Raw genomic sequence first — 144,179 nt, forward strand, 5'->3', positions numbered from 1 at the left:
TCGTCTTGGAACTCTGCTATGCGTGTCATTTTTGCCCAGTCTCTTTCTTATGGTGGAGTCATGAACACTGACCTTAACTGAGGCAAGTGAGACCTGCAGTTCTCTGGATGTTGTTGTGGGGTCTTTTGTGACCTCTTGGATGAGTCTTTGCTGCGCTCTTGGGGTAATTTTGATCAGCCGGCCACGCCTAGGAAAGTTCACCAAACCACAGTTAATTTATGTTTTAAGGAGGGAGGGGGATCACTTTTTCACTCAGGCCCCTGTAGGTTTGGATTTCCTTTTCCCTTAATAATAAAAACCTTCCTTTTAAAAACTGCATTAAGTGTTTCCTTGTGTTATCTTTGTCTAATATTTAAATTTGTTTTGTGATCTGAAACATTTAAGTGTGACAAATATGCAAGGAAAGGGGCAAACACTTTTTCACACCAGAGTATGTATATGTGTGTGTGTGTGTATGTATATGTGTATATCTAATATATATAATCGTCTTATCCCGTCTGTCTGTCCAGGAAATCCCGCGTCGCTGATTGGTCTGGTCCTCAGTAATACGGTTCGCCAATCAGCGATATTGGCGCCAAATTTAAACACCGCTGTGCTGATTGCGCCCGGTGTACCGCATACATATTCTAGAAAACCCGATGAGTTTGAATCGGGCCACCATCTAGTGTGTATATACAGTGCCTACAAGTAGTATTCAACCCCCTGCAGATTTAGCTGGTTTGATAAGATGCAAATAAGTTAGAGCCTTCAAACTGCAAACGAGAGTAGGTTTTATGAACAGAAGCATAAATCTTACAAACCAAAAAGTTATGTTGCTCAGTTGAATTTTATTAATTTTTAAGCATAAAAGTGTGGGTCAATTATTATTCAACCCCTATGTTTAATATTTTGTGGAATAACCCTTGTTTGCAATTACAGCTAATAATCGTCTTTTATAAGACCTGATCAGGCCGGCACAGGTCTGTGGAGTTATCTTGGCCCACTCCTCCATGCAGATCTTCTCCAAGTTATCTAGGTTCTTTGGGTGTCTCATGTGGACTTTATTCTTGAGCTCCTTCCACAAGTTTTCAATTGGGTTAAGGTCAGGAGACTGACTAGGCCACTCCAACACCTTGACTTTTTCCCTCTTGAACCAGGCCTTGGTTTTCTTGGCTGTGTGCTTTGGGTCGTTGTCTTGTTGGAAGATGAAATTACGACCCATCTTAAGATCCTTGATGGAGGAGCGGAGGTTCTTGGCCAAAATCTCCAGGTAGGCCGTGCTATCCATCTTCCCATGGATGCGGACCAGATGGCCAGGCCCCTTGGCAGAGAAACAGCCCCACAGCATGATGCTGCCACCACCATGCTTGACTGTAGGGATGGTATTCTTGGGGTCGTATGCAGTGCCATCCAGTCTCCAAACGTCACGTGTGTGGTTGGCACCAAAGATCTCGATCTTGGTCTCATCAGACCATAGAACCTTGAACCAGTCTGTCTCAGAGTCCTCCAAGTGATCATGAGCAAACTGTAGACGAGCCTTGACATGACGCTTTGAAAGTAAAGGTACCTTACGGGCTCGTCTGGAACGGAGACCATTGCGGTGGAGTACGTTACTTATGGTATTGACTGAAACCAATGTCCCCACTACCATGAGATCTTCCCGGAGCTCCTTCCTTGTTGTCCTTGGGTTAGCCTTGACTCTTCGGACAAGCCTGGCCTCGGCACGGGAGGACACTTTCAAAGGCTGTCCAGGCCGTGGAAGGCTAACAGTAGTTCCATAAGCCTTCCACTTACGGATGATGCTCCCAACAGTGGAGACAGGTAGGCCCAACTCCTTGGAAAGGGTTTTGTACCCCTTGCCAGCCTTGTGACCCTCCACGATCTTGTCTCTGATGGCCTTGGAATGCTCCTTTGTCTTTCCCATGTTGACCAAGTCTGAGTGCTGTTCACAAGTTTGGGGAGGGTCTTAAATAGTCAGAAAAGGCTGGCAAAAGAGATCTTTAATCCACACATGTGAAGCTCATTATTCTTGGTGCCTGAACTACTTCTTAATACTTTAGGGGGACCAAACAGAATTCTTGTGGTTTGAGGGGTTGAATAATAAATGACACTCTGAATTAACTTTTAACGTTTTAAAAAAAAAAAAAAATTTGCTGCAGTGCATTTCCCACTTCCAGGCTGATCTACAGTACAAATGTCACAATGCCAAGTTAATTCCGCATGTGTCAACCAGCTAAATCTGCAGGGGGTTGAATACTACTTGTAGGCACTGTGTATATGTATATATATATATATATATATATATATATATATAATATATACACACACAGTACAGACCAAAAGTTTGGACACACCTTCTCATTTAAAGATTTTTCTGTATTTTCATGACTTTGAAAATTGTACATTCACACTGAAGTCATCAAAACTATGAATTAACACATGTGGAATTATATACTTAACAAAAAAGTGTGAAACAACTGAAATTATGTTTTATATTCTAGGTTCTTCAAAGTAGCCACCTTTTGCTTTGATGACTGCTTTGCACACTCTTGGCATTCTCTTGATGAGCTTCAAGAGATAGTCACTGGAAATGGTTTAAACTTCACAGATGTGCCCTATCAGGTTTAATAAGTGGGATTTCTTGCCTTATAAATGGGGTTGGGACCATCAGTTGTGTTGTGCATTAGTCAGGTGATAGTCCTACTGAATAGACTGTTAGCTGCTTTTTTCTTGCCATAATACAAATTCAAAGTAAAGAAAAACGAGTGGCCATCATTATTTTAAGAAATGAAGGTCAGTCAGTCTGAAAAATTGGGCAAACTTTGAAAGTGTCCCCAAGTGCAGTTGGAAAAACCATCAAACGCTACAAAGAAACTGTCTCACTTGAGGACCGCCCCAGGAAAGGAAGACCAAGAGTCACCTCTGCTTCTGAGGATAAGTTTATCCGAGTCACCAGCCTCAGAAATTGCAGGTTAACAGCATCTCCGATTAGAGACCAGGTCAATGCCACACAGAGTTCTAGCAGCAGACACATCTCTACAACAACTGTTAAGAGGAGACTTTGTGCAGCAGGCCTTCATGGTAAAATAGCTGCTAGGAAACCACTGCTAAGGACGGGCAACAAGCAGAAGAGACTTGTTTGGCCTAAAGAACACAAGGAATGGACATTAGACCAGTGGAAATCTGTGCTTTGGTCTGATGAGTCCAAATTTGAGATCTTTGGTTCCAACCACCGTGTCTTTGTGCGACGCAGAAAAGGTGAACGGATGGACTCTACATGCCTGGTTCCCACCGTGAAGCATGGAGGAGGAGGTGTGATGGTGTGGGGGTGCTTTGCTGGTGACACTGTTGGGGATTTATTCAAAATTGAAGGCATACTGAGCAAGCATGGCTACCACAGCATCTTGCAGCGGCATGCTATTCCATCCATTTTTCGTTTAGTTGGACCTTCATTTATTTTTCAACAGGACAATGACCCCAAACACACCTCCAGGCTGTGTAAGGGCTATTTGACCAAGAAGGAGAGTGATGGGGTGCTACGCCAGATGACCTGGCCTCCACAGTCACCAGACCTGAACCCAATCGAGATGGTTTGGGGTGAGCTGGACCGCAGAGTGATGGCAAAAGGGCCAACAAGTGCTAAGCATCTCTGGGAACTCCTTCAAGATTGTTGGAAGACCATTTCCGGTGACTACCTCTTGAAACTCATCAAGAGAATGCCAAGAGTGTGCAAAGCAGTCATCAAAGCAAAAGGTGGCTACTTTGAAGAACCTAGACTATAAGACATATTTTCAGTTGTTTCACACTTTTTTGTTAAGTATATAATTCCACATGTGTTAATTCATAGTTTTGATGCCTTCAGTGTGAATGTACAATTTTCATAGTCATGAAAATACAGAAAAATCTTTAAATGAGAAGGTGTGTCCAAACTTTTGGTCTGTACTGTACACACACACCACACACACACACCACACACACACACACCACACACACACCGCACACACACACCACACACACACACACCACACACACACCGCACACACACACCACACACACACCACACACACACACACACCGCACACCCTGTTTTAAACAGCAAGTCAGTTAAGAACTAGCAAGCCTTCTTCCAGGTAGTCCTCCATATTGATTAGCTCTGTATAACTCCGCTCACAGCACTGATTGGCAGCAGTACAGAAAGCTGTCAGTGGCATGGACCGTGTTATACAGAGCTCAGCATTTAAAAAAATATATATATATATTGGTAGATCTGCAGCAGCTAAAACCCCAATTTTATCAAAACTACAGCAAACAGCCCAGCAAGTTAAACATTGCTGGAAACAAGGTCCCTGCCTCTACATCATGTTGGCGTGGCATAAGCTGGTGACAGATTCCCTATAACTGCAGAGAATATTTCCACTGCTCCACAGCTCAGTGGTGGATGTGTTTTACACCCCTACTGCCGATGCTTGGCATTGTGATCTTAGGCTTAAAGAAGCTGTTTGACCATGGAGACCAATTTCAAGCTTCATATTCACAATTCTTTAAAACGTAAGAACTTTCTATTACTACTTATATTTGAAAATGGCATGGCTGTGTGCTTGACTTTTCGCATCTGTTTGCAATAGATGTAGTCGAAATACTAACTAGAAAAATTAGGAATATTGGTCATCTACTTTTGGCCGTATAGGGTCTACCTTCAGTAAACCTATTACAAAATACTTTTGACTGTAGCACTTAATTTTTTAGGCTGGTCCTTCAGATGGATGGAAAAAATAAAAAAAGTCTACATGATCAATAAAGAGACTGAAGAAGCTGGAATCCCCCAGAAAAGAATGAAGTGTTTACCTTCAATGTAAAGTGGTTCCACAACATCGTGATTAATGAGCTCAAAGTTCTCATGGCCAATCCAGTGCTCCACATTTCTTTTCCTACCAGTAAAAAAGTTGTCTACTACTGTAACCTCATGGCCATCCATCATAAGCTTGTCTGTGAGATAAGACCCAACAAAACCAGCACCTCCTGTTATCTGCAAACACAATTTGACAAATATGATTTCAATGAACAAAAAAAAAATTATTCAATTTGAGTGACAATATTATATTATCTAGCTGCTGTTTGATCTCAGTCCACAGCTCCTGTGCGTTATGGTAGTTGTCCCCCAGACCAGAGGCATATCTAGGGGAAGGTAGCCAGGGCATGTGCCCCAAGCGCAGCTGGCAAGGGGGCGCAGTCGGGCAGCCTAATGCGGTGGTCTAATCTTCGCCGGTGGCCGCACAGAACATGCAACCCGCTGGCTCCCAGTGAACAATTGAAGTTCTCACCGCTGGGTCAGAGCGATGCCAGCAGCGCGATCAGACCATGTGATCATGCTGCTAGCGTCATTCACCGGTGCTGAGAAATGTGAAGAACATTGGTGGAAAATGCTCCACAGCAGTTGAGCTGAAGACACCGAAGATTAAATGTAATGAGGGGCTGGGGGATATTTACTGTGTGGGAGGGGGGTATACCATGTGTGTTGGGGATATTTACTGCATGTCGGGGGGTATACTATCTGTGTTGGGGATATTTACTGCATGTCAGGGGGTATATACTGTTTGGGAATGATTTAGTGTAATGGAGCTGGGTAAGATTTACTGTGTGAAGGGGGAAATTTAGTGTAACGAGGCTAGGGGAGATTTACTGTGTGTAGGACATTTAGTGTAACAGGGGTGGGGATGATTTGAGGACACAAGTTTGGGGAGCAAGGATGGGACCGCTGCAGACATAATATGAGTGGCGGGAGACATTTGAAGACACAATATGAGGATCAAGGGGTGAAATGGGGGGCATGTATGGGGGAGGGGGGGATCGGTGCAAACACAGTATGGTGAGTGGGGGAGATGTGTGGGGAGGCCGTATGGAAAAAGAGAGGGTAAATGTATGAGATGGGAAGGGGAGATGTGTGAGGGAATAGTGCGAGGAGACAGTATGGGGGGAGAAAAATGTGAGTGGGCACTGAATAAAGACTGAATAGTGTGTATGTGGAGGGGTAGCATGGGGGGACATTGTAAGGGCACAGCCAGGAGCAGACAGTATACCAAGGAGAGGGAGTGTGATGAGTGGGCACAGTATAGAGACTGTCCTATACAGGGGACAGTGAGAGGACAGTGTGAAGAGGGGGCCCAGTATGGAAAGGAGAGGACAGTGTGAAGAGGGGGCCCAGTATGGAAAGGAGAGGGCAGTGTGGGGAGCATGTACCATAAGAGGCACAGTGTGTGGGCCATATTTTGTGCAGAGAATATAGTGAGGGGCAATTATTTATTCAGGGGCTCAGCATAGGACAGATATTTTTATTCAGGAGCTATATAATAAGGGCATTGTGTATGTGCTGCAGAAGACCTGAGAAGATGGAAGGCTGCCGAGACGAGCTGTGGATGAGAAAAGTCATCATGGCGTCTCGACAAAATTAAGAAGAAAAGGAAGAGGATGACTCCAGAGACGTCATCTATTAAGTACCTGGATGTAAAAGCTTTTTGTGACACCACGGCCACGTCCCCCATTTGATGCTCTCATTTTTTGGAACTGGTTTTTCTAAACACTACTCGTAAAGAGATGGCAGAAGAATAGATTTATTTGCAACACTACGAGAAAGCACACAGTGGTCCTGAAAAATTATTTCTATGGCCTATAAATGGCAACGAGCTGGCTAATGCCAATTATGTATTTCCCAGACAACTAGAAAACACACACACACAGACTTCAAAAAATTATTTATTTGGCCTTTGAATGATGAGATGGCTGATGCCAATTATTTATTTCCAAGACTACTAGAAAACACACAGCGGTCCTGAGAAATTATTTCTTGGGCCTAGAAATGGCAACAAGACAGCTGATGCCAATTGTTTATTTCCAAGACTGCTAGAAAACACAGAGACTTAAAAAGGCACAGTACTCTCACAGACGGGGGGTGTGGGGGAGGGGAGAGTATACATGGCGGCTTAAAGGCACAGTACACACAGTGGCTAGTTTGCAGAGTGCACAGTCAGAATCTGTCCATCACTCCAGCTGCATCCTATCCCTACACTAATGAGGGCATAATTGCGACACTCGTGATGAGGCCATTATACAGGCCGGGTCACGTGCTGCGCTGGCCAATCACAGCCATGCTAATACTTTCAACAAGCTTTATTAGACTGGCGAACCCGAACAGGAAACTGGACGTATAGTAAAATGTCAGTGTTTGGGGCTCGGTACGGACCCCGAACTTTACCTTTCGGGTTCACTCATTCCAAATTGCCAGGTCACTTTTACTGTAAAATTAATATGGTAATAAACTCCAAAACAATTGTGGAATTGCACTTTTTTTGCAATTTCAACGCACTTGGAATTTTTTTCCCACTGCAATACCTCATAACGTGACACTGATCACATTTAAAAAATGAGGCCAGGCCATTAACCTACAAAGTGGCTCGGTCCTTAAGAGGTTAATCTAGTGGACTCAATAGTTTTTCCCCTTTATTTATCCGGCACCGTTATAAACCTTCATCACAAACTTACTGTTTTAGAAAACTACATAACATTTTCGCCACTTTAACCATTTCAATCTGTTGTCCCATCAGCCAAAATTGCACAAAAAATATGGCATCTTGTAGAGTATTAGTTACAGAAGAAATAAGTCTACATACCCCTGTTAAAATGCCAGGACTTTGTCATGAAAAAAAAATTATACCAAGAAGAAATAATTAATTTCAGAACTTTTTCCAACTTTAATGTTGCCCATAATCTGCACAAATTCATTCAGAAACAAACTGAAATAATATTGAGGGCGAAATAAAACTAAATTAATGTGGTTGTATAAGTGTGAACACCCTCTTACAACTGGGGATGTGATTGTGTTAAAAATTAGCAAATCACATTTAAACTCATGTTAAATAGTAGTCCGTACACGGCTGACTATGTTTAGTCATTCTGATTAACCGCATATAATCTAGTAGGATTTTCCTGACATTTTCTTACTTGCATTTAACAGAAAAGGCCATGGTCTGTAAACCGCTTGCAAGACAGCAAAGGGATCTCATTGTTGAAAGTTACCAGTCAGAAGGTGGGTATAAAAATAAATAAATTCCAAGATATTAGAACCTTGATGAAGACAGTAATCAAGATGTGGCTTAAATTGTCACAACAGTTACATTACCTAGAACTGAACGTGCCTCAAATATTAATAAAAATACTAGAAGAAAATTGGTCTGGAACGCTGTCAAGAGGAGAACTGCAACATTAAAGGAGCTGCAAGAAATTTTGGAAAATACTGGTTGTCTACTGAATTATGACAACAATCTCCAGTATTCTTCATATGTCTGGCCTGTGGGAAAGGGTGGCAAGATGGAATCCTTTTCTTAGAAAGAAAAATCATTAAAGCCCCAACTTGTTTTTCCAAAACCGATGCGCGCTTATGCTGTGATCAGTCAGTCAGATTGACTGACTGATCACAGCACCCTGAGTCCGGGGGCTGATGGCATAGGTCCCCGCACCTCTTCCCGTGCCACCCAGCCATCAGTGACAGCTGTCGGCACTGAACTGTCACTGCGTTTTTACATGCAGTGACTGTTTAAAGTCATGACGGACATAGCATGTCATGGTGCCAGAAGTGACACCCGCTCATGACGTGCTATGTCCATCATTAGTTGTAAAGGGCTTAAAGGGGTTGTCCAGTACTTTATTATTGGTGATCTATCCTTAGGATAGGTCATCAATATCAGATTGACCTGACAGCTATCGATCAGTTTTGTGTGTCGGTGGCTGGAAGGGAATAGTTTCGAAGCAGAACAGCAGAGCTCCGCCAACCAAATAGTGATTGACTGCGACCGAATACTTCACATCCGCTGCTATTCAAATAAATAGAAGTAGGTTGGCAGCATCCCACTGTGTATGAAATGCAATGTTTCACTCCACACAATTATCACCCGTGGGGACAAGATGTAAACAGTTAATTGGTGGGGTGTCAAGCCCCTACCTATTTTATATTGATGACTTACCTATTGGATATTGGAGCTATTGGATATGTCATCAATATAAAGTTACCAGACAGTTCCTTTAAGAAAATAGTTTTCACTTACTCAAAGAGCAATGTCAATTTATATAGACAAGAAAAGCACCAGTTAAATATTATTTATTTTATTAAAATAGCATATTCAACCACCATAAACTGATAATACTTTATTTTCTTTATCCAAGAATACACTTAACAACACAATAGTGACTCAAAATATTCTTATTTATCAGAGCTGCTTTCAAATTGAAATGTACAGCTTTGTGAACATTGAGGAGAACAAAGATAAGGTTTAAGTAACAAAAAAAGACAAAGCTTTCCCACATGTTTTCCCACTCTTCAGGAGTATATCTAAATTGGCAGTATGAAAGAGTGGACCCTTACAAGACTGCCCCAATGTAATGCATAGAGTACATACCATATTAATGGACCTACCATATTCTTTAAACATATATAAATAAATTGGCATTTTTATTTCCATGTCTGCTTCAGCTTCAAAAAGAAACTAGTAATTTAAACCCGTTGTATTCGGCAGAGTCTGAAAGGACTAAATGGTGATTCTTAGCTGGCCCCACCACCAGCAATAGGGCTGACCTGTCCTCAGACAGTTGTCAAAAACAGTCACGGCAAGATATATAAAATGTGGAGATTTCCATGTATTTCCTACTCTACTGTACATAGAAAGACATCTTTAAAAAGTGCAAGGCAATGTTTGCAGTTCTCAAATGTTATTAGGCACATCCATTCCTTTAAAGCAAGCTTCATAGGGAAATTCCAGTTTTATTCTTCATGATAGCCCCTCAGAAGTCTCTATTTTCTTGTAAAAGAAACAAGGGGAAAGGGAGAACAAAAATTACATCCTGTAAACCATCAAGATAGCCCCTCTTCTTCACGGAGTGTTCAGTTATGTCGCATTCTACCTTTTTTTATTCTCTCCGGTTTTGGCTTGGGTATATATTGGTTATTTGCTTGGTATTCAAGTTCTTTACTAAAGTAGTGAATTGTTTTATTCAAGCCTTCCTCTAGTGGAACCTGAGAAGAGAGAATAGCAAGAAAAACCATGTTACCGTAGCTTTCTGAACTTACACCAAAGTCAACAAGAACAATCTAAAAAAAAAATAGATTAATAGTATATATATGAAATGATATAATATATAACTAGTGTTGAGCATTCCGATACTGAAATATCGAGTATCGGCCGATATTCGCGGTATCGGAATTCCGATACTTAATTCCGATACTTTTACAATATCGAATACCGGAATCGGAAGTTCCCATAATGCCTGCGCTCTGCAGTGTCTCTGAAGTATGACAAGCTGGATGGCAGCGCTCAGCTGAGATCCAGCCTGTCATCAGAATGCCATCCCAGCGTGGGAGAATTCTCCTGATTGTTTAATAGCCGGCGGGCGGTAAAAAGCCGCCGGCTTTTAAACAATCACACAGCCCCATACTGCTTCCCCGCAGCCTCCCACCCCGCAGCACCAAGGAGCGGGGAGCGAAGGACCCGGGCGGGGAAGCCGGCAGTGAAAAGACTTCACCGCCGGCTTTCCCGTTCTGTGCTGCGCTTTCCCGCCGGTTATTTCAAATGAACAGCTGAGGTATCAGGTGATGCTGATCAGCTGTTCATTTGAAGTAGCCGCGGTGCCCTCAGAGGGTTCACGTGAGTTCATGCTTGACTGCATTGCATGAACTCACATGAACTTTCCTGAACTCACATGAACTTTCCCACGGCCGCACAGGTCAGCCTCACCTCCCAGACGATCAGCCCGTCATGATTGGTGTGTGTGGGTGTCTGTGCGAGTGTGTGCGGGGTGTCTGTGCGATGTCTGCGGGTGTGTGCGATGTGTGCGGGTGTGCGCGGTGTCTGTGCGATGTCTGCGGTGTCTGTGCGATGTCTGCGAGTGTGTGCGGTGTCTGTGCGATGTCTGCGAGTGTGTGCGGTGTCTGTGAGATGTCTGCGAGTGTGTGCGGTGTCTGTGCGATGTCTGTGAGTGTCTGCGGTGTCTGTGAGATGTCTGCGAGTGTGTGCGGTGTCTGTGCGATGTCTGCGGGTGTGTGCATGCAGGCAGACATAGGCCGATGTGACACTACTACTCCCATCGGCCTATGTCTGTCCCCTGTCCACTCGTGCCAGCAGGATCAGCTCGATGGGAGCAGTAGTTCCCATCAGCCTGATCCTGCTATATAAATTTCCCTACTGTGTCCCCAATAAATTTTAAATACATTTCATTGGTGGCCAGTGGTTACCTACAATAAATTAGTTCATACATTACCTGTCCCCGCCGATCGCCACCTAAAATAAAGTAAAAAATAAAAAACTACACCTCACCTAGACACCTAATTCCCCGAAGCCATCGATCTCCTGTAATAAAATATAAAATAATAAACCACAACCTTATCCTTACCCCTCCGTAGTAGTCCACGAGTGTCCCACGAAGATCTCCAGTTTAGAGCAGCCACATAGAATGTGACCGCTCTGAACCGCTGCCGCCGCTAGAATGATGGGGCCGTAAAGCAGCCCCGTCATTGCATAAGCGGGTTCGCCGGAGTTCAGGCAGCGCTGCTCCGGTTAGCTCCTTTACGGCCCTGCTGTATCGTGAGAAATTCCCACGGTACAGCAGTGCGGTAAAGGAGGTCTCCGGAGCTGCGCTGCCTGAATGCACTCCGGTGACCTCAGTCAGTGGCTCCCGCTGCCGGGAGCGGACGTGTTCCCGGCAGTGTGAGCTTACAGCAGCCATGCACAGCTGTCACCATCTCCAGATGTGACAGCTGTGCATGGGAGATCAGCGCAGGAACGTGGACAGGTAACTATTTTTTTTTTAGTAAACTAAGAATTAAATAAAATTGTGTGTTTTATTTCAAATAAATTATTTTTTTCTGGGTGTAGTGTGTTTTTTCTTTTTAACACTTTGTAGGTTAGTAATGGGGGTGTCTTATAGACGCCCATCATTACTAACCTGGGCTTCATGGCAGCTGGCGCTGACATGAACCCCAACCCTATTACCCCACTGCCACCGCACCAGGGCAGCGTGGAAGAGCGAGGCTAAGTGCCAGAGTTGGCGCATCCTATGGATGCGCCATTTCTGAGGCGGCTGACGGCTGGTGTTTCTAGCCTGGGAGGGGGCCAATATTCATGGCACCCTTCCTGGGCTATTAATATCAGCCCCCAGCTGTCTGCCTAGCCTTTGCTAGCTATTAAATAGGGGGGACCCCACGTCATTTTTTTTGGGGGGGTCCCCCATTTTAATAGCTAGTAAAGGCTAGGTATTCAGCTGGGGGCTGATATTAGTAGTCTGGGAAGCTCCGTGGGTATTACCCCCTTCCCAGGCTTCAAACATCTGCCCCAGCCGTCTGCTTAACCTCCGCTAGAGCCTAAAATTATGGGGAGCCCCACGCCAATTTTTTTTAAATAAATCCTTTATTTTAACACTAAATGACATTTGAGGAGTTAATAAAGATGCAGTCCCTAAATTATTATTTATTTTTTAATTGATTTTTCCCAAAAATTTTGACGTGGGCTTTGCCATATTTTTGTATGCCAGCCAGGTACAGCATCCAGCTTCTATGAATGCGCCATTTTCCGGGGTGGCTGCGGACTGCAATTTGCACCGGGGGGGGGGCAGAAAGCTTGGGCCTCCCTGCGCTGCAGATTCCAGCCCCCAGCTGCCTAGTTGTACCTGGCTGGACACAAAAATAGGGAGAAGCCCCACGTATTTTTTTTTTTAAATTATTTCATGAAATTCATGAAATAATAAAGAAAGAAAGGGCTTCCCTATATTGTTGTGTCCGGCCGGGTACAAATAGGCAGCTGGTGGTTGGGCGCAGCCCGTTCCTGCCTGCTGTACCTGGCTGGACACAAATATAGTGCGAAGCCCCACGTCAATTTTTTTTTAATTATTTCAGGAAATTCATGAAATAATTTAAAAAAAAAATACGTGGGGCTTCGCCCTATTTTTGTGTCCAGCCAGGTACAACTAGGCAGCTGGGGGCTGGAATCTGCAGCGCAGGGAGGCCCAAGCTTTCTGGGCCCCACCCGCTGCAAATTGCAGTCCGCAGCCGCCCCGGAAAATGGCGCGTTCATAGAAGCGCCATCTTCTGGCGCTGTACCCAACTCATCCAGGGCCCTGGTGCGGTGGCTCACTGGGTAATAAAGGGGTTAAGGCCAGCTTGGCATTATCAGCTGGCCCTAAGCCCGAAATTCATGGGGTCACGCCAATATTAGACATGACCACCATGAATTTCTAGTAAAGTATTTAAAAAAAACACAACACCCAGAATAAAGTCCTTTAATTGAAATAAACACACAATTCTTTATTGTTCTAAATTAAACTATACTTACCATCACGTCCATTCCAGCTGAAGCCAACGATCTCCTGCAATAAAAGAAAAATAATAAAGCAACCTCATCCTTACCTTTCCATGGTTCCCACGACAGCTTCAGCTCTGCTACATCGAGATGACAGGCTGGACCGCAGCAGAACGCTACCATCCAGCCTGTCATCCCGCAGACACTGAGAAGCGCAGGCATGCTTGCGCTCCTCAGTGTCTCTCTGTGACGGCATAAAGATGAGCCGAGGTCATGTCCAATGAACTCGGCTCACCTCATGCACGTCACTGACAGCGTGGGAAAATTCTCCTGCACTCAGCGCTTCAGCGTGAGAATTTTCCCACGCTGTCAGTGACGTGCATGAGGTGAGCTGAGTTCATTGGACATGAACTCGGCTCATCTGGATGCCGTCACAGAGAGACACTAAGGAGCGCAAGCATGCCTGCGCTTCTCAGTGTCTGCGGGATGACAGGCTGGATGGCAGCGTTCTGCTGCGGTCCAGCCTGTCATCTCGATGTAGCTGAGCTGGAGCTGTCCTGGGAACCATGGAAAGGTAAGGATGAGGTTGCTTTATTATTTTTCTTTTATTGCAGGAGATCGTTGGCTTCAGCTGGAATGGGCGTGATGGTAAGTATGGTTTAATTTAGAACAATAAAGAATTGTGTGTTTATTTCAATTAAAGGACTTTATTCTGGGTGTTTGTGTTTTTTTTTTAACTTTGACTATGGGGTTAGTAATGGGGGTGTCTTATAGACGCCTCTCCATTACTAACCTGGGCTTGATGTCAGCTGGCATTATAAGCTGACATCAACCCCAACCCTATTACCCCACTGCCACCGCTACAGGGCAGCGTGGAAGAGCGAGGCTAAGTGCCAGAGTTGGCGCATCCTATGGATGCGCCATTTCTGGGGCGGCTGACGGCTGGTGTTTCTAGCCTGGGAGGGGGCCAATATTCATGGCACCCTTCCTGGGCTATTAATATCAGCCCCCAGCTGTCTGCCTAGCCTTTGCTAGCTATTAAATTAGGGGGGACCCCACGTCATTTTTTTGAGGGGGTCCCCCATTTTAATAGCTAGTAAAGGCTAGGTATTCAGCTGGGGGCTGATATTAGTAGCCTGGGAAGCTCCGTGGGTATTACCCCCTTCCCAGGCTTCAAACATCTGCCCCAGCCGTCTGCTTAACCTCCGCTAGAGACTAAAATTAAGGGGAACCCCACGCCAATTTTTTTAAAAATAAATCCTTTATTTTAACACTAAATGACAAGTACAGTAATCAACACTGTCACTGTACTTCTTATATATGTGACTGACATGTTTCTATCTATCTAATCTATGTATGATTCTCTATTCCTTATATTCTAAATTGCCGGGTACAGATGCTGAATTGCCGGCCGGCTTTTTTAAAGAGACGGTGCATGAAAACACTATTATATTTTTAAATAAATCCTTTACACTAAATGACAAGTACAGTAAGCAACACTGTCACTGTACTTCATATATATGTGACTGACATGTTTCTATCTATCTAATCTATGTGTGAAGCTCTATTCTTTCTGTTGTAAATTGTCGGGTACCGGTGTATGCCGCTGATGAATTGCCGGCTTTTCGCGTAATACATTCTACATTATTCTTAGTTGTTTTACTTCATGTAGAATTAACCTACAAGGAAAGAAAGGGTTTATTTTCATTCCGATATTTGTGTCCCATTGACTTGCATTGGTTTCCGGTATCGGAATCGGCGATATCCGATATTTTTTGGGTATCGGTCCGATCCAATCCGATACGATATTTCCTGATATCGGAAGGTATCGCTCAACACTATATATAACACACATACAGATATATATTTTTTTACCTCTACTGAGGCAGTGATGCTATGATTAAACTCCAGTATACATACCACAGGTTCCCATCCAAGTAGAAGCTTGGCTTTCCTGATATCTGGTTTTCGCCTTTGTGGATCATCTTGAGCTTCTGAAAGAAACTGTATTTCTCCACCACTATAATGGAAGAACATATACTTAATAGTGGTTTGTGTTTTTTTTTCCTTCTTTGAACCATTAAAAAAAAAAAAAGCAAAAAAGATTATTGACTTTGGCGCTCCATGGCATCTTAACCAGCGCAGCACGATCTTCCTCGGTTGACACTCGAATGCCGGCATCTTGCGATTAGTGGACCCCAGCAATGTCATGAAGAGCATTTTACCATTATATGGCAGGGTCTATGTAATCGCAAGAAGTGCCCATTATGTTGGCATTCAAGTGATGGCCCAGGAAGTTTCCTCTTCCTTGGGATGGCAGCCGCAAAGTACAAAAAGTACACTGGACCAAGGTAGTGAAAATCTTTTTGCTCATCTTTATAAGTCATAGAATGTTAAGTGCAGTATCGTAGTGTCCAATGTTTGCCATGGGTAAAAAATAAAAATATGCCTGGCCTATGATGTTCTCCTACCAAAGCCTCATTAAGACGCCAATTTAAACACGAAAAACACTGATAGAACTTGTACATATTTTATAGTCTACGGCGCAGTTCACATGTTTGTATTTTGGGGCAGACCACTGCAAAATTACCCAAAGACATGTCCGATTTTGATCAAGTTCACAGGTCAAACTCGCCAAGTCTATGGGTCCATTAAAGAAAAAAGAAAACATATCACATGTGCTGTCTGTTTGCTTATAGAAGCCCGAAACACCAAGTTTTTATTTTGCTTTTGCATATGAGAAAACAAAAAACTGATGAAGCTGATGGTAAAACGGACACGGACCAGAACACAGATGAAAAATTGTTCAGTTTTTTTGGGTATGAGAAAAATCATCGTCTGAATGAGCAATAACACATGTAAGTATAATGCATGAGAAGGACAAGTCACAAATGAGGTCCAGCAGCAGCGTGGTCACAGTGAGGGCACCTGCTCTATTTTCCAGAGGCCAAATGGATATGGAAGAGCAGTTTCCATTTAAATATCAAGAATGGAGACTACTTTTTTTTACTTATTTATTTTTTACTGGAGAGACTATTTTTGCTGTAAAAGTTCGGAGTTGCAGCATAACCAAAATATTTTTGTAAAAAAAAATACTCTGTTCATTATCAAAATTGTGTGATAAAAAGAGAAAAGAAAATACAGTGGTCCAGTGGGTGGAGTAACTCATTCATTGCCAGTATGTCTTGAATAATTAGACCGTGAAGGCCGTCAATCACGGATCAGACCAGCCCCCGTCCCTCTAATCCAAGAACAAGCAAGAATTTAAAGGGGTTTTCTCAAGAGCAAGTGTTCATTTTAATCATCTTGGAATAATAACAATTCAATGTATTAAAATAAAATGTTCCTGCGCGGAGATAATCTTATAAATTGTCCCTTGCTGTGTCTGACCTTGCAGGAGCATGGTCTGATCATACCGCAGCACCTGGCTGGGGGAAAAAAAAAGTATGTGGACATTACAACACGAGATTGCAAATGATTCTCTGAAGTAAAACATTGTTTAAAAACAGGCAGTGAAATGTTTTACCTCAGAGAAAGAATCATCTGTGATCCCGTGCTGTAATGTCTGTATAATCTTGTGCTTCCTCCCCTGCCCAGGAGCCATTACACAGTACACAGCAGGGGCACATTTATAAGATCATCTCCACACAGGAACATTTTATTTAAATACATCCAATTGTGGAAATTATTATTATTCCAAAAACTCTTGATTAAAATGAACTTTTGTTCGAGGGAAAACCCCAATGGATTTACTTTATACTGTATCAAATGTCCAGTATACAGCAATCTGCTCAGATGCTCCTTGACCATAACACAATGCCAATAGATTTCAGGGCATTTTCATGGGGACAGGTTCCCTTTCAATAGGAAGATACGAGCTGCAAGGACAAATAGTGACAATTGGAAGAATACATTTTCATTTAGACAGTGATGTAGCAGAACATGCCTAAAAAAATACCATTTACATGTTATGTCAGTAGACATTTATAGACTGGGATAAGGCAATTTTACAAGCCAACAAGAGTGCATTGCCATTGGGTGAAGATATAAAATCAATAAAACACTTGTAAGAAAAAAAATTTGGTATCAATACTAATCACAGACCTTTATCAGCAATTCACGCACAGTGCACAATTATCCACCTTGTGATTACACATCTAATAAACTATTGGCAGGATTTCTCAGGGGGGCGAGAACTCACCAACAAGTTGCTTAATTAATCTGGCAAATTCCAGGATGGTGTGCTCTTCTGGGTTTCCAGAAGCATACAGTCTAGATCACGTGAAGTCATTATCGGTCTTTACTCCTCTTTGGTCAGACCTCATCTGGAATACTGTGTACAGTTTTGGGCACCACATTTTAAAAAAGACATAGACAAACTGGAGCAAGTTCAGAGAAGAGCGACCAGAATGGTGACTGGTCTGCAAACCATGTCCTATGAGGAACGGTTGCAGGATTTGGGAATGTTTAGCTTGCAAAAAAGAAGACTGAGAGGAGACTTAATAGCTGTCTACAAATATGTCAAGGGCTGTCACATTGTAGAAATGTGACACCCCAGGGGTCTGGTTGCCACAGTGATAGAGATATTACGTCTGAGAGCAGGTGGGAGGTCTCTTGGTCAGGGATCCTATGCATGCCACACCTCCTGCCCAGTCCTGGGAGGGGAAGAACTTCCCCTATATAAACCTAGGGCTGAGGCAGGGTTAGTGAGTAGAGAAGAAGTAGAGACAGAGAAGAGCAGCAGATATAGGAGAAGAACATCAGGAGCTCTGTGGGAGCAGTGCTATAAGGAGTCAGGGGCTGGCAGCTGCAGAGCTCGCCCTGACTGAGAAGCTATCACCGGACCCGGAGTCCGAGGCTGTGGGGACTAATCTTTACCCAGCAGCAGAAACCGCCCGGCAGGGGATTTCAGGTCCTCTGGCCAAGAAACCCGAAGGCACGGTCACACGCGTGGGACCAGCACCGCCGTCGTGGAGCGGACGCCACTAGAAGGCCCCGAGTCACCGGCCATACGGGTGAGCACCACACGGTACACTCAGGGACGTGGGCTACTTATACCCGCCTCTAGCAAGGTAGCCAGAAGAGTACAGTCAGTTTGGGAGGCCTACAACTCCGCCTGGCCAGGGGAGATCCCATCTGCTCAAGGACTGACCAGGCCCCGATCGCTAGCCAGTACTCCGGGAGGGTCTATCTTTATCACCAGTAAAGACCCTGAACTACACCGCATCGTCTCTGAGTGATTCCTGATACCCCCATCATCCACGTCGGCTGCCCTGAGGCCATACCCCTCCCGTTGGGGGTGATACTACCACACTGCACAATCCTACCACCGGCCTCAGCGGTCTGCCCTGCAGCGGCAGCTCCTTCGCTGCATTCAACGGGTGGCGTAGTCGTCCAACATCTACCGCTAATACAACGCCACTTAGTCTGACTCCCTGGGCACGGACCGGGTCACCGCCACGAGACTACAACCCTCAACAGATCCGGCTCCGGGTAAGCTCCTGCATGCGCAACGCTGTGCGACACAGGCCCAGGTGCGTCAACACAGGTGCGTCAACTTTTGGCGTAGTCGGCAGGATTCCGTGCCCGCAACCACCGGGTACTGCGTGCCTGAAAAAGACTGTTCAAACTTACCTGTGGTGAAGATTCCGGCGCCATCTTCAGCCTTCTTCCCGCCATCGGTGAAGATTCCCGCCATCCGGCGCCATTTTCAGCCTTCTTCCCGCCTTCCATGGAGTTTTCCCGCCGTTGGACGCCATCTTGAAGATGTCGCGCGGGAAGAAGAGGGGCGTGGACTCCGAAAGCGCGCGAGAACTGAAGCCCCGCCTCACGTCCGGACGTCGCGTAAGGTCCTGGAAGGAGCCCAGCAGACGCCGACGTCACAGGAGCGCGACGGAAGGTCCTCAACCTTGACGATCTACTGCGGAGCCGCGGCCTACGGAAGAGGATCATCGCAAGGTAGGCCACGGTCCACTAGGGGGGAGGAGGATGTCGGATACGGAGGAGAGCTTCACTGCCTCAACCCCCGCCAGCGCCACCGCTGCTGCAGTCATGCCTTTCACCATGCCCTATATCCCGGGAGCGGAATGGCTACCCCAGTACTCAGGGGAGTCACATACCCTGCATGACTTTAGAGAAAAGCTGGATAGCCTCTTCCAGGTGTACCCCCTCACAGAAGAGCAAAAAGTGAGCATCCTGGTGGCCCAATTAACTGGGGCAGCCCGAAGGGAGGTAAAGTCCTGGCCACCTGGGGGGAGGACTGTCGCAGGGATACTAACCCGGCTGAGGGACACCTTTGATACCCGCACCTCAGCCGAGATCAAGCTTAGATTCTACGGGTGCAAGCAGCGAGCACACGAGAGTATAAGGGACTATGCCCTGAACCTACAAGAGGCCCTGAGAGCCATTAAGCAGACCGACCCTGACGGCGTGGGAGACGAGGACAGGCTGTTGACTGAACAATTTATAGAGGGTTTATATTGCAATGCCCACCGAACCCAGTTGCGGGCAATGGCCTTACAGGACCCTCATCTGGGATTTGCACAGTTCAAGGACAGAGCCATCCGGGTGCTCCGAGAACCGGCACCAGGTGGCGTTGTGACCCACAGACGCCCCACTACCACTTACCACCAGGAGGCGGCACCCTTGTCGGCAGGGCCTGTGGGAGCTGATGCGCAGGCTTTGAACAATGACCCGGCTCCAGACCTGCACCATCAGGTCCAAGAGCTAGCTAAAAGCGTTGCTGCGCTAACCCGAACTGTGCAGTCTTTACAGGTTTCCACTCCAGGGAAGATCCAGCTGGCATCCGGACCGGAGGACATCCCGTGGCGTCGACCAAGGAGGACCCCACCGGCCAGAGGGAGACCCAGCGACCGATACAACGAGGACGGACGACCCATCTGCCGCCGCTGCAATCAACCCGGACATATGGCAAGGTACTGTCCTTTAAACTGGCACAACCTGGGGTAGAGGGCCAACCCCCAGGAAAAAGATCACCAGGCCCATCGAACTGGCGCGACAAATATGTGGGAGGACGTCCACTCTTACCCGTCGTACTGGATGGCATTCCTATGAGTGCCCTACTGGACACCGGGTCACAGGTCACCACCATCCCGTACGTGCTCTTCAAGCAGTACTGGAATGACTCGGATATCACCCGCTACCCTGACGACGACTTGAGTATCATCGCCAGCAATGGTCAGCCCGTGCCACAGATTGGATTTAAAGAGGTGACCATTAAAATCGGTAGAGTCGAACTGGCAGCACAGGGACTGATCATTGTAGACATTGACAAACACGAGAGTCACCCAAAGATAACTCTAGGAACTAATGTAATTGAAAATTGTCTTGCAGAGGTGATTTTCCTTTTACAGCAGGTTGCCAAGAACGCCAGCTCCGGCCAGCAGCGAGTGCTCCAGAAAGAGATCCGGGCACTGATGCGACGGCAACAGCTAGAACTCTCCGGTGGTGAGATTGGTAGCGTGCGAATGTGTGACCCTTTCCCTATTGCCATGCCCCCGAAAAGTGAAATGATGATTTGGTGCCGGGCAGCTATTGGTCTGAGAGGTAGAGATTACCAGGCAATGGTAGAACCAGTTTACTCAGACAGTAGGCCCACCATTTTGACAGCACGGGGGGTGGTCAATGTACGCCATGGGAGGGTGCCCGTTCGCATAATAAATATCGGGAAGAGGGAAGTGTACCTGCCCCGGTATGCCACGCTAGCCAAGTTATATACCATTAACCAAAATGCTATACAATCTGTGGAACCCTTGCCTCCATCTCACCCGGAGGAAGGTAACGGCTCTAAGAAAACAATGGAGGACTGGTGTCAGCAACTACATTTGGGTACTGACTCCACTCCCTCACACCAGAAACAGGGAGTCTATCGGGTGGTTCAAGAGTACGAGAGAGTGTTTAGTAAACCCCCGTTAGACTTCGGGCGAGTCAAGGGGGTAGAACACCACATCCCCATGGGAAACCATCCTCCCATAAAAGAGAGGTATCGACCCGTACCCCCTGCACACTACCAACACGCCAAGGGGATGCTTAGAGACATGAAGGAGGCTGGGGTGATCAGGGATAGCTGTAGCCCCTGGGCAGCTCCACTAGTCTTAGTCAAAAAGTAAGACAACACCATGAGGATGTGTGTAGATTACCGGAAAATCAACCGTATCACACACAAGGATGCGTACCCCTTACCAAGGATAGAGGAGTCTTTGGCTGCTTTAAGATCTGCTAACTTCTTCTCTACCTTGGATCTCACTAGTGGGTACTGGCAGGTTCCTGTAGCAGAGGCGGACCGGGAGAAGACCGCATTCACCACCCCGATGGGACTTAGCGAGTTTACCTGTATGCCGTTCGGACTCTGCAACGCACCAGGAACCTTCCAACGATTAATGGAGTGCTGTCTGGGCCACAGAAACTTCGAGACGGTCCTGTTGTACCTGGACGATGTCATCGTATATTCTAAGACTTATGAGGACCACCTGAAACACCTGGCGGAAGTGTTCGAAGCTCTGGCAAGCTACGGCCTAAAGGTGAAACCCTCCAAGTGTCACCTCCTGAAACCAAAGGTGCAGTACCTGGGACACGTGGTGAGCGCTGACGGAGTGGCTCCCGACCCTGATAAGATCACCGCAATTAAGGAATGGCCAAGTCCCTCCAGTGTAAAGGAAGTGCGGCAGTTCCTCGGGTTGGTAGGCTACTACCGCAGGTTCATCCCCGGTTTCACCAAAAAGGCAGCTCCTATGCAGGACCTCCTGATAGGCCAGTCCCGGAAGGCCAAGAACCAGAAGCCGCCCTTCAGATGGGAGAAGTTGGAAGAAGAGTCCTTCCGCCAGCTGAAGATGGCCCTCACGGGGGATGAAATCCTGGCGTACCCGGATTACAGCCAGCCCTTTATCCTCTACACCGACGCAAGTAACATCGGGCTAGGAGCCGTGCTGTCCCAGATCCAGCAGGGGAAAGAGCGAGTAATCGCTTACGCCAGCCGAAAACTGCGACCCACCGAAAGAAACCCTGAGAATTACAGCTCATTTAAGCTAGAGTTCCTGGCAGTGGTGTGGGCAGTCACCGAACGCTTTAAGCACTACCTCGCTTCTTCCCGGTTCGTCGTGTACACGGATAACAACCCGTTGACACACCTGGACACAGCAAGACTCGGTGCCCTAGAGCAGAGATGGATGGCCCGTCTGTCCAACTACGAGTTCACAATCAAATACCGGGCAGGACGCTCCAATACCAACGCGGACGCCCTGTCCAGGATGCCAAACCTACCGGTCGTAGGAGAAGATCCAGAGGGACTGGAAGAAGTCGAACTCCCCGCGTTCCACCGTCATGGGACTATCCAGTATTCCCACCGGGTAAGGAGTAAGCAAGCTGCTACGTTTAATCCCTTGCCTCACTACAACTGGGCGGAAACGCAAGACAGTGACCCTGCCGTCCGACTGGTGAAGGAGATGCTGACTCGGCCAGAGGCTCACCTTGACCCAGACGCTCCGGAGGAAGCCAAGCAACTGTGGGCTGAGAAGAGTCGACTGTTCCTTTATAAGGGGAAGTTGTGCCGCCGAATGGTTAACTCCCGGACGCATGAACTAATCTGGCAAGTAGTGGTGCCACGGAGAGACGCAGCCGTGGTGATGGAGGCATACCACGACGGGGCTGGACACTTCGGATGGAAGAAGCTGGAGTTCCTGCTGCGCGGGCGGTTCCATTGGGTAGGCATGAGGGGAACCATCGAGAGGTGGTGCAGAGACTGTGGCCCGTGCAACCTGAGGAGGAAGGACCGTGCCAGCCAGAAGACTCCCCTGCAGTCCATCGTCACCCGGCAGCCGTTGGAACTGGTAGCCTTGGATCATGTAAAACTGACCCCAAGCAGAAGTGGCTACGTCTACGCACTAACCATCGTGGATCACTACTCCCGGTTCTTGGTTGTCGTCCCCGTCAAGGACTTAACAGCTCGAACAGCAGCTAGAGCCTTCCAGCAGCATTTCTGCCGTCCACACGGGTACCCGGACCAAGTGTTGACAGACCAGGGACCTGCCTTTGAAGCGGAGGTCTTCCAAGAATTCTGCACTCTGTATGGCTGCCGGAAGATAAGGACGACACCCTATCATCCGCAAACTAATGGACTTTGTGAGAAAATGAACCAGGTGGTGATAGATCTTCTGAAAACATTGCCCCTGGAAGAACGCAGTCTGTGGCCTGAGAGGCTGCCCGACCTAGTGGACCTATACAACCACATCCCGGTAGGTTCCACCAACTGTACCCCGGCTTACCTGATGAGGGCAAGACCTGGGAAGCTACCTGTTGACCTGGAGATGGGAGTCCTGACACCCAAGGACACTTTACCAGAAGCAGACTGGGACACAGAGAGGCAGCAGCAGTACCGGAAAGTACAGGAGAGCGTGGAGCGAAGTCTCTGTCAAGCTAGGGAAAGACAAGAGAAAACTTACAACAAGTGTGCTCCCGCTGTTCCCCTGGTACCCGGAGAGCAGGTCTTGAAGAGGAAAAGGCGGCTCCACAAGTTGGACGACCAGTGGGAGAAGGACCCGTACATCGTACTGCCCTCAAGCCACGACAACCCAAAGGTCTGTACCATCAGTAAAGACGGAGGGGAAACCACAACTATTGTATCCCGGGATCACCTGAAGAAGTGTCCCGAACAGCTACGGAACCCTGAAGAGGAACAAGAAGACCCTCGACCCGTAGAGGAAAGGGAAGATATGGTTAGTACTGTGCTCGGAGACTTCCCTCGGTCTTGGACTCAAGTCAATGGCGCAGTTGTGGTACCCGTACTCACCTTCCTCCAACCAGCATCCCAAGCACCTACGGAGCAACAGCTAGAGCTGGAAGAACAGCCGGTCCAGGAGGCAGAAGACCCCACACCAGCAGACCAGGAGGATCAACCCTCTGCTTATAGTGAACCTGCCATGCCTCTAGTGAGCCAAAGGGCCCGTGGACAGCTGCCCAGTTTACCCTTGACAGTTCCTACACCCTGTAGTTCGGGGCTAGACAGTCAGCTCCGTAGGTCCACTAGGGCCACTAGAGGCCAGTTACCCGCACGATGGAGGATTTGAAGTGTATAAGTTGTTTTATTTATGGTTACCTGTTTTTCTTGTTGCTTGTAAATAATTATGTGTTTCTAGTTATTTTTAGGAGTCCTTGGTGGATTTACCGGGAATCCTTGTACAATTAGTTGGAGCGTAACCCAGGATGGACTAAAAGACTGATAAGGACTCGGGGCAGGACAGACCCCTACCTGGTTACGTCTCCCTGTTTTGGTGAAATGGACACCTTTGTTTTCTTCAAAACTGCACCCGGTTGCGGACACGCCGTAACCATCTTTATGTGTTTTTCTTATTGTATTATTATTGTTTATACCTTGTTATGTTTTTTCTAAAAATATGTTTAGTCCCGGAGTACTAAAGTTCACTAGGGGGGAATGTGACACCCCAGGGGTCTGGTTGCCACAGTGATAGAGATATTACGTCTGAGAGCAGGTGGGAGGTCTCTTGGTCAGGGATCCTATGCATGCCACACCTCCTGCCCAGTCCTGGGAGGGGAAGAACTTCCCCTATATAAACCTAGGGCTGAGGCAGGGTTAGTGAGTAGAGAAGAAGTAGAGACAGAGAAGAGCAGCAGATATAGGAGAAGAACATCAGGAGCTCTGTGGGAGCAGTGCTATAAGGAGTCAGGGGCTGGCAGCTGCAGAGCTCGCCCTGACTGAGAAGCTATCACCGGAGTCCGAGGCTGTGGGGACTAATCTTTACCCAGCAGCAGAAACCGCCCGGCAGGGGATTTCAGGTCCTCTGGCCAAGAAACCCGAAGGCACGGTCACACGCGTGGGACCAGCACCGCCGTCGTGGAGCGGACGCCACTAGAAGGCCCCGAGTCACCGGCCATACGGGTGAGCACCACACGGTACACTCAGGGACGTGGGCTACTTATACCCGCCTCTAGCAAGGTAGCCAGAAGAGTACAGTCAGTTTGGGAGGCCTACAACTCCGCCTGGCCAGGGGAGATCCCATCTGCTCAAGGACTGACCAGGCCCCGATCGCTAGCCAGTACTCCGGGAGGGTCTATCTTTATCACCAGTAAAGACCCTGAACTACACCGCATCGTCTCTGAGTGATTCCTGATACCCCCATCATCCACGTCGGCTGCCCTGAGGCCATACCCCTCCCGTTGGGGGTGATACTACCACGCTGCACAATCCTACCACCGGCCTCAGCGGTCTGCCCTGCAGCGGCAGCTCCTTCGCTGCATTCAACGGGTGGCGTAGTCGTCCAACATCTACCGCTAATACAACGCCACTTAGTCTGACTCCCTGGGCACGGACCGGGTCACCGCCACGAGACTACAACCCTCAACAGATCCGGCTCCGGGTAAGCTCCTGCATGCGCAACGCTGTGCGACACAGGCCCAGGGGTACGTCAGAAGGATCATCTTTATTCTCATTTGCACAAGGAAAGACTAGAAGCAATGGGATGAAATTAAATGGGAGGAGACACAGATTAGATATTAGAAAAAACTTTTTGACAGTTAGGGTGATCAATGAGTGGAACAGGCGGCCACGAGAGGTGGTGAGTTCCCCTTCAATGGACGTCTTCAAACAGAGGCTGGACAGACATCTGTCTGAGATGATCTAGTGAATCCTGCTTTGAGCAGGGGGTTGGACCAGATGACCCAGGAGGTCCCTTCCAACTCTACCATTCTATGATTCTATGATTCCCTGTGGAGAAGACAACAGCAGATTACAGCTTTAATTGCAAATTGTAATTAATAACCTCAATGCGGAGATGAATTTAGGATTGGCTTACGGTTCTTTAAACTCCAATTACTTTTCCAGGTGAAATGGACAATCATGTACAAAATAATGATATTGTAGAATAGTTTTACCCTTCAGCAAGTCACGTGCCATTCAATTCAATGTGTTGCCTCCCTATCATACCAATGTGGTTCCATGCTGCCCTGGCTTTAGGCTATGTTCACACTGCATTTTTGCAGTGTTTTTCCCACACAGAAATGGGCCAAAACGCTAGTGAATTCTTCTGCCGCTAATGCAATGACAATCCTGAAGTGCTGTGCACATGATCAGGAATTTTCCTGGCAGGATTTGCATTGCACTTAAATCTGCAGCATGTCAATTCTTTGTGGGTTTTTGCCGCTTTTTTCACCCATTGAGTTGAATTCAGTCAAATCTGCAGCAAAAACGCAGGTATAAAAATATTTGCGGATTTGCTGTGTATTTGATTGACTCCATTTAAGTCAATGGGTCAAAAAGATGGCTAAAGCACACAAAGAATTGACCGCGAGTCACATGCGTCAGCTGATGAGAGACTACTCCTCCCATCAGCCTACAAGAGAGCAGGCGCCGCTGATGGGAGAAGTGGTCTCATCAGCAGACGCCTGTGCTCAAAGTAAAAAAAAAAAAAAGTTAAAATAAAATTGATATTAAAATAATATTATACTCACCTATTCGCCGTAATCTCGAGTGTCCCATGGCGATCGGATCACCCGGCAGCACTCTATACACTGACAGGAGCGTAATCGCTCCCGGCAGTGTTTAGCGCTGATCTGCCAGGACAGAGGTCACATTAGTTCATCAGCTGATGAGCTCCAGTGACCTTACTTACGACACAGAATTTTCTCACACAGCAGTGGTGCAGTAAGTAAGATCACCGGAGCTCATCAGCTGATGAACTCATGTGACCTCTGTCCCGGCAGCTCAGCGCTATACACGAACACAGGAGTGATTCCACTCCTGTATCAGTGTATAGCCTGCTATCCTTTAGAACATGTGCATCAGTGATTGCTGATGTGACTGCTCTAGAACTGACCCAGATCTTCATGGGACACTCTGGATTATGTCATCACAGCGGACAGGTGAGAGATATGATTGTAAAAAAAAAATAATGAAAAACAGATGACAATGGCTTCAGCAGATTAGGCGTTAGGCGAGTATACTGTGTTTTTTATTCTTAAATAAATGATTAAAACAGTGTGGACTTTTATTTCAAATAAAGGATTTTTTTCAGGCCGTGTGTTTATTTAAAAACTTTTACTATGGGGTTAGTAATGGGGGTGTCTTTTAGACACCTCTCCATTACTAAGCTTGGCTTCATGTCAGGTGCCGATACAAAGCTGACATGAACCCCAACTCTATTACCCCACTTGCCACCGCACCAGGGCAAGTGGGAAGAGCGAGGCTAAGAGACAGATTTGGTGCATCTTATGGATGCACAATTTCTGGGACAGCTAAGGGCCAATATTATTAGCTTTGGAGGGGCCAGTATCCATGGCCCCTTCCCTGGCTATTAATATCATCTCAAAGCTGTCTGTTTAGCCTTTGCTGGTTAGTTTTTATAGTGGGACCATATGTGTCAATTCTTTTCAGGGGGACTCCTGTAATCTAGCCAGTAAATGCTAATCAAACAGCTGTGGGCTGTTGTTAATACCCAGGGAATATTTTCAGCTAATGGATCCTTCCCTGGCTAGTAATATCAGCCCTCAGTAGTTGGCTTTCCCTCTGCTGGTTACAAAAAGGACGCGGGAGCCCACAGCATTTTTTTAATTTAATTCATTTTATTTCATAAACTCACCCGCAGCATGTCAATTTCTGTAGCTGTAGATTTTGACCGATTGAAATGTCATTACATGTGGTGGATCCGCATGTACTGACAAAACTGTGGCATTAGGGGTAATGGGATTAAGGGGTAATAGGATTAGGTGTTGCTGACACCAAGCCCTCGCTTTAGTAAGGAAGAGGTGTCAGCCAGACACCCTCATTACTAAACCTGTAAGTAAAGACTTAAAGTGTTTTATTCTCAGTGTGTGTTTATTTGAAATAAAACAGACACATTCTTTAATCATTTAAATTAACCCAATATACTCACCCCACGGTAATCCAAGGGTTAAAGCCATGTCCCACGTTTCTTTTTTCAAATATCTCTATTTAGCTCCAAAAAGCATTCATTGCTGCACAAAAACTCTTAAAAAAACAACAAACACAAAAACGCAATGTTTTTGCTGCCACGAGATGCAGAAACCTTGCAGAAATTTCTGCAATCAAATACTCAATGTGCGCACATGACCTTAGAGTCATTCAGGGCATGTCAATCTACATCAGTCACAGCATAAATTGACAAGCTGCATATTGCAAGTCCAATTTACACTACAGATATTCTTAATAGATCAAATGTGGCTGTGATGCATTGGAAAGGGGTGAAGTTTAGACACAACCCTAAACCACTTGCAATGCACTGTGTAAGGAAAGAATGCTGCAAAACAAGAATGCTTTAACGAAAAAAAAACAGAAGTGTGAATAGTTTATTTTTATCAATTAATACAATTAAAAGTGAATGAACAAATGAGCAGTATAAATCAAATCAATATATTTGATCAAATTAAAGTGGGGAGAGAAAGATAGGTGTCAGCAGCAGTTACAGACTGCATGCTTGCTAGGCAGAAGCAACTAAGTTATTGCATTTCTTGTGCAATCATTTATGTAAAGGAGGGGGGGATTTTTTAACTGTGACTGTATCTCACAAAGTGCACATGTCACATTTTAAATTAATGGGGGGCAGTTTTGAAATATATGGCGCATGACTCGGCACAATCCAGACAGAATGCTGTTGCTTCTAACAGCGACACTGTCAGTTTAAGGCCACGGCTCCACTATCAGTATTCGGTCAGTATTTTTTCTCAGGAGTGGCAGCCAAAACCAGGAGTGGGTGATAAATGCAGAGTTGGTGACTTGTTTCTATTATACCTTTTCTCTGATTGTTCCTCTCCTGGTTTTGGCTCCCACTCCAGAGAAAAAATACTGACAGAATACTGACCAAATACTGATGGGGCTGTGGCCTAAGTCAGTGATCTGCAAAAAAATATGTCTGATCACAAATAACCAAGAGGGATGAGTTTTGGACCTTTAATTTAAATAAAAAACATGAAGTCTGTCAGCAGGGCCAGCTCCAGGTTTTTCTGGGCCCCGGGCGAAAGAGTCTCAGTGGGCCCTTTTAACACATACACGATTCATGATGCACAGATACGGCGGAGAAATAAATATATATATATATATATATATATATATATATATATATATATATATATATATATTTATTTATTACACATGGCCCAGCCTGCCCCCTCATCCTTCACATACGCAGACATATGCGCGCGCACACACGGTACGCAGACATATGCACACGCACACACGGTACGCAGACATATGCACGCACACACGGTACGCAGACATATGCACACGCACACACGGTACGCAGACATGCGCGCGCACACACGGTACGCAGACATATGCGCGCGCACACACGGTACGCAGACATATGCGTGCGCACACACGGTACGCAGACATGCGCGCGCACACACGGTACGCAGACATATGCGCGCGCACACACGGTACGCAGACATATGCGCGCGTGCAAACGGTACGCAGACATATGCGTGCACACACGGTACGCAGACATATGCGTGCGCACACACGGTACGCAGACATATGCGTGCGCACACACGGTACGCAGACATATGCGTGCGCACACACGGTACGCAGACATATGCGTGCGCACACACGGTACGCAGACATATGCGTGCGCACACACGGTACGCAGACATATGCGTGCGCACACACGGTACGCAGACATGCGCGCACACACGGTACGCAGACATATGCGCGCGCACACACGGTACGCAGACATATGCGCGCGCGCACACGGTACGCAGACATATGCACGCACACACGGTACGCAGACATATGCGTGCGCACACACGGTACGCAGACATATGCGTGCGCACACACGGTACGCAGACATATGCGTGCGCACACACGGTACGCAGACATATGCGTGCGCACACACGGTACGCAGACATATGCGTGCGCACACATGGTACGCAGACATATGCGCGCGCACACACTGTACGCAGACATATGCGTGCGCACACACGGTACGCAGACATATGCGTGCGCACACACGGTACGCAGACATATGCGTGCGCACACACGGTACGCAGACATATGCGTGCGCACACATGGTACGCAGACATATGCGCGCGCACACACTGTACGCAGACATATGCGTGCGCACACACGGTACGCAGACATATGCGCGCGCACACACGGTACGCAGACATATGTACACATACAGACATACACATAGATAAAACAGACAAATATATATACACAGTCATATACACTGACATTCACATACATGCACTCACACAGACCCATTACTAATATTTTTAATATGGGGATTGGGGAAGCCTCACTCACCTGTCCCCGGTCCAGTGTCCTGTCCAGCAGCTCCTCGGGTATGGGGCAGTGCAGGGCCCCCGGCGTGTCACAGACTTCATGGCCCTGGAACATCAGAGGGGCCCACTTGCGGTCGGGTCCGGGCCCCTCCCGCCCATCTGTGCAGGACCTCCGCTCCGATGGTGTTTGATTGCCGGCACTCCCCCAGACATGGCCGCGCGCTGTGCGGCTGTGTCTGCTAGTAAAGACGCGGCAGGAGCGACACACAAGCACAATTAAAGGTGCAGTGCCGTCGACCCTGCCGTGTCATTACTAGCAGACACAGCCGGACAGCGCGCGGCCATGTCTGGGGGAAGTGCCGGCAATCAAGCAGTGCCTGCGTCCCTGAACAGGTGCCGAGGAAGCGGCCAGGGCCCCGACAGTGAGTGGGCGGGTGGGTGTGTGTGGGCCCGGCCCCGACAGTGAGTGGGCGGGTGGGTGTGTGGGCCCGGCCCCGACAGTGAGTGGGCGGGTGGGTGTGTGGGCCCGGCCCCGACAGTGTGTGGGCCCGGCCCCGACAGTGAGTGGGTGGGTGTGTGGGCCCGGGCCCCGACAGTGAGTGGGCGGCTGGGCCCCTCTGATTTTCCAGGGCCCCGGCACTTGCCCGGGTACGCCGGGTGCTGACGCCGGCCCTGTCTGTCAGTGCAACAGCCCAATAACAGCCTATTTAATAAGTTACCATCAGTTTATATGTTGAGGTCATGGACATTACTAAGGCTGTGACTGTGAAATAGTTAAAAAGATTGCATACAGTCCTATGAGACTTCAGATTACTACACACGTCTTTTCAGCGCAATTGAAGGCTTTGCTGCACATCGCAATACTGCAAACGAATGTATTTTGTACTTTGTTGGTAGCTGGCTATTTATGTTTTTTTTTCCTGGAGATAGCATTTTTCAAAAAATATTTCTCAGAATTACATTTAATAAGAGAGTAGATATGTTCCAGTCACATCCTGCCCTTTTATACTTTTAAGGTTGGAATTATAAATGCAATTTTTTTTAAAGCAACATCCAGGAGTAAAAGGAAGGAAAGACTGACGTGAACCTGGGATTAAAATCAGAATGATTTTGCCAGAAACCTGTCATAAAAACAAAACAAGCAGCCCCATAAATAGTATTTTATAATGTTCAGAAAATGTGGTCACTGTTATTTTGTGTGACTTCCGCATATATACTTTAAGTGATGAAGTATTACAGCAGAATGTAAATATAAACCCAGAAAAGGAAACTTACCAGATTCACCGGACTGCTGACATTGCTGTTCATTAAACCCACAAGCCCATTAACCAGGTCACTAGTAGAGAGAAGAACCAGTACATTGTTAAGGTTTCTTAAAATCTGCCATTAGCTACTACACTTTGGAACTAAGGTCTGTTGGTTTTGTCTTTCGTTAAGTGGTTGTCCGGTCTTCTCATGAAAGTCGGCAGTCCTCTATGTGACCTCAGACCAGACCTCTGAATCTTATCGGTGAGTGTACCACACGCTGTCAAGATTCTACTGGTGTGGTCAGTGACAGCAGGCAGTAATGTGACCGTAAGTAAGCGATTTGCATACTTCCGGCCACATTCTGACAAGACGTGCTCGGCCTCGCTCAATTAACATGTATTGGGGCCGAGCAGCTTTTACTAGCATATGACTGCATGTATGCAAAACTTATACTTTTAGTTATGTGACTGCCCGCTCTCGCCAGCGACACCAGAGAATCGAGATTGCAGACTTCTGAAATCTTACAGCGTGCGCTATCACATAGAATGACTGCAGCCTTTCATCAGAGGAGCAGACAAGTCCTATAACTAATACAAGTATATTGTATTGTCATAATGTGGCCTAGGCTGGTTATATTCAGCACTGCAGGCTGTGCACAAGGCATGACGGAGTCCGCCTCTGTCATCAATTTTATTACAAGTCTGCAGTAAGGGTGAGATCAGACAAAAGTGTGGACAAAACTCTTCCCAACAGCAGTGACCAATGGCTACAGGATTTGTTAAACTAAATTTTGTGGCCTTTGGCCACTGAAGGTTGGAAGTGTTTGGGTCGCACTGTATGCCAATTAATCGGTCCAAGAGGGAGATCAGAGATAAGCTGCCTAACTAACCCTTAGAAGGCAGTGAGACGACCGTATAAATCAGACTGCAATGCATGGAGTGGCCAGCTGGTCTCCCATATATTTCTATGAAGCGGTCACGCCTGGGTCAGGAGATCCTCCGGCCAGTCCATGCATTTCTGTCTGATCTTGGTCTGATTTATACAGTAGTCTGAATGCAGCCTTCAGGAAAGAAAGACCAAACACAGCAAGGTCTCACAAGTAAAGCAGACGGCAGGAAAGAAGAGTTTTGGTCATTCATTATTTAGGCTACATTCAGACAAAAAAAGATCAATAAATGGGTCCAACAGGTGTCACCTCAAAAAACATGAACGGGACCCTCTACATATCCCACAAAAGGAGAGCAGAAGGAACCAAGTGACAACTGAATGAATCATACAAGAAATAAAGGTGACATTCAGACAAAGTGGATTTGTTACAGATTCAGTGGGTACAATAACTCACATGTAACAAACTAAAATTTAGCAGCATAAAATTACCTGGAGATTTCTGGCAAGATTGGTCTTAACTAATCCCTGGGGCGCGTTTATATAATCTTCCTGGCGATTTTGGATCAGAAAACGTCGGAAAAATAGTTTCTCAAAAATAGGAAGAGAAAAAAAAAAACAACACAAAACTATGTCACTCACCCCGTGACTAAAAAGTTATTACTTTATTACATCCGGGCGGAGGAGACAGAAAATAGAGCGACGTCCGTATCACAATGCCAAGCACTTCATGCAGGCTGAATTTAGCGCATGGAGCGTGAAACAGCCGCCGCTCTTTCCTGTCTCCTCCGCCCGGATGGAATCTAGGAATCATTTTGAAGCCATGGGGTGAGGGCCACAGTTCTTCTCTCTTCCTATTTTTGATGTTGCCGGTCTCCTGTTCAGCACCACATGTGGCTATGTTATGACTGACTCAGGAATTAAAAAACAGTTACACTTTATACCAAGAATCAATAGTACACGTAAGAATAAGCATCTTTGTAATATTTCTTATCAGAGAGATTTGCTTCTTGCTCCGCCAAAATTGTTAAGTCTACCAAAATTCTGAATGTAGAAAGGAGGAGCTAGAGATAGAAGGAGAGGAGGAAGGAGGAGCTGTATTTCCATAGAAGCTTAGCAGCAGCACCTGCCATCTTCTCTCAGGAATGGAGCACTCGCCCTCACTGAAGACACATTTTACCTCAGAATTGAGAATTTTGATAAGGACTGATCAATTTTGGCAGAGAAAGAAGCAGATTTCTCTGATAATACTTATTACAAAGTTGTTTATTTTCATGTGCACTATTGATTTATGAAACAAAATTAAAATGTCAGTTACGCTTTAACCCCTTCATGACACTGGCCGTACATATACGGCGCTGCAGGAGGTGCGTTCCGACAAAGCGCGGTGTACGGCAGGACGATTGCATGGGCTCATACCGATGGCCGGCGCGGTCAAACGCGGGCGTCAGCTCTGTATGAGAGCCTACACCCTGCGGCAACGCCCACGATTGGTGCTAGCACCGATCAAGGGCGTTTAACCCCTCTAATGCTGCTTTCAATAGTGACAGCGACATCGATCGGCAAAGCAGAGAGCTCCCTCTGCTCAGATCTGCACAATGCCGCTGAACAAAACGCAATCAAAAAGTCGAAGGTAAATAAAAATTCATCTTGTCCCGCAAAACACAAGCCGCCATACAGCTCCAGCAACGCAAAAATAAAAAAGCTATAGCTTTCAGAATACAGAGATGCAAAAAACAATTCTTTCTATAAAATAGTTTGTGTAAACACTGGAAAAAAAGAAAAAGAAAATGTTGTATCGCTGTAATCGTACTGACCCGAAGAATAAAGTTATCTGATCACTCACCACACCGTGAATGGCAAAAAAAAAAAATCCCAAGAAACAAATTTCTGTATTGCTGGTTTTTGTTCATTATGCCTCCCAAAAATTGGAATAGAAAAACGATCAAAAAATGTTGTACCGAAAATGGTATTAATGAAAACGTCAACTCGTCCCGCAAAAAACAAGCCCTCACATGACTGTCGGCCGAAATATGGAAAAATTATAGCTTTCAAAATATGGTGATGCAAAAACTTTTTTTTTTTTGCTAAAACTAAAGTCTTTTAGAGTGAGACGGCACCCAAACAAAACAAAAATATATAAATCTTGTATCGCTGCAATTGCACCGACCAGAAGAATAAAGTCGTCTAATCAATTATATCACACGAGGAATGGCATAAAAAATAGATACAACCAATTCTTCACCTGCTGTTGATTTGTTCATTTTGCCTCCCAAAGATCGCAGTAAGGCTCAGCTCACATTTATCCTTCACACTGCACTGAGCACTTACACCAGGATTTCTGTGTGAATATCTGAAATACGTGATTTAGATGAAAACCCCCACGGAAGATTCCCTATAGTGAGGCAGATGGAGGCACTCTGGCCTATGATCCAGCAGTGCCAGTTTTTTTAAGCGCATACACATAAGCGTGGCCAACCACACAGTTTTGTGCACTTCTGAAAAGGACACCGCTGAACAGAGGCCAGACGGAGTACAGAGTAACTCTGCTGCCTCTTTATAGTGAACGGATCAGTCGGGGATTTCATCAGAATCACGTCATTCGGAGATTTAAATGGAGACCCCGATGCAAGTGCACAGAATAAATGTGATCCCAAATATTATGTAAAATGTTCCCAACAAAAGCTTCAACTCAATCCAAAAAAAAAGCAAGTCTCCACTCAGGTAGTCATCTGTTAATGGAAACATAGGGAGCTTTCACGTTACTAGTAGCACAAAGGCTCTGGAAAAGTGCTATGGCTCTCTCCACCCCTCAAAAGAAATCCAGCAAATTCTGTACTCCCAAATCCTCATGCTGCCCCCTCCTTTCTCAGCCCCACAGTATGCCTAAACTGTAGTTAGCATTCACATTTGGCATTTCTGTAGCGATGGGAGCCCGCTTAATTTACAGGGTACATGTCTCCAGAAGCCTGAGCTGGGCACAATGTGTGGGTACTGCAACGTACTGGGCACGACGACGGCAAATTTCACTCAGCAACATACACTGCTGCTCGTTTCTGGCAAACATTCATGGAGTCAAATTCGTGACTTCACCTGTAGATAAATTCCCAGAGGCGTGTAATTTCCACAATGGGGTCATTTGAGGGGGATTCTGCTCTTCTGGCACATAGGGACTTCTGTATATGGAGTCTGCAAACTATTATACAATATTTTGTTCTCCAAGAGTCAAATAGCGCTCCTTCCCTCCAGCGTCTCGTCATATGGCTAAACCACATATGGGGTATTGCCCAAATTCAGCAGAAATTGTGTGACAAATTTTGGTGCCATTTTTACCAATTTCCCCATGTGAAAATGTAAAATCTGGAGCTAAAACAAAATTTTTGTGGTAAAAAAGTAATTATATTTTCTTTACTGCCCAATGGTATAAGGTTCTGTGACATACCTGTGGTGTCAATTAATCTAGGCGTGCATCAATCATATTAATTGAGAGGTATAGTTTGTAAAATGAGGTCTATTATGGGGAGAGGGGGGTTTGTGGTTCTGGCACCTTGGGGGCTCTGCCAATGTGACATGGCACCCTCAAACCATTCCAGCAAAATGTTCACTACAATATGGTGCTCCTTCCTCAAGAGGGATAGTTTCCAAAATGGAGTCACTTGTGGGGGGTTTCTGCTGTTTTGGCATGTCAAGGGGTCGTCAAATGTGACATGGCATTTGCAATCTGTTCCAGCCAAAACAACAGAATTCAATTAGGGCTCCTTCCCTTCCCAAACAGTAGTTTTCCACCACATTTGGGGTTTTGGTGTACTCAGGACAAGATTTCACAACAGACTGAACTGTCCATTTTCTCCTGTTACCCTTGTGAAAATTAAAAAATTGGGGCTGAAGGAACATTTTTGTGGGAAAAATGTATATTTTCATTTTCATGGCTCAGCGTTATAAAATTTGGTGAAGTACCAACGGGATTAAGATTCTCACTACACATCTAGATAAAATCCTTGAGGGGTGTAGTTACCAACTTGGGGTCACTTATGGGGGGTTTCCACTGTTTAGACACATCAGCAGCTATGCAAATAGTACATGGCGTCCGCCATCTATTCCAGCCAATTTTGCGTTCCAAAAGTCAAATTGGCGCTCCTTCCTAACCAAGCCCCGCTCCCAAAACAGTTTTCACCACAAAATTTGGGGCTAAATGAACATTTTTGTGGGAAAATGTAAATTTTTTTCCTTCCACATTTCTTTAATTCTTGTGAAGCACCTAAAGGTTAATAAACTTCTTGAATGAGGCATTGAACACCTTGAGGGGTGCAGTTTTTAAAATGGAGTCACTTGTGTATTTTCTATCATATATGCCTCCCAAAGTCACTTCAAATATGATGTGGTCCCTGAAAAAAACAAAACAACCCTCTCCCCCAAATGTTTCAATAATCATGCTGATTTAAAGTAAAGTAGACATGTGAAAAATGTTCCATATTAACAATTGTGTGTTTAAGGGCATAAAAATTAAAAGTGTGAAAATTTTGCAATTTCCGATATTTTCACAAATAGCGAACAAATTTTACCACCATCATGAAATACAAGGTCACGAAAAAACAAAACAAAAAACAATCTCACAATAACTGAGACCCGTTGAAGCGTTTTAGAGTTATTACCACATAAAGTGCCACTGGTCAGAATTGTAAAAACTGGCCTGGTCATGAAGGTGAAAACAGGCTGGGGAGGGGAGGGGTGTGAAGGGGTTAAAGGCTTAGTGCCCACAATGCAGAAATGAAGCAGAAATTCTCCTGAGTATTTCTGTATCTCCTTGGCAGAAAAACGCATGCGTTTTTTACATGCATTTTTTACGCGCATTTGATGCGTATTTGACATGCGTTTTTCCAATGCATTGTATAGGCAAATCTGCATGCAGAAACGCACAAGAATTGGTCTTGTCCGTATTTTTTCTGCGAGTAAAATCTGCGCAGAAAAAATACGGACCATGTGCACAGAACTTGCAGAATGTCATAGGAAGTCATGGGATAAGGTATGCAATGCGTTTCTGGAGCGTTTACACGCTGCAAATACGCACCAAAATAACGCACCAAAAACGCATCGTGGGCACACAGCCAAACAATTATATTTATCTCCATGTGTTACTCCATTAATTTGATTACAATTACTAGAAAAGAGGATAGTTTGGCATTACATTAGTTTCTCAAAAATGCTCAAAAGAATAGAATTTTTATTTCATTTCTATATGTTAAGGCTTTTGAGGTTCTTAAAAATGCTCAATCTTTCAAAAACCACTAGCAATTAGAAGTAGTAATATGTACATTCTTCTGGCATTTTCCACCAGAAAGACGCTGCATACTGTGGCGCCCTGCTACGCATTGGTGCCACAGAACCCAGAAGGGTGCATGGATGGACTTCTCCACAAGAGGCCCCCACACATTCACACACCTCCACCCTACCACCTCAGACCAGCAGAGGGAGCCGTTAGCGATATATAAAGGGAGGGTGGAGCCAGGCAGCTCAGTTAGTGTGCAGTGAGTGTTCAGAGACAGAGAGGAACACAGCTCAGAGTTGAGCAGAGAGCGTGCTGACGCTCAGACAGGAGCACGCTGGCTGCTATGCTTAGGCGAGCCAAGGCCTACAGCACGTGTGAAAGCCTAGTGAGGGCCTTGAGTGGGCTGAAGGCGAGAGGAGTAGGAAGAAGTAGTGAGGGGGCAGAGGAGCATACCAGGCTCACCCCAATATATATACCGGACACCGCGTCCGCGCCTACAGGGACATTTATAGTCAGTAGGAACCACCGGAACCCCTGGAGGACTACAGGTCCCAGGATCACCGAATGCTGACTACAGTACCAGGGCTAGGAGTCACGGAGGCCCCAGCGTCCAGGGAGAGTGATCTCCAAAGAGAAGGCCCTACCACCAGGTCAGCAGGTGCAGAGCGAGACAGTAACCAAGCTAGGCCTAGCTCCAGGCAGGTCAGAAGCTTAGAGAGTAAAGCAACGGATCAGGAGGCCCTATACCCGCTCACTGGGGAGAGTCCAAAAGTGTGCCCTTCACCTGGAGTACCCTGGACCGTGCCTGCAGCATCACCAGTAAAGGTACTGAAGCTTACCCCTGTGTGAGTGTCTGTCTTTCCTCCGGGACCGTCCTGCCGTCTCTCCCTTGCACCAAATCCATTACACCCCACGCTGCCCTGAGGCCCGCTCCACCTGTGGGGCGCCATTCCATCACAAGCTGCTCTACCATCTGCCTCAGAGGACTGCTTCGCAGCGGCGGCTCCCTCTAGCCGCAATCCACAGGTGGCGCCACGAACTTTCCAAATCCCCTATATATTCCCCCTTTTACTGACCGCCCTGGGTCACGGACCGGGCCAGCCACCGTGATATCCCCCAGCTACCGGAGGCCCGGCTGCCGAGTATCCCACGGCCCCGGGGGTGCGTCAATACCTTGCAATGCAAGTCGATCAGAAGGCTAAAAAGATGTCCGGGCAGAAGATCTGACAATTACCTGGTGCGGTGCTGGGAAAGGTTGACTGGTGGAGGTGTTTGACCAGTCACACACAGTCATCTAATCGCAATTGTAAAGCCAGGCTCAGATTCATGAGGTGTACAAAAACAAAAAACAAACCCGACGAACTTTATTTTTTTTAATCATTTAAGGGAACGTGAACCTACGATCATTTGATTGCTTATATTATATACTACAATACTGTGGTAGCTCAGTCTCCATAGCAAACAATGAAATTCACTAATTACCAAAATACTGTGATATTGCAGAAATTAGTGAATATCATGGTCTCTCAAGGAGACAGAGCTTCATAGGAGTCCAAATAACTCGGACGAGTTTGTGTCTGTGAAAAGCATCAGACAGCACTCAGATGCCATCAGAGTGCAGTCTGATTTTCACAGACCAACTGAATGGAAGAGGTGGAGAAACTTTTTTTCTTCACCTTCGAGAAAATTGGATCACACTCTGATCAGAGTTTGATCAGCGGGCGATCAGAGTGTGAATAGCATAATTGAACAGATTTTCTCGGATGAGATAAAAACTGTCATGTGACCCTTGCCTTAGAATGCAGCACTAGTGGGCATGCTCAACTGCCACTTTATGCATTCCCCACCAGTCAGCCAGAGAAAGCAGAGTGCAGTCCTCTAGGGAACGAATGGAGTGGCAGTGACTCGCCCCCTGGGCCGTGGGGTACCCGGAACCGGGCCTTCTAGCGTACGGTGCTGATGGGGGTAGTAGTGGCAACCCGGTCCTGGGGCTCAGGGTGGTCAGACCAATGCTGTGGCAGTCTATTTATAGATGTTTTGAATGTCTGACTATGCCACCCGTGGATTGCGGTCAGGGATAACCGCCGCTGCAAGGCAGACCGCTGAGGCTGGTGTTGGTGTGCAGCACAGGGGTAGGATAACTCCCCACAGGAAGAGTGTAGCCTCAGGGCAATGTAGGTGGATGCTGGGGGTGATGGTGCAGGTGCAGCATAAATCACACAGAGTCCAATGGTGCAGTCCAGGGTCTTTTACTCACAGTTGATATCCAAATCACTTCTGTCAGCAACGACTGCCCAAGCCGTGCTGCGTCCACCAGGTGAGGGGCTCGGTCAACCCCCAGGCAATTCAGGAGTATGGCACAGGACCCCCTTCTGTCCTTTCTCTGGCCTCTCGTGCCCCACCAGTGACCACACGTCTGTCCAGCTACAGCAGACCGTGTCGGGTAAGCGTTGGCCTACACTTCCCGCTATCCTATATGGTGCCTTCCTAGCAGGTTTGGCGGGGGGTCGCACCAATAAATGATCACGACCTCCGGTTCTTGGCTGAGGGATGATTTACCTCCACCAACTTGGGAATCCGGTACCCTTCCACAGCCTGACCCTTAGTGCTCCGGTTGCTGTCCGTTCTGCTCTCCTAGGGTCCCTTCTGCCTTCTTGTTTCTGGAGCCCTTCCACTCCTCTGTCTCTTCTCCTTCCTTCCTTCTCCTTCTCCTCTTCTCCTCTCTGGCCCCGGCCTTCTCTCTAGGCCTGCCTCGTGGAGCTGAGCTCAAGCTGAGCCACAGCTCCCTGCCAGCTCTCTCTGGCTGAACTACCTCTCTCTTTCTCCACTCCACTACTCAACTTCTACTCCTCACTTAAGATGGCTCCCACCTTTTATCTACTTCTCTGTGTCTGAGCTCAGGTGACTTGCACCCAATGAGCTCCTTCCTATGCTCCAGAAACCGTCCCCTTCTGCTCCTACACCACTGGGTTCTCTCCCCCCTCCCCACTCCAGCCAGGGACATGGTCAGTTGTGCCTGCAATAAAATGGGAGCACCGTCGAGCTGTCCCCTGGAAATGGGGAGTGTGTATGTGTATGCAGCTAACTGAGCCCTGGTCCACACTCCATCCTTACCTGGGAGTGGAATATCACACCTCTGGTTGAGGTGCAATACCCCTGTAGCAACCGAACCCTTGGGGCGCTACAGCAGTCACATATGTACTCCATTCTAGGGAGGGTAAAAGTGCCCCGTTCTGATGATCAATGCCGGGATCAAACAGTTAGACCCCCAGTAAACTGTGGGTAGGTGACAAAAACCTCTTTAAAAGGTCACGTTCAGTATTTAATTCATATTTTACCTCAGTGTTTGTAAGCCAAAACCAGGAGTGTGTGATAAATGCAGAAGTGGTGACGTGTTTCTATTATACTTTTCCTCTGATTGTTCCACTCCTGATTTTGGCTTACAAATACGGATATAAAATACTGACCAAATACTGAACGTGTCAGCATTTTTTGTTTTTATTCACCGCTGTAGTGGAGCTTTAAACGCAAGTCCTCCGGTCATGTATTCACCCTCCGGCTTCTTCACTGTTATTTTTTTGGAAACTAAATACACACATACTTTTTTCCCACAAAAGTGTTGTAGCCTCAAATTTTCTCATTTTCACAAGGATACCTGGAGAAAATGGCACCAAAATTTGTTGTGCAATTTCTCCTGAGTACACAGATTCCCCATATGTGGTTGAAAATGACTTTTGAGGCACAGTGCAATGCTCAGGAGGGAAGAAGCGCCATACTGGAGTTAAAATTTTGCTGGAATGGTTTGAGGGTGCCATGTCACATTGGCAGAGCCCCTGAGGTGCCAGAACAGCAGAAACCTCCCATAAGTAACGTCATTTTATAAAACTAGATCCCTCAATGAATTCATCTAGGGGTGCAGTGAGGATGTTGACACCACATGTGCCACAAAGAATTTTATACCAATGGGCGGTGAAGATTAATCGCTTTTTTTGCCACTAAAATGTTGTTTTAGTTCCAAATTTTTAATTTGTCTAAGGGCTAAAGGGAAAAAAATGGATCTTTGTTTTTTGGGCAGATTTCACTGTTATGGTTTGAAGGTGCCATGACCCACTGGGAGAGCCACTGAGGTGCCAGAACAGCAGAACCCCCACAAGTGACCCCATATTACAAAATTACACCTCTCAATGAATTAATCTAGGGGTGCGGTGATCATATTGACACCACAAGTGTGTCAGAACTTTACACCATTGGGCAGTGATGAAAAAAAATAAATTACATTTGTTTACCACAAATATTTTGCTTTTGCCCCAGATTTTACATTTTTATACAGGGAAAAGGGTAAAAATGGCACCAAAATTTGTCACAATTTCTGCTGAATGTAAAAATATCCCATATGTGGCTGTACAGTACTGCTTAGTGTACGGTGAGATTCGGGAGGTAAGGAACGCTATTTGCCTCCTGGAGCACAGATTTTCCTAGAATAGTTTGCAGACTCCAGATACAGAGCCCCTACGTGCTAGACGAGCAGAATACCCCCTCAAGTGACCCCATTTTGGAAATTATACCCCTCTGGGAATTTATCTGCAGGTGTAGTGACGATTTTGACTCCATGGGTGTTTTACATTAACAAGCAGCAGTGGATGTTGGAGTGAAACTTGCAAATCTACTAATGAAGTGCCCGGCACGTTCTACTGGAGACACGTACCCGTAAATTAAATGGGCTCTCATCGCTACAGAAATGCCAAACATGTGGACGTTAAATGTGGTTTAGGCACACTGTGGGGCTCAGAAGGGGGATCATCTGTATTTGGGAGTTCAGATTCGCTGAGTTTCTGTTTTTTGGGGGGGGTGGCGAGGAGCCATAGTACTTTTCCAGAGCCTTTGTACTGCCAGTAACATGGAAGCCCCCCATATTTCGAATGAAGTAATGCAGATGACACAGCCGACTGGTCCACTCACTATAATGGGGCAGCAGAGTTACTCTGAACTCAGTCTAGCCTCTGTTCAGCAGTGTCCTTTTCAGAAGTGTACAAACCTGTGGTCGACTGTGCTTTCATGCAAGCCTAAAAAGACGGACACCACCGGATCATAGGCCAGACGGCGTCCACAGTGTCTCCATCTGTCTCACTATAGGGAATCTTCCCTCTAGGTTTCCGTCTGAGTCACGTATTTCAGAGATTTACATGGAAACCCTGGTGTAAGCGCTCAGCGTAGAGCACAGGATAAATGTGCGCTGAGCCTTACTGCGATCTTTGGGTGACAGAATGAACAAATCAACAGCTGGTGAAGATTTAGATTTATTTTTTACGCCGTTCCTTGTGCGGTATAAGTGATTAGACGACTATTCTTCAGGTTGGTGCGATTACAGCGATCGCTGTATTCTGAGAGTTATAAATTATTTTGGCATTGATGGAGCTGTATGGTGGCTTGTTTTTTTTTTGGCGGGGGGGTGCAAGATGATGTTTTCAGTGATACAATTTATTATTTACATTCATATTTCTGATCGCGTTTTAGTCCACTTTTTGTTTGGTGGTACGATGAAAAAGTATTGTTTTTTGCCTCCTTTTGTATTAATTTTTTAAAGCTGTTCACTGAACGGGTTAATTAGTTTGACAATTTTATAGGTCAGGTCATTCCGGATGCGACAATATCAAATGGGTGTACTTTTATTGTTGATTTTTTAAACAAATACTTCTTTATGGTTAATATATATTGTAATTACACTTTTATTTACTTAGTCCCTATATGGGACGTTCACCTTCAGTAGTCTGATCGCTGGTATAAAGCAATCAAATTTACCAGCACTACAATGCTTTACAACTGTTAGTGCTGCACTGACACAAGCCCCTTACACCATGCTCTGTGCACCCCTTAAACTCTAACCTGGTGATCCAGATGTAGTCATGACAACCTCAGGTCACCATGGCAAAGATCGAGCTCTTATAATGACATCGCGGGGGCACCGATCGTAGGGGAGAGGGAACTCCCTCCCTACCTTCTAAATGCTGCGATCAATTGAAGCATTTAGGGGGTTAAACTGCCGGGAGTGGTGAGGGCACCATTTCTGGCAGTGAGTCGGGCGTCAACTATGATGTTTGCTGAACACCCGGCGGCGATCGCGCACACACAAACACACACACACACACACACACACACACACACACACACACCACACACACACACACACACACACACACACACACACCACACACACACCACACACAGACACACACACACACAGACACACACACACACACCACACACCACACACACACACACATACACACACACACACACACACCACACACACACCACACACAGACACACACACACACAGACACACACACACACACCACACACCACACACACACACACATACACACACACACACACACAGACACACACAGACACACACACACACACACACACACAGACACACACAGACACACACACACACACACACACACACACACCACACACACACCACACACAGACACACACACACACACACACCACACACACACACACACACACACAGACACACACAGACACACACACACACACACACAGACACACACAGACACACACACACACACACACCACACACACACACACACACACACAGACACACACAGACACACACACACACACACACCACACACACACACACACACACACACACACCGCTCCTGTGTGCGCGCGATCGCCTTGTCGAATCTATACTCCATTGGTCGGGAAGTCTTTCCCTTCCATGAAGAGTATATACTGCAAATGTCGTGAAGGGGTTAAGCACCACTCCAGAGATTAAATGAAAAAAAATGCTGGAGTAGTGCTTTATCAGGTAAGAATGTGAAACTTGAATGAAATAATTAGAAAACCATGCATCATTCCCTTTATACGTCACAAATACTTGAAACTTTGTATTTTACGTGATATACTAAACACATTTAAGCTTGTGTGTAATATGAAGAAATGTGGAAAGTTCACGGGGCATACTTATACTTATTCAAAGGGCACTATATGGAAATATTATCTACACACACACACACGTGATCAGTGAGTGAGCATGGAAGTCACACCATTGTGATGTCACCAGAATCCAAAGACAAGATGACAGGGAGAGTCAGAGGTGACATCACAAGTCAGAGGATTCTCAGCCAGGCAGCATGTGAGCAGTAGAGCAGCTCAGGCTACAGAAGGATTTGAGAATCCAGGTATTTAGTAAAGTTTCATCTATGGCAGTTCACTCACATGAGAGGAACATGTACAGTAGTGCCCAACCCCTTTAGGTTTTACTCTGGGTGCACAGACAGCTCTGGGGTCCATTTTAGGTCATCAGAGCGGAATGTACTAGTCTCCTGAAATCTGGTGACATCATGGAAAAAAGGGACCCTCCCTACAGTAATACAATGCAGTAAAGTTTTTTAAAAGGTCATAAATTATTATTTTTTTTTTTTCATCCAAAAAGTAAGGGCAGAGACAGTCGGCCATATAACTCGTGCGAGGATTGCATCATAAACCTTGTACTGGTTGTCTGCTCTCCTGACCTGAGCTTGACAACTGCACAGAAATCCATCAGGCTGTCATGCTCAGGTCAGGAGAGGCGCCAGGCCAGCCGGGCACTGTGATGTGATCATCGCACCAGTTATATGGCAGTTTGTCTCTGCCCTTACAAGAACTCTCAGACAGGAATGGGGCTTTTTACAGAATGTATAACACCCCACTCACTAGCACAGTACTATGATATATTGTCAAGTTTCTTTGCTCAAATCTGCAACAAGTAATACGCAAAAATGTGGTAAAATGGAACAAATTTTTTTTTTCTTAAAAGCCTGGTCAACCTATTTAGAGGATCAATTTTTTCCCAACCAATCCAGAGAGCTACAGAATGCCCTATACCAGAGATCCCCAACCTGTGACTCGCAGGCCCATGATGTGTGGATCGTGGTTGTCTGCCAGCTTGATGCATTAGCACCAGGTCCAGTAAAAAGCTATAAAGAGCAGGTCTCCAGACCTGTGACTAGCCCTGCACCGTAGCACAAATCTGTAGGCACATATACCAGCCTTGTGGTTTTAGAGATTACTATATTTAATTTATCTGGAGGTAGGAACATCCTGCCAGTCACAGGAGATTCTTTCAGCTGGATGTGATAGTGTGGTGGGAGTGCTTGATGCGAGCATACTGAATCGGGGTAAGGTGACAACCACTGGATGCAAGCATACGGCCTCCGTTTAATTTCTATGGGAAAGTTTGGCTGCCATTATAATAGTAATTGGGGATTTGGGTGACGCTATTTTGGGGGAGAGCAGGAGCAGATGTCACTACCCCAAGGTGCATCTGGATGTGGCTCTCCAGATAAGAAAGGTTGAGGACCACTGCCCTATACAGTGTCTATAGCACTGCCATCTCCAGGAGTCCCAAAACAATAAATGGAGAAGTAGTATTCCCAGCGGTCGAACCCCAAAAGAGGAGAGCCGGATCACTTAGCAAGTTATCTATTCACAGGATAAGATGGAACCAAGTACCTAATTCTTACTGCTGCAGTACAAAAGGGGACAGTATGTACTTATTAAATGCAAGACTATTAATTCTGGGGGGAAAAAAAAAAAAAAAAAGAGGCTTCAGGCTTTGTTACGCGATTACAATGTGGACAAATTGTAGTTACTAAGATATTGTATATAAATACATAGATTGGTCACTAGAGGGCAATAAAACCTATATTTATACCCACACCTCACGCCATCCAGTATGAATGGACCCATAGATACATCATTTATAAGGCAGCAGTGATTGAACATTACGCTCTGCCACAACTCCCAAGGAATGCCACGCGGAGTGAAACTGAACAGCATGTATTATCTATAGATGACTTTAATTTCCCACTTTACAAAATATCTTTTCAGCAATTTTCTCATTTATTAGTTGAAAACCTCCTTTACATGGAATCTGTCACCAGGTTTTTGCATCTGAATGCAGCTTGACGTCATTTTGATAGAATCCCTGTTTTATCTGCAGCAGATCTACAGATTCTCAGAATGCAGAGCTCTACATAATCCCGCCCACACCAGTGTGCATAGGCAGAAAGCTGCCAATCAGTGATGGTGGTGAGAGCATCTACAGAGCGCATGAATATGGACCACTACATGACAGCAGTTTTACTACTTCCCCAAGGGTAATTTCATGCGCATAAAACATTCTGTCCTTAAATGGCAGGTCACCTGCCTCCTAATTTAAATATCGCACCTGCACAGTCAGTATAGTGGTCTTTAAAAAAATAAACAAAACAAAACAAAATGGCAATGGCGCTTTGCAGCCTGCAGTGGGGCGCAGACTGGCTTCCTAATGCGGCGGTTCGAGGAGTCTCCTTCGGCGGTTGCATTTTTGCCACTCCCCCCCGAATTGGGAGTCTGTTCTTCTCTGAGCCAGCTGTCAAGCTGACAGCCAGCTCACTGAAGGTGCAGCGCCGGCTCCCTGTGTTCAATTGTACTGGGGCAGTGAAACAGGATTTAAAGACAGTTTGCAGCCCAAATATTACATCTGCCCCCACCCCTAAACTGGGTCCTTAAATCCTTTTACATCTGCTCCGACCCCCAAAAGTTTGGATGGGGGAAGATGTAATAGGATTAAAGGACACAGTTTGGGGAACGAGGGATGGGTGCGGACACAATATGGGGAGGGGGAAACAGGAGAAATTTGAGGGGGCATGGATGCAGACTCAGTATGGGGATGTCTGCGGAGGCAGTATAAAGATATATTTTGTGCAGGGAATATAGTAAGGGGCAATTATTTATTCAGGGGCTCAGCTTAGAGCAGATATTTTTTATTCAGGAGCATTATAATGACACTGCTATTTTTAAGGGCATCGTGTGGAGTCTGGACAAGATGAAGAAAATAAAGAGAACGACTCCCAGAGACAACATCATCTTTCAGGTACCTGGATATAAATGTTTTTTTGTAATACTGACTAATTCTCATATTTTTATTTATGTTAGGAACATTAAAGGGGTTGTCCAAGTTTGTAATGAGTCTGCAGTCATTCTATGTGACGGCAGACTTCAGAATTCTCACAACGCGCACTGCACACTGTCAGGATTCTCTCATGCCAGCGATTTGCATACATGCAGTCACATGCCGACTAGACGTGTGGCCTTACTCGATGAAAATGAATTGAGCGAGGCCAGACACGTCTAGTCGGAATATGGCCAGAAGTATACAAATCACATACTTGCACTTACATGACCGTCCACTCTTGCCACCGGCAAGGGAGAATTTTAAAAAAGTGTGCAGTGCATGCGCTGTGATATTTCAGAAGCCTGAAGTCACAGAGTGACTGCAGACTTTCATCACAAACCGGACGAGTCCTTTAATTATAAACTGAAGCCCTGTGGCATGCCAGTCCAATCCAAATAGCATTTAATATACCGTCAGGATTCAGCTCTGCTCGCTGGCAGGTTTCATCAGACATCTCATGGCCACTTCACTCATGTGATTTTCATACTTACGGTCATGCAACAACTAGTCTGTTTTTCACTGAGCTTTGAGAGAAATGGGGAGAGCAGCTAGTCAGCATGCGACTAAGTGCAAATCGCATATGTGCTCAAGAGTGGGGGGATCTAGAACGAACCAGACTGTAAATAACATGGTAAAGGCAGTTAGTGAAGATGTCGATAGGCGATACATTCATTGGTAGATACAGTGGGTATGTAAAGTATTCAGACCCCTTTAAAATTTTTGACTCTGTTTCATTGCAGACATTTGGTAAATTCTAAAAAGTTCATTTTTTTCTCATTAAAGTACACTCTGCACCCCATCTTGGCTGAAAAAACAAAATGTAGAAATTTTTGCAAATTAAAAAAGAAAAACTGAAATATCACATGATCATAAGTATTCAGACCCTTTGCTCAGTATTGAGTAGCAGCACCCAAGTTTTTCACACCTGGATTTGGGGATCCTCTGCCATTCTTCCTTGCAGATCCTTCCCAGTTCCGTCAGGTTGGATGGTGAACGTTGGTGGACAGCCATTTTCCGGTCTCTCCAGAGATGCGCAATTGGGTTTAGGTCAGGGCTCTGGCTGGGCCAGTCAAGAATGGTCACAGAGTTGCTCTGAAGCCACTCCTTTGTTATTTTAGCTGTGTGCTTAGGGTCATTGTCTTGTTGGAAGGTGAACCTTTCCCCAAGTCTGAGGTCCAGAGCCCTCTGGAAGAGGTTTTCATCCAGGATAACTCTGTACTTGGCCGCATTCATGTTTCCTTCAATTGCAACCAGTCGTCCTGTCCCTGCAGCTGAAAAACACCCCCATAGCATGATGCTGCCACCACCATGTTTCACTATTGGGCAGAGGATGAGCAGTGCCTGGTTTTCTCCACACATACCGCTTAGAATTATCACCAAAAAGTTCTATCTTAGTCTCATCAGACCAGAGAATCTTATTTCTCATAGTCTGGGAGTGTGTTTTTGAGCAAATTCTATGCAGGTTTTCATATGTCTTGCATTAAGGCGATATAGTGGATTGAATAAAAAGCGGTCTATGGAGCGTTAAAAAGATTAACACTGGAGATGACAGATTGGGGCTAAAAAATAAAATTTAATGAGCCCTTTCCACAACGCGTTTCGATAGCAAACTATCTTCCTCTGGTGCATTGAGGAGAGGCTTCGGTCGGTACACTCGGCCATAAAGGCCCAACTGGTGGAGGGCTGCAGTGATAGTTGACTTTTTGGAACTTTCTCCCATCTCCCTACTGCATCTCTGGAGGTCTGCCACAGTGATCTTGGGGTTCTTCTTTACCTCTCTCACCAAGGCTCTTCTCCCACGATTGCTCAGTTTGGCTGGACGGCCAGGTCTAGGAAGACTTTTGGTGGTCCCAAACTTGTTCCATTTAAGGATTATGGAGGCCACTGTGCTCTTAGGAACCTTGTGTAATGTAGAAATTCTTTTGTAACCTTGGCCAGATCTGTGTCTTGCCACAATTCTGTCTCTGAGCTCCTTGGGCAGTTCCTTTGAGCTCATGATTCTCATTTGGTCTGACAGACAGGTGTGTGCCTTTCCAAATCAAGTCCTATTAATTAAGCACAGCTGGACTCCAATGAAGGAGTAGAACCATCCCAAGGAGGATCACAAGGAAATAGGAAATGGACAGCATGTGACTTAAATATGAGTGTCTGAGCAAAGGGTCTGAATACTTATGACCAGTTGATATTTCAGTTTTTCTTTAAAAAATCTCTATATTTCTGGATTTTTTCAGTCAAGATGGGGTGCAGCATGTACCTTAATGAGAAAAAAAAAGAACTTTAGAATTTACCAAATGGCTGCAATGAAAAAGTGAAAAATTTAAAGGGGTCTGAATACTTTCCGTACCCACTGTATATTGATCAATACATTTTCTAGCCATACATTTATTGGATGGATAGATCAACCTAGTGAATATCTAACGATATATCAACCAATGTATCGCCTATCAAGCTTTTCATCATCATCAACCTCTAGAAAGATTTGCTATTTAATAAATAGATGCCTAGCTATATATCCTCACCAACTGCCTTTACCATGCTGTTTACAGTCTGATAAGTTCTGTATCACTATGTATATATATGCTCTATCCCACTAGGTAGGGAGACAGAAAATTTATATTTATATTTTATTTTGATACATTGGTGGCACCGTGGGGTTGAATTTATTTTAATACTAGTAATACCAAATATGTTGGGAGCAATCCTGTGTGCGCTGCGCTCCTATGTGCAGTGGTGATGACTGCCTCTTGTGCACGCTCCCGCATTGGTCCTCGGTACACAGTGGACGGCATTTTGTTGGTTTCATTTTTGAAGACCACTATATTGAATGCGCCGGCGCGATATTTAAAATCAAGAACCACAAAATTTAATTCTTCACTGCAAGTATCATTTTAATCTGTAACAGCGCCAACATGACAATGCCTGCAAAACCTGTCAGCAGAATTTTGCTAATTCTTTACTAAGTGAAATGACCCAACTATGGTGGCAGAAATGAAATTTTGTATAATAGAGATGTATGTATTCTCTCTCTCTCTCAGATTATATATATATACACACACACACACACTATTACACACTAACCTGACATATTGAAACGCCCTAGTCTGTGATCCTGATCCATATACCTACAGAAGGAAAAACAAAAACCTTATTTACGGTAAAATGTAAGAAAAATGGCTTAATAGATGATAAAACTTTGTGATGCAGTTTGAACAACTCTTGCCTGTAAAAATGAACAACTACAAAAACATTCAGAAGTTCATTAAATTACACATACTTTCAGAAAGAATTTCGCTAACACCTTGAAGGTGCAGAAATTTTTCCCTCCTTGCCTTTAAAGATCCACAATTTTATTAATTATTTTTCCAGTAACATAGCTATATGATGGTTTTATTGCAGTTTTGAATGACAATTTCCATTATCAAATAAAGTACACTGCATAACGAAAAAAATTCAGAGTTTGATAAAACAAAAACACACACAGTGGGGAAAATAAGTATTTGAAACACTGCCGATTTTTCAAGTTTTACCACCTACAAAGAATGGAGGGGTTTGTAATTGTTAGCGTAGATACACCTCAGACACAGAATCTCAGAAAAAAAAAAAAGCAAACAATCATATCGTATGATTTTTATATATTTCATGTAATAAAAATGCAAATTAAGTATTTGATACAACTTAAAACTTAAATATTTGGTACAGAAACCTTTGTTTACAATTACAGAGGTCAAACGTTTCCTGAAGGTCTTGACCAGGTTTGAGGACACTGCAGCAGGGATTTTAGCCCAATAATCCATACAGATCTCCAGATCTTTCAGGTTTCGGGGCAGTTGTTGGGCAACATTGAGTTTCAGCTCTCTCCAAAGATTTTCTATTGGGTTAAGATCTGGAGACTGGCTAGGCCACTCCAGGACTTTGAAATGCTTCTTAACCTTAGTTGCCCTGACTGTGTGTTTCAGATCATTGTCAAGCTGGATGACCCAGCTACGACCCATCTTCAATGCTCTTACTGACAGAAGGAGGTTATTGGCCAAAATCTCGCGATACATTACTCCACATCCATTCTCCCTTTAATACGGTGCAGTCATCCTGTCCCCTTTGCAGAAAAGCACTCCCAAAGTATGCTTCCCCCACCATGCTTCACGGGTGGGACTGTGTTCTTGGGGGTTGTACTCAACATTCTTCTTCCTCCAAATATGGCTGTGGATACCAAAAAGATCTATTTCGGACTCCTCTAACCACATGACCTTCTCTGGATCATCCAGTTGGACATTCGTGAACTTCAAACGGACTTGGACATGTCCTGGCATGCGCAGGTGGACCTTGCGTGCTCTGCAGGATTTTAATCCATGACAGTGTAGTGTTACAAATGGTAATGTTTGAGACTGTAGTCCCAGCTCTCTTAAGGTAATTGACCAGGTCCTCCCGTATAGTTCTGGGCCAATTCCTGACCTTTCTCAGAATTATCCTTACCCCACGAGGCGAGATCTTGCATGGAGCCCCAGACCAAGGAAGATTGCCAGCCATTTTGCTTCTTCCATTCTCTGATAACTGTGCCAACAGTTGTTGCCTTCTCACGAAGCTGCTTGCCTATTGCCCTGTAGCCAATCCCAGCCTTATGCAGGTCTACAATTTTGTCCCAGTTTTGGACCATGGTGCAGAAGCTGGAGTGTTAATAATGGAGTATGTGGACAGGTGTCTTTTATACAAGTAACGAGTATAAACAGAAACAATTAATACAGAAACTAAGGGCTGAGTAGGAGGGCTTCTAAAGAAAAATCTAACAGGGCTGTGAGCCAGAATTCTTGATGGTTGATAGATGATCAATTACTTTAACATCATACAACGTGATTTCCATTTATTTCCTTAACTATTCTGTCGCTCACAGTTGAAGTGTTGTAACAATAAAAAATTACAGACCTCTATTCTTTGTAGGTAGGAAAACATGCAAAATCGGCAGTGTATCAAATACTTATTTTACCCATTGTACAAACAGAGAAGACGCGGGCCAAAAGGGAAGGAGGACGTGGGCCAAAAGGACGAGGTATGAAGGACGCGGGACAGAAAAGGACGCGGGCCAAAAAGGACCAGGTATGGAGGACGCGGGCCAGAGGACGAGGATGCGGGCCAAAGGACGAGGTATGGAGGACGCAGGCAAAAAGGACGAGTTATGGAGGACGCGGGACAGGGGACCAGGTATGGAGGACGCGGGCCAAATAACGAGGTAAGGAAGACGCGGGCCAGAGGACGAGGTTGCGGGCCAGAGAACGAGGTATGGAGGACGCGGGCCAAAAGGACGCGGGCTAGGGGACCAGGTATGGAGGACGCGGGCCAGGGGACCAGGTATGGAGGACGTGGGCCAAAAGAACGAGGTAAGGAGGACGCAGGCCAGAGGACAAGGACGCGGGCCAGAGGACCAGATATGGAGGACGCGGGCCAAAAGGACCAGGTATGGGGGACGTGGGCTAAAAGGACCAGGTATGGAGGACACGGGCCAAAGGACCAGGTATGGAGAACGTGGGCCAAAGTACCAGGACGCGGGCCAGAGGATGAGGTCGAGGGCCACAAAGGACGAGGTATGAAGGACTCGGGCCAGAAAAGGACTCGGGCCAGAAAAGGACGCGGGCCAAAAAGGATCTGGTATGGAGGACGCGGGCCAAAAAGGACGAGGTATGGAAGACGCGGGCCAGAGGACGAGGAATGGAGGACGCGGGCCAAAAGGACGAGGTATGAAGGACGCGGGACAGGGGACTAGGTATGGAGGACACGGGCCAAAAAGGACCAGGTATGGAGGACGCGGGCCAAAACAACGAGGTAAGGAGGACGCGGGCCAGAGGACGCGGGCCAGAGGACTAGGTATGGAGGACGCGGGACAAAAGCGACGAGGTATGGAGGATGCGGGCCAAGGTACGAGGACGTGGGCAAGAGGACGAGTACGAGGGCCACAAAGGACGAGGTATGAAGGACGTGGGCTAGAAAGGACGCGGGCCAGAAAAGGACGAGGGCCAAAAAGTAACAGGTATGGAGGACGCGGGCCAAAATGACCAGGTATGGAGGACGCGGGCCAGAGGACGAGGAATGGAGGACGCGGGCCAAAAGGACGAGGGATGAAGGACGCGGGACAGGGGACTTGGTATGGAGGATACGGTCCAAAAAAGGACCAGGTATGGAGGACGCGGGCCGAAAAGGACCAGGTAAGGAGGACGCGGGCCAAAAAGGACCAGGTATGGAGGACGCGGGCCAAAAAGGACGAGGTATGGAGGACGCGGGCCAAAAAGGACGAGGTATGGAGGACATGGGCCAAAAAGGACGAGGTATGGAGGACTCGGGCCGAGGACGCGGGCCAAAAAGGACCAGGTATAGAGGACGCGGGCCAAAAAAAAACAGCTATGGAGGACGCGGGCCAAAAATGACCAGGTATGGAGGACGCGGGTCGAAAAGGACCAGGTAAGGAGGACGCGGGCCAAAAAGGACCAGGTATGGAGGACGCGGGCCAAAAAGGACAAGGTATGGAGGACGCGGGCCAAAAAGGACGAGGTATGGAGGACGTGGGCCAAAAAGGACGAGGTATGGAGGACTCGGGCCAAAAAGGACCAGGTATGGAGGACGCGGGCCAAAAAGGACCAGGTATGGAGGACGCGGGCCAAAAAAAAACAGCTATGGAGGACACGGGCCAAAAATGACCAGATATGGAGGACTCGGGCCAAAAAGGACCAAGTATGGAGGACGCGGGCCAAAAAGGACCAGGTATGGAGGACGTGGGCCAAAAATGACCAGGTATGGAGGACTCGCGCCACAAAGGACCAGGTATGGAGGACGCGGGCCAAAAAGGACCAGGTATGGAGGACGCGGGCATGAGGACAAGGACGCGGGTCAGAGTACGAGGACGCGGGCCAGAGGACGAGGTACGGAGGACTCGGGCCAAAAGGAAGAGGTATGGAGGACGTGGGCCAGGTCTGGAAGACACGGGCTAAAAGAACGAGGTAAGGAGGACGTGAGCCAGAGGACAAGGACACGGGCCAGAGGACGAGGTATGGAGGACACGGGCCAGAGGACGAGGACGCGGGCCAAAAGGGACGAGGTGTGGAGGACACGGGCCAAAAGGACGAGGTGTAGAGGACGCAGGCCAAAATGACCAGGTATGGAGGACACAGGCCAAAATGACCAGGTATGGAGGACACAGGCCAGAGGACCAGGTATGGAGGACGCGGGCCAAAAGGACCAGGTATGGAGGACGCGGGCCAAAAGGACCAGGTATGGAGGACGCGGGTCAAAAGGACCAGGTATGGAGGACGCGGGCCAAAAGGACCAGGTATGGGGGACGTGGGCTAAAAGGACCAGGCATGGAGGACGCGGGCCAAAGTATGAGGACGCGGGCCAGAGGACGAGGTCGCGGGCCACAAAGGACAAGGTATGAAGGACGAGGGCCAGAAAAGGACGAGGGCCAGAAAAGGACGCGCGCCAAAAAGGAACAGGTATGGAGGATGCGGGCCAAAAAGGACGAGGTATGGAAGACGCGGGCCAGAGGACGAGCAATGGAGGACGCGGGCTAAAAGGACGAGGTATGAAGGACGCGGGATAGGGGACTAGGTATGGAGGATGCGGGCCAAAAATGACCAGGTATGGAGGACGAGAGCCAAAAGAACGAGGTAAGGAGGACGCGGGCCAGAGGACGAGGACGCGGGCCAGAGGACGAGGTATGAAGGACGCGGGCCAAAAGCGACGAGGTATGGAGGACGCGGGCCAAAAGGACGAGGACGCAGGCCAGAGGACGAGGTATGGAGGACGCGGGCCAAAAGGACGAGGACGCAGTCCAGAGGACGAGGTATGGAGGACTCGGCCTAAGGACGAGGACCAAAAGGGACAAGGTGTGGAGGATGCGGGCCAAAAGGACAAGGTGTGGAGGACGCGGGCCAAAAGGTCAAGGTATGGAGGACGTGGGCCAAACGACCAGGTATGGAGGACGCGGGCCAAAAGAACCAGGTATGGAGGACGCGGGCCAAAAGTACCAGGTATGGAGGACGCGGGCCAAAAGGACCAGGTATGGGGGACGTGGGCTAAAAGGATCAGGTATGGGGGACACGGGCCAAAGGACCAGGTATGGAGGACGCGGGCCAAAGTATGAGGACGCGGGCCAGAGGACGAGGTCGCGGGCCACAAAGGACGAGGTATGAAGGACTCGGGCCAGAAAAGGACCAGGTATGGGGGACGTGGGCTAAAAGGACCAGGTATGGGGGACACGGGCCAAAGGACCAGGTATGGAGGACGCGGGCCAAAGTATGAGGACGCGGGCCACAGGACGAGGTCGCGGGCCACAAAGGACGAGGTATGAAGGACTTGGGCCAGAAAAGGACTCGGGCCAGAAAAGGACGCGGGCCAGAAAGGATCAGGTATGGACGATGCGGGCCAAAAAGGACGAGGTATGGAAGACGCGGGCCAGAGGACGAGCAATGGAGGACGCGGGCCAAAAGGACGAGGTATGAAGGACGCGGGATAGGGGACTAAGTATGGAGGACGCGGGCCAAAAAGGACCAGGTATGGAGGATGCGGGCCAAAAGAACGAAGTATGGAGGACGCGGGCCAAAAGGACGAGGACGCAGGCCAGAGGATGAGGTATGGAGGATGCGGGCCAAAAGGACGAGGACGCAGTCAAGAGGACGAGGTATGGAGGATGCGGGCCAGAGGACGAGGACCAAAAGGGACGAGGTGTGGAGGACGCGGGCCAAAAGGACAAGGTGTGGAGGACGCGGGCCAAAAGGTCCAGGTATGGAGGACGTGGGCCAAACGACCAGGTATGGAGGACGCGGGCCATAAGGACCAGGTATAGAGGACGCGGGCCAAAAGGACCAGGTATGGGAGACGCGGGCCAAAAGGACCAGGTATGGAGGACGCGGGCCAAAGGACCAGGTATGAAGGACGCGGGCCAGAAAAGGACATGGGCCAAAAAGGACCAGGTATGGAGGACGCGGGCCAAAAAGGACCAGGTATGGAGGACGCAGGCCAGAGGACGAGGAATGGAGGACGCGGGCCAAAAGGACCAGGTATGGAGGACGCGGGCCGAAAAGAACCAGGTAAGGAGGACGCGGGCCAAAAAGCACCAGGCATCGAGGACGCGGGGCAAAAATGGCCAGGTATGGAGGACGAGGGGCAAAACGGATGAGGTATGGAGGACGCGGGCCAAAAAGGACGAGGTATGGAGGACTCGGGCCAAAAAGGACCAGGTATGGAGGACGCGGGTCAAAAGGGACAAGGTATGGAGGACGCGGGCCAAAAAAAAAATAGGTATGGAGGACGCGGGCCAAAAAGAACCAGGTATGGAGGACGCAGACCAAAAAAGGACCAGGTATGGAGGACGCGGGCCAAAAAGGACCAGGTATGGAGGACGCGGGCCAAAAATGACCAGGTATGCAGGACTCGGGCCAAAAATGACCAAGTATGGAGGACGCGGGCCAAAAAGGACCAGGTATGGAGGACGCGGACCAAAAAGGACCAGGTATGGAGGACGCGGGTCAGAGTACAAGGACGCGGGCCAGAGGACAAGGACGCGGGCCAGAGGACGAGGTATGGAGGATGCGGGCCAGAGGACGAGGACGCGGGCCAAAAGGGACGAGGTGTGGGGGACGCAGCCCAAAAGGACCAGGTATGGAGGACGCGGGCCAGAGGACCAGGTATGGAGGACGCGGGCCAAAAGGACCAGGTATGGAGGACGCGGGCCAAAAAGGACCAGGTATGGAGGACGCGGGCCAAAAGGACCAGGTATGGGGGACGCGGGCCAAAAGGACCAGGTATGGAGGACGCGGGCCAAAGGACCAGGTATGGAGGACGCGGGCCAGAAAAGGACATGGGCCAAAAAGGACCAGGTATGGAGGACGCGGGCCAAAAAGGACCAGGTATGGAGGACGCAGGCCAGAGGACGAGGAATGGAGGACGCGGGCCAAAAGGACCAGGTATGGAGGACGCGGGCCGAAAAGGACCAGGTAAGGAGGACGCGGGCCAAAAAGCACCAGGCATCGAGGACGCGGGGCAAAAATGGCCAGGTATGGAGGACGCGGGGCAAAACGGACGAGGTATAGAGGACGCGGGCCAAAAAGGACGAGGTATGGAGGACTCGGGCCAAAAAGGACCAGGTATGGAGGACGCGGGTCAAAAGGGACAAGGTATGGAGGACGCGGGCCAAAAAAAAAATAGGTATGGAGGACGCGGGCCAAAAAGAACCAGGTATGGAGGACGCAGACCAAAAAAGGACCAGGTATGGAGGATGCGGGCCAAAAAGGACCAGGTATGGAGGACGCGGGCCAAAAATGACCAGGTATGGAGGACTCGGGCCAAAAATGACCAAGTATGGAGGACGCGGGCCAAAAAGGACCAGGCATGGAGGACGCGGGCCAAAAAGGACCAGGTATGGAGGACGCGGGTCAGAGTACAAGGACGCGGGCCAGAGGACGAGGACGCGGGCCAGAGGACGAGGTATGGAGGATGCGGGCCAGAGGACGAGGACGCGGGCCAAAAGGGACGAGGTGTGGGGGACGCAGCCCAAAAGGACCAGGTATGGAGGACGCGGGCCAGAGGACCAGGTATGGAGGACGCGGGCCAAAAGGACCAGGTATGGAGGACGCGGGCCAAAAAGGACCAGGTATGGAGGACGCGGGCCAAAAATAACCAGGTATGGAGGACGAGGGCCAGAGGTCGAGGATGCGGGCCAGAGGACGAGGTATGGAGGACGCGGGCCAAAAGGACGAGGTATGAAGGACGCGGGACAGGGGACTAGGTATGGAGGACACGGGCCAAAAAGGACCAGGTATGGAGGACGCAGGCCAAAAGAACGAGGTAAGAAGGACGCGGGCCAGAGGACGCGGGCCAGAGAACGAGGTATGGAGGACGCGGGACAAAAGCGACGAGGTACGGATGACGCGGGCCAAGGTACGAGGACGCGGGCAAGAGGACGAGTACGAGGGCCACAAAGGACGAGGTATGAAGGACGCGGGCCAGAAAGGACGCGGGCCAGAAAAGGACGAGGGCCAAAAAGTAACAGGTATGGAGGACGCGGGCCAAAATGACCAGGTATGGAGGACGCGGGCCAGAGGACGAGGAATGGAGGACGCGGGCCAAAAGGACGAGGGATGAAGGACGCGGGACAGGGGACTTGGTATGGAGGATACGGTCCAAAAAAGGACCAGGTATAGAGGACGCGGGCCGAAAAGGACCAGGTAAGGAGGACGCGGGCCAAAAAGGACCAGGTATGGAGGACGCGGGCCAAAAAGGACGAGAAATGGAGGACGCGGGCCAAAAAGGACGAGGTATGGAGGACGTGGGCCAAAAAGGACGAGGTATGGAGGACTTGGGCCAAAAAGGACCAAGTATGGAGGACGCGGGCCAAAAAGGACCAGGTATGGAGGACGCGGCCCCAAAAAAAACAGCTATGGAGGACGCGGGCCAAAAATGACCAGGTATGGAGGACGCGGGCCGAAAAGGACCAGGTAAGGAGGACGCGGGCCAAAAAGGACCAGGTATGGAGGACGCGGGCCAAAAAGGACGAGGTATGGAGGACGCGGGCCAAAAAGGACGAGGTATGGAGGACGTAGGGCCAAAAAGGACGAGGTATGGAGGACTCGGGCCAAAAAGGACCAGGTATGGAGGACGCGGGCCAAAAAGGACCAGGTATGGAGGACGCGGGCCAAAAAAAACGAGCTATGGAGGACTCGGGCCAAAAAGGACCAGGTATGGAGGACGCGGGCCAAAAAGGACCAGGTATGGAGGACGCGGGCCAAAAATGACCAGGTATGGAGGACGCGGGCCAGAGGACAAGGACGCGGGTCAGAGTACGAGGACGCGGGCCAGAGGACGAGGTACGGAGGACTCGGGCCAAAAGGAAGAGGTATGGAGGACGTGGGCCAGGGGACCAGGTCTGGAAGACACGGGCTAAAAGAACGAGGTAAGGAGGACGCGAGCCAGAGGACAAGGACACGGGCCAGAGGACGAGGTATGGAGGACGCGGGACAGAGGACGAGGACGCGGGCCAAAAGGGACGAGGTGTGGAGGACACGGGCCAAAAGGACGAGGTGTGGAGGACGCAGGCCAAAATGACCAGGTATGGAGGACACAGGCCAAAATGACCAAGTATGGAGGACACAGGCCAGAGGACCAGGTATGGCGGACGCGGGCCAAAAGGACCAGGTATGGAGGACGCGGGCCAAAAGGACCAGGTATGGAGGACGCGGGCCAAAAGGACCAGGTATGGGGGACGTGGGCTAAAAGGACCAGGTATGGAGGACACGGGCCAAAGGACCAGGCATGGAGGACGCGGGCCAAAGTATGAGGACGCGGGCCAGAGGACGAGGGCCACAAAGGACAAGGTATGAAGGACGAGGGCCAGAAAAGGACGAGGGCCAGAAAAGGACGCGCGCCAAAAAGGAACAGGTATGGAGGATGCGGGCCAAAAAGGACGAGGTATGGAAGACGCGGGCCAGAGGACGAGCAATGGAGGACGCGGGCTAAAAGGACGAGGTATGAAGGACGCGGGATAGGGGACTAGGTATGGAGGACGCGGGCCAAAAAGGACCAGGTATGGAGGACGCGGGCCAAAAGAACGAGGTAAGGAGGACGCGGGCCAGAGGACGAGGACGCGGGCCAGAGGACGAGGTATGAAGGACGCGGGCCAAAAGCGACGAGGTATGGAGGACGCGAGCCAAAAGGACGAGGACGCAGGCCAGAGGACGAGGTATGGAGGACGCGGGCCAAAAGGACGAGGACGCAGTCCAGAGGACGAGGTATGGAGGACGCGGGCCAGAGGACGAGGACCAAAAGGGACGAGGTGTGGAGGATGCGGGCCAAAAGGACAAGGTGTGGAGGACGCGGGCCAAAAGGTCAAGGTATGGAGGACGTGGGCCAAACGACCAGGTATGGAGGACGCGGGCCAAAAGGACCAGGTATGGAGGACGCGGGCCAAAAGGTCAAGGTATGGAGGACGTGGGCCAAACGACCAGGTATGGAGGACGCGGGCCAAAAGGACCAGATATGGAGGACGCGGGCCAAAAGTACCAGGTATGGAGGACGCGGGCCAAAAGGACCAGGTATGGGGGACGTGGGCTAAAAGGACCAGGTATGGAGGACACGGGCCAAAGGACCAGGTATGGAGGACGCGGGCCAAAGTATGAGGACGCGGGCCAGAGGACGAGGTCGCGGGCCACAAAGGACGAGGTATGAAGGACTCGGGCCAGAAAAGGACGCGGGCCAGAAAGGATCAGGTATGGAGGATGCGGGCCAAAAAGGACGAGGTATGGAAGACGCGGGCCAGAGGACGAGCAATGGAGGACGCGGGCTAAAAGGACGAGGTATGAAGGACGCGGGATAGGGGACAAAGTATGGAGGACGCGGGCCAAAAAGGACCAGGTATGGAGGATGCGGGCCAAAAGAACGAAGTATGGAGGACGCGGGCCAAAAGGACGAGGACGCAGGCCAGAGGATGAGGTATGGAGGACGCGGGCCAAAAGGACGAGGACGCAGTCCAGAGGACGAGGTATGGAGGATGCGGGCCAGAGGACAAGGACCAAAAGGGACGAGGTGTGGAGGACGCGGGCCAAAAGGACAAGGTGTGGAGGACGCGGGCCAAAAGGTCCAGGTATGGAGGACGTGGGCCAAACGACCAGGTATGGAGGACGCGGGCCAAAAGGACCAGGTATAGAGGACGCGGGCCAAAAGGACCAGGTATGGGGGACGCGGGCCAAAAGGACCAGGTATGGAGGACGCGGGCCAAAGGACCAGGTATGAAGGACGCGGGCCAGAAAAGGACATGGGCCAAAAAGGACCAGGTATGGAGGACGCGGGCCAAAAAGGACCAGGTATGGAGGACGCAGGCCACAGGATGAGGAATGGAGGACGCGGGCCAAAAGGACCAGGTATGGAGGACGCGGGCCGAAAAGGACCAGGTAAGGAGGACGCGGGCCAAAAAGGACCAGGCATCGAGGACGCGGGGCAAAAATGGCCAGGTATGGAGGACGCGGGGCAAAACGGACGAGGTATGGAGGACGCGGGCCAAAAAGGACGAGGTATGGAGGACTCGGGCCAAAAAGGACCAGGTATGGAGGACGCGGGTCAAAAGGGACAAGGTATGGAGGACGCGGGCCAAAAAAAAAATAGGTATGGAGGACGCGGGCCAAAAAGAACCAGGTATGGAGGACGCAGGCCAAAAAAGGACCAGGTATGGAGGACGCGGGCCAAAAAGGACCAGGTATGGAGGACGCGGGACAAAAATGACCAGGTATGGAGAACTCGGGCCAAAAATGACCAAGTATGGAGGACGCGGGCCAAAAAGGACCAGGTATGGAGGACGCGGGCCAAAAAGGACCAGGTATGGAGGACGCAGGTCAGAGTACAAGGACGCGGGCCAGAGGACGAGGACGCGGGCCAGAGGACGAGGTATGGAGGATGCGGGCCAGAGGACGAGGACGCGGGCCAAAAGGGACGAGGTGTGGGGGACGCAGCCCAAAAGGACCAGGTATGGAGGACGCGGGCCAGAGGACCAGGTATGGAGGACGCGGGCCAAAAGGACCAGGTATGGAGGACGCGGGCCAAAAAGGACCAGGTATGGAGGACGCGGGCCAAAAATAACCAGGTATGGAGGACGAGGGCCAGAGGTCGAGGATGCGGGCCAGAGGACGAGGTATGGAGGACGCAGGCCAAAAAGACGAGGTATGGAGGACGCAGGCCAAAGGACCAGGTATGGAGGACGCGGGCCAAAAGGACGAGGTATGGAGGACGCGGGCCAGAGGACCAGGTATGGAAGACGCGGGCCAGAAGACAAAGTATGGAGGATGCTGGCCAGAGGACCAGGTATGGAGGACGTGGGCCAAAAAGGACCAGGTATGGAGGACGTGGGCCAAAAAGGACTAGGTATGGAGGACGAGGGCCAAAAAGGACTAGGTATGGAGGACGCGGACCAAAAAAAGACCAGGTATGGAGGACGCGGGACAGAGGACGAGGACGCGGGCCAGAGGATGAGGTATGGAGGATGCGGGCCAAAAGGACGAGGTATGGAGGACGCGGGCCAAGGGACCAGGTATGGAGGACGCGGGCCTAAAAGGACCAGGTATGAAGGACGCGGGCCAAAAATGACCAGGTATGGAGGACTCGAGCCAAAAAGGACCACGTATGGAGGACGCGGGCCAAAAAGGACCAGGTATGGAGGACGCGGGCCAAAAAGGACCAGGTATGGAGGACGCGGGCCAAAAAGGACCAGGTATGGAGGACGCGGGCCAGAGGACGAGGATGCGGGTCAGAGGACGAGGACGCGGGCCAGAGGACCAGGTATGGAGGACGCGGGCCAGAGGACGAGGACGTGGGCCAAAAGGGACGAGGTGTGGAGGACGCAGGCCAAAAGGACCAGGTATGGAGGACGCGGGCCAGAGGACCAGGTATGGAGGACACGGGCCAAAAGGACCAGGTATGGAGGAAGCGGGCCAAAAAGGACCAGGTATGGAGGACGCGGGCCAAAAAGGACCAGGTATGGAGGACGCGGGCCAGAGGACGAGGTATGGAGGACGCGGGCCAAAGGACGCGGGTTAGGGGACCAGATATGGAGGACGCGGGCCAGAGGACCAGGTATGGAGGACACGGGCCAGTGGACGAGGACGCGGGCCAGAGGACGAGGACGTGGGCCAGAGGACGAGGACGCAGGCCAGAAGACCAGGTATGGAGGATGCTGGCCAGAGGAACAGGTATGGAGGACACGGGCCAGAGGACGCGGGCTAGGGGACCAGGTATGGAGGACGCGGGCCAGGGGACCAGGTATGGAGAACGCGGGCCAAAAAGGACCAGGTATGGAGGAAGTGGGCCAAAAAGGACCAGGTATGGAGGACGCGGCCCAAAAGAACGAGGACGCGGGCCAGAGGACGAGGACGCGGGCCAAAAGGACGAGGTATGGAGGACGCGGGCCAGAGGACAAGGTATGGAGGACGCGGGCCAGAAGACCAGGTATGGAGGATGCTGGCCAGAGGAACAGCTATGGAGGACACGGGCCAGAGGACGAGGACGCAGGCCAGAGGACGAGGACGCGGGCCAGAAGACGAGGATGCGGGCCAGAGGACCAGGTATGGAGGACGCCGGCCAAAAGGACCAGGTATGGAGGACATGGGCCAAAAGGACCAGGTATGGAGAATGCGGACCAAAAGGACCAGGTATTGAGGACGCGGGCCAAAAAGGACCAGGTATGGAGGAGGTGGGCCAAAAAGGACTAGGTATGGAGGACGCGGACCAAAAAGGACCATGTACGGAGGACGCGGGCCAGAGAACGAGGACGCGGGCCAGAGGATGAGGTATGGAGGATGCGGGCCAAAAGGACGAGGTATGGAGGACGCGGGCCAGGGGACCAGGTATGGAGGACGCGGACCAAAAGAGGAGGAAGCGGGCTAGAGGACGAGGACACGGGCCAGAGGACGATGACGCGGACCCAAAAGGACGAGGTATGGAGGACGTGGGCCAGAGGACAAGGACAAGGACCCAAAAGGACGATGTATGGAGGACGCGGGCCCAAAAGGACGAGGTATGGAGAACGCGGGCCCAAAAGGACGAGGTATGGAGGACGCGGGCCAAAAAGGACGAAGTATGCAGGACGCGGGCCAAAAAGGACGAGGTATGGAGGACGCGGGCCAAAAAGGACGAGGTATGGAGGACGCGGGCCAAAAAGGACGAGGTATGGAGGACGCGGGCCAAAAAGAACTAGGTATGGAGGACGCGGGCCAAAAAGTACCAGATATGGAGGACGCGGGCCAAAAAGGACCAGGTATGGAGGACGTGGGCCAAAAAGGACGAGGTATGGAGTACGCGGGCCAAAAAGGACCAGGTATGGAGGACGCGGACCGAAAAGGACCAGGTATGGAGGACGCGGACCGAAAAGGACCAGGTATGTAGGACGCGGGCCAAAAAGGACTAGGTATGGAGGACGTGGGCCAAAAGGATCAGGTATGGAGGACGCGAGCCAGAAAACCAGGTATGGAGGATGCGGACCAAAGAACGAGGACGCGGGTCAGAGGACGAGGACGCGGGCCCAAAAGGACGAGGTATGAAGGGCGCAGGCCAGAAAAGGACGTGGGCCAAAAAGGACCAGGTATGGAGGACGCAGGCCAAAAAGGACCAGGTATGGAGGACGCGGTCCAGAGGACGAGGAATGGAGGACGCGGGCCAAAAGAACGAGGTATGAAGGACGCGGGATAGGGGACTAGGTATGGAGGACGAGGGCCAAAAAGGACAAGGTATGGAGGACGTGGGCCAAAAAGGACGAGGTATGGAGCATGCGGGCCAAAAAGGACGAGGTATGGAGGACTCGGGCATAAAAGGACCAGGTATGGAGGAAGTGGGCCAAAAAAGGACCAGGTATGGAGGACACGGGCCAGAAAACCAGGTATGGGGGACGCGGGCCAAAGCACGAGGACTCGGGCCAGAGGACGAGGACGCGGGCCCAAAAGGACGAGGTATGAAGGACGTGGGCCAGAAAAGGACGCGAGCCAGAAAAGGATGCGGGCCAAAAAGGACCAGGTATGGAGGATGCGGGCCAAAAAGGACCAGGTATGGATTATGCGGGCCAGAGGACGAGGACGCTGGCCAGAGGACGAGGACGCGGGCCAAAGGACGAGGTATGGAGGACATGGGACAGGGGACCAGGTATGGAGGACGCGGGGCAAAAGAATGAGGTAAGGAGGACGCGGGCCAGAGGACGAGGTTGCGATCCAGAGAAAGAGGTATGGAGGACGTGGGCCAAAAGGACGCGGGCTATGGGACCAGGTATGGAGGACGCGGGCCAGGGGACCAGGTATGGAGGACGCGAGCCAAAAGAACGAGGTAAGGAGGACGTGGGCCAGAGGACGAGGACGCGGGCCAGAGGACGAGGTTGCGGGCCAGAGAACGAGGTATGGAGGACGCAGGCCAAAAGGACGCGGGCTAGGGGACCAGGTATGGAGGACGCGGGCCAGGGGACCAGGTATGGAGGACGCGGGCCAAAAGAACGAGGTAAGGAGGACGAAGGCCAGAGGACGAGGACGCGAGCCAGAGGACGAGGTATGGAGGACGCGGGCCAAAAGGTACGAGGTATGGAGGACGCAGGCCAAAAGGACGAGGACGCGGGCCAGAGGACGAGGACCAAAAGGGAACAGGTATGGAGGACGCTGGCCAAAAAGGACCAGGTATGAAGGAAACGGGCCAAAAAGGTCCAGGTATGGAGGACGCGGGCCAAAAAGGACCAGGTATGGAGGACGCTGGCCAAAAAGGACCAGGTATGGAGGACGCTGGCCAAAAAGGCCCAGGTATGGAGGAAGCGGGCCAGAGTACGAGGACGCGGGCCAGAGGATGAGGTATGGAGGACGTGGGCCAATAGGAAGAGGTATGCAGGACGTGGGCCAGGGGACCTGGTCTGTAGGACACGGGCTAAAAGAACAAGGTAAGGAGGACGCGGGCCAGAGGACGAGGTATGGAGGACGAGGGCCAGAGGACGAGGACGCGGGCCAAAAGGGACGAGGTGTGGAGGACGCGGGCCAAAAGGACGAGGTGTGGAGGACGCAGGCCAAAAGGACCAGGTATGGAGGACGTGGGCCAAAAAGGACAAGGTATGGAAGACGCGGGCCAGAGGGTGAGTATGCGGGCCAGAGGACGAGGACGTGGGCCAAAGGACGAGGTATGGAGGACGCGGGCAAAACGGACGAGGTATGGAGGACGCGGGACAGGGGACCAGGTATTGAGGACGTGGGCCAAAAAGGACCAGGTATGAAGGACGCGGGCCAAAAGGACCAGGTATGGAGGACGCGGACCTAAAGGACCAGGTATGGAGGACGAGGGCTAGAAAACCAGGTATGGAGGACGCGGGCCAAAGAACGAGGACGCGGACCAGAAAGACGAGGTATGATGGACGCGGGCCAGAAAAGGACCAGGTATGGAGGACGCGGTCCAAAAAGGACAAGGTATGGAGGACGCAGGCCAGAGGATGAGTACGCGGGCCAGAGGACGAGGACGCGGGTCAAAGGACGAGGTATGGAGGACGCGGGCAAAACGGACGAGGTATGGAGGACGCGGGACAGGGGACCAAGTATGGAGGACGCGGGCCAAAAGAACGAGGTAAGGAGGACGCTGGCCAGAGGACGAGGTTGCGGGAAAAAGAGCGAGGTATGGAGGACGCGGGCCAGAGTACGAGGTTGCGGGCCAGAGAACGAGGTATGGAGGACACGGGCCAAAAGGATTCGGGCTAGGGGACCAGGTATGGAGGACGCGGGCCAGGGGACCAGGTATGGAGGACGCGGGCCAAAAGAACAAGGTAAGGAGGACGCAGGCCAGAGGACGAGGACGCGGGCCAGAGGTCGAGGTATGGAGGACGCGGGCCAAAAGGGACGAGGTATGGAGGACGCGGGCCAAAAGGGACGAGGTATGGAGGACGCGGGCCAAAAAGGACCAGGTATGGAGGACGCGGGCCAAAAAAAAAACAGGTATGGAGGACACGGGCCAAGAAGGACCAGGTATGGAGGACGCGGGCCAAAAAAGGACCAGGTATGGAGGACGCGGGCCAAAAAGGAGCAGGTATGGAGGACGCGGACTAAAAAGGACCAGGTATGGAGGACGTGGGCCAAAAAGGACCAGGTATGAAGGACGCGGGCCAAAAAGGACCAGGTATGGAGGACACGGGCCAAAAGGACCAGGTATGGAGGACACGGACCTAAAGGACCAGGTATGGAGGACGAGGGCTAGAAAACTAGGTATGGAGGACGCGGGCCAAAGAACGAGGACGCGGACCAGAGGACGAGGACACGGGCCCAAAAGGACGAGGTATGATGGACGCGGGCCAGAAAAGGACGCGGGCCATAAAGAACCAGGTATGGAGGACGCGGGCCAAAAAAAACCAGGTATGGAGGACGTGGGCCACAAAGGACGAGGTATGGAGTACGCGGGCCAAAGAGGACCAGGTATGGAGGACGTGGACCGAAAAGGACCTGGTATGGAGAACGCGGGCCAAAAAGGACCAGGTATGGAGGACGCAGGCCAAAAAGGACCAGGTATGTAGGACGCGGGCCAAAAAGGACCATGTAAGGAGGACTCGGGCTAAAAAGGACCAGGTATGGAGGACGTGGGCCAAAAAGGATCAGGTATGGAGGACGCGGGCCAAAAAGGACCAGGTATGGAGGAAGAGGGCCAAAAAGGACCAGGTATGGAGGACGCGGGCCAAAAAGGACCAGGTATGGAGGACGCGGTCCAAAAAGGACGAGGTATGGAGGACTCAGGCTAAAAAGGACGAGGTATGGAGGACGCGGGCCAAAAAGGACGAGGTATTGAGAACGCGGGCCAAAAAGGAAGAGGTATGGAGGACGCGGGCCAAAAAGGACCAGGTATGGAGGACGCGGGCCAAAAAGGAACAGATATGGAGAATGCGGACCAGAGGACGAGGCCGCGGGTCAAAGGACGAGGTATGGAGGACGCGCGCAAAAATGACGAGGTATGGAGGACGCGCGACAGGGGACCAGGTATGAAGGACGCGGGCCAAAAGAACGAGGTAAAGAGGACGCGGGCCAGAGGACGAGGACGCGGGCCAGAGGACGAGGTATGGAGGACGCGCGCCAAAAGGGACGAGGTATGGATGACGCAGGTCAAAAGGACGAGGACGCAGGCCAGAGGACGAGGTATGGAGGACGCGGGCCAGAGGACGAGGACCAAAAGGGACGAGGTGTGGAGGACGCGGGCCTAAAGGGACGAGGTGTGGAGGACGCGGGCCAAAAGGACAAGGTGTGGAGGACGCGGGCCAAAAGGACCAGGTATGGAGGACGCGGGCCAAAGGACCAGGTATGGAGGACGCGGGCCAAAAGGACCAGGTATGGAGAATGCGGGCCAAAATGGACCAGGTATGGAGGACGCGGGCAAAAATGGACCAGGTATGGAGGACGCGGGCCAAAGAGGAACATGTAAGGAGGACTCGGGCCAAAAAGGCCCAGATATGTAGGACGTGGGCCAAAAAGTACCAGGTATGGAGGACGCGGGCCAAAAAGGACAAGGTATGGAGGACGCGGGCCAAAAAAGACCAGGTATGGAGGACGTGGGCCAAAAAGGACGAGGTATGGAGTACACGGGCCAAAAAGGACCAGGTATGGAGGACGTGGGCCAAAAAGGACCATGTAAGGAGGACTCGGGCCAAAAAGGACCAGGTATGGAGGACGCGGACCGAAAAGGACCAGGTATGGAGGACGCGGGCCGAAAAGGACCAGGTATGTAGGACGCGGGCCAAAAAGCACCAGGTATTGAGGACGCGGGCCAAAAAGGACCATGTAAGGAGGACTCGGGCCAAAAAGCACCAGGTATGGAGGACGCGGGCCAAAAAGGACCATGTAAGGAGGACTCGGGCCAAAAAGGACCAGGTATTGAGGACGAGGGCCAAAAAGGACCAGGTATGGAGGACGCGGGCCAAAGGACCAGGTATGGAGGACGAGGGCCAAAAAGGACCAGGTATGGAGGACGCGGGCCAAAAAGGACGAGGTATGGAGGACACGGGCCAAAAAGGACGAGGTATGGAGGACGCGGGCCAAAAAGGACCAGGTATGGAGGACACGGGCCAAAAAGGACCAGATATGGAGAACGCCGACCAGAGGACGAGGCCACGGGCCAAAGGACGAGGTATGGAAGACGCGCGCAAAAAGGACGAGGTATGGAGGACGCGGGACAGGGGACCAGGTAAGGAGGACGCGGGCCAAAAGAACGAGGTTAAGAGGACACGGGCCAGAGGACGAGGACGTAGGCCAGAAGACGAGGACGCAGGCCAGAGGACGAGGTATGGAGGACGTGGGTCAAAAAGGACCAGGTATTGAGGACGCGGGCCAAAAAGGAACAGGTATGGAGGTCGCGGGCCAAAAAAAAAACAGGTATGGAGGACGCGGGCCAAAAAGGACCAGGTATGGAGGACGCGGGCCAAAAAAGGACCAGGTATGGAGGACGTGGGCCAAAAAGGACAAGGTATGGAAGACGCGGGCCAGAGGGTGAGTATGCGGGCCAGAGGACGAGGACGTGGGCCAAAGGACGAGGTATGGAGGACGCGGGCAAAACGGACGAGGTATGGAGGACGCGGGACAGGGGACCAGGTATTGAGGACGTGGGCCAAAAAGGACCAGGTATGAAGGACGCGGGCCAAAAAGGACCAGGTATGGAGGACGCGGGCCAAAAGGACCAGGTATGGAGGACGCGGACCTAAAGGACCAGGTATGGAGGACGAGGGCTAGAAAACCAGGTATGGAGGACGCGGGCCAAAGAACGAGGACGCGGACCAGAAAGACGAGGTATGATGGACGCGGGCCAGAAAAGGACCAGGTATGGAGGACGCGGTCCAAAAAGGACAAAGTATGGAGGACGCAGGCCAGAGGATGAGTACGCGGGCCAGAGGACGAGGACGCGGGTCAAAGGACGAGGTATGGAGGACGCGGGCAAAACGGACGAGGTATGGAGGACGCGGGACAGGGGACCAAGTATGGAGGACGCGGGCCAAAAGAACGAGGTAAGGAGGACGCTGGCCAGAGGACGAGGTTGCGGGAAAAAGAGCGAGGTATGGAGGACGCGGGCCAGAGTACGAGGTTGCGGGCCAGAGAACGAGGTATGGAGGACACGGGCCAAAAGGATTCGGGCTAGGGGACCAGGTATGGAGGACGCGGGCCAGGGGACCAGGTATGGAGGACGCGGGCCAAAAGAACAAGGTAAGGAGGACGCAGGCCAGAGGACGAGGACGCGGGCCAGAGGTCGAGGTATGGAGGACGCGGGCCAAAAGGGACGAGGTATGGAGGACGCGGGCCAAAAGGGACGAGGTATGGAGGACGCGGGCCAAAAAGGACCAGGTATGGAGGACGCGGGCCAAAAAAAAAACAGGTATGGAGGACACGGGCCAAGAAGGACCAGGTATGGAGGACGCGGGCCAAAAAAGGACCAGGTATGGAGGACGCGGGCCAAAAAGGAGCAGGTATGGAGGACGCGGACCAAAAAGGACCAGGTATGGAGGACGTGGGCCAAAAAGGACCAGGTATGAAGGACGCGGGCCAAAAAGGACCAGGTATGGAGGACACGGGCCAAAAGGACCAGGTATGGAGGACACGGACCTAAAGGACCAGGTATGGAGGACGAGGGCTAGAAAACTAGGTATGGAGGACGCGGGCCAAAGAACGAGGACGCGGACCAGAGGACGAGGACACGGGCCCAAAAGGACGAGGTATGATGGACGCGGGCCAGAAAAGGACGCGGGCCATAAAGAACCAGGTATGGAGGACGCGGGCCAAAAAGGACCAGGTATGGAGGACGTGGGCCACAAAGGACGAGGTATGGAGTACGCGGGCCAAAGAGGACCAGGTATGGAGGACGTGGACCGAAAAGGACCTGGTATGGAGAACGCGGGCCAAAAAGGACCAGGTATGGAGGACGCAGGCCAAAAAGGACCAGGTATGTAGGACGCGGGCCAAAAAGGACCATGTAAGGAGGACTCGGGCTAAAAAGGACCAGGTATGGAGGACGTGGGCCAAAAAGGATCAGGTATGGAGGACGCGGGCCAAAAAGGACCAGGTATGGAGGAAGAGGGCCAAAAAGGACCAGGTATGGAGGACGCGGGCCAAAAAGGACCAGGTATGGAGGACGCGGTCCAAAAAGGACGAGGTATGGAGGACTCAGGCTAAAAAGGACGAGGTATGGAGGACGCGGGCCAAAAAGGACTAGGTATGGAGAACGCGGGCCAAAAAGGAAGAGGTATGGAGGACGCGGGCCAAAAAGGACCAGGTATGGAGGACGCGGGCCAAAAAGGAACAGATATGGAGAATGCGGACCAGAGGACGAGGCCGCGGGTCAAAGGACGAGGTATGGAGGACGCGCGCAAAAATGACGAGGTATGGAGGACGCGCGACAGGGGACCAGGTATGAAGGACGCGGGCCAAAAGAACGAGGTAAAGAGGACGCGGGCCAGAGGACGAGGACGCGGGCCAGAGGACGAGGTATGGAGGACGTGCGCCAAAAGGGACGAGGTATGGATGACGCAGGTCAAAAGGACGAGGACGCAGGCCAGAGGACGAGGTATGGAGGACGCGGGCCAGAGGACGAGGACCAAAAGGGACGAGGTGTGGAGGACGCGGGCCTAAAGGGACGAGGTGTGGAGGACGCGGGCCAAAAGGACAAGGTGTGGAGGACGCGGGCCAAAAGGACCAGGTATGGAGGACGCGGGCCAAAGGACCAGGTATGGAGGACGCGGGCCAAAAGGACCAGGTATGGAGGACGCGGGCCAAAGGAGCAGGTATGGGGGACACGGGCCAAAAAGGAGCAGGTATGGAGGACGTAGGCCAAAAAGGACCAGGTATGGAGGATGCGGGCCAAAATGGACCAGGTATGGAGGACGCGGGCCAAAATGGACCAGGTATGGAGGACGCGGGCCAAAGAGGAACACGTAAGGAGGACTCGGGCCAAAAAGGCCCAGATATGTAGGACGTGGGCCAAAAAGTACCAGGTATGGAGGACGCGGGCCAAAAAGGACCAGGTATGGAGGACGCGGGCCAAAAAAGACCAGGTATGGAGGACGTGGGCCAAAAAGGACGAGGTATGGAGTACACGGGCCAAAAAGGACCAGGTATGGAGGACGCGGGCCAAAAAGGACCATGTAAGGAGGACTCGGGCCAAAAAGGACCAGGTATGGAGGACGCGGACCGAAAAGGACCAGGTATGGAGGACGCGGGCCGAAAAGGACCAGGTATGTAGGACGCGGGCCAAAAAGCACCAGGTATGGAGGACGCAGGCCAAAAAGGACCATGTAAGGAGGACTCGGGCCAAAAAGCACCAGGTATGGAGGACGCGGGCCAAAAAGGACCATGTAAGGAGGACTCGGGCCAAAAAGGACCAGGTATTGAGGACGAGGGCCAAAAAGGACCAGGTATGGAGGACGCGGGCCAAAGGACCAGGTATGGAGGACGAGGGCCAAAAAGGACCAGGTATGGAGGACGCGGGCCAAAAAGGACGAGGTATGGAGGACACGGGCCAAAAAGGACGAGGTATGGAGGACACGGGTCAAAAAGGACGAGGTATGGAGGACACGGGCCAAAAAGGACGAGGTATGGAGGACACGGGCCAAAAAGGACGAGGTATGGAGGACGCGGGCCAAAAAGGACCAGGTATGGAGGACACGGGCCAAAAAGGACCAGATATGGAGAACGCGGACCAGAGGACGAGGCCACGGGCCAAAGGACGAGGTATGGAAGACGCGCGCAAAAAGGACGAGGTATGGAGGACGCGGGACAGGGGACCAGGTAAGGAGGACGCGGGCCAAAAGAACGAGGTTAAGAGGACACGGGCCAGAGGACGAGGACGTAGGCCAGAAGACGAGGACGCAGGCCAGAGGACGAGGTATGGAGGACGTGGGTCAAAAAGGACCAGGTATTGAGGACGCGGGCCAAAAAGGAACAGGTATGGAGGTCGCGGGCCAAAAAAAAAACAGGTATGGAGGACGCGGGCCAAAAAGGACCAGGTATGGAGGACGCGGGCCAAAAAAGGACCAGGTATGGAGGACGCGGGCCAAAAAGGACCAGGTATGTAGGACGCGGGCCAAAAAGGACCAGGTATGGAGGGCGCGGGCCAAAAGGACCAGGTATGGACGACGCGGACCTAAAGGACCAGGTATGGAGGACGCGGGCTAGAAAACCAGGTATGGAGGACGCCGGCCAAAGTACGAGGACGCGGACCAGAGGACGAGGACGCGGGCCCAAAAGGATGAGGTATGATGGACGCGGGCCAGAAAAGGACGCGGGCCATAAAGGACCAGGTATGGAGGACGCGGGCCAAAAAGTACCAGGTATGGACGACGCGGGCCAGAGGATGAGGAAGCGGGCCAGAGGACGAGGACGCGGGCCAGAGGTCGAGGTATGGAGGACGCGGGCCAAAAGGGACGAGGTATGGACGACGCGGGCCAAAAGGACGAGGACGCAGGCCAGAGGACGAGGTATGGAGGACGCGGGCCATAAAGGACCAGGTATGGAGGATGCGGGCCAAAAAGGACCAGGTATGGAGGACGCGGGCCAGAGCATGAGGACGCGGGTCAGAGGACGAGGGCCAAAGGACGAGGTATGGAGGACGCGGGCAAAAAGGACGAGGTATGGAGTATGCGAGACAGGGGACCTGGTATGGAGGACGCGGGCCAAAAGAACGAGGTAAGAAGGACGCGGGCCAGAGGACGAGGTTGCGGGCCAGAGAACGAGGTATGGAGGACGCGGGCCAGAGTACGAGGTTGCGGGCCAGAGAACGAGGTATGGAGGACACGGGCCAAAAGGACGCGGGCTAGGGGACCAGATATGGAGGACGCGGACCAGGGGACCAGGTATGGAGGACGGAGGCCAAAAGAACGAGGTAAGGAGGACGCGGGCCAGAGGACGAGGACGCGGGCCAGAGCTCGAGGTATGGAGGACGAGGGCCAAAAGGGACGAGGTATGGAGGAAGCGGGCCAAAAGGACGAGGACGCAGGCCAGAGGATGAGGTATGGAGGACGCGGGCCAAAAAGGACCAAGTATGGAGGACGAGGGCCAAAAAGGACCAGGTATGCAGGATGCGGGCCAAAAAAGGACCAGTTATGGAGGACGCGGGCCAAAGAACGAGGACGCGGACCAGAGGACGAGGAGGCGGGCCTAAAAGGACGAGGTATGATGGACGCGGGCCAGAAAAGGACGTGGGCCATAAAGGACCAGGTATGGAGGACTTGGGCCAAAAAGGACCAGGTATGGAGGACGCGGGCCAGAGGATGAGGACGCGGGCCAAAGGACGAGGACGCGGGCCAAAGGACGAGGTATGGAGGACGCCGGCAAAAAGGACGAGGTATGGAGGACGCAAGACAGGGGACCAGGTATGGAGGACGCGGGCCAAAAGAACGAGGTAAGGAGCACGCGGGCCAGAGGATGAGGTTGCGGGACAGAGAACGAGGTATGGAGGACGCGGGCCAGAGAACGAGGTATGGAGGACACGGGCCAAAAGGACGCGGGCTAGGGGACCAGGTATGGAGGACGTGGGCCAGGGGTCCAGGTATGGAGGACGCGGGCCAAAAGGACGAGGACGCAGGCCAGAGGATGAGGTATGGTGGACACGGGCTAAAAAGGACGAGGTATGGAGGACTCGTTTCAAAAAGGACCAGGTATGGAGGACGCGGGCCAAAAAGGACCAGGTATGGAGGACGCGGGCCAAAAAAAAACAGGTATGGAGGACGCGGGCCAAAAAGGACCAGGTATGGAGGACGCAGGCCAAAAAAGGACCAGGTATGGAGGACGCGGGCCAAAGAACGAGGACGCGGACCAGAGGACGAGGAGGCGGGCCTAAAAGGACGAGGTATGATGGACGTGGGCCAGAAAAGGACGTGGGCCATAAAGGACCAGGTATGGAGGACGTGGGCCAAAAAGGACCAGGTATGGAGGACGTGGGCCAAAAAGGACCAGGTATGGAGGACGCGGTCCAGAGGATGAGGACGCGGGCCAAAGGACAAGGTATGGAGGACACGGGCCAAAAGAACGAGGTAAGGAGGATGCGGGCTAGAGGACGAGGTTGCGGGCCAGAGAACGAGGTATGGAGGACGCAGGCCAGAGTAAGAGGTTGCGGGCCAGAGAACGAGGTATGGAGGACAAGGGCCAAAAGGGACGAGGTATGGAGGACGCGGGCCAAAAGGACGAGGACGCAGGCCAGAGGACGAGGTATGGAGGACGCGGGCTAAAAAGGACGAGGTATGGAGGACTCGTTTCAAAAAGGACCAGGTATGGAGGACGCGGGCCAAAAAGGACCAGGTATGGAGGACGCGGGCCAAAAAAAAACAGGTATGGAGGAAGCGGGCCAAAAAGGACCAGGTATGGAGGAAGCGGGCCAAAAAAGGACCAGGTATGGAGGACGCGGGCCAAAGAACGAGGACGCGGACCAGAGGACGAGGAGGCGGGCCTAAAAGGACGAGGTATGATGGACGCGGGCCAGAAAAGGACGTGGGCCATAAAGGACCAGGTATGGAGGACGTGGGCCAAAAAGGACCAGGTATGGAGGACGCGGGCCAGAGGATGAGGACGCGGGCCAGAGGACGAGGACGCGGGCCAAAGGACGAGGTATGAAGGACGCGGGCAAAAAGGACGAGGTATGGAGGACGCGAGACAGGGGACCAGGTATGGAGGACGCGGGCCAAAAGAACGAGGTAAGGAGGACGCGGGCGAGAGGACGAGGTTGCGGGCCAGAGAACGAGGTATGGAGGACGCGGGCCAGAGTACGAGGTTGCGTGCCAGAGAACGAGGTATGGAGGACACGGGCCAAAAGGACGCGGGCTAGGGGACCAGGTATGGAGGACGTGGGCCAGGGGACCAGGTATGGAGGACGCGGGCCAAAAGAAAGAGGTAAGGAGGACGCGGGCCAGAAGACGAGGTATGGAGGACATGGGCCAAAGGGACGAGGTATGGAGGACGCGGGCCAAAAGGACGAGGACGCAGGCCAGAGGACGAGGTATGGAGGACGCGGGCCAAAAAGGAGGAGGTATGGAGGACTCGTTTCAAAAAGGACCAGGTATGGAGGACGCGGGCCAAAAAGGACCAGGTATGGAGGACGCGGCCAAAAAAAAAACAGGTATGGAGGACGCGGGCCAAAAAGGACCAGGTATGGAGGACGCGGGCCAAAAAAAAAACAGGTATGGAGGACGCGGGCCAAAGAAAAAAACAGGTATGGAGGACGCGGGCCAAAAAGGACCAGGTATGGAGGAGGCGGGCCAAAAAGGACCAGGTATGAAGGACACGGGCCAAAAAGGACCAGGTATGGGGGACGCGGGCCAAAAGGACCAGGTATGAAGGACGCGGACCTAAAGGACCAGGTATGGAGGATGTGGGCTAGAAAACCAGGTATGGAGGACGCGGGCCAAAGAACGAGGACGCGGACCAGAGGACGAGGATGCGGGCCCAAAAGGACGAGGTATGATGGACGCGGGCCAGAAAAGGACGCGGGCCATATAGGACCAGGTATGGAGGACGCGGGCCAAAAAGGACCAGGTATGGAGGACGCGGGCCAGAGGATGAGGACGCGGGCCAGAGGACGAGGACGCGGGCCAAAGGACGAGGTATGGAGGACACGGGCCGAAAAGGACCAGGTAAGGAGGATGCAGTCCAAAAAGGACCAGGTATGGAGGACGCGGGCCAAAAAGAACCAGGTATGGAGGACGTGGGCCTAAAAGGACGAGGTATGGAGGACACGGGCCAAAAAGGACGAGGTATGGAGGACTCGGGCCAAAAAGGAACAGGTATGGAAGACGCTGGCCAAAAAAAAACAGGTATGGAGGACGCGGTCCAAAAAGTACCAGGTATGGAGGACGTGGGCCAAAAAAGGACCAGGTATGGGGGACGCGAGCCAAAGAACGAGGACGCGGTCCATAGGATGAGGACGCGGGCCAAAGGACGAGGTAAGGAGGACGCGGGCCAGAGGACGAGGTTGCGGGCCAGAGAACGAGGTATGGAGGACGCGGGCTAAAAGGACGCGGGCTAGGGGAACAGGTATGGAGGACGCGGGCTAGGAGACCAGGTATGGAGGACGCGGGCCAAAAGAATGAGGTATGGAGGACGCGGGCCAGAGGACGAGGACGCGGGCCAGAGGACGAGGTATGGAGTACGCGGGCCAAAAGAACGAGGTAAGGAGGACGCGGGCCAGAGGACGAGGTTGCCGGCCAGAGATCGAGGTATGGAGGACGCGGGCCAAAAGGACACGGGTTAGGGGACCAGGTATGGAGGACGCGCGCTACGGGACCAGGTATGGAGGATGTGGGCCAAAGTACGAGGACGTGGACCAGAGGACGAGTATGCGGGCCACAAAAGACGAGGTATGAAGGACGCGGGGCAGAAAAGGACGCGGGGCAGAAAAGGACGCGGGCCAAAAAGGACCAGGTATGGAGGACGCGGGCCAAAAAGGAACAGGTATGGAGGACGCGGGCCAAAAAGGATGAGGTATGGAGGACGCGGGCCAAAAAGGACGAGGTATGGAGGACTCGGGCCAAAAAGGACCAGGTATGGAGGACGCGGGCCAAAAAGGACCAGGTATGGAGGACGCGGGCCAAAAAGGACCAGGTATGGAGGACTCGGGCCAAAAAGGACCAGGTATGGAGGATGCGGTCGAAAAAGGAAGAGGTATGGAGGACGTGGGCCAGGGGACCAGATCTGGAGGACCCGGGCTAAAAGAACGAGGTTATGAGGACGCTGGCCAGAGGACGAGGTATGGAGGACGTGGGCCAAAAGGACCAGGTATGGAGGACGCGGGCCAAAAGGACCAGGTATGGAGGACGCAGGCCAGAAAACCAGGTATGGAGGACGCGGGCCAAAGAACGAGGACGCGGGCCCAAAAGGACAAGGTATGAAGGACGCGGGCCAGAAAAGGACGCGGGCCAAAAAGGACCAGGTATGGAGGACGCGGGCCAAAAAGGACCGGGTATGGAGGACGCGGGCCAGAGGACGAGGACGCGGGCCAAAAAGGACCAGGTATGGAAGACTCGGGCAAAAAGGACGAGGTATGGAGGACGCGGGACAGGGGACCAGGTATGAAGGACGCGGGCTAAAAGAACGAGGTAAGGAGGACGCGGGCCAGAGGACGAGGTTGCGGGACAGAGAACGAGGTATGGAGGATGCGGGCCAAAAGGACGCGGGCTAGGGGACCAGGTATGGAGGACGCGGGCCAGGGGACCAGGTATGGAGGACGCGGGCAAAAGAACGAGGTAAGGAGGACTCGGTCCAGAGGACGAGGACCCGGGCCAGAGGACGAGGTATGAAAAGACGCGGTTCAAAAGAGACGAGGTATGGAAGACGCGGGCCAAAAAGGACCAGGTATGGAGGACGCGGGCCAAAAAGGACCAGGTATGGAGGACACGGGCCAAAAAGGACCAGGTATGGAGGACGCGGGCCAAAAAGGACCAGGTATGGAGGACACGGGCCAAAAAGGACCAGGTATGGGGGATGCGGGCCAAAAAGGACCAGGTATGAAGGACGCAGGCCAAAAAGGACCAGGAATGGAGGACGCGGGCCAGAGGACGAGGACGCGGGCCAGAGGACGAGGAAGCGGGTCAGAGTACGAGGACTCGGGCCAGAGGACAAGGTATGGAGGACGCGGGCCAAAAGGAAGAGGTATGGAGGACGTGGGCCAGGGGACCAGGTCTGGAGGACCCGGGCTAAAAGAACGAGGTAAGGAGGACGCGGGCCAGAGGACGAGGTATGGAGGACGCGGGCCAGATGACGAGGACGCGGGCCAAAAGGGACGAGGTGTTTAGGACACAGGCCAAAAGGACCAGGTATGGAGGACGCGGGCCAAAAAGAACCAGGTATGGAGGACGCGGGCCTAAAAGGACCAGGTAAGGAGGACGCAGTCCAAAAAGGACCAGGTATGGAGGACGCGGGCCAAAAAGAACCAGGTATGGAGGACGCGGGCCTAAAAGGACGAGGTATGGAGGACACGGGCCAAAAAGGACGAGGTATGGAGGACTTGGGCCAAAAAGGACCAGGTATGGAAGACGTGGGCCAAAAAAAAACAGGTTTGGAGGACGCGGTCCAAAAAGGACCAGGTATGGAGGACGTGGGCCAAAAAAGGACCAGGTATGGGGGACGCGAGCCAAAGAACGAGGACGCGGTCCACAGGATGAGGACGCGGGCCAAAGGACGAGGTAAGGAGGACACGGGCCAGAGGACGAGATTGCGGGCCAGAGAACGAGGTATGGAGGACGCGGGCTAAAAGGACGCGGGCTAGGGGAACAGGTATGAAGGACGCGGGCTAGGAGACCAGGTATGGAGGATGCGGGCCAAAAGAATGAGGTAAGGAGGACGCGGGCCAGAGGACGAGGATGCGGGCCAGAGGACGAGGTATGGAGGACACGGGCCAAAAGGACACGGGCTAGGGGACCAGGTATGGATGACACGAGCTAGGGGACCAGGTATGGAGGATGCGGGCCAAAGTACGAAGACGCGGACCAGAGGACGAATATGCGGGCCACAAAAGACGAGGTATGAAGGACGCGGGGCAGAAAAGGACGTGAGCCAAAAAGGACCAGGTATGGAGGACGCGGGCCAAAAAGGACCAGGTATGGAGGACGCGGGCCAAAAAGGATGAGGTATGGAGGACGCAGGCCAAAAAGGACGAGGTACGGAGGACTCGGGCCAAAAAGGACGAGGTACGGAGGACTCGGGCCAAAAAGGACCAGGTATGGAGGACGCGGGCCAAAAAGGACCAGGTATGGAGGACGCGGGCCAAAAAGGACCAGGTATGGAGGATGCGGGCCAAAAAGGACCAGGTATGGAGGATGCGGGCCAAAAAGGACCAGGTATGGAGGACTCGGGCCAAAAAGGACCAGGTATGGAGGATGCGGTCGAAAAAGGACCAGGTATGGAGGACGCGGGCCAAAAAAAAACAGGTATGGAGGACGCGGTCCAAAAAGGACCAGGTATGGAGGACGTGGGCCAAAAAAGGACCAAGTATGGAGGACGCGGGCCAAAAAAGGACCAGGTATGGAGGACGCGGGCCAAAAGGACCAGGTATGAGGACGCGGGCCAGAAAACCAGGTATGGGGGACGCGGGCCAAAGAACGATGACGCGGGTCAGAGGATGAGGACGCGGGCCAAAAAGGATGAGGTATGAAGTACGCGGGCCAGAAAATGCCGCGGGCCAAAACGGACAAGGTATGGAGGACACGAGCCAAAAAGGACCAGGTATGGAGGACGCGGGCCAGAGGACGAGGACACGGGCCAAAGGACGAGGTATGGAGGACGCGGGCAAAAAGGACGAGGTATGGAGGACGCGGGACAGGGGACCAGGTATGGAGGACGCAGGCCAAAAGAACGAGGTAAGGAGGATGCGGGCTAGAGGACGACATTGCGGGCCAGAGAACGAGGTATGGAGGACGCGGGCCAAAAGGACGCGGGCTAGGGGACCAGGCATGGAGGACTCGGGCTAGGGGACCAGATATGGACGACGCGGGCCCAAAGAATGAGGTAAGGAGGACGCGGGCCAGAGGACGAGGTATGGAGGACGCGGGCCAAAAGGGACGAGGAAAGGAGGACGCGGGCCAGAGGACGAGGACGCGGGCCAGAGGACGAGGTATTGAGGACGCGGGCCAAAAGGGAAAAGATATGGAGGACGCGGGCCAAAAGAACAAGGTAAGGAGGACGCGGGCCAGAGGACGAGGACACGGGCCAGAGGACGAGGTATGGAGGACGCGGGCCGAAAGGGACGAGGTATGGAGGACGCGGGCCAAAAGGAAGAGGACGCGGGCCAAAAGGAACGAGGTGTGGAGGACGCGGGCCAAAAGGACAAGGTGTGGAGGACGCGGGCCAAAAGGACAAGGTATGGAGGACACGGGCCAAAGGACCAGGTATGGAGGACGCGGGCCAAAAGGACCAGGTATGGAGGACGCGGGCCAAAAGGACCAGATATGGGGGACGCGGGCCAAAAGGACCAGGTATGGAGGACGCAGGCCAAAGGACCAGGTATGGAGGACGTGGGCCAAAGTACGAGGACGCGGGCCAGAGGACGAGTACGCGGGCCACAAAGGACGAGGTATGAAGGACGCGGGGCAGAAAAGGACGCGGGCCAGAAAAGGATGCGGGCCAAAAAGGACCAGGTATGGAGGACGCGGGCCAAAAAGAACCATGTATGGAGGACGCGGGCCAAAAAGGACCAGGTATGGAGGACGCGGGTCAGAGGACAAGGAAGCGGGTCAGAGTACGAGGACGAGGGCCAGAGGACAAGGTATGGAGGACGCGGGCCAAAAGGAAGACGTATGGAGGACGTGGGCCAGGGGACCAGGTCTGGAGGACCCGGGCTAAAAGAACGAGGTTATGAGGACGCGGGCCAGAGGACGAGGTATGGAGGACGTTGGCCAGACGACGAGGACGCGGGCCAAAAGGGACGAGGTGTGGAGGACACGGGCCAAAAGGATGAGGTGTGGAGGACGCGGGCCAAAAGGACCAGGTATGGAGGACGCGGGCCAGAGGACCAGGTATGGAGGACGCGGGCAAAAAGGACCAGGTATGGAGGACGTGGGCCAAAAGGACCAGGTATGGAGGACGCGGGCCAAAAGGACCAGGTATGGAGGACGCGGGCCAAAAGGACCAGGTATGGAGGACGCGGGCCAGAAAACCAGGTATGGAGGACGCGGGCCGAATAACGAGGACGCGGGCCCAAAAGGACAAGGTAAGAAGGACGCGGGCCAGAAAAGGACGCGGGCCAAAAAGGACCAGGTATGGAGGACGCGGGCCAAAAAGGACCAGGTATGGAGGACGCGGGCCAGAGGACGAGGACGCGGGCCAAAAAGGACCAGGTATGGAGGACTCGGGCAAAAAGGACGAGGTATGGAGGATGCGGGACAGGGGACCAGGTATGAAGGACGCGGGCTAAAAGAACGAGGTAAGGAGGACGCGGGCCAGAGGACGAGGTTGCGGGACAGAGAACGAGGTATGGAGGATGCAGGCCAAAAGGACGCAGGCTAGGGGACCAGGTATGGAGGACGCGGGCCAGGGGACCAGGTATGGAGGACGCGGGCAAAAGAATGAGGTAAGGAGGACACGGTCCAGAGGACGAGGACGCGGGCCAGAGGACGAGGTATGAAGGACGCGGTTCAAAAGAGACGAGGTATGGAGGACGCGGGCCAAAAAGGACCAGGTATGGAGGACGCGGGCCAAAAAGGACCAGGTATGGAGGACGCGGGCCAAAAAGGACCAGGTATGGAGGATGCGGGCCAAAAAGGACCAGGTATGAAGGACGCGGGCCAAAAAGGACCAGGAATGGAGGACGCGGGCCAGAGGACGAGGACGCGAGTCAGAGTACGAGGACTCGGGCCAGAGGACAAGGTATGGAGGACGCGGGCCAAAAGGAAGAGGTATGGAGGACGTGGGCCAGGGGACCAGGTCTGGAGGACCCGGGCTAAAAGAACGAGGTAAGGAGGACGCGGGCCAGAGGACGAGGTATGGAGGACGCGGGCCAGACGACGAGGACGCGGGCCAAAAGGGACGAGGTGTGGAGGACACAGGCCAAAAGGACCAGGTATGGAGGACGCGAGCCAAAAAGAACCAGGTATGGAGGATGCGGGCCAAAAAAGACCAGGTATTGAGGACGCGGGCCAAAAAGGACGAGGTGTGGAGGACACAGGCCAAAAGGACCAGGTATGGAGGACGCGGGCCAAAAAGAACCAGGTATGGAGGATGCGGGCCAAAAAGGACCAGGTATGGAGGACGCGGGCCAAAAAAGACCAGGTATTGAGGACGCGGGCCAAAAACGACCAGGTATGGAGGACGCGGGCCAAAAAGGACCAGGTATGGAGGACGCGGGCCAAAAAGGACCAGGTATGGAGGACGCGGGCCAAAAAGGACCAGGTATGGAGGACGCGGGCCAAAAAGGACCAGGTATGGAGGACGCGGGCCAAAAAGAACCATGTATGGAGGACGCGGGCCAAAAAGGACCAGGTATGGAGGACGCGGGTCAGAGGACGAGGAAGTGGGTCAGAGGACGAGGGCCAGAGGACAAGGTATGGAGGACGCGGGCCAAAAGGAAGAGGTATGGAGGACGTGGGCCAGGGGACCAGGTCTTGAGGACCCGGGCTAAAAGAACGAGGTTATGAGGACGCGGGCCAGAGGACGAAGTATGGAGGACGTTGGCCAGACGACGAGGACGCGGGCCAAAAGGGACGAGGTGTGGAGGACGCGGGCCAAAAGGACCAGGTATGGAGGACGCGGGCCAGAGGACCAGGTATAGAGGACGCGGGCAAAAAGGACCAGGTATGGAGGACGTGGGCCAAAAGGACCAGGTATGGAGGATGCGGGCCAAAAGGACCAGGTATGGAGGACGCGGGCCAAAAGGACCAGGTATGGGGGACGCGGGCCAAAGAACGATGACGCGGGTCAGAGGATGAGGACGCGGGCCAAAAAGGATGAGGTATGAAGTACGCGGGCCAGAAAATGCCGCGGGCCAAAACGGACAAGGTATGGAGGACGCGAGCCAAAAAGGACCAGGTATGGAGGACGCGGGCCAGAGGACGAGGACACGGGCCAAAGGACGAGGTATGGAGGACGCGGGCAAAAAGGACGAGGTATGGAGGACGCGGGACAGGGGACCAGGTATGAAGGACGCAGGCCAAAAGAACGAGGTAAGGAGGACGCGGGCTAGAGGACGACATTGCGGGCCAGAGAACGAGGTATGGAGGACGCGGGCCAAAAGGACACGGGCTAGGGGACCAGGCATAGAGGACTCGGGCTAGGGGACCAGATATGGACGACGCGGGCCCAAAGAATGAGGTAAGGAGGACGCGGGCCAGAGGACGAGGACGCGGGCCAGAGGACGAGGTATGGAGGAGGCGGGCCAAAAGGGACGAGGAAAGGAGGACGCGGGCCAGAGGACGAGGGCGCGGGCCAGAGGACGAGGTATTGAGGACGCGGGCCAAAAGGGAAAAGATATGGAGGACGCGGGCCAAAAGAACAAGGTAAGGAGGACGCGGGCCAGAGGACGAGGACACGGGCCAGAGGACGAGGTATGGAGGACGCGGGCCGAAAGGGACGAGGTATGGAGGACGCGGGTCAAAAGGAAGAGGACGCAGGCCAGAGGACGAGGTAAGGAGGACGCGGGCCAAAAGGGACGAGGTGTGGAGGACGTGGGCCAAAAGGACAAGGTGTGGAGGACGCGGGCCAAAAGGACAAGGTATGGAGGACGCGGGCCAAAGGACCAGGTATGGAGGACGCGGGCCAAAAGGACCAGGTATGGAGGACGCGGGCCAAAAGGACCAGATATGGGGGACGCGGGCCAAAAGGACCAGGTATGGAGGATGCAGGCCAAAGGACCAGGTATGGAGGACGTGGGCCAAATTACGAGGACGCGGGCCAGAGGACGAGTACGCGGGCCACAAAGGACGAGGTATGAAGGACGCGGGGCAGAAAAGGACGAGGGCCAGAAAAGGATGCGGGCCAGAAAGGACCAGGTATGGAGGACGCGGGCCTAAAAGTACCAGGTATGGAGGACGCGGGCCGAAAAGGACCAGGTTAGGAGGACGTGGGCCATAAAGGACCAGGTTAGGAGGACGCGGGCTAAAAAGGACCAGGTATGGAGGACGCGGGCCAAAAAGGATGAGGTATGGAGGACGCAGGCCAAAAAGGACGAGGTATGGAGGACTCGGGCCAAAAAGGAGCAGGTATGGAGGACGCGGGCCTAAAAGGACCAGGTATGGAGAACGCGGGCCAAAAAAAAACAGGTATGGAGGACGCGGGCCAAAAAAGACCAGGTATGGAGGACGCGGGCCAAAAAAGACCAGGTATGGAGGGCGCGGGCCAAAAAGGACCAGGTATGGAGGACGCGGGCCAAAAAGGACCAGGTATGGAGGACGTGGGCCAAAAAGGACCAGGTATGGAGGACAAGGGCCAAAAAGGACCAGGTATGGAGGATGCGGGCCAAAAAGGACCAGGTATGGAGGACGCGGGCCAAAAAGGACCAGGAATGGAGGACGCGGGCCAGAGGACGAGGACGCGGGCCAGAGGACGAGGACGCGGGTCAGAGGACAAGGTATGGAGGACGCGGGCCAAAAGGAAGAGGTATGGAGGACGTGGGCCAGGGGACCAGGTCTGGAGGACCCGGGCTAAAAGAACGAGGTAAGGAGGACGCCGGCCAGAGGACAAGGTATGGAGGATGCGGGCCAAAAAGGACCAGGTATGGAGGACGCGGGCCAAAAAAGACCAGGTATTGAGGACGCGGGCCAAAAACGACCAGGTATGGAGGACGCGGGCCAAAAAGGACCAGGTATGTAGGACGCGGGCCAAAAAGGACCAGGTATGGAGGACGCGGGCCAAAAAGAACCATGTATGGAGGACGCGGGCCAAAAAGAACCAGGTATGGAGGACGCGGGTCAGAGGACGAGGAAGCGGGTCAGAGTACGAGGACGAGGGCCAGAGGACAAGGTATGGAGGACGCGGGCCAAAAGGAAGACGTATGGAGGACGTGGGCCAGGGGACCAGGTCTGGAGGACCCGGGCTAAAAGAACGAGGTTATGAGGACGCGGGCCAGAGGACGAGGTATGGAGGACGTTGGCCAGACGACGAGGACGCGGGCCAAAAGGGACGAGGTGTGGAGGACACGGGCCAAAAGGATGAGGTGTGGAGGACGCGGGCCAAAAGGACCAGGTATGGAGGACGCGGGCCAGAGGACCAGGTATGGAGGACGCGGGCAAAAAGGACCAGGTATGGAGGACGTGGGCCAAAAGGACCAGGTATGGAGGACGCGGGCCAAAAGGACCAGGTATGGAGGACGCGGGCCAAAAGGACCAGGTATGGAGGACGCGGGCCAGAAAACCAGGTATTGAGGACGCGGGCCGAATAACGAGGACGCGGGCCCAAAAGGATAAGGTATGAAGGACGCGGGCCAGAAAAGGACGCGGGCCAAAAAGGACCAGGTATGGAGGACGCGGGCCAAAAAGGACCAGGTATGGAGGACGCGGGCCAGAGGACGAGGACGCGGGCCAAAAAGGACCAGGTATGGAGGACTCGGGCAAAAAGGACGAGGTATGGAGGATGCGGGACAGGGGACCAGGTATGAAGGACGCGGGCTAAAAGAACGAGGTAAGGAGGACGCGGGCCAGAGGACGAGGTTGCGGGACAGAGAACGAGGTATGGAGGATGCGGGCCAAAAGGACGCAGGCTAGGGGACCAGGTATGGAGGACGCGGGCCAGGGGAACAGGTATGGAGGACGCGGGCAAAAGAACGAGGTAAGGAGGACACGGTCCAGAGGACGAGGACGCGGGCCAGAGGACGAGGTATGAAGGACGCGGTTCAAAAGAGACGAGGTATGGAGGACGCGGGCCAAAAAGGACCAGGTATGGAGGACGCGGGCCAAAAAGGACCAGGTATGGAGGACGTGGGCCAAAAAGGACCAGGTATGGAGGATGCGGGCCAAAAAGGACCAGGTATGAAGGACGCGGGCCAAAAAGGACCAGGAATGGAGGACGCGGGCCAGAGGACGAGGACGCGAGTCAGAGTACGAGGACTCGGGCCAGAGGACAAGGTATGGAGGACGCGGGCCAAAAGGAAGACGTATGGAGGACGTGGGCCAGGGGACCAGGTCTGGAGGACCCGGGCTAAAAGAACGAGGTAAGGAGGACGCGGGCCAGAGGACGAGGTATGGAGGACGCGGGCCAGACGACGAGGACGCAGGCCAAAAGGGACGAGGTGTGGAGGACACAGGCCAAAAGGACCAGGTATGGAGGACGCGGGCCAAAAAGAACCAGGTATGGAGGATGCGGGCCAAAAAAGACCAGGTATTGAGGACGCGGGCCAAAAAGGACGAGGTGTGGAGGACACAGGCCAAAAGGACCAGGTATGGAGGACGCGGGCCAAAAAGAACCAGGTATGGAGGATGCGGGCCAAAAAGGACCAGGTATGGAGGACGCGGGCCAAAAAAGACCAGGTATTGAGGACGCGGGCCAAAAACGACCAGGTATGGAGGACGCGGGCCAAAAAGGACCAGGTATGGAGGACGCGGGCCAAAAAGGACCAGGTATGGAGGACGCGGGCCAAAAAGGACCAAGTATGGAGGACGCGGGCCAAAAAGGACCAGGTATGGAGGACACGGGCCAAAAAGAACCATGTATGGAGGACGCGGGCCAAAAAGGACCAGTTATGGAGGACGCGGGTCAGAGGACGAGGAAGCGGGTCAGAGTACGAGGACGAGGGCCAGAGGACAAGGTATGGAGGACGCGGGCCAAAAGGAAGAGGTATGGAGGACGTGGGCCAGGGGACCAGGTCTGGAGGACCCGGGCTAAAAGAACGAGGTTATGAGGACGCGGGCCAGAGGACGAGGTATGGAGGACGTTGGCCAGACGACGAGGACGCGGGCCAAAAGGGACGAGGTGTGGAGGACGCGGGACAGGGGACCAGGTATGGAGGACGCAGGCCAAAAGAACGAGGTAAGGAGGACGCGGGCTAGAGGACGACATTGCGGGCCAGAGAACGAGGTATGGAGGACGCGGGCCAAAAGGACGCGGGCTAGGGGACCAGGCATGGAGGACTCGGGCTAAGGGACCAGATATGGACGACGCGGGCCCAAAGAATGAGGTAAGGAGGACGCGGGCCAGAGGACGAGGACGCGGGCCAGAGGACGAGGTATGGAGGACGCGGGCCAAAAGGGACGAGGAAAGGAGGACGCGGGCCAGAGGATGAGGACGCGGGCCAGAGGACGAGGTATTGAGGACGCGGGCCAAAAGGGAAAAGATATGGAGGACGCGGGCCAAAAGAACAAGGTAAGGAGGACGTGGGCCAGAGGACGAGGACACGGGCCAGAGGACGAGGTATGGAGGACGCGGGCCGAAAGGGACGAGGTATGGAGGACGCGGGCCAAAAGGAAGAGGACGCAGGCCAGAGGACGAGGTATGGAGGACGCGGGCCAAAAGGGACGAGGTGTGGAGGACGTGGGCCAAAAGGACAAGGTGTGGAGGACGCGGGCCAAAAGGACAAGGTATGGAGGATGCGGGCCAAAGGACCAGGTATGGAGGACGCGGGCCAAAAGGACCAGGTATGGAGGACGCGGGCCAAAAGGACCAGATATGGGGGACGCGGGCCAAAAGGACCAGGTATGGAGGACGCAGGCCAAAGGACCAGGTATGGAGGACGTGGGCCAAAGTACGAGGACGCGGGCCAGAGGACGAGTACGCGGGCCACAAAGGACGAGGTATGAAGGACGCGGGGCAGAAAAGGACGCGGGCCAGAAAAGGATGCGGGCCAGAAAGGACCAGGTATGGAGGACGCGGGCCTAAAAGGACCAGGTATGGAGGACGCGGGCCGAAAAGGACCAGGTTAGGAGGACGTGGGCCATAAAGGACCAGGTTAGGAGGACGCGGGCTAAAAAGGACCAGGTATGGAGGACGCGGGCCAAAAAGGATGAGGTATGGAGGACGCAGGCCAAAAAGGACGAGGTATGGAGGACTCGGGCCAAAAAGGAGCAGGTATGGAGGACGCGGGCCTAAAAGGACCAGGTATGGAGAACGCGGGCCAAAAAAAAACAGGTATGGAGGACGCGGGCCAAAAAAGACCAGGTATTGAGGACGCGGGCCAAAAAGAACCAGGTATGGAGGACGCGGGCCAAAAAGGACCAGGTATGGAGGGCGCGGGCCAAAAAGGACCAGGTATGGAGGACGCGGGCCAAAAAGGACCAGGTATGGAGGACGTGGGCCAAAAAGGACCAGGTATGGAGGACAAGGGCCAAAAAGGACCAGGTATGGAGGATGCGGGCCAAAAAGGACCAGGTATGGAGGACGCGGGCCAAAAAGGACCAGGAATGGAGGACGCGGGCCAGAAGACGAGGACGCGAGTCAGAGTACGAGGACTCGGGCCAGAGGACAAGGTATGGAGGACGCGGGCCAAAAGGAAGAGGTATGGAGGACGTGGGCCAGGGAACCAGGTCTGGAGGACCCGGGCTAAAAGAACGAGGTTATGAGGATGCGGGCCAGAGGACGAGGTATGGAGGACGTTGGCCAGACGACGAGGACGCGGGCCAAAAGGGACGAGGTGTGGAGGACGCGGGACAGGGGACCAGGTATGGAGGACGCAGGCCAAAAGAACGAGGTAAGGAGGACGCGGGCTAGAGGACGACATTGCGGGCCAGAGAACGAGGTATGGAGGACGCGGGCCAAAAGGACGCGGGCTAGGGGACCAGGCATGGAGGACTCGGGCTAGGGGACCAGATATGGACGACGCGGGCCCAAAGAATGAGGTAAGGAGGACGCGGGCCAGAGGACGAGGACGCGGGCCAGAGGACGAGGTATGGAGGACGCGGGCCAAAAGGGACGAGGAAAGGAGGACGCGGGCCAGAGGACGAGGACGCGGGCCAGAGGACGAGGTATTGAGGACGCGGGCCAAAAGGGAAAAGATATGGAGGACGCGGGCCAAAAGAACAAGGTAAGGAGGACGTGGGCCAGAGGACGAGGACACGGGCCAGAGGACGAGGTATGGAGGACGCGGGCCGAAAGGGACGAGGTATGGAGGACGCGGGCCAAAAGGAAGAGGACGCAGGCCAGAGGACGAGGTATGGAGGACGCGGGCCAAAAGGGACGAGGTGTGGAGGACGTGGGCCAAAAGGACAAGGTGTGGAGGACGCGGGCCAAAAGGACAAGGTATGGAGGACGCGGGCCAAAGGACCAGGTATGGAGGACGCGGGCCAAAAGGACCAGGTATGGAGGACGCGGGCCAAAAGGACCAGATATGGGGGACGCGGGCCAAAAGGACCAGGTATGGAGGACGCAGGCCAAAGGACCAGGTATGGAGGACGTGGGCCAAAGTACGAGGACGCGGGCCAGAGGACGAGTACGCGGGCCACAAAGGACGAGGTATGAAGGACGCGGGGCAGAAAAGGACGCGGGCCAGAAAAGGATGCGGGCCAGAAAGGACCAGGTATGGAGGACGCGGGCCTAAAAGGACCAGGTATGGAGGACGCGGGCCGAAAAGGACCAGGTTAGGAGGACGTGGGCCATAAAGGACCAGGTTAGGAGGACGCGGGCTAAAAAGGACCAGGTATGGAGGACGCGGGCCAAAAAGGATGAGGTATGGAGGACGCAGGCCAAAAAGGACGAGGTATGGAGGACTCGGGCCAAAAAGGAGCAGGTATGGAGGACGCGGGCCTAAAAGGACCAGGTATGGAGAACGCGGGCCAAAAAAAAACAGGTATGGAGGACGCGGGCCAAAAAAGACCAGGTATTGAGGACGCGGGCCAAAAAGAACCAGGTATGGAGGACGCGGGCCAAAAAGGACCAGGTATGGAGGGCGCGGGCCAAAAAGGACCAGGCATGGAGGACGCGGGCCAAAAAGGACCAGTTATGGAGGACGCGGGCCAAAAAGGACCAGGTATGGAGGACAAAGGCCAAAAAGGACCAGGTATGGAGGATGCTGGCCAAAAAGGACCAGGTATGGAGGACGCGGGCCAAAAAGGACCAGGAATGGAGGACGCGGGTCAGAGTACGAGGACTCGGGCCAGAGGACAAGGTATGGAGGACGCGGGCCAAAAGGAAGAGGTATGGAGGACGTGGGTCAGGGGACCAGGTCTGGAGGACCCAGGCTAAAAGAACGAGGTAAGGAGGACGCCGGCCAGAGGACAAGGTATGGAGGACGCGGGCCAGACGACGAGGACGCGGGCCAAAAAGGACGTGGTGTGGAGGACACAGGCCAAAAGGACCAGGTATGGAGGACGCGGGCCAAAAAGAACCAGGTATGGAGGATGCGGGCCAAAAAGGACCAGGTATGGAGGACGCGGGCCAAAAAAGACCAGGTATTGAGGACGCGGGCCAAAAACGACCAGGTATGGAGGACGCGGGCCAAAAAGGACCAGGTATGTAGGACGCGGGCCAAAAATGACCAGGTATGGAGGACGCGGGCCAAAAAGGATCAGGTATGGAGGACGCGGGCCAAAAAAGACCAGGTATGGAGGACGCGGGCCAAAAAGGACCAGGTATGTAGGACGCGGGCCAAAAATGACCAGGTATGGAGGACGCGGGCCAAAAAGGACCAGGTATGGAGGACGCGGGCCAAAAAGGACCAGGTATGGAGGACGCGGGCCAAAAAGAACCATGTATGGAGGACGCGGGCCAAAAAGGACCAGGTATGGAGGACGCGGGTCAGAGGACGAGGAAGCGGGTCAGAGTACGAGGACGAGGGCCAGAGGACAAGGTATGGAGGACGCGGGCCAAAAGGAAGACGTATGGAGGACGTGGGCCAGGGGACCAGGTCTGGAGGACCCGGGCTAAAAGAACGAGGTTATGAGGACGCGGGCCAGAGGACGAGGTATGGAGGACGTTGGCCAGACGACGAGGACGCGGGCCAAAAGGGACGAGGTGTGGAGGACACGGGCCAAAAGGATGAGGTGTGGAGGACGCGGGCCAAAAGGACCAGGTATGGAGGACGCGGGCCAGAGGACCAGGTATGGAGGACGCGGGCAAAAAGGACCAGGTATGGAGGACGTGGGCCAAAAGGACCAGGTATGGAGGACGCGGGCCAAAAGGACCAGGTATGGAGGACGCGGGCCAAAAGGACCAGGTATGGAGGACGCGGGCCAGAAAACCAGGTATGGAGGAAGCGGGTCGAATAACGAGGACACGGTCCCAAAAGGACAAGGCATGAAGGACGCGGGCCAGAAAAGGACGCGGGCCAAAAAGGACCAGGTATGGAGGACGTGGGCCAAAAAGGACCAGGTATGGAGGACGCGGGCCAGAGGACGAGGACGCGGGCCAAAAAGGACCAGGTATGGAGGACTCGGGCAAAAAGGACGAGGTATGGAGGATGCGGGACAGGGGACCAGGTATGAAGGACGCGGGCTAAAAGAACGAGGTAAGGAGGACGCGGGCCAGAGGACGAGGTTGCGGGACAGAGAACGAGGTATGGAGGATGCGGGCCAAAAAAACGCAGGCTAGGGGACCAGGTATGGAGGACGCGGGCCAGGGGACCAGGTATGGAGGACGCGGGCAAAAGAACGAGGTAAGGAGGACACGGTCCAGAGGACGAGGACGCGGGCCAGAGGACGAGGTATGAAGGGCGCGGTTCAAAAGAGACGAGGTATGGAGGACGCGGGCCAAAAAGGACCAGGTATGGAGGACGCGGGCCAAAAAGGACCAGGTATGGAGGACGCGGGCCAAAAAGGACCAGGTATGGAGGATGCGGGCCAAAAAGGACCAGGTATGAAGGACGCGGGCCAAAAAGGACCAGGAATGGAGGACGCGGGCCAGAGGACGAGGACGCGAGTCAGAGTACGAGGACTCGGGCCAGAGGACAAGGTATGGAGGACGCGGGCCAAAAGGAAGAGGTATGGAGGACGTGGGCCAGGGGACCAGGTCTGGAGGACCCGGGCTAAAAGAACGAGGTAAGGAGGACGCGGGCCAGAGGACGAGGTATGGAGGACGCGGGCCAGACGACGAGGACGCGGGCCAGAAGGGACGAGGTGTGGAGGACACAGGCCAAAAGGACCAGGTATGGAGGACGCGGGCCAAAAAGAACCAGGTATGGAGGATGCGGGCCAAAAAAGACCAGGTATTGAGGACGCGGGCCAAAAAGGACGAGGTGTGGAGGACACAGGCCAAAAGGACCAGGTATGGAGGACGCGGGCCAAAAAGAACCAGGTATGGAGGATGCGGGCCAAAAAGGACCAGGTATGGAGGACGCGGGCCAAAAAAGACCAGGTATGGAGGACGCGGGCCAAAAACGACCAGGTACGGAGGACGCGGGCCAAAAAGGACCAGGTATGGAGGACGCGGGCCAAAAAGGACCAGGTATGGAGGATGCGGGCCAAAAAGGACCAGGTATGGAGGACGCGGGCCAAAAAGGACCAGGTATGGAGGACGCGGGCCAAAAAGAACCATGTATGGAGGACGCGGGCCAAAAAGGACCAGTTATGGAGGACGCGGGTCAGAGGACGAGGAAGCGGGTCAGAGTACGAGGACGAGGGCCAGAGGACAAGGTATGGAGGACGCGGGCCAAAAGGAAGAGGTATGGAGGACGTGGGCCAGGGGACCAGGTCTGGAGGACCCGGGCTAAAAGAACGAGGTTATGAGGACGCGGGCCAGAGAACGAGGTATGGAGGACGTTGGCCAGACGACGAGGACGCGGGCCAAAAGGGACGAGGTGTGGAGGACGCGGGCCAAAAGGACCAGGTATGGAGGACGCGGGCCAGAGGACCAGGTATGGTGGACGTGGGCAAAAAGGACCAGGTATGGAGGACGTGGGCCAAAAGGACCAGGTATGGAGGACGCGGGCCAAAAGGACCAGGTATGGAGGACGCGGGCCAAAAGGACCAGGTATGGAGGACGCGGGCCAGAAAACCAGGTATGGAGGACGCGGGCCGAATAACGAGGACGCGGGCCCAAAAGGACAAGGTATGAAGGACGCGGGCCAGAAAAGGACGCGGGCCAAAAAGGACCAGGTATGGAGGACGCGGGCCAAAAAGGACCAGGTATGGAGGACGCGGGCCAGAGGACGAGGACGCGGGCCAAAAAGGACCAGGTATGGAGGACTCGGGCAAAAAGGACGAGGTATGGAGGATGCGGGACAGGGGACCAGGTATGAAGGACGCGGGCTAAAAGAACGAGGTAAGGAGGACGCGGGCCAGAGGACGAGGTTGCGGGACAGAGAACGAGGTATGGAGGATGCGGGCCAAAAGGACGCAGGCTAGAGGACCAGGTATGGAGGACGCGGGCCAGGGGACCAGGTATGGAGGACGCGGGCAAAAGAACGAGGTAAGGAGGACACGGTCCAGAGGACGAGGACGCGGGCCAGAGGACGAGGTATGAAGGACGCGGTTCAAAAGAGACGAGGTATGGAGGACGCGGGCCAAAAAGGACCAGGTATGGAGGACGCGGGCCAAAAAGGACCAGGTATGGAGGACGCGGGCCAAAAAGGACCAGGTATGGAGGATGCGGGCCAAAAAGGACCAGGTATGAAGGACGCGGGCCAAAAAGGATCAGGAATGGAGGACGCGGGCCAGAGGACGAGGACGCGAGTCAGAGTACGAGGACTCGGGCCAGAGGACAAGGTATGGAGGACGCGGGCCAAAAGGAAGAGGTATGGAGGACGTGGGTCAGGGGACCAGGTCTGGAGGACCCGGGCTAAAAGAACGAGGTAAGGAGGACGCGGGCCAGAGGACGAGGTATGGAGGACGCGGGCCAGACGACGAGGACGCGGGCCAAAAGGGACGAGGTGTGGAGGACACAGGCCAAAAGGACCAGGTATGGAGGACGCGGGCCAAAAAGAACCAGGTATGGAGGATGCGGGCCAAAAAGGACCAGGTATGGAGGACGCGGGCCAAAAAAGACCAGGTATTGAGGACGCGGGCCAAAAAGGACCAGGTATGGAGGACGCAGGCCAAAAAGGACCAGGTATGTAGGACGCGGGCCAAAAAGGACCAGGTATGGAGGACGCGGGCCAAAAAGGACCAGGTATGGAGGACGCGGGCCAAAAAGGACCATGTATGGAGGACGCGGGCCAAAAAGGACCAGGTATGGAGGACGCGGGTCAGAGGACGAGGAAGCGGGTCAGAGTAGGAGGACGAGGGCCAGAGGACAAGGTATGGAGGACGCGGGCCAAAAGGAAGAGGTATGGAGGACGTGGGCCAGGGGACCAGGTCTGGAGGACCCGGGCTAAAAGAACGAGGTTATGAGGACGCGGGCCAGAGGACGAGGTATGGAGGACGCGGGCCAGACGACGAGGACGCGGGCCAAAAGGGACGAGGTGTGGAGGACATGGGCCAAAAGGATGAGGTGTGGAGGACGCGGGCCAAAAGGACCAGGTATGGAGGACGCGGGCCAGAGGACCAGGTATGGAGGACGCAGGCCAAAATGACCAGGTATGGAGGACGTGGGCCAAAAGGACCAGGTATGGAGGACGCGGGCCAAAAGGACCAGGTATGGAGGACGCGGGCCAAAAGGACCAGGTATGGAGGACGTGGGCCAGAAAACCAGGTATGGAGGACGCGGGCCAAAGAACGAGGACGCGGGCCCAAAAGGAAAAGGTATGAAGGACGCGGGCCAGAAAAGGACGTGGGCCAAAAAGGACCAGGTATGGAGGACGCGGGCCAAAAAGGACCAGGTATGGAGGACGCTGGTAAGAGGATGAGGACGCGGGTCAGAGTACGAGGACGAGGGCCAGAGGACAAGGTATGGAGGACGTGGGCCAAAAGGAAGAGGTATGGAGGACGTGGGCCAGGGGACCAGGTCTGGAGGACCCAGGCTAAAAGAACGAGGTTATGAGGACGCGGGCCAGAGGACGAGGTATGGAGGACGCGGGCCAGACGACGAGGACGCGGGCCAAAAGGGACGAGGTGTGGAGGACACGGGCCAAAAGGATGAGGTGTGGAGGACACGGGCCAAAAGGACCAGGTATGGAGGATGCGGGCCAGAGGACCAGGTATGGAGGACGCGGGCCAAAAGGACCATGTATGGAGGAGGCGGGCCAAAAGGACCAGGTATGGAGGACGCGGGCAAAAAGGACCAGATATGGAGGACGCGGGCCTAAAAGGACCAGGTATGGAGGACGCGGGCCAGAAAACCAGGTATGGAGGACGCGGGCCAAAGAACGAGGACGCGGGCCCAAAAGGACAAGGTATGAAGGACGCGGGCCAGAAAAGGACGCGGGCCAAAAAGGACCAGGTATGGAGGACGCGGGCCAAAAAGGACGAGGTATGGAGGACGCGGGCCAGAGGACGAGGACGCGGGCCAAAAAGGACCAGGTATGGAGGACGCGGGCAAAAAGGACGAGGTATGGAGGACGCGGGACAGGGGACCAGGTATGAAGGACGCGGGCTAAAAGAACGAGGTAAGGAGGACGCGGGGCAGAGAACGAGGTATGGAGGATGCGGGCCAAAAGGACGCGGGCTAGGGGACCAGGTATGGAGGACGCGGGCCAGGGGACCAGGTATGGAGGACGCGGGCCAAAAGAACGAGGTAAGGAGGACACGGTCCAGAGGACGAGGACGCGGGCCAGAGGACGAGGTATGAAGGACGCGGTTCAAAAGAGACGAGGTATGGAGGACGCGGGCCAAAAGGACAAGGTGTGGAGGACACGGGCCAAAATGACCAGGTATGGAGGACGCGGGCCAAAGGACCAGGTAGGGAGGACGCGGGGACCAAAAGGACCAGGTATGGAGGACGCGGGCCAAAGGGATCAGGTATGGGGGACACAGGCCAAAAGGACCCGGTATGGAGGACACGGGCCAAAGGACCAGGTATGGAGGACGCGGGCCAAAGTACAAGGATGCGGGCCAGAGGACGAGGACGCGGTCCAAAAAGGACGAGGTATGAAGGACGCGAGCCAGAAAAGAACGCGGGCCCAAAAGGACCAGGTATGGAGGACGTGGTCCAAAGAGGACCAGGTATGGAGGACGCGGGCCAGAGGACGAGGAATGGAGGACGCGGGCCAAAAGGACGAGGTATGAAGGACGCGGGACATGGGACCTGGTTTGGAGGACGTGGGCCAAAAGAACGAGGTAAGGAGGATGCTGGCCAGAGGATGAGGATGCGGGCCAGAGAACGAGGTATGGAGGACGCGGGCCAAAAGGACGCTGTCCTGGGGACCAGGTATGGAGGACGCGTGCCAGGAGACCAGGTATGGAGGACGCGGGCCAAAAGAATGAGGTAAGGAGGACGCTGGCCAGAGGACGAGGACGTGGGCCAGAGGATGAGGTATGGAGGACGCGGGCCAAAAGGACGAGGACGCGGGCCATAGTACGAGGTATGGAGGACGCAGGCCAGAGGACGAGGACCAAAAGCGACGAGGTGTGGAGGACACGGGCCAAAAGGACGAGGTGTGGAGGACGCGTGCCAAAAGGACCAGGTATGGAGGACACGGGCCAGAGGACCAGGTATGGCGGACGCGGGCCAAAAGGACCAGGTATGGAGGACGCGAGCCAAAAGGACCAGGTATGGAGGACGCGGGCCAAAAGGACCAGGTATGGAGGACGCGGGCCAGAGGACCAGGTATGGAGGACGCGGGCCAGAGGACGAGGACGCGGGCCCAAAAGGACAAGGTATGAAGGACGCGGGCCTGTAAAGGGCGCTGGCCAGAAAAGGACGCGGGCCCGGAGGACGAGGACCAAAAGGGACGAGGTATGGAGGACGCGGGCCAGAGGACGAGTTATGGAGGACGCGGGCCAGAGGACGAGGTATGGAGGACGCGGGCAAAAAAGGACGAGGACGCGGGCCAGAAAAGGACGCGGGCCAAAAAGGACCAGGTATGGAGGACGCGGGCCAGAGGACGAGGAATGGAGGACGCGGGCCAAAAGGACGAGGTATGAAGGACGCGGGACATGGGACCTGGTTTGGAGGACGTGGGCCAAAAGAACGAGGTAAGGAGGATGCTGGCCAGAGGATGAGGATGCGGGCCAGAGAACGAGGTATGGAGGACGCGGGCCAAAAGGACGCTGTCCTGGGGACCAGGTATGGAGGACGCGTGCCAGGAGACCAGGTATGGAGGACGCGGGCCAAAAGAATGAGGTAAGGAGGACGCTGGCCAGAGGACGAGGACGTGGGCCAGAGGATGAGGTATGGAGGCCGCAGGCCAGAGGACGAGGACCAAAAGCGACGAGGTGTGGAGGACGCGGGCCAAAAGGACGAGGTGTGGAGGACGCGTGCCAAAAGGACCAGGTATGGAGGACGCGGGCCAGAGGACCAGGTATGGCGGACGCGGGCCAAAAGGACCAGGTATGGAGGACGCGAGCCGAAAGGACCAGGTATTGAGGACGCGGGCCAGAGGACGAGGACGCGGGAAAAAAAGGACAAGGTATGAAGGACGCGGGCCTGTAAAGGGCGCTGGCCAGAAAAGGACGCGGGCCCGGAGGACGAGGACCAAAAGGGACGAGGTATGGAGGACGCGGGCCAGAGGACGAGGTATGGAGGACGCGGGCCAGAGGACGAGGTATGGAGGACGCGGGCAAAAAAGGACGAGGACGCGGGCCAGAAAAGGACGCGGGCCAGAAAAGGACGCGGGCCAAAAAGGACCAGGTATGGAGGACGTGGGCCAGAGGACAAGGACGCGGGCCAGAGGACGAGGACGCGGGCCAAAGGACGAGGTATGGAGGACGCGGGTAAAAGGATGAGGTATGGAGGACGCGGGACAGGGGACCAGGTATGGAGGACGCTTGCCAAAAGAACGAGGTAAGGAGGACGCGGGGCAGAGGACGAGGTTGCGGGCCAGAGAACGAGGTATGGAGGATGCGGGCCAAAAGGACGCCGGCTAGGGGACCAGGTATGGAGGACGCGGGCCAGGGGACCAGGTATGGAGGACGCGGGCCAAAAGAACGAGGTAAGGAGGACATGGGCCAGAGGACGAGGACGCGGGCCAGAGGACGAGGTATGAAGGACGCGGTCCAAAAGGGAAGAGGTATGGAGGACGCGGGCCAAAAGGACAAGGTGTGGAGGACGCGGGCCAAAAGGACCAGGTATGGAGGACGCGGGCCACAGGACCAGGTATGGAGGACGCGGGCCAAAAGGACCAGGTACGGGGGACATGGGCCAAAAGGACCAGGTATGGAGGACACGGGCCAAAGGACCAGGTATGGAGGACGCGGGCCAAAGTACGAGGATGCGGGCCAGAGTACGAGGACGCGGACCAAAAAGGACGAGGTATGAAGTACGCGGGCCAGAAAAGAACGCGGGCCAAAAAGGACCAGGTATGGAGGACGCGGGCCAAAGAGGACCAGGTATGGAGGACGCGGGCCAAAAGGACCAGGTATGGAGGACGCGGGCCAAAAGGACCAGGTATGGAGGACGCGAGCCAAAAGGACCAGGTATGGAGGACGCGGGCCAAAAGGACCAGGTATGGAGGACGCGGGCCAGAGGACCAGGTATGGAGGACGCGGGCCAGAGGACGAGGACGCGGGCCCAAAAGGACAAGGTATGAAGGACGCGGGCCTGTTAATTGCGCTGGCCAGAAAAGGACGCGGGCCCGGAGGACGAGGACCAAAAGGGACGAGGTATGGAGGACGCGGGCCAGAGGACGAGTTATGGAGGACGCGGGCCAGAGGACGAGGTATGGAGGACGCGGGCAAAAAAGGACGAGGACGCGGGCCAGAAAAGGACGCGGGCCAGAAAAGGACGCGGGCCAAAAAGGACCAGGTATGGAGGACGTGGGCCAGAGGACAAGGACGCGGGCCAGAGGACGAGGACGCGGGCCAAAGGACGAGGTATGGAGGACGCAGGTAAAAGGACGAGGTATGGAGGACGCGGGACAGGGGACCAGGTATGGAGGACGCTTGCCAAAAGAACGAGGTAAGGAGGACGCGGGGCAGAGGACGAGGTTGCGGGCCAGAGAAAGAGGTATGGAGGATGCGGGCCAAAAGGACGCCGGCTAGGGGACCAGGTATGGAGGACGCGGGCCAGGGGACCAGGTATGGAGGACGCGGGCCAAAAGAACGAGGTAAGGAGGACACGGGCCAGAGGACGAGGAAGCGGGCCAGAGGACGAGGTATGAAGGACGCGGTCCAAAAGGGACGAGGTATGGAGGACGCGGGCCAAAAGGACAAGGTGTGGAGGACGCGGGCCAAAAGCACCAGGTATGGAGGACGCGGGCCAAAGGACCAGGTATGGAGGACGCGGGCCAAAAGGACCAGGTACGGGGGACATGGGCCAAAAGGACCAGGTATGGAGGACACGGGCCAAAGGACCAGGTATGGAGGACGAGGGACAAGGTACGAGGATGCGGGCCAGAGTACGAGGACGCGGACAAAAAAGGACGAGGTATGAAGTACGCGGGCCAGAAAAGAACGCGGGCCAAAAAGGACCAGGTATGGAGGATGCGGGCCAAAAGGACCAGGTATGGAGGACGCGGGCCAAAAGGACCAGGTATGGAGGACGCGAGCCAAAAGGACCAGGTATGGAGGACGCGGGCCAAAAGGACCAGGTATGGAGGACGCGGGCCAGAGGACCAGGTATGGAGGACGCGGGCCAGAGGACGAGGACGCGGGCCCAAAAGGACAAGGTATGAAGGACGCGGGCCTGTAAAGGGCGCTGGCCAGAAAAGGACGCGGGCCCGGAGGACGAGGACCAAAAGGGACGAGGTATGGAGGACGCGGGCCAGAGGACGAGTTATGGAGGACGCGGGCCAGAGGACGAGGTATGGAGGACGCGGGCAAAAAAGGACGAGGACGCGGGCCAGAAAAGGACGCGGGCCAAAAAGGACCAGGTATGGAGGATGCGGGCCAGAGGACGAGGAATGGAGGACGCGGGCCAAAAGGACGAGGTATGAAGAACGCGGGACATGGGACCTGGTTTGGAGGACGTGGGCCAAAAGAACGAGGTAAGGAGGATGCTGGCCAGAGGATGAGGATGCGGGCCAGAGAACGAGGTATGAAGGACGCGGTCCAAAAGGGACGAGGTATGGAGGACGCGGGCCAAAAGGACAAGGTGTGGAGGACGCGGGCCAAAAGGACCAGGTATGGAGGACTCGGGCCAGAGGACCAGGTATGGAGGACGCGGGCCAGAGGACGAGGACGCGGGCCCAAAAGGACAAGGTATGAAGGACGTGGGCCTGTAAAGGGCGCTGGCCAGAAAAGGACGCGGGCCCGGAGGACGAGGACCAAAAGGGACGAGGTATGGAGGACGCGGGCCAGAGGACGAGTTATGGAGGACGCGGGCCAGAGGACGAGGTATGGAGGACGCGGGCAAAAAAGGACGAGGACGCGGGCCAGAAAAGGACGCGGGCCAGAAAAGTACGCGGGCCAAAAAGGACCAGGTATGGAGGACGTGGGCCAGAGGACAAGGACGCGGGCCTGAGGACGAGGACGTGGGCCAAAGGACGAGGTATGGAGGACGCGGGTAAAAGGACGAGGTATGGATTACGCGGGACAGGGGACCAGGTATGGAGGACGCTTGCCAAAAGAACGAGGTAAGGAGGACGCGGGGCAGAGGACGAGGTAGCGGGCCAGAGAACGAGGTATGGAGGATGCGGGCTAAAAGGACGCCGGCTAGGGGACCAGGTATGGAGGACGCGGGCCAGGGGACCAGGTATGGAGGACGCGGGCCAAAAGAACGAGGTAAGGAGGACACGGGCCAGAGGACGAGGACGCGGGCCAGAGGACGAGGTATGAAGGACGCGGTCCAAAAGGGACGAGGTATGGAGGACGCGGGCCAAAAGGACCAGGTACGGGGGACATGGGCCATAAGGACCAGGTATGGAGGACACGGGCCAAAGGACCAGGTAAGGAGGACGCGGGACAAGGTACGAGGATGCGGGCCAGAGTACGAGGACGCGGACCAAAAAGGACGAGGTATGAAGTACGCGGGCCAGAAAAGAACGCGGGCCAGAAAGGACCAGGTATGGAGGACGCGGGCCAAAGAGGACCAGGTATGGAGGACGCGGGCCAAAAGGACCAGGTATGGAGGACGCGGGCCAAAAGGACCAGGTATGGAGGACGCGAGCCAAAAGGACCAGGTATGGAGGACGCGGGCCAAAAGGACCAGGTATGGAGGACGCGGGCCAGAGGACCAGGTATGGAGGACGCGGGCCAGAGGACGAGGACGCGGGCCCAAAAGGACAAGGTATGAAGGACGCGGGCCTGTAAAGGGCGCTGGCCAGAAAAGGACGCGGGCCCGGAGGACGAGGACCAAAAGGGACGAGGTATGGAGGACGCGGGCCAGAGGACGAGTTATGGAGGACGCGGGCCAGAGGACGAGGTATGGAGGACGCGGGCAAAAAAGGACGAGGACGCGGGCCAGAAAAGGACGCGGGCCAAAAAGGACCAGGTATGGAGGACGCGGGCCAGAGGATGAGGAATGGAGGACGCGGGCCAAAAGGACGAGGTATGAAGAACGCGGGACATGGGACCTGGTTTGGAGGACGTGGGCCAAAAGAACGAGGTAAGGAGGATGCTGGCCAGAGGATGAGGATGCGGGCCAGAGAACGAGGTATGGAGGACGCGGGCCAAAAGGACGCTGTCCTGGGGACCAGGTATGGAGGACGCGTGCCAGGAGACCAGGTATGGAGGACGCGGGCCAAAAGAATGACGTAAGGAGGACGCTGGCCAGAGGACGAGGACGTGGGCCAGAGGATGAGGTATGGAGGACGCGGGCCAAAAGGACGAGGACGCGGGCCAGAGTACGAGGTATGGAGGACGCAGGCCAGAGGACGAGGACCAAAAGCGACGAGGTGTGGAGGACGCGGGCCAAAAGGACGAGGTGTGGAGGACGCGTGCCAAAAGGACCAGGTATGGAGGACGCGGGCCAGAGGACCAGGTATGGCGGACGCGGGCCAAAAGGACCAGGTATGGAGGACGCGAGCCAAAAGGACCAGGTATGGAGGACGCGGGCCAGAGGACGAGGATGCGGGCCAAAAAGGACAAGGTATGAAGGACGCGGGCCTGTAAAGGGCGCTGGCCAGAAAAGGACGCGGGCCCGGAGGACGAGGACCAAAAGGGACGAGGTATGGAGGACGCGGGCCAGAGGACGAGGTATGGAGGACGCGGGCCAGAGGACGAGGTATGGAGGACGCGGGCAAAAAAGGACGAGGACGCGGGCCAGAAAAGGACGCGGGCCAAAAAGGACCAGATATGGAGGACGTGGGCCAGAGGACAAGGACGCGGGCCAGAGGACGAGGACGCGGGCCAAAGGACGAGGTATGGAGGACGCGGGTAAAAGGACGAGGTATGGAGGACGCGGGACAGGGGACCAGGTATGGAGGACGCTTGCCAAAAGAACGAGGTAAGGAGGACGAGGGGCAGAGGACGAGGTTGCGGGCCAGAGAACGAGGTATGGAGGATGCGGGCCAAAAGGACGCCGGCTAGGGGACCAGGTATGGAGGACGCGGGCCAGGGGACCAGGTATGGAGGACGCGGGCCAAAAGAACGAGGTAAGGAGGACACGGGCCAGAGGACGAGGACGCGGGCCAGAGGACGAGGTATGAAGGACGCGGTCCAAAAGGGACGAGGTATGGAGGACGCGGACCAAAAGGACAAGGTGTGGAGGACGCGGGCCAAAAGGACCAGGTATGGAGGACGCGGGCCAAAGGACCAGGTATGGAGGACGCGGGCCAAAAGGACCAGGTACGGGGGACATGGGTCAAAAGGACCAGGTATGGAGGACACGGGCCAAAGGACCAGGTATGGAGGACGCGGGCCAAAGTACGAGGATGCGGGCCAGAGTACGAGGATGCGGACTAAAAAGGACGAGGTATGAAGTACGCGGGCCAGAAAAGAACGCGGGCCAAAAAGGACCAGGTATGGAGGACGCGGGCCAAAGAGGACCAGGTATGGAGGACGCGGGCCAGAGGACGAGGAATGGAGGACGCGGGCCAAAAGGACGAGGTATGAAGGACCCGGGACAGGGGACCTGGTATAGAGGACGCGGGCCAAAAGAACGAGGTAAGGAGGACGCTGGCCAGAGGACTAGGATGCGGGCCAGAGAACGAGGTATGGAGGACGCGGGCCAAAAGGACGCCGTCCAGGGGACCAGGTATGGAGGACGCGGGCCAGGAGACCAGGTATGGAGTGGAAGACGCGGGCCAAAAGAACGAGGTAAGGAGGACGCCAGCCAGAGGACGAGGACGTGGGCCAGAGGACCAGGTATGGAGGACGCGGGCCAAAAGGGACGAGGTATGGAGGACGCGGTCCAAAAGGACGAGGTATGGAGGACGCGGGCCAGAGGACGAGGACGCGGGCCAAAAGGACAAGGTATGGAGGACGCAGGTGAAAAAGGACGATGACGCAGGCCAAAAAGGACGAGAAAGCGGGCCATAAAGGACGAGGACGTGGGCCAATAAGGACGAGGACGCGGGCCAAAAAGGACGAGGGCGCGGGTCAAAGAGGACGAGGGCGCGGGTTCAAAAAGGACGAGGACGCGGGCCAAAAAGGACGAGGACGCGGGCCAAAAAGGACGAGGACGCAAGCCAAAAAGGATGAGGACGCGGGCCAGAGAGGACGCAGGCCAGAGAGGACGCGGGCCAGAGAGGACGAGGACGGAGGCCAGAGAGGACGCGGGCCAGAGAGGACGTGGGCCAAAGAGGACGCGGGCCAGAGAGGACGAGGACGCGGTCCAAAAAGGACGACGACGCGGGCCAAAAAGGAAGAGGATGCGGGCCAAAAAGGACGAGGACGCGGGCGAGGACGCAGGCCAGAGAGGACGCGGGCCAGAGAGGACGCGGGCCAGAGAGGACGCGGGCCAGAGAGGACGCGCGCCAGAGAGGACGCGGGCCAAATAGGACGCGGGCCAGAGAGGACGAGGACGCGGGCCAAAAAGGACGAGGATGCGGCCCAAAAAGGACGAGGACGCGGGCCAGAGTGGACGAGGACGCAGGCCAGAGAGGACGAGGACCAGAGAGGATGCGGGCCAGAGAGGACGCGGGCCAGAGAGGACGCAGGCAAGAGAGGACGAGGACGCGGGCCAAAAAGGACGAGGACGCGGGCCAAAAGGACAAGGTATGGAGGACGCAGGCGAAAGAGGACGAGGACGCGGGCCAAAAAGGACAAGGAAGCGGGCCAAAAAGGACGAGGACACGGGCCAAAAAGGACGAGGACGCGGGCCAAAAAGGACGAGGACGCGGGCCAAAAAGGACGAGGGCGCGGGCCAAAAAGGACGAGGACACGGGCCAAAAAGGACGAGGACGCGGGCCAAAAAGGACGAGGACGCGGGCCAAAAAGGATGAGGACGCAAGCCAAAAAGGACGAGGACGCGGGCCAGAGAGGACGCGGGCCAGAGAGGACGAGGAAGCAGGCCAGAGAGGAGGCGGGCCAGAGAGGACGAGGACGGAGGCCAGAGAGGACGCACGCCAGAGAGGACGTGGGCCAAAGAGGACGCGGGCCAAAAAGGACGAGGACGCGGGCCAAAAAGGACGAGGACGCAGGCCAGAGAGGACGAGGACGCAGGCCAGAGAGGATGCGGGCCAAAGAGGATGCGGGCCAGAGAGGACGCGGGCCAGAGAGGACGCAGGCAAGAGAGGACGAGGACGCGGGTCAGAAAGGACGAGGACGCGGGCCAGAGAGGACGCGGGCCAGAGAGGACGAGGACGCGGGCCAGAGAGGATGAGGGCCAGAGAGGACGAGAACGTGGGCCAGAGAGGACGAGGACGCGGGCCAGAGAGGATGAGGGCCAGAGAGGACGAGAACGTGGGCCAGAGAGGACAAGGCCGCGGGCCAGAAAAGGACGAGGCCGCGGGCCAGAAAAGGAGGAGGCCCGGAGGCCGCGGGCCAGAAAAGGATGAGGCCTGGAGGACACAAGGACTCCCTCAAGGGCGGACTAGGAGGGCAACAACGATGTCGAGGAGGACTAGGATGGATGAGGAGGAGGTTAAGGATTGACGAGGACGACTCATAATAGGTGTACAATCATGATGCAAATATCATTAGAAAACCGCTATGTCATACTTCTGGACCCAAAACAATGAGTAGAGAAATCGTAATGCCTAAAAGTTTCAGATTCCTTCCATAAAACATGGCATGAAAACCTTGGCCAATTTTATTTGCTAGTGATGCAACTTCACTTAACTTTATGAAAGAACTTTTTAATAAGCTGATTCATTTTTCATTCATTCTATCATGTACGGTATAGAGACCAATTTCCTTTTAATCCAACTAAAAGATTTGGTGCAGAAAACAGCATGCGCGGAGGTGAGGAACAGGCAGGATGTTTATACCATCCTTCAATTAGAAGAAACCTATTAGAGGGTATTTAGACCAGAACGGTTTGCCATTTCGTACTTACAGTTAAAGGCTCTCCTTGTAGTGCTTGTAGTACAAAGTTACTGACAACTCTTCCATCATTCATGTGCATACGTGGCCCAAATGTATTAAATGTCCGAGCCACTCTGACCTCCACACCTTCCTGCCAACAAGAAAAGCAGTTTAGAGACCACATTTTCTTCCAGTAAAAATTAGACTTTTGTTTGTAAAAACATTCTACACAAATAAGCATGTATTTTTCTACCATAGCTTGTATCGCTTTACAAGGTTGTTTTCATTACGAGTTTTGGAAGGTACCACTAACCAGCCTACTGGCTTCTTACTTGCCTGGGGGCGTTCCTGAATGAATGATGAAACTGACCAGCAACATGGCCGCACAGTTGGCCCAAACTGTCCACTGTTGACAGCAGAGCCAGCTTTGCCTCTGCAGCATTGTGTAAGTGCAGGGACAATGAGCCTGGCTGGATCCAGCCATCTGGCTAGCTTCAGAGCAGCGCTTGCAAGCTCTATAGCATAAAGCATACAAGAGCTGCACTACTTGCCCAGGAACCTAGCCACCTCTGATAGAATACTGCCCTTTGTTAGTTTGCAGAGGTAGCTGGTAACCTATGGAATTAAGAAGCCCTCTGTTCTTATGAATGTTGACGAGCTGCTTGCTTCTATCTGCAGTTTGAAATTGTACCCATTTATAAAAAGAAAACCCATGTAAATGTTTCCAATAAGTTGTGATTAGCTTTCCTTGAGAGGGCACAGCATGTATTATATGACATAATGTTATCAATGCAGCATTTCCTATAGCAAGGACACACATTCACAAAACCATTTGTTGAAGACCTCAGGTCTATAATGAATTGCTCTGGCATGGTTAATTGATTCTGTAATTTGTGACTCGTATAAACACATTCTATTTTACATAATGAAACACCCTTTGAATTTTTTTTGGTTGGAAATAAAACATAATTAGCAATAATATAACAACTTCAAGCCCACTGCTGTGAAGATCAAGCCATTATTATATCAAGATGAGGCTGGCAGCAGAAGAGTGGACTGGCCACCCCAGAACTCATTGTCATTTAAAGTTATGGCAGAAACCCAACTTCAAAGACTGAACTTTGTGGTTTTCACAAAAAGATAGCAGAATTTCCAAGAAATCTGAAATACTTTTATCAAAGCGCTCCAAAAGAATTTGAAGTGAAAAGTAATATGTCAAATACCTTTTTGGTTTTTAAAGTGTTAAGTCACAGCCTCGTAGGAAAAAAAGCAGATGAGTAGTAGATGCTAAGAAGTCACAGCACCACTAGAAGGCTATCTGAGTGGTTCCCTACGTTGACCCAGTCTATATAGAACACCTATAACATAGTAACTGAAACATTTCCCACTTTTTTAGGCAATTACCGAGTGAAGCAACCTTGAGCAATCAGCTTTAAAACTTAGGGGAGGGAGGGGGTAATTGCAGTATGTATGTTCATTTCAACTGTAGCACCCAAATGAAGGATTGCAGCTTTTATTGCCCTCTGTCTTGCCAGGTCTTGCATAGGGCCCTAGCGGCTTAGCTGATCGTTATCAAGATGGGACCCTCATTTAATTCTCCAACGGTGTATTTTGGGGTTTTGTTTTGTTTTTACCATTTCTACCATTCTTAATGTACAGAACATTTATATTGCTTGTGTGCCACAGACATTTTAATATTGTAAGACTAAATTGACCCATTTCAGATGGAGCATGCTGTAAAGATAGTAGATTTAATACAAAAAAGCACTCTATTACATGGGTAGTGCAAAAATCAATTACTCCATCACATACAAGATTAGCTACTTATCAAGGGACTTAAAACTGCGCAAATTACACAATGTGCAATAGTTTTGAAACTTGGGCAAATCACACCATCAGCAAAAAAAAACAATCCCTCAGCAAATAAAGTCTCCCTAATGTAATTAGAGCACAGGAAATACATAGGGCTTAAAGATATAGAGGTCAGAATAAGGGCGTCTGCAAGGCCTTATTAAGAGTTTTTGTCAGACCCCATTATTCGGACCATGATATCCTCCAGTTTTATATATTTGCTTGGGAGACAAACGATTTTTTTTTTAGACATTACTGTATAACCGACTAATGCTATCCATAATTTCCACGGACCCACAGACTTGTATGAGCGATTTTGATTCATGACATGGGTCAAAAATTTGGGGTGGGGGGGAGGGGTGTTATTGTAGGTTGTAAGACGTCTTCCAGATTACACTGAATATTAGTAACACGACCAACCTGTTTCATATAAGAATAGCACATGGTCTCTGCTACTCGCTTTCCCTCATCATAACAAGCTCGGGGCCAATAGGATTCACATGTCCCCAGTAGTCTTCATTTTGAGGGTGTACTTCTGGATCTGATGATTAACATAGGAGGAGATTGAGGAAAAAGCATAAAGTGAATGTAATAAAAAAATAAGTAGAATACAGACTATGGGCTTTACAAGGAACCATTATATCAAAACAACAAACAATAAAAAGGCCAAAGATTACAAGAGCCGACATGACATCATTTATCACAGTCTGGACTTTTTATCTTTTGCTCTGCAGCTTGACACCTGAGATAATGGTGGTAAAGACAATGAGACGCAGGAACAATGTTGAAAGCGATTTCAAGTGTAAAGGCCCCGTCACACATAACGAGATCGCTAGCGAGATCGTTGATAAGTCACGGTTTTTGTGATGCAATAGCGATCTTGCTAGCGATCTCGTTATGTCTGACAGGTAGCAACGATCAGGCCCCTGCTGTGAGATCGCTGATCGTTACAAAGCTTCCTGGACCATCCCTGGGTCGTCGCGCTCCCGCTGGGCAGTGTGCATCGCTGTATTTGACACCTTATCAACGACCTCGTTAGCGATTCAGAACTGAGACACGTAGGCGTGCATAAATTGGACTTTTCCGCGCCCCTGAAGTGGAGGAACCCCAAAACCGTAAGCATTAAAATAAAAAAAATAAAGTGGTTTAATGCGTAATTCCAGTGGGGATAATGGGTTCCTATGGGAGAAAGTGCGGCCGCAGGTGTGTAAAGAATTGACATGTTGATTCTTTTTACGCCCGCGCTTTCTCCCATAAAAGTGCAGCGAATATTTACGCAGTGTTTGTACGGCAAAGTGAATTTCACATTCACTTTGCTGGCAGACCCAGGGGCACATGGAGCATTTTAAAAAGCGTGCACAAAAAAGTGGTCAAAAATGTACGTAATTTTACGAAAAGTAATTTTATGCACGCGTTTGTGACACAGTACAGTCCCTATCAAGGTGTGGATCGTTGAAATAGCTGCTGTGTGAAAGCGTCCCAACGACCGCCGACATCGTTAGTTAGATCGCTGGGGCGGCCGAAATCGTTGGGAAGTTCTGCATGTTTGACAGCTCCCCAGCGATCACGAAGCGACTCTCCAGCGATCCCAAAACCGTGACGTAATAACGATCTCGCTAGCGATCTCGTTATGTGTGACGGGGCCTTTACCCTCTTTAGCAATATTCTAAAATACACAAATGTAATGTCACAATTACCTCCATAGACCTCTGAAGTAGATGCCAGTAGTAGCCGAGCTCCAACACGCTTCGCTAATCCTGAAAAGACATGAATAAACTCCATGAAATTACCGGTATATATAGATAGATTGGCCTCATCCTCTGATTCACTGGAAACAATCTGCGCTAAAGCCGTATTTAGACGGAGAGAATTCTGCTCAAATCGAGCACGAATAGATAAAACAAGTTCAATGGCCTGTGGAAATCAGCCTTTTACAGAACAAGAACATCAATCTAAACTGCGTGAGGAAGAACGATTGTTCATGTGCACACTATATGGGGACAGAACGATCACATTGTTAGCGCACAACCCCCATTTAGATCACAGATATGAACCCTCTAGGATTACTATTTTGTGAATATTTTTTGCGGCATTACTCAATGAACAAGAGTTTTGCAATATATAAAATACATTTATTTAATTTATTTTAATTCTACATTATGTTATATAATATATATTTTACATACACATACTTTTTATCTGTATGTTTTTGCTCTAATCATTGGACTTTGGGTCAGGCTACTCCCTCACATGAGAGACACCTGTTTTTCATGTATCTTTGTCCTATTTTTATTCTTATCAATAAAATATCTATTTTATAAAGGTATTCCTACTGTGACATGGTCCTTTCCACCCTCCTGCATTAGGATATTTGGAAGGCTATTCTTTTATCTCTATTTGTTTCAGTGACGTGGCATTCTTGGTAACCAAACTATTGATGGATTCAAAGTAAACTTGCCAGATTACAGACAACATTCAGTGTTATTCACTGTTTTAGGTAACTCTAATCCCTAAATATTCCCGCAGCAGCCTATACCACTCCCATGTGTCTTACTGTCTAAATATATATTTGCCTGAAATTCACTTACTATAATTTATAATAGTAATTTGCAAGCGTTGATGAACGATATTAAGGTGATTAAAACTATGGATGAGTGAATCCCTGTGTAACAGACAGCTGTCCAGCCAACACCTGAAGTGAATGGAGCGGAGGGCAAGCATGCGAATCGGCAGGTGTTGGCCAGGTTTTATTTCCTGCTCTGTACACAATCGCAACCAACATGTACCAGTGCTACTGTCACAGCTAACAAAGTACTTTGGTTCTGGGTAAAAGCAAAAATCTCAACAAGGCAAAAATATCACGTGATCAGTAAGGTGAAGGGTCTTTTTGGCCAATAGAAGAGTCAAGAAGGATGCTAAACAGAGAACCAAAACACAAGAACCCAAGGAGAAGGAATTTGTTAAGAAACTTGATGCCGCTCACGCTGATGCCATGAAACTTAAGGAAGAATGTGACTTCTTGCTTCCTCAAAGAGAAAAAGGTAGTTGTGGAAGCATGGGAACATTAGACAAAAAGCTGGCCAAGGTCGAGGAAAGAAGATTTAGGAGAGAATTATAGGCAGAGAAGTGAAGAAAACGGAAACTGAGCAAGTTCGGCAGTCAACAGCATCGGCTGAACTTTGCTGTCGTAGTAGCAACTGCAGAGACAACGGCGACAACATAAATATGCATGAATCTATTACAGTAAAAGGTAATTGAAAAATACCGCCATCTCAGGACAAAGGTAATCGGTATCACTATTAGTTGAAGTATGATAATCATAATAGAATTCTAAAACACACAAGGTGTTAGTCTCCAGAACCATTACACTCTACAAATCAGCTAAGGTAATCTAGAGGTGTTAAGGATCCAAACTGAGCTATTATAAAGTTGGCAACACATGCAAATATAATCTGGACCTGAAATATGGGAAAAAAAACTCTGGCAATATAGATAATGTATAATCATTTTTATGCCATATACCCTTAAAAGGATATCATGGAAATGTTTATAAGTATATTGAAGGATTTACATCAGTGATGTCAAACTCAAACACCGGGCCAAAATAAAAAAAACTTGGAGAATGTTGCGGGCCAACCAGTACAGTATAATGGGCCCCACAGTCCTCCATACGGTATAATGACATAGGGGTGGTGGTTCTGGTGTAGCGGGACAAATATAAAATCACCCTGCAAGCCAGATTTGGCCCACAGGCCAGAGTTTGACACGTATGATTTACGTAAACACAGAAGAATACAATTTGAGATCAAATAAATAAGAGGACCAAGTCCAAATAAGCCCAGTTGGGGTAGTGACGTGTTGTGTGACAAAAACATGACGGAGGACAAGATCCCGGAAACTTCCTCCAGATAATCTCGAAAGATGATTCAGAGTGAAGAAAAAGAAAGGACTTCAACCACCTTTACTGCAATCTCTTTAAGTCCTCACACGTCACTACCCAAACTGGGCTTATTTGGACTTCGTCCTCTTATTTATTTGATCTCAAATTGTATTCTTCTGTGTGTTTATGTAAAACATACGTGTCAAACTCTGACCTGTGGGCCAAATCTGGCTTGCAGGGTGACTATACATGGCCCGTGACACCAGAACCACCACCCCTGTGGGGCCATTATACTGTATGGATGATTGTGTGGGGCCCATTATACTGTATACTGGCTGGCCTGCAACTTTCGCCAAGTATTTTTTATTTTGGCCCTCTGTTTGAGTTTGACATCGCTGATGTAAATCATTCAATATACTTATAAACATTAGACTGATATCCTTTTAAGGGTATATGGTATAAAAATGATTATACATTATCTATATTGGCATAAGTATTTTCCTTGACCGTATACTGCCAACCCGGGTTCCACCTTTCATAAGCCTCCACCCCATCTTACCGCACTTACATACTTTAACAAATAAAAACACTGCACCTGTAATTTTCTTTGGATAAATTTGGCCACAGCGGCCATTTTATTAACAAACAACATTAACATATATACATTATAATGAAATAAATAAGAAGGGAGGGTTCTTGGAGTTAAAAATTGATCTGGCAAAACTAGACCGAAGTCGAACCACCGTGTTACCCTCAGCCGTCCATCACCAGCTCGAGGGCACCAAAAGCTCCCAGGGTAAAACCCCTTCCAGAGCCCCAAAAAAACAGATGCCAGATCACCCCGCTTAATCAAACCACTGCCTGTAAAATTCAAATAATTTTCCAGCGACACTTCTGTTCCAACTCCAAGAACCCCACCCCCCGCCACAAACGAACAGCCCTGACCACCTCAGACTTGTGAGAGCCCCAACACCGCCATGGCCCTCTCAATCCGCTCCTGTATAGCCAATGTCCACAAATCAATTCCAACATTGTTCAGATGTACGCCATCCTTTGCCCAAAATTCTCCAACACCTGCCTCAAGATCAAGATGCCGAACACTTATTCCCCCGTTCCTACCGACAAACGCTGCTATGGCTCTATTTAACTTAACTCGTGCCCTGTTAATGCCCTTCACTGATCTAGCCTCCCTCCATTTTTTCCTCGGTACAATGTCAGACCAAACCGTTAACACCCCTGGAAAAGATGTCCACAACCTTAAAAAATCAATCCGAATATCCCTCATCAATTCCCTAACCGGCCGAGACCCCAAATCATTCCCCCCCAAATGCACTACCAAAATATACGGCGCCCGGTCCAAATGAGCCGCCCTATAGAATTCAGGCAGCATCCTTCTCCATACCATCCCTCGAAAACCCAGCCACCGAACCACCGCTTGCTCTCTGCTAAAACCCAATTGCCTACCGTTCGGCCTCACATCCGCCCGCAGCGCCCCCCAATGAACGAAAGAGTGTCCGAGAATCCAGACTAATAACGAGATGCCACCTGCAAAAAGACAACCAAAGAATTGTATTCACTTCTGACCAGATAAAACATAAGCCTGCACACCTAATGCCGTACATAGGACAGATAACGATCTGAACTCCACCTCCCAATGCACTTTATCACCTCCTGGCTTAAACCCAAACCATCCGCTTCTGACGCCGCACCGATTCTGAAAGAATGCGACCCGTAAACCTCAGGGCTAAGGCCCAATTCTATGATCCCTTTCTTAAACACAGCAATAAATTGAAAACGAGACAAAAACTCACCATTTTTATGACACAATAATGGGCCCTTACGTCCCGACCAGACTTGCCAATAAGCTATTAAACATCTCCTAGGACACATAAACGATCCATCAACTTCACCCAATACCATTCGCTTGCCTCTGCCCAATTGATCCGTCTTCCCCCTCTTGATCCAGAATTCAATGCACCTGTCCCGACCGCTCACGTCCTCGGCAAACAAACCCCCAGCCTTATTCCTACTTGGTGCCACCAACTCACCTAATCTTAGTGCGCCAAAAAACGCCCATGAAAAAGCCAACCTAAACAGTGTGGCTTCAAAAACCGAACAACAGATCTTATCCAAAGCAACACCCAACTGCTCTAAAATACTAAAAGTCACCGGTCTTCGTTTATCTAACACTTTACTTCCCCTCCTAAAGCCCTTAATTGCTTGCTTCACTAAAAACGATTTTGTAACATCTTTTAACCCCTGTAATCTAAAACCGAATGCCAATCCTGCAACAAATGTACTAACTTTTGAAACAGACCATCCGCTCTCCGCTGCCTTTCCCACAAGAAAAACACCGCCATCTCTCTATCTCCATCAATCTCCACGCCACCCCACTGCAAAATACAGCTTTGCCATACTCGCCATGATGCCTCGAATGATGCCAAAGTCTGCCTTGTAATGGACTCCTGTATTAAACATCCTGCTCTTCCATAACCAGCTGCCACAAATGCGAAGGGCATTCCAGTCCCACGTCCTCGGCCTCTGGTGCTAGCGCCCGAAAACGGTCTCACTGAAAACGAGACAAGGCATCTGCTATGGAATTTTGCACACCTGGAACATGTACCGCTGTAATCCAAGCGTTCAAGTTAAGGCAACAAAGAACTAGTTCCCTCAGCAGCCTAATCACAGGCAGGGACGAGGCAGACAAGCTGTTGATGACAGATACCACTCCCATTTTGTCGCAATGAAACCGAATTCTCCTGTTGGCAAAACACTCACCCCAAATAGTAACTGCAACAACGATGGGGAACAATTCTAAAAAAGCCAAATTCTTCGTAAGACCCTTCTCCATCCACTCGCTCGGCCATACTCCAACACTCCACCTCCCTTTCCAATAGGCCCCATAACCGGCACCTCCCGCCGCATCCGTAAATATCTCACAATCAAAGCTGCTTAAGAACTCCTGCTGGATTAATGACCTGCCGTTATAACTTTCCAAAAACAGCTTCCAAACCTTTAGATCCTCCTTGTGTTCCCTATTTAGCCGAATAAAATGATGGGGGGCCCGCACTCCTGCTGTCGCGCCTGACAACAAAATATTCTGCCCATTGGCATAATCCTGCATGCAAAATTCAGTCGCCCTAACAGCGATTGCAACTCCCTCAGGGTCACCTTGCGCAGCCTCCCGACTCTATCAACCTCCTGCTTGAGCAAAATCAATTTGTCCTCCGGTAACCGACACTCCATCCTTTCTGTATCAATTACAATGCCCAAAAAACTTATGGTTGTGCAAGGGCCTTCTGTCTTTTCTTCAGCCAATGGTACGCCAAAATGCTCTGCCACCCACACCATAGTACCTAATAAATTCCTACACAACAACGATTGCGGAGGGCCTATAAACAAGAAATCATCCAAATAATGAATGACTGACTTAACTGATGCCAGGTCCTTCACAACCCATTCCAAAAATGTACTAAACGTTTCAAACAAAGAACACGAAATTGCACAACCCATTGGCAAACACCTATCCACGTAATATGCCCCATTTCAAAAACAACCTAACAACGGGATACTATCCGGGTGAACTGGCAGCAACCGAAAAGCCGATTCGATATCCGTTTTTGCTAGCAACGATCCTGACCTATATCGCCGTACCCATTGCACCGCAGCATCAAATGAAGTATATTCTACTGAACACAATTCTTGTGCAATGCCATCGTTCACCGAGAGCCCCTTCGGGTACGGCAAATGCTGAATCAAACGAAACTTATTCCGCTCTTTTTTGGGTATAACCCCCAGTGGCGAGATAATCACTTTGCTACTAGGTAAGTCCTGAAACGGTCCTGCCATCCTGCCCAATTCCACTTCCTTAGCCAATTTCACACTGACCACATCAGGATGAAGGGAGGCCGACGTCAAATTTTTTACTGAAACGGGGACCTCGTGCTCAGGAGAAGGTATTCTAAAACCTTCCACAAAACCGTCCGAAATAACCTTAGCCTTCAACTGATCCGGATACCTACTTAGAAAGGGGGCCATCGCATGCACCCTCACTGGAGTCACCCCTTTGACCGGTACCCACTGTCGGCTTTCCCTTACCCTTTTTAAAACATTTTGATGCTCCGTGTGAGCCTCCACTACAATGGGAGCACACATGTTTAAATTTACAGGAGCTCCCATATTTGCATTGGCCATCGTTGAATTGCCAGCAATTTCCCGCTTCTTTCTTAGAGCTTTGTGCCCCCTGACTGTTTCCCCCATGTCCTGCTTATTGGTTCCCGCTACTGTTGCTCCCGTGAAAGGACTGCCCATACCTCACTGGGGCCATAACCTTCAGCCACAATCCAATGTCCTTTTGATCCCATCTAATCTCCGGGCGAACTGCCTTCCTCTGACGAAATTGCTCGTCATACCGTAACCATGCCTGACCCCCATAAGTCCTATGAGCCTCCCCAATGGCGTCCAAGTAGCAAAACAGGCCCGAGCAATTATCGGGAGCCTTTTCCCCAATAACGCTAGCCATTATTGCAAAAGCTTGTAACCAGTTACATCAACCTCCACCTGCTCTTTTCTTCCTCCTCTTTCTTACTGTCGTCCTTTTTTCCCTTATCCAGGTTAAACTTTTCCAACGGAAGAAGGGAAAAAATTTCCACATACTCATCCCGCCAAATTTTTTCCTTAACCTCTTTTTTTAAATGCGCCCCCAACGGCCCCTCAAAACACACATGTACCGCCCCTTTCGCCCTATCATCCAGTTTTACAGTATCCCCTTTCTCCTTTTCCATCTGCACACACACCGACACCCCAGACGGTGTCCCGGCTGCCAACCCCGCTGACCTGGCCGATTCGCTCCCCTCCTGTGACAACGCCGCTTGACTATGTACCCAAGCCTCCGCTGGTGACGACCCCACTTGATTAGCTCCACTGCCTTCTAATCTGGCCAGAATGTGCGACATGTTAACCAACATATCCCTAATCCCGCATACATCCGACCCACTACCTCCTCTAACATTTCCCCCGCTGGGGCCCGCCAACTGCCTATCCCCCACCCCGTCTCCGAATGACCCCGCGGGCGACAAACCATACATAGATGCATACTCACCAAGCTGCACGGGTGCAGTGTCCCCGCCAGCCGTATGCCCCGAGTCCTGGCGATTCCTTGCTTCGCCTTGATCTCGACCGAAGTCCAATCCGCCCGCCTCCATGCGCTCAAGGCCCGCGCCCCTGGCCTCCACGTCACCAGGGGGACCCGAGCCCGTGTTGATATCCCAGCCGCTCGTCCTCCACTCATCTCTGCTCCGGTCCTCACCGCCATCCATGTACGGCCTTGATTATCAGATGCAGACTCCCTGGCCCGATCCGTGTCAGTCCGAGAAAAACTGCCAGGCAACCCTATGCTGCTGCCTGCCGCCTCATCCCTCTGCCTGGTGTGACTTGGGCCAGGCAGGAGGTCCTGGAATTGCTGCTGCCTGCCCGTGTGCCTCTGCTGCATCCTTCCCCTGCTGGTCTGTCTGGCAGGCACCCCGACAGGTACCTCGCCAGGTGTGCCTGCCGCGCGAGTGTTCCCTCCGCTAGCCGCCTCTGCAGTAGCATTGGTGCTCCATCTTTTGAATTTCCCGCTCCGTACATTGCCGCGGGATCTTGGAGCGGGGGGCGTGTCCACGTGCCCGCAGCTCATTGGCCGATCGTTACTGCTGCCCGTACCCACCATCTTCGGGGAGAGCCTCTCGGGTGGCCGCATCCTCCTGGCGGTTCTTCCTGATCCAGACGTGGATTCTTCTTCGCCTGCATTCCCCAGCAGACCGGACAGCTGGGCTTCGGGCCATCCTCCTCGCCTGGATCTTGCTGCCTCCCTCAACCTAGGGACAAGGGACTCCACAGACTCCATGACAGCCAGAGAAACGTCCCAAACGATTTGGAATTAAGGTAAGGGTTTTTTTTTGGTTTTTTTTAATGTGTTCCTCTATTACTTTTTCCTATGCTCTTCTCCTCTGGACTACCCGTTTCCCGCACTTTTCCTTCTTATACCTCTCTTCCCCCAGCTCCACCCCCGTCCCAATGTCCGCCCTTCCTGACCTCTACCCAGTCCCGATCATTGGGATTCGAATTACACCCTCCTGGCCCATCCCGGTCATGTGGGGCTTCCTTCTAGGTTGCCCTGCCTCCAGCCCCTTTCTATATTTAGGTCCAGATTATATTTGCATGTGTTGCCAACTTTATAATACATCAGTTTGGATCCTTAATACCTATATTATCTTATCTAATTTGGGGAGTGTAATTGGAATTGGTTCTGGAGATGGTAACACTCAGCTCGTGTGTTTTAGAATTCTATTGTGATTGTCATGCTTCATCTAATAGGGACACTGATTACCATTGTCCTGAGATAGTGATAATTTTCAATTATCTATAATTGCCTTCTTCAATTACCTTTACTGTAATATTTATGCATTTAGGGACTGAAATATTTTGCCTTGTGTTCTTGCAAGCACACTTTTATTCTAACCATTGCTTACAATCTTTTTTTCTGGTTACTTGCATAGAAATATAACACATCTCGTAACATATTGAGATCTGATGGTCTTTTGGGTAAATCTGGTATTGCGCCATCTTTTCATACAAAAATGTACAAAAAAATGCAATGTGTATACTTGATTAAAGTTGCGCATCCGTACGCTCCCCTTCTGGGTGCGATGCACAGGATCAGACTGTTCGCTCTACTTTGCGTGCGCGGTACGCGCCTCTAACAAGATGCACCATATAAATTGCTGCTATTTACCTCACGCGCATGCGTGAATGTCAATAAGTGACTGGAACGCAAATTTGTCAATGTGCACATGTGCGGTAGCACATTTCCTTTTGATATGTGAATATGTTGCGGTCCGGAGCATGCGCAATTGTATCCCCAATATGGTTGCTCTCGGTAAAGTCAAACAGCCATTTATCTTTCTTTGATGGTCTGTTCATTTAAACAAATTCATTCAGCTGATACAGACCCGTGAGGAAGCCACAGTTTGTTTGGCGACACGCGTTGGGCATCTCTGCCCTGCAGCTCTCTTCCAACCATTTTCTAATCGAGGATCTTGCTATATCATGTGTAAGGCAGCGCTAGTCATCATAATGGGGGATACTCGCTGCACCGGGTAGATTAAGCACACGTGCAATGTCCTTCCGGTATTTTCTCAATACAGCAGTTTATTATGTTATCATAAACCGCTGTTCACACACATAATGTCCATCTTAGTTTGTCACCGGCATGTTTACACACTTAACATCCGGGAGTCTCTCAAATAGCAGAGAGGCCCAATTGGCCCAGGTCACAGCCTTCAGCAAGGTAATACTATAGCAATGTCCATAACACAGTCCATGTAACAAAGTGTATTACCTTTGCCGGGTTTAGTTGCTGCAGTCCCTTTAATCCGCCACCACTGTGGCTTTGTGGCTTCCCAGGTAGGGGTCTCTAGCCGTCGTCCCATCTAAGGCTACTGGAATGTTTCACTCACACACATCCAGTCTGCGCCTTTCCGGACTCTTCACCAAGCCTCTGCCTTCCAAGGCCACTAGCATCCACTCACAGGATCCAGTCTCAGACTTTCAGGCTGGCAGGCTTCACTCAGCCTCATTAGGCAGAACGGTGTCCCACACACATGGGAAACAGGCCTCATGTCTCTCACACAGAACACACCTGTCTCCAATTACCGGGGTTTATATATCCTGTGCACACACATCCATACTGACAGGACCTTGCTGATGTCACAGTCATGTGACCAGTCAGCTGTGTGTATTGGTCCTGTGTGCTGTCCCAGTCATGTGTACAGACCTTTACTGTGCATACAGGACCTGTGTGATGTCACAGTCATGTGACCAGTCAGTTAAAGGGGAAGGTACATGGTCAGGTAAAACACATCCTGGACCATTTACAGTAATGCTAGCAAGCTGCTGCATTACACATGGCATTCAAAGGTTTGCGATATTTTCCCTTTGACACAATTATGTGTCTTGCAATTATCTCCAACAGTTCTGTTAGTTCTTTTATGGCACTTATTTGATGCTTATTGTGCATGTAATTTTTATCATCGCTTTACTAATTGGCAGAGTAGGTATTATTTTAGTTCATCTATTACTTTGACAAGTTTACGCGGCCAATTTATTTCTGTTGGTACTTTTGTCAACATATACTATCCACAATTTGTATGGATAGTCTATATTTAATCATACTATGTTCTAAATGTTTACACCTTGACCATCGAGTCTTTTATATATTTCTAGGCATAGATTGTTGACAACACCTGAAAATTTCCTCAGTGCTGTACTGTTCTACTATTATCAATCTTTTAGACTCTTTATGGTTGGCGGTTTGAGATGCATGGGCTATTTAGGCTTATTTAAGGTTAACACAGTTTTCATGTAATTTTTGACTAAGTGTTTTTAATTGTTTGCTGAATGGTTCAATAACATATTTTCTAATTTTGGTGATCCCTGTATCCATAGCATGTTTCTTTCTGGTTTCTGGTAAATTGGCAATTCATCACATGCTGCAGGCTCATCCCGAGTACTAGGTGGTGCCCTCTTTAAAATGTGTTTCACATGTTTGTTAAATTGTGTCTGGTGCCAACAGGTCCAAATATAAAGTTATAAAGTTGCCTGGAATCAACTGGATAAAACAAAGGTTTTCGGCTTGAATGGAGTTTCAACTGAGCTAGGACCACTTAAAAAAGAGTGTCTAGTTGAATTTTACACCAACCAGCTGGCACAATGCCATCCAAGAGATGATTACAAGGAATTGTTAACACTGGCACTCCTGTTCCTTGGTTCACTGGCAAACCCAGACATACACATCAACACTCCAGGTGCCTACCATGATGCTTGATGGATGGCCAAAGCGATATTCAGAGCGTATATCTTCATGATTCGTCACCAATTTAGTTTAACTTTGACAGAGTTAAAAAATCTCCGTTAAAAAGTCTCCGTCAATTTTGCACTTTTACTGCCTGCTTATACTTGAAGGCTGGTACCGCTGTCAGATCCCAGCCACATCTCCGTGAAATGACTTGGCATTACTCCAAGAACTTGTAGCATACAAAGGAATCAACCAACCTGTTGCTGAGGCAGCAATAAAAACTTTCCACAGATACCTGTGGCACCTCAGTGAGATTATGGTGGGTCTGGCTTTTTCTAACAGTTAGGTTCTAACTGCAGAAAAGGTTGAGATGGTTCTGGCGGTATAGCTATTGGGCTTAATTATGAAATGATACAATATATAATAACTGAAATAGCTGTGTATCAATTAAAATTTTACTTTTAATCAAAGACTTATAAAATAAGGTGCAAGTGCTCACAGACTAACATATACACAATAAAAGAGTGATCCACTCATACACTCCTTTTCTCCAGTTATCACACCCAACAACATCAGGTGTTCACATGACCTTTCACATGTATAAATGGTTACCCCACCTATACTCAAAGCAGGAAAATTTACCCAGAAAGGTCCTGCTCAGATACAATAATGGTCATGCAACAAAAAGCATCTAATGGTACACTTCAGTGACCATCTTATTTTAATACTAACTAGATAAGGGTCAATGTAAAAGATATGTTGAAAGATGCTTGTTAGATAGGAGAAAATATAAAGGTAACATATTTATTTACCCATAAAGCAGCAATTTGTAGTGTTAGAGTCTTCCCAAAATAAATAACCCTCTTTCATGGTTATGATACTAAAATTGTACACATACACCAAGGGCCAGGGACAGGACTCGCTTAATTTCTAACCCTATACCACATATCCCCAGTTTAAATAGACCTGGGAAAGAGAAAGGGAATATAAATGGAATGATCTCACCCATAAATCTTAAAGACTTCTATTATTCATTCTCATTGAGGTGAGCATTATCATAATACAAACCACCTTGACGCGTTTCTTCAAATTGAGTCTTCAGTGGGAACAGAGGTTCAAAAGTTTCCATTCAGGGGCAAAAGTTTCCTTAGTTTGCGCTGCTACAGTACATGGGAAGGTCCCTCTTTTAAATATCACGCGCTGCACCTGGATTGGTTGCAGCCTGTCACATGCTGCCATTCCAAACCTATGCTAAAACCACTTCCTCCTCCGTGGAACGCTGCCTCTTCCTAACACGCACGCGTCATTTCCGAGGTGTGTGGCTAAGACGCCCCTCCGGGTTTTCTATGACGTACTTCCGGGTTTGCGTGGAACGCATATTCAATGCGCTCCAAAGAGTGCTTGTCACACCCAGGTGTGCGGCAATGGGCCCAAACAAAAGCGCTCAGGTCCATAACCCTAGAACAACCCCTATTGCCAGGGAGATAGGCAGTCCCTGCGGACATATGCATTCCCCCGTAGCCTATGCGGGGCATCTTGTGGAACCCTTATGTAAACTCTATAAAGGAGCTCCACATGCCCTTTCTCAGCATGTACAGAGTCAAAAATCACATTAATCTTGTTTTTATGCTTAACCGAAAAGGACAAATACTAGCAGAGGCAATGCGAGACATAAAGGACCTGAGCACATACAAACAGGAGGAAAGAAGGAAAAAGGACCAATATCCCTCTTTTTGTCCCTAACTAACTTAATCCCTACCTACGTGGAGGTTGGCACCCTACCTTCCTACGCCAGTGGCGCCTCCAACTCAACGTCGGCTGTCCCACCTAAGCTGTTCCTCTCTTGAACCTTATGTGTTTATAAAGGGAGAAAAGGATAGTTGTTCATTCAAGCCAAGCGAAGTGCTGGTCCTTAGTTCAAAAATCCACCGGGTTTCTTTTTGCAATATAAGGGCATCCCAATCACCTCCTCTAATTGGTGGGGTAATTTTGTCAATTCCCATAAATGTGATTTTCTTGTGATCCCCCTTATGCATGGTATTGATGTGGCAGGCCCAGGGAGTATCCCGTTTGTTGATAATGTCTCTGATGTACTCTCCTATCCTTTTCTGAAACTCTCGCTTAGTTTTCCCTATATATTCAAATTGACATTGACATGTTGCTTTATATACAATCCCTTTTGTGCGACAGTTGATAAGGTGTCTAATCTCATAGACCACACCTGTTACATTTCCTGTAAAGTTTTACCCGAAGGTATGTGTAATTACCAAGGATGGAGGAGAAACCACTAGCTCCGTCTCCAGAGACCACCTAAAACGGTGCCCCGAGCAACTACAGAGTGCAGGAGAAGATCAAGATGACCTTGAACCCGCAGAGGACAAGGAAGAAACAATCAGCACAGTTCCCCGGTCCTGGACTCGGATAAACGATGCAATAGTGGTACCCGTCCTACACTTCCTTCAACCAACCCAGCAGGAGCCTACAGGAGAGCAGGAAGAATCAAAAGAACAAGCAGCCCCGGAGGCAGAAGAACCCATGCCAGCAGCCCAGGAGAGTCAACCCTCTGCTGACAGTGAGCCTGCCATGCCTGTAAACCCAGCTAGTAGCTGTACCCTAAATGCTAGTGGGGAAAGCCAGGTTAGATCACCACCAGACAGTGGGTTACGCAGGTCAACACGGAGCACTAGGGGTTTAATACCAGCTAGCTGGAGAATCTGAATGCAAAGTATATAGTAAATGTTTTATGTTTGTTACCTGGTTATTAATAGTGGTTTTCTAGTTTTCCTAGTACAATGGACTGACAGGTCATGGACACTGAATGGCCGGAACTGTCTTGTAGATAGTTGCACTTTGTGCCCTCTTGCGAAGATGGCCACAGAAGAAAAACCTGTCCGGCGTGGCCCCCTTGTGGCCCAAAGTAGGTAGCTCAGCCTTGTCGCCACGCCCAAGGCCAGGAACTTGGGGTTTATGGAGACAGGTCCCAGCACCGTTCAAAACTTCACCTTATTGGGTGATATGGACACCCGGTCACGGAAGCGCCGTGACCTTAAGGACAAAATGTACTTGTATATATGTTATGTTATTGTTTATACCCTGTATTTGTGTTTCCTAAAAATGTGTTTAGCCCGGAGTACTAAATTTTACTAGGGGGGAATGTGTCACCCCAGGCCTGGATGCCACAAATATTAAAGGCTGTGTCTGAGAGCAGGAGGGAGGTTCCCTGGTTAGGGACAATTAGCATGCAGCACCTCCTGTCCCAGGCCAGTAGGGGGAGCTGCCTGCCCTATAAAAGCTGGAACTGGGGCAGGGTTAGAGAGACCAGAACCCACTTCTGAAGTGACCAGAAGGGTTCTCAGAGAAGAGGGACAGGTCAGCAGCAGCTGACGAGTCCGTGAGGCAGAGGAGAAACTACAAGCCAGGGACAGAGGCAACGAGAGCCGGTCCTTGCAGAGAACTAATCTAACCGGACATTGGGGTCCGAGGCTGCCCCGGGTTATGAAGCCCAGCAGCAGAGAACCAACCCGCGAGGGATTTCAGGTCCCTTGGCCTAAGAAGCCTGGAGGCTCCGCCACACAGAGGGACCAGTACAGCGAGGAGAAAGCAAACAGGTACCCAAGGCCCGAGTCGCAAGCCATACAGGCGAGAAGTACACGGCCAGCTCAGGGACGTGGGCTATTACACCACGAAGAGGGGGATAGTCAGAAAGAGCATGGAGAGAACGGTAGGCCTACACACTCACCCTGACCAGTGGGGCTCGCCCGAATGCTCTCAGACACCCAGGCCCATTCCTAACCGGTACTACTGTTGGGTCATTAATAATATCTACAATAAAGACCCAGGACTGTTTGAAACGGGCTCTGAACTTTTACTATCGCGACCGGCACTATCACCCCCAGCATGCATCTACACTGCCCTGAGGCTACACTCTTCCCGTGGGGAGTTGTCCTACCCCTGTGCTGCACACCAACACCAGCCTCAGTGGTCTGCCTCGCAGCGGCGGTTATCTCTGACCGCAATCCACGGGTGGCGTAGTCGGACATTCACAAATCTATAAATAGACTGCCACAGTATTTGGTCTGACCACCCTGAGCCAAGGGATTGGGTTGCCACTACTACCCCCAGCATCGTACAGAAGCCTGGTTTCGGGTACCCCACGGCCCAGGGGGCGAGTCAGCTTTGGCGTAGTCGGCAGGATTGTGACCAACCCGCCACAAACGGGTATTGCATGCCTGAGAAAGACTTTATACATACCTGAGTGAAGTTTCCCGCCATTCGGGGCCATTTCCCGCCATCCAGAGCAGTTTCCCGCCATTGGGTGCCATTTTCGGGACGCCGCGCGGGAAGAAGAGGGGCGTGGACGTCAAAACCGCGCGAGACCTGAGGCCCCGCCCTACGCTGAGGCGCTGCGCAAGGTCCTGGAAGGAGATCCAGCGGACGGCGACGTCATCTCCCAGAAGAGGATCGCCGGAAGGTAGGCCACGGTTAACTAGGGGGGAGAAAGATGTCAGACACGGAGGGACCCTCTACCACCAGCGTAGCCGCTGCAGCTGTGATGCCATTTTCCATGCCCTATATCCCCAGAGCGGCCTGGCTGCCACAGTATGCTGGCGAGTCGCATACCTTGGGTGACTTTAAAGAAAGGCTGTATAGCCTGTTCAAAGTTTATCCCCTGACAGAAGAACAGAAAGTAAGCATACTGATAGGGCAGTTAACTGGTGCGGCCCAGCGGGAGGTAAAGTCTTGGACAGCTGAGGAGAAAAGGACTGTAAAGGGGGTTCTGACCCATCTACGGGACACCTTTGATACCCGTACCTCAGTAGAAATCAAAATGAGGTTCTATGGATGTAAGCAGCGAGCTCAAGATAGCATCAGAGATTATGCCCTAAATTTACAGGAAGCTTTGGGGGCAATCAAGCAAGCTGACCCTGGCAGCATGCAGGATACAGATAAATTGTTGACTGACCAGTTCATAGAAGGTCTGCTGTCCAGTGCCTACAGAACCCAGCTGCGCCTCATGGCCCTACAGAACCCCGATTTGACTTTTGCACAGTTCAAAGATAGGGCCATCCGGGTGCTCCGAGAACCCGCACAGGGTGGCGCTGTAGCTTCCCGGCGTCCTGTCATCACTTACCACCAGGGGGCAGCGCCCTACCCCGCAGACCTTGTGGGGGCTGATGCGCAAGCCCTAAACCCATCCCAGCCTGCAAACCTGCACCATCAGGTCCAAGAACTAACAAGGAGTGTTGCTGCACTGACCAGGACCGTACAGTCGTTACAGATGGACCCGTTAGGACCAATCAAGTTGGCTTCCAGCCCGGAGGATGTCCCGTGGCGTCGACAGAGGAGGATTCCGTCGTTCAGAGGGAGGCCCACCGACCGTTACACGGAGAATGGACAGCCGATTTGCCGCCGTTGCAGCCAGTCGGCACACGTAGCCAGGTACTGTACTTTAAACGGGTCCAACCTGGGGCAGAGGGCCAACCCCCTGGCATAAGGTCATCAGGCCCGTCTAATTGGTGTGATAAGTACGTGGGGGGACGCCCAGTTTTACCCGTAGTGCTGGACGGTATCCCCATGAGTGCACTGCTGGACACCGGGTCACAAGTAACTACCATCCCCTATGTACTTTTTAAGCAGTATTGGAGTGACACTGACATAACCCGCTATCCAGACAATGACTTGAGCATCATCGCCAGCAATGGCCAACCCGTGCCGTAGGTGGGGTTCAGAGAGATGACCATTAAGATTGGTAAAGTTGAACTGCCGGCACAGGGAGTGATCATTGTGGACATTGACCGTCGAGAAAGTCACCCTAAAATAACCATGGGTACTAACGTGATTGAAAATTGTCTTTCAGAAGTAATTGTGATTTTGCAGCCGGTGGCGATGAATGCGAGCTCCAGCCAACAGAGGGTCCTCCAGAAAGAGGTAAGAGCCCTGATGAGACGGCAACAGGTAGAACTGTCAGGTGGTGAGATTGGTAGCGTGAGGATGAGCGACCCGTTCCCCATTGCCATGCCTCCCAAAAGTGAAATGATGATCTGGTGTCGGACTGCAATCGGGTTAAGAGGGAGAGACTACCAAGCCATGGTAGAACCCGTGTACTCAGACAGCAGGCCCACCATTTTGACAGCCCGGGGAGTGGTTGATGTCCGCCATGGAAGGGTGCCCGTCCAGATCTTAAACATTGGGGAAAGGGAAGTACACTTGCCCCGGTACGCTACACTAGCCAAATTGTATACTGTTGAACACAATGCTGTCAGGGCCGTGGAACCCTTGCCTCCATCTCCCTAGGCGGAGGGTAATGGCTCCCAGAAACCCCAGGAGGACTGGTGCCAGAAACTCCACGTGGGTGCTGACTCCACTCCCTTGCACCAAAAACAAGGAGTCTACCGAGTGGTTCAGGAGTACGAGAGAATCTTTAGTAAGCACCCGCAAGACTTCGGCAGAGTGAAAGGGGTAGAACACCACATCCCCACGGGGAGCCACCCACCAATAAAGGAGAGATACAGGCCTGTACCCCCCGCACACTATCAGAATGCAAAGGGCATGCTGAGAGAAATGAAAGAAGCCGGGGTCATTAGAGACAGCTGTAGCCCCTGGGCAGCCCCCTTGGTTATGTTAAAAAAGAAAGACGGTACCATGAGAATGTGCGTGGACTATAGACAGGTCAATCGTATCACCCATAAAGACGCATACCCGTTACCTAGAATAGAGGAGTCCTTAGCAGCCCTAAAATCAGCTAATTTCTTCTCTACTTCGGAAATTACTAGCGGGTACTGGCAGGTTCCTGTGGCAGAGGCTGACAAGGAGAAGACCGCCTTCACCACCCCGATGGGATTAAGTGAATTCAACTGTATGCCATTCGGGCTCTGCAACGCACCCGGGACCTTCCAGAGGCTGATGGAATGCTGTCTAGGGCACCGAAACTTTGAGACGGTCCTACTTTACCTGGACAACGTGATTGTATATTCGAAAACCTACGAGGACCATCTAAAACACCTGGCAGAGGTGTTCTAAGCCCTGGCAGCCTATGGCCTGAAAGTGAAACCCTCAAAGTGTCACCTGTTGAAACCAAAGGTACAGTACCTAGGACACGAGGTGAGTGCAGAGGGAGTAGCCCCCGACACCGACAAGGTTACAGTAATCAAGAACTGGCCAAGCCCCTCTAACATCAAAGAAGTGAGGCAATTCCTTGGGTTGGTAGGCTACTACCGAAGGTTCATCACCGGGTTCACAAATATGGCAGCTCCTATGCAGGACCTCCTGATAGGACAATCTAAGACCAGAAGCCAAAAGCCACCCTTCAAGTGGGACAAGCCGGAAGAGGAGTCCTTCCGCCAGTTGAAGATGGCCCTCACGGGGGATGAGATCCTGGCCTACCCCGATTATGGCCAGCCTTTTATCCTCCACACGGACGCCAGTAATGTGGGGCTGGGAGCCGTACTGTCACAGAACCAACAAGGCAGAGAAAGGGTGATCGCGTACGCCAGCCGGAAGCTGAGGCCCACTGAAAGAAACCCGGAGAATTACAGATCCTTCAAGCTAGAATTCTTGGCAGTGGTGTGGGCCGTCACAGAACGGTTTAAACATTACCTGGCCTCCGCAAAGTTCACTGTGTACATTGACAACAACCCGTTGACACACCTGGACATTGAAAGACTAGGTGCCCTAGAACAGCGGTGGATGGCCCGGCTATCAAATTATGACTTCACAATCAAATACCGGGCAGGCAGAACCAATGCCAATGGAGACGCCCTATCAAGAATTCCCCACCTACCCGAAGGAGAAGAGGACTCGGAAGAGCTGGAGGAAGTAGAGCTCCCTGCGTTCCACCGGTATGGGGCCACTCAGTATTCTCACCGGGTAAGAGATAAAGACCTAACCACCATCATGTTCAACCCCTTACCCCACCACGGCTGGGCTGAAACGCAAGATAGTGACCCTGCAATTCGCCTGGTGAAAGACCTGTTAACCCAGGCAGACGCTAGTCCTGGTCCGGACGCTCCAGAGGAAGCCAAGCAGTTATGGAAGGAGAAAAGCAGGCAATTCCTCTACGAGGGTAAGCTGTGCAGAAGGCTTGTCAACCACCGGACGCACAAGCTGACCTGGCAGGTAGTGGTCTCAAGACGAGATGCAGCAATGGTCCTGGAGGCCTACCACGACAGAGCGGGACACTTCGGGTGGAAGAAACTGGAGTTCCTACTGAGAGAGCGGTTATTCTGGATCGGTATGAGAGGGGCCATAGAGAAGTGGTGCAGGGACTGCGGCCCATGTAACCTTAGAAGGAAGGACTGTACCAGCCAGAAGACACCCTTGAGGCCCATCGTCACCAGGCAGCCTCTTGAGCTGGTAGCTCTGGACCATGTGAAATTGGCTCCAAGCCGGTCAGGCTACGTCTATGCCCTGACAATAGTGGATCACTATTCCCGGTTCCTGGTGGTGGTTCCTGTTAAAGACTTGACAGCCCAAACAGCGGCCAGAGCCTTCCAACAACACTTCTGCCGTCCACACGGGTATCCGGAACAGGTCTTGACAGATTAAGGTCCAGCGTTTGAGGCTGAAGTCTTCCAGGAGTTCTGCAACCTCTACGGCTGTAAGAAGATTCGGACAACGCCTTACCACCCGCAAACCAACGGGCTGTGTGAGAAAATGAATAATATCATCATTGATCTCCTCAAGACGTTGCCCCTGGAAGAACGCAGCCTGTGGCCGGAGAAGCTGCCAGACCTGATAGACTTATACAACCATATCCCGGTGAATGCTACAAATTGCACCCCGGCTAACCTGATGCGAGCAAGACCAGGTAAGCTGCCTATGGACCTGGAGATGGGAGTCCTGACACCCGAGGACACCTCCCCAGTTGCGGACTGGATGCGGAACGGTGGCTACAGTACAAGAAGGTACAGGAGAGTGTGGAGAGGAGTCTGGCTCAAGCGAGAGAAAAGCAAGAGAGGCTCTTCAACCAACACGCCCCTGCTGGTCCCCTGGAACCTGGAGAGCAGGTCCTGAAGCGGAAGAGAAGGCTTCACAAGCTAGATGACCAGTGGGAGAGCGACCCGTACACAGTACTGCAGTCCAACCACAACAACCCGAAGGTATGTGTAATTACCAAGGATGGAGGAGAAACCACTAGCACCGTCTCCAGAGACCACCTAAAACGGTGCCCCGAGCAACTACAGAGTGCAGGAGAAGATCAAGATGACCTTGAACCCGCAGAGGATAAGGAAGAAATGATCAGCACAGTTCTTGGAGAGTTTCCCCGGTCCTGGACTCGGATAAACGATGCAATAGTGGTACCCATCCTACACTTCTTTCAGCCAACCCAGCAGGAGCCTACAGGAGAGCAGGAAGAATCAAAAAAACAAGCAGCCCGGAGGCAGAAGAACCCATGCCAGTAGCCCAAGAGAGTCAACCCTCTGCTGACAGTGAGCCTGCCATGCCTGTAAACCCAGCTAGTAGCTGTACCCTAAATGCTAGTGGGGAAAGCCAGGTTAGATCACCACCAGACAGTGGGTTACACAGGTCAACCCGGAGAACTAGGGGTCAAATACCAGCTCGCTGGAGAATCTGAATGCAAAGTATATAGTAAATGTTTTATGTTTGTTACCTGGTTATTAATAGTGGTTTTCTAGTTTTCCTAGTACAATGGACTGACAGGTCATGGACACTGAATGGCCGGAACTGTCTTGTAGATAGTTGCACTTTGTGCCCTCTTGCGAAGATGGCCACAGAAGAAAAACCTGTCCGGCGTGGCCCCCTTGTGGCCCAAAGTAGGTAGCTCAGTCTTGTCGCCACGCCCAAGGCTAGGAACTTGGGGTTTATGGAGACAGGTCCCTGCACCGTTCAAAACTTCACCTTATTGGGTGATATGGACACCCGGTCACGGAAGCGCCGTGACCTTAAGGACAAAATGTACTTGTATATATGTTATGTTATTGTTTATACCCTGTATTTGTGTTCCCTAAAAATGTGTTTAGCCCGGAGTACTAAATTTTACTAGGGGGGAATGTGTCACCCCAGGCCTGGATGCCACAAATATTAAAGGCTGTGTCTGAGAGCAGGAGGGAGGTTCCCTGGTTAGGGACAATTAGCATGCAGCACCTCCTGTCCCAGGCCAGTAGGGGGAGCTGACTGCCCTATAAAAGCTGGAACTGGGGCAGGGTTAGAGAGACCAGAACCCATTTCTGAAATGACCAGAAGGGTTCTCAGAGAAGAGGGACAGGTCAGCAGCAGCTGAGGAGTCCGTGAGGCAGAGGAGAAACTGCAAGCCAAGGACAGAGGCGACGAGAGCCGGTCCTGGCAGAGAACTAATCTAACCGGACATTGGGGTCCGAGGCTGCCCCGGGTTATCAAGCCCAGCAGCAGAGAACCAACCCGCGAGGGATTTCAGGTCCCTTGGCCTAAGAAGCCTGGAGGCTCCGCCACACAGAGGGACCAGTACAGCGAGGAGAAAGCAAACAGGTACCCAAGGCCCGAGTCGCAAGCCATACAGGTGAGAAGTACACGGCCAGCTCAGGGACGTGGGCTATTACACCATGAAGAGGGGGATAGTCAGAAAGAGCATAGAGAGAACGGTAGGCCTACACACTCACCCTGACCAGAGGGGCTCGCCCGAATGCTCTCAGACACCCAGGCCCATTCCTAACCGGTACTACTGTTGGGTCATTAATAATATCTACAATAAAGACCCAGGACTGTTTGAAACGGGCTCTGAACTTTTACTATCGCGACCGGCACTATCACCCCCAGCATCCATCTACACTGCCCTGAGGCTACACTCTTCCCGTGGGGAGTTGTCCTATCCCTGTGCTGCACACCAACACCAGCCTCAGTGGTCTGCCTCGCAGCGGCGGTTATCTCTGACCGCAATCCACGGGTGGCGTAGTCGGACATTCACAAATCTATAAATAGACTGCCACAGTATTTGATCTGACCACCCTGAGCCACGGGATCGGGTTGCCACTACTACCCCCAGCATCGTACAGAAGCCCGGTTCCGGGTACCACACGTCCCAGGGGGCGAGTCATATACAGTATATGTATATATATATATATATATATATATATATATATATATATATACACTCCCTGACATGTCGGTTATCCAAGTTATGTAAATGAAAGCTTATAACCTGACGTTAAATTCATCCATTGGTTTTATAAATTATTCTTTTGAAAGCTGAAACCCTCCCAAATTTGGTTTAGGTTAAGAAAATAAATTGGCATCAATGCTGAAATATTGATCATTTAATGAACACAGAATGGTCAGATTTTGGCAAGACAAAAGTTTTGTTACCCACAGAAAGTAAAGTGATATTCAAACAAATAATTATCTTAAAATACAATTATATGTTGCATAACATTGGTGAATGAAGTTGTGGTGCTATTAGAATCATATTTAATATATTGTGACTTCCATGAGCTTGAAGGACTGCATCCATGCGGTTCAACAATGATTCATACAATTTTTTAATGAAGTCATCAGGAATAGCAAAGAATGCAGTCTTACATGCCTCCCAGAGTTCATCTAAATTATTTGGTTTTATCTTCCAAGCTTCCTCTTTCATCCTACCCCAAACATGTTCAATGATGTTCATGTCTGGTGACTGTGCTGGCCAGTCCTTGAGCACCTTCATCTTTTTTGCCTGGAGGAACTTTGTTGTAGAGATGGATGGATGAGATGGAGCACCATCCTGCCAGCAGAATTTGACCCCTTTTATGATTTGGAACGTAAGAGGTAGCTAATACTTCTTGATATTTTAGGCTATTGATATTGCCTTCCACCTTGCAAATGTTTCGCACACCCCCATACTGAATGTAACCCAGACCATTATCTTTCCACCACCAAATTTAACTGTTTTCTGGGTGTATTTTGGTTCCATACGGGCTCCAGTAGGTCTCCTGCAGTATTTGCGGCGGCTGTGATGTAATTCTACTGAAGATTCATCAGAGAAATCCACCTTCTGCCACTTTTCCAGCGTCCATCTGTTTAGCAGGCTGTGGGACTTTGCAAATACTACACGTTTTTTTATTTGCCTTTTGTTTAGTGCTGGCTTCTGGGCACTGATTCGACCATGGAGGCCATTTCGAGACAGAATCCTACAAACTGTTCTAGTTGACACAAGGACTTGAGGTGACCAGGCCTGTTGGAGCTCTACTGCAGTGGAAGAGGGGCTTGCTTTGGATTTTCTAACCAACAAACGTTCCTCCTGAGCAGTTGTCTTGCGGGGTCTGCCGGACCTGGGCTTGTCAAACACATCTCCAGTCTCTTCAAATCTATTTTTAATTCTTTGTACTCGACGCTGAGACACATTAAAGGTACCAGCCACCTCTGCAGTGGATCTGGTCTTCAGCCTCTTGATAATCAAGGCTTTGGTAGCAGGGTGGATATTTGGCATGTTGTCAGAGCTCAAGTTGCAGTTCAAGTGAACGTCTGGGGTGCTGGGTTTCTTTTTATACACACCCACTAATTAATCGATCGTTTACTGAGCACTGGTGAGGATGTAAACTAGGATTGTGTGCATTATATGACCAGGCGACAAAACTTTTGTCTTGCCAAAATCTGACCATTCTGTGTTCATTAAATGATCAATATTTCAGCATTGATGCCAATTTATTTTCTTAACCTAAACCAAATTTGGGAGGGTTTCAGCTTTCAAAAGAGTAATTTATAAAACCAATGGATGAATTTAACGTCAGGTTATAAGTTTTTATTTACATAACATGGATAAGCGACATAACTTCTTTCAGGGACTGTATATTAGAGCATAAGGGGGATCACAAGAAAATCACATTTATGGGAATTGACAAAATTACCCCACCAATTAGAGGAGGTGATTGGGATGCCCTTATATTGCAAAAAGAAACCCGGTGGATTTTTGAACTAAGGACCAGCACTTCGCTTGGCTTGAATGAACAACTATCCTTTTCTCCCTTTATAAACACATAAGGGTCAAGAGAGGGACAGCTTAGGTAGGGACAGCCGACGTTGAGTTGGAGGCGCCACTGGCAGAGGATGGTAGGGTGCCAACCTCCACGTAGGTAGGGATTAAGTTACTTAGGGACAAAAAGAGGGATATTGCCCATTGGTCCTTTTTCCTTCTTTCCTCCTGTTTGTATGTGCTCAGGTCCTTTATGTCTCGCACTACCAAAAGGAACTGGCTACTCAATTATTATTGGGTTATGTGTTTAATAAATTTTCCCCTTCTTACTCTTTCATCTCATGTTCTTGTGGTGATCTAAATTTCTCAAATGAAAAACTTTAAAATACCAGTGACTATCACCTCTCTTCATTTAATGGATTTATTGTTTAATCAGAGGTATTGCTTCTGCTAGTTCGGTCAAGCATAAAAACAAGATTAATGTAATTTTTGACTCTGTACATGCTGAGAAAGGGCATGTGGAGCTCCTTTATAGAGTTTACATAAGGGTTCCACAAGATGCCCCGCATAGGCTACGGGGGAATGCATATGTCCGCAGGGACTGCCTATCTCCCTGGCAATAGGGGTTGTTCTAGAGCAGGGGTGGGCAATTAATTTTCCCAAGGGGCCACATGAGAAACTGGCACTGCTTTTGAGGGCCGAACCAGTCGGCTGAACTTAAAGGGGTGGTCCGAAACCAAAGGTGAATTTCATACTAAACATTTATCTAAATAATGTAATTTTCTAATCGCCTTTTTTTATATACTTCAATTGAAAATTCCCTAATATACCCTCTCCAGTCTGACTTCCAGTCTTTTTTTTTTAACCTCCAATGGCATTTTGTTTGGAATACTCACACAGGACGTCATAAGGTGGTAGAAGCTGTGGTCACTTCCGCAGCTTCTGCCCCCTCCATGAAATGAAGTGGCATCAATTATGTCTGTTTCAGAGGTTGGGCTAGTCCCTGCTCTACTGATAATGCATCGGTTATAAATTATGACCTATGGACAGTATGAGCTCCCGGCACTATATTCCTTTGAATGAACAGTGACAGTGCACTCCCTTGCTGGCTCTAAAGAGAAGTGATGAGCCAGCAAGAGAGTGCGCTGTCAGTGGAAATTGTAAGGACACCACGCAGCAAGCAGGGACTAACCCAGACTCCGAAACAGAGGTCACTGATGGTGCTTCGTTTAAATGTGAGGAAAGCAGCGTCAGTGATCGCATCCTTTTCCCCTTGATGACGTCCCATGTGAGTATCCCAAAATGCACTGGAATTCTCAACAAAACATCATTGGATGAGAAAAAACAAACAAGAAGTTAGAGTAGAGAGGAAACGGTAGGGAATTTTTAATTGAACTGTACTAGATAAGTGATTGGATTGAATTAAATAGACATTTAGTATGAAATTTACCTTCTGTTTTAGGCCGCCCCTTTAATTCTGCTCAATATTAATTTTATCGCTTTATAAAAAGAAGGTGATTATATGATTACGTTTACACGAGCGATGTCATGATTGTCATCCAGAAAGGCAGACTATTTTTATCATCTGTATTGTGATCCATTTTTATATATCAGAAGTGAATAAAATGTACAAAAACAAATACAGTTTCGTATGATTGTAATCGAAATGTATCTGTAAAAATCAGATGCCATACAGATGATTAATATGTGATTCAATTTTTTTTTTGCAAACTCTGACTTCAATAAGTGAGTGTTACCCGATACACAGAAGAAACTGGTGTGTGCTGTGATCTTTTTCACACGGATATTTGGTCTGTGTTAGGCCACGGCCCCACTATCAGTATTCAGTCAGTATTTTTTCTCAGGAGTGGGTGATAAATGCAGAACTGGTGACTTGTTTCTATTATATCTTCTATTATTCTCTGATTGTTCCTCACCTGGTTTTGGCTCCCACTCCTGAGAAAAAAATTCTGCCAAATACTGATAGTGGGGCCATGGACTTAAACTGTAATCTGAATAGCTCAATTGCAAAGCATTGCTACTAGTCCTGTCCGTGTGAAGTCAGGTTTATTTTATTTTTTTCACGAAAAGCACTAGGACCGAAAATACAGTTGTGTGAACACACCCTGATAATACTTGCTACAATAAAGTTTATCATAGCAAGCATTGGCAATTGATCAATCAATACATAAATTGGGAGCATGTGCCCACCCCTGTTCCACATGCATAGATCCACATCACATGTGGGGCAGGAGGTAACAGGCAGGTGGGGGGGATCTTTATTAAAGTCTATGGCTGTGATAAGTCACAGATCACAGCAGGGAGCATTGTGAGGAGCTTAACACTTACCTCACCTGCACAGGACATAGAACACAGCGCAAAAACTCAAAAGCTCAGTGTAAAGGGTGAGGTAAGGGTTAACCCTCACGCAAAGGTGGAGAGGCAGCAGAGTATGTGGGGTGCAGTTTGGGGAGCACATAGAATATCCCAGGTGAGGAGGGGCACTTCACTGTTGGAGTCATTCACTAGGAATGCAAATGTTCTCTCCGATCAGTCTGAGCTGCCAGGGGAAGACTCAGTAAGCTGCAGATAATTAGCTGCTCTCACTGAGTGTAAACTGCGGTCCGAGAAAGGAGGCAGTGCTGTGCTGTGAACTGATCAGCACAGTAGACACAATGTCAGCTCCTAGCTGTTATTTTACACCATGGGGCTCAACTTAGATGTCACTTGCCCACTATGTGCAGCAGATGGGTGTAGTAGTCCAAGTTTCCCTCTTCTTGAACACTCCTGACCTGAAGACATTACAGTAGCTCTGCTCTGCAAGCAAGGAACTGAGCATCCCCACATCCACCAATGAGAAGATGGCATCCACAGGGGGGCGGAGCTACAATCAGAATGCTGAGTCTGAGTAAGATAATAGCTCAGGCTTTCTCCTGCGTCTGGCTGACTGTGTCAGCGGGCCACACAGAAGCGCTCAAAGGGCCGGATGTGGCCCGCGGGCCACAGTTTGCCCAGGTCTGTTCTAGAGCTATGGACCTGAGCGCTTTTGTTTGGGCCCATTGCCGCACACCTGGGTGTGACAAGCACTCTTTGGAGCACATTCCATTTATATTCCCTTTCTCTTTCCCAGGTCTATTTAAACTGGGGATATGTGGTATAGGGTTAGAAATTAAGCGAGTCCTGTCCCTGGCCCTTGGTGTATGTGTACAATTTAAGTATCATAACCATGAAAGAGGGTTATTTATTTTGGGAAGACTCTAACACTACAAATTGCTGCTTTATGGGTTAATAAATATGTTACCTTTATATTTTCTCCTATCTAACAAGCATCTTTCAACATATCTTTTACATTGATCCTTATCTAGTTAGTATTAAAATAAGATGGTCACTGAAGTGTACCATTAGATGCTGTTCGTTGCATGACCATTATTGTATCTGAGCAGGACCTTTCTGGGTAAATTTTCCTGCTTTGAGTATAGGTGGGGTAACCAGTTATACATGTGAAAGGTCATGTGAACACCTGATGTTGTTGGGTGTGATAACTGGAGTAAAGGAGTGTATGAGTGGATCACTCTTTTATTGTGTATATGTTAGTCTGTGAGCACTTGCACCTTATTTTATAAGTCTTTGATTAAAAGTTAAATTTTAATTGATACACAGCTATTTCAGTGAGATGGTTCTGGCTCTGCAGAAGGAAGGCAACGATGTCTGCTCAACTCGCGTGCAGCCTGCCGAAGACCTTGTGTCACACAAGAAGCTTCATCACTTCATGTCGTCTAACACAAAAAAACCTGTTTGTTGCACTGGAAATAAACCAAGATTTTCTTCATCAAGATCCTTGTCTATGGCACACTAATGCAAGTTACATTGATGCATCCTCAAGTCGCTGGATTGAAAATCATGAATGATGCCGCTGAACGCTCCATTGCACTCATGAGTACATTCAACTCATCACTGAGCACTCAAGAAGACCAGAAACAGTTTATTATCCAGTGTGTGGAAAAGCATCACCATGACATGACTATCCTGAAGCAAATAAAGGGTGTTTCATTAAAAAAAAAAAAAAGAGTGAAACTACTGTAAAGTTGTACATTTACTTTGCTGCAAGACATTACAAATAATTGCAACATTGTTTACTGGTAACTCAATCATCACAAAACTAACAATGTTACGAAATTTTGTGTATGTTACAATCACACCAAAATGGAATTATACCCAGGGGTGAGACCTAAAAATTGGCACAAAAATTTCCTGGTGCCTGTACTCAGCTACTTTCATTTCTCCACATTGCAAGGACATTTTTTATTGAATAGACAAAGCATTTCGAAAGCACAGTTCCCTTTTCAAAAGGGAACCCGTCAAGTAGAAAATGCCGTCCGATCTGGAGATTTTTATAGAAATGTAGCGGAGCCAATTGATATATACTATAAAAAAAATATTTTCCTTACTTTATATAACTTAATATATTGCTCTGAACCCCTGTTCTTTCTATGCATACAAGTCCAGTGAAAGGCTCAATTAGAGCCGGCCCTAGAGCGGTGCAGACAGATAGTGGTCATTCAGTAAGTAGGACCGTCCCCACTGGACTCCTAAACCTCTGCTCTTTCTATGCTTAGCGCAATATATTAAGAGTTATACTGAATAATTACCCACAAAATCACATAATCCGCTCTTCTCCTATTGATACAATACTGTCTGTTGATCATACAACTTTCTAAAAATGATGCATTTCACTTAGACATGGAAAAAAACGCCCCAACATTCTGGACAGCAGTTACATAAATGTGCATGCTATATAGCAACTCACCCAACATGTTCAGGGTTCCTATTGTGTTGGTTTTTAATGTCTTGATTGGATTATACATGTAATTAGGAGGAGAAGCAGGAGAGGCTAAATGGTAAATTTGGGCCACTGTGAAGAAAAAGAAAAACCACCACCACATGTAACAGTGAACTTTAATTGCAATTTATTTCTAAAATGACTTATTCCTGAAAAATTATTATTATTATTATTACCTATCCAATTAATATCAGTTTCAATTGTTCCTCATGTAACTTAAGGGAATGTGTCAGTAGATTTTTGCCATCCATTTAATCTGACAGCAGCATAATGTAGAGGCAGAGATCCCAATTCCAGTGATGTGTCACTTACTGGCTAATGCTGGTTGTTTCAATAGTAAAAAAAAAAAAAAATTCAACGGTTTATCAGCTGGAGATCATTACTAGATGACTAGGCGTCTCACGCCACGTGGTTCATTTGCGCTGTGTAATCCAACCACTGGTTGGCAGCTTTCTGCCTATGCACAATGTACACAAAAGCTGCCAATCAATGGTGTGGGTGGAGTCATATAGACTCAGCATTCAGGCAACTGCTAGACCGGCAGCAAAGAAAACTACACCAAGCAGACCACTAAGTGACATCACTGGAATCAGGATCTCTGCTCCTACATCATGCTGCACTACAAAAACATAGCAAACACCTGCTGAAAGACTCCCTTTAATAATTCTCAAATTGATTTTCCACAGAATATTTGCCCTGGAACCTGAACGTGGTCTCTAATGAAGCAGTTTTGTGTGATGAAATGCAAGGATATCCCAAATCAAGGCGTGGGCTGAGGCAGAGCAACAGTACCGACCCCCGAGCTGCATCTTCTACCAACATCAAATGTTGTAATATTTAAAACTCAGATGACATATGGAGGTGGGCTTAGTGTAATAGAAGTTGAAAGGGTTATGCCATTTAGATCTGTTTAGGGACCCAATTCATCAACATTCACAATAGGTAGTACAAAATTATTATATTAAGAAACTCTTATAAAGAAATGCTTCTGCACATACCCTATGTGTAAGGAATCTGCAGCCAGTAAAAAACTCCAGGGGGCCGATTCATAACAGTTTGCACCAAAACGCTACAATAAAAATGTTGCAAGATTTTTCACAGCTCAAAAATCGCACCAAAAGGTCATGCCTCTTGGCATTTTTCAGCCATTTCCCCCCCAACAGCTGGATGGGGCGAGGGCAAGCGCCACTGAAGTGACTTAAAGGGGTACTCCGGAGATAAATAAAATAAATAAGCTGTACTGTCCCTGCCCTCTATAAAGATGAGATGCCCTGCGCACTTCTGTTATCATTAGAGCACTTGTAATTCAGTGTGACAGCAGCTGCTCCCCTCTGGGACAATACATCACAGCAGTGTGAAGCTCTCCGCTGTAAGAAACAGCCAGTCCGAGAAGAAGGAGCATGTCAAGGGAGTGGCCTGCTCTTGGCTTTTAATAGCAACAGATGTTGTGGGCGATATGCCCTTTTCCAAGATGGCGCCAGTATACCTGGTCTTCTAGTGCACAGATGCGGAAGTCCTTACCTCCTGTTCTGACATGCGTGGTATTAGCTACAGGAACGCCGAGATTTTGGCGCTATATGCAAATGCAAATTGGGGTGAGCCATGTTTCCCTATTTGTATACACAGCTGCTGCATATGATCAATTATGTATTGATATGAGTGTTATGGCTATAAGCCTGTTTACATTGTTGTTTTGCACTAAGTCATTTACACTGATTATGCACCATCATGTCTTGTAATATTATTTATCTGAAAGATTATGTATATTATGCACTTTTCATGTAATTGCTGCTGATTACTATTGTAATTAGATCGCCTTAAACACTCTGCACTTGCACCTTACCTATGCTTGAGAAAGGGCCACAATTTTGGACTGAAACGTTGCCATATGGGCTATTAAACATGTATGTATGTATGTATGCATGTATATACACACACACATATACAGGGTGGTCCAAAAGTAGGTGGCCAGAAAATAATAACATTTATTTTGATTTATATATAAAATGATATTTACTAACACAAGCATAACATTGACAATTAAATTTTATTCTGAACAATAATACAAAAGCCCTTAAATTTTATCAACGCAGGTGCGGAAACTGTTTTCCATTACAAGTTGCACAGCTTTGAAGTCGCCTCTTAAGTTTCAACAAACTTTTTTGCACAAGTCTCTTTGGGTATTAATTTCTTGAAATGCATCTCATGTAATTTTTCAAATCACTGACACTTTTTGGTTTTCGACTATAAACTTTGTCCATGAGTACTCCCCAAAAGAAAAAATCCATTGGGGTCAAGTCTAGTGAAAGTGCCGGCCAATCAAATGGGCCTCTTCAGCCAATCCATTTATTAGGAAATGTTTCATCAAGATACTCGCGGACCACTCTTGAATAATGTGGAGGGGCCCCATCTTGTTGGAAATAAAGGTCATTTGAATTAGGCTGTTGCTGTAACTGGGGAACAACTTGATTCATAAGAATTTCGAGACACTTATCTCCTGTGACTGTTCCATAACCTTCATAACCTTATGTCCACCTACTTTTGGACATGTATGTACATATATACACATACACACACATATACATACACTGGTGTGAAAAAGTGTTTGCCCCTTTCCTTGCATATTTGTCACACTTAAATGTTTCAGATCACAAAACAAATTTAAATATTAGACAAAGATAACACAAGGAAACACTTAATGCAGTTTTTAAAAGGAAGGTTTTTATTATTAAGGGAAAAGGAAATCCAAACCTACAGGGCCCTGATTGAAAAAGTGATCCCCCTCCCTCCTTAAAACATAAATTAACTGTGGTTTGGTAAACTTTCCTAGGCGTGGCCGGCTGATCAAAATTACCCCAAGAGCGCAGCAAAGACTCATTCAAGAGGTCACAAAAGACCCCACAACAACATCCAGAGAACTGCAGGTCTCACTTGCCTCAGTTAAGGTCAGTGTTCATGACTCCACCATAAGAAAGAGACTGGGCAAAAATGACACGCATAGCAGAGTTCCAAGACGAAAACCACTGCTGAGCAATGAGAACATAAAGGCTCATCTCAGTTTTGGCAGAAAAAAATCTTGATGATCGCCAAGACTTTGGGGAGAATACTCTGTGGATTGACAAGACAAAAGTTGAACTTTTTGGAAGGTGTATGTCCCATTACATCTGGCGTAGAAGTATCACTGCATTTCAAAAAAGGAACATCATACCAACAGTAAAATATGGTGGCGGTATTGTGATGGTCTGGGACTGTTTTGCTGCTTCAGGACCTGGAAGACTTGCTGTGGTAAATGGAACCATAAATTCTGCTGGTTAAACAAAAAATCCTGAAAGAGAATGTCCGGCCATCTGTTCATGACCTCAAGCTGAAGTGCACTTGGGTTATGCAGCAGGACAATGATCCAAAACACAGCAGTAAGTCCACCTCTGAATGGCTTAAGGAAAACAAAATTAAGACTTTGCAGTGGCTTAGGCTTAGTACCCACGATGCAGAAATGAAGCAGAAATTTTCCTGAGTATTTGCATGCGTATTTGCCATGCGTTTTTCCAATGCATTGTATAGGCAAATACGCATGCAGAAACGCACAAGAATTGGTCATGTCTGTATTTTTTCTGCGAGTAAAATCTGCGCAGAAAAAATAGGGACCATGTGCACAGAACTTGCAGAATGTCATAGGAAGTCATGGGATAAGGTATGCAATGCGTTTCTGGAGCGTTTACGCGCTGCAAATATGAACCAAAATACGCACCAAAAACGCATCGTGGGCACACAGCCTTAGTCAAAGTCCTGACCTTAAGAAAGCGGTTCATGCTCGGAAACCCTCCAATGTGGCTAAATTACAACAATTTTGCAAAGATGAGTGGGCAAAGATTCCTCCAGAGTGTTGTAAAAGACTCATTGCCAATTATCCCAAACACTTGATTGTAGTTGTTGTTGCTGAGGGTGCTTCAACCAGTTATTAGGTTTAGAGGGCAATCACTTTTTCACACAGGGCCCTGTAGGTTTGGATTTCTTTTTCCCTTAATAATTAGGATCTTCATTTAAAAACTGCATTTTGTGTTTACTTGTGTTATCTTTGTCTAATATTAAAATTTGTTTTGAGATCTGAAATATTTAAGTGTGACAAACATGCAAAAGAATGAGAAATCAGGAAGGGGCAAACAACTTTTCACATATACACATATACATATATATATATTCATCCCACAATGTCACATTCACCGCAGGAGAGAGGGATTGGTAAGATAGGACAACCATTACAAACCAGCCACCTGATCAGACGTTATTGAACACCTTTCCAGAAGCTTTAATCAATCTTATCTACTGTTATTTTCTGAAGAGAGGAAACAAATGTCCTAAAAATATAAAAATGAAAGTTAAAAAAAATAAAATAATAATAATAGGCTCACCTCCACTATGAGCATTTTTTGCTCTTCTAATAATCCAAGCTTTCCTAATTGTTCTTCTATTTGCTCCTGCATCTTCATATTCCTCTCCAGCACAAATGATGCATGCTGGGGCTGTAAGAGCTGTAATAGAGGCCTAGAAGAACCATCAGAGGTCAGGCCGATCTGGTTACACAAAGAACACAGATACACGCTGTATAAGACAATGGGATGGAAACAAGATTTTAAAAGGAGTTATCAAACACTTTTATACTCCACTGGATAGGTCATTAATATAAGATAGGTGGGGGTCCAACCATCGGCCCCCCGATGATCAGCTGTCATCACCTCTGGCAAGATGCAGGCAATGTTCAAAGTGGAACAAAACCGCTCCGTACACTGCGGCCGCTGCCGGGTGCAGACCAGCTATTGAGGAGTACCGGAGGTGATCTGCAGCACCAGGCAGTGGCCACTGGGGTGCGCTCTGTGCACAAGTTACATCCGGCCGTTGCCAGAGCTATAAACAACTTATTGGTGGGGAGCCAAGAGTCGGACCTACAACGATCTGATATAGACGACCTATTTTATGCATAAATCATCTACATTAAAGTATTAGAGAACGTCTTTAAGAGCCCTGCATTTTCAGAGCCAAACTTCAGCCAACATCTAATAACCAATTACAATGTCTTTCTTAGGACTCGTTCACACGAATGTATTTTCAGTATGAAAGTTGTCTGTGGAACAAATGGACAGCACTCAGACCAATGCTATTCAATGGGAAAGTGCAGATGAGTCTTTTTTTTTTTTGTCACTGATCGAATCTGTGTGTGAGCAAAAAATAAAGAAAGAAAATGGCAGCATGTCCTCGTTTCATCCGTCAGACAAGATTCACCCATTCAAGTCTATGGGTACAGAAAAAAATCTGCTTTTTACAGATACATTGCAATCCTGTAGCCCTGGAAACTGTAAATGGTTAAAAAGCCAGATTAGATCTGGACTGCACATGGATGACAAGTGAGAAAAGAATTCTCCCACTTTTCTGGATGAAACTCTGAATGATATTTTATCTGCTTGTGTGAACAGGCCCTTAGAGGTCTCGACAAGACGGAGGAGCTGATCCAGAGTGTCCAGGTAAAGCTAGCAGTCCAGGTAATGGCGGATACGGAGGCAACCATCCACATCGTGCTCCATGCCCTTCTCATCTGACGTCCGTGACAGTGATGCTCAGTGTAAAGCCTGAGCTCAGGAGATGTGGGCTCGGACCCTGTTCAGACACACTGGAACTGATCAATCTCCATTCAACATTATGAACGTAAAACTGGAGCACTGGCCCCACTCAAATATATTGTATTATGGTCAAATCATTCCCTTTAGGAGCTG

At 51.0% G+C, this 144,179-nt stretch overlaps 1 pseudogene; it reads right to left on the reverse strand.

Moving 5' to 3' along the window:
* Nucleotides 1-9,261: 9,261 nt before the first annotated feature.
* LOC141157767 (UDP-glucuronic acid decarboxylase 1-like) lies at nt 9,262-109,757 on the reverse strand (annotated as a pseudogene).
* Nucleotides 109,758-144,179: the final 34,422 nt, after the last annotated feature.

Source organism: Phyllobates terribilis, unplaced genomic scaffold, assembly GCF_046119375.1.
Source record: "Phyllobates terribilis strain yellow unplaced genomic scaffold, ASM4611937v1 Scaffold_8__6_contigs__length_399053987, whole genome shotgun sequence".
NCBI classification, from domain to species: domain Eukaryota; kingdom Metazoa; phylum Chordata; class Amphibia; order Anura; family Dendrobatidae; genus Phyllobates; species Phyllobates terribilis.